General features: G+C 59.3%; 1 long non-coding RNA gene across 1 annotated transcript; it reads left to right on the top strand.

Moving 5' to 3' along the window:
- The first annotated feature begins 76,149 nt into the window (after window positions 1-76,149).
- On the top strand, window positions 76,150-134,462 carry LOC147343327 (uncharacterized). The gene is made up of 2 exons (XR_015156046.1): window positions 76,150-79,036; window positions 80,434-134,462. It is a non-coding gene; the product is annotated as an uncharacterized LOC147343327 (long non-coding RNA).
- The last annotated feature ends 4,355 nt before the right edge of the window (window positions 134,463-138,817 follow it).

Below are 138,817 nucleotides of genomic sequence, written 5' to 3'. Positions count from 1 at the left end.
TGACCTCAGGGGGCTTCTCATGGTGGCTCTGAGAAGTCAGGGAAACTGGAGGTGGGAGGGGCCTCTGGGGACTCCACTGGGTTTGGTGCATTGGAAGAGGGCCTCATCCCCAGTTGAGGCAGGAACCTCAGGGACCTCTGATTTCAGACTTCGATCGCTGGTTCCCTGCACGTTTGGGACAGGAGAGTCAGGCCTCGTCTTGGGTTGAGGCATGGAACTCCCCTTGCCTCACGAGGTGTCCCAGGGGAGAGAGGCCACTTGTCGAGCTGTATTTGGAACCTGGGGGTTTTTCCGGACGATGCATGGGCGAGTCACTGCCCTTTCGTGTTGACTTCATTCACAGGGTGGAGTTCGGAGAGATGTCCGGGCATCGGGTTCTTATCAAGAGGGGACCGGGAAATCGGGGTCCTTTGGAATGTGGAAGCACCCACGAGGCCACGTCTGGAATGTCGTCGTGAGACCGGCCTCATCCTGAGGTGCGACCGGAAGGTCGGGAACCCCTTCCAGACAAAGCAGGGGAGTCGACCCTCCTGTCGAGTTCAGGAGGGTAGAAGGGGCTCAGAGGAAGTGGTGCCCGAAAACCTCGGTGTTCCTCTCCAGGGAGACCGGGATGTGGGGGAACTTTGTGGGGCCCATCAACGGTGCCATTTACCATTTTGCCTTCCAATTCCTAACGTGGGACTTCTCCTGAGACGCTGTGGCAGGAAAGGGTTTCATCTTGCGAAGACGGGGGAACCACGTGGTTTTTCTCGAGTTGCGGCGGGATCCTCGAGTTGCGACGGGGAATTCAGGATGCCTCATGTGTTGGCCCAGGGAAGTCCAATCTTCCATTCGAGTTGCGAAGGAAAGCCTGGGATTGCTCTCGAGTGAGTGCAGGGCCAATAGACCTCATCTAGGCTTGTGTCCAGAAGTCAATGTTCCTCTCCAGGGGCGACAGGGATCTGGAGGTTGCATTCCAGATGCACCCGGGTAGACAGGCATTCATCTCGAGTGGAAGCAAAGAACCCCGCTCTGCTCTCGAGTCCCGACGGGTATCTCTTGGAGCTCACTGGGTGGACTCAAGGGAGTCAAGCCTCCTGAGGCATTTGGAGAGAGGTCGCGAGATTGGTCTCTAGGCCATGCAGGAGACGAAGGCCCTCATCTCGCGATGACGGGGGAGTCTCGGGCTTGTTCTCGAGCAGCAGCCCCAGTGTGTGGTTTCTCACGAGGTACGACGGCGAAGTCAGTGCGCCTCTCGTGGGGCGCCAGCGAAGTCGGGTCTCCATGCGAGTGGCGAGGGGGAGCGCGTCATTGCTCTCGAGTCATGGTAGGGGAATCTGGCCTCGAGACGTGTTGAAGAAGGTCTCTCGAGGTCTTACACGGGTTGAGGCAGTAAAACCTGGCTTCCCTGCACTTGTGCAGGTGACCTCAGGGGGCTTCTCATGGTGGCTCTGAGAAGTCAGGGAAACTGGAGGTGGGAAGGGCCACTCGGGACTCCACTGGTTTAGTGCATTGGAAGAGGGCCTCATCTCCAGTTGAGGCAGGAACCTCAGGGTTCCTCTGATTTCAGACTCCGATCGCAGGGTCCCTGCAGCCTGGGGACAGGAGAGTCAGGCCTCGTCTTTGGTTGAGGCATGGAACTCCGCTTGCCTCTCGAGGTGTCCCCGGGGAGAGAGGCCACTTGTCGAGCTGGATTTGGAACCTGGGGGTTTTTTCCGGACAATGCACGGGCGAGTCACTGCCCCTTCGTGTTGACTTCATTCACAGGGTGGAGTTCGGAGAGGTGTCCGGGCATCGGGTTCTTATCAAGAGGGGACCGGGAAATCGGGGTGCTTCGCAATGTGGAAGCACCCACGAGGCCACGTCTGGAATGTCGTCGTGAGACCGGCCTCATCCTGAGGTGCGACCGGAAGGTCGGGAACCCCTTCCAGACAAAGCAGGGGAGTCGACCCTCCTGTCGAGATCAGGAGGGTAGAAGGGGCTCAGAGGAAGTGGTGCCGGAAAACCTCGGTGTTCCTCTCCAGGGAGACCGGGATGCCGGGGAACTTCGTGGGGGCGCATCAAGGGTGCCAAGTACCATTTCGACCTCCAATTCCTAACGTGGGACTTCTCCTGAGACGCTGTAGCGGGAAAGGGCTTCATCTTGCGATGACGGGGGAACCACGTGGTTTTTCTCGAGTTGCGGCGGGATTCTCGAGTTTCGACGGGGAATTCAGGATGCCTCTTGTGCTGGCCCAGGGAAGTCCAATCTTCCATTCGAGTTGTGGAGGAAAGCTGGGGATTGCTCTCGAGTGACTGCAGGGCCAATAGACCTCATCTAGGCTTGTGTCCAGAAGCCAATGTTCCTCTCCAGGGGCGACCGGGATCTCGGGGTTGCATTCCAGACGCACCCGGGGAGACAGGCATTCTTCTCGAGTGGAAGCAAAGAACCCCGCTCTGCTCTCGAGTGGCGACGGGTATCTCTTGGAGCTCACTGGGTGGACTAAAGGGAGTCAAGCCTCCTGAGGCGTTTGGAGAGAGGTCGCGAGATTGGCCTCTAGGCCATGCAGGCGACGAAGGCCCTCATCTCCGCGATGACGGGGGAGTCTCGGGGTTGTTCTCGAGCGGCGGCCCCAGGGTGCGGTTTCTCACGAGGTACGATGGCGAGGTCAGTGAGCCTCTCGTGGGGCGCCAGGGAAGTCGGGTCTCCATGCGAGTGGCGAGGGGGAGCGCGTCATTGCTCTCGAGTCATGGTAGGGGAATCTGGCCTCGAGACGTGTTGAAGAAGGTCTCTCGAGGTCTTTCTCGGGTTGAGGCAGGAAACCCTGGCTTCCCTCGACTTGTGCAGGTGACCTCAGGGGGCTTCTCATGGTGGCTCTGAGAAGTCAGGGATACTGGAGGTGGTGGGGGCCTCTCGGGACTCCCCTGGGTTTGGTGCATTGGAAGAGGGCCTCATCTCCAGTTGAGGCAGGAACCTCAGGGTTCCTCTGATTTCAGACTCCGATCGCAGGGTCCCTGCAGACTGGGGACAGGAGAGTCAGGCCGCGTCTTGGGTTGAGGCATGGAACTCCGCTTGCCTCTCGAGGTGTCCCCGGGGAGAGAGGCCACTTGTCGAGCTGGATTTGGAACCTGGGGTTTTTTTCCGGACGATGCACGGGCGAGTCACTGCCCCTTCGTGTTGACTTCATTCACAGGGTGGAGTTCGGAGAGGTGTCCGGGCATCGGGTTCTTATCAAGAGGGGACCGGGAAATCGGGGTGCTTCACAATGTGGAAGCACCCACGAGGCCACGTCTGGAATGTCGTCGTGAGACCGGCCTCATCCTGAGGTGCGACCGGAAGGTCGGGAACCCCTTCCAGACAAAGCAGGGGAGTCGACCCTCCTGTCCAGATCAGGAGGGTAGAAGGGGCTCAGAGGAAGTGGTGCCGGAAAACCTCGGTGTTCCTCTCCAGGGAGACCGGGATGCCGGGGAACTTGGTGGGGGCGCATCAAGGGTGCCAAGTACCGTTTCGACCTCCAATTTCTAACGTGGGACTTCTCCTGAGACGCTGTAGCGGTAAAGGGCTTCATCTTGTGATGACGGGGGAACCACGTGGTTTTTCTCGAGTTGCGGCGGGATTCTCGAGTTACGACGGGGAATTCAGGATGCCTCTAGTGCTGGCCCAGGGAAGTCCAATCTTCCATTTGAGTTGCAGAGGAAAGCTGGGGATTGCTCTCGAGTGACTGCAGGGCCTATAGACCTCATCTAGGCTTGTGTCCAGAAGCCAATGCTCCTCTCCAGGGGCGACCGGGATCTCGGGGTTGCATTCCAGACGCACCCGGGGAGACAGGCATTCATCTCGAGTGGAAGCAAAGAACCCCGCTCTGCTCTCGAGTGGCGACGGGTATCTCTTGGAGCTCACTGGGTGGACTCAAGGGAGTCAAGCCTCCTGAGGCGTTTGGAGAGAGGTCGCGAGATTGGCCTCTAGGCCATGCAGGAGACGAAGGCCCTCATCTCCGCGATGACGGGGGAGTCTCGGGGTGGTTCTCGAGCGGCGGCCCCAGGGTGCGGTTTCTCACGAGGTACGACGGCGAGGTCAGTGAGCCTCTCGTGGGGCGGCAGGGAAGTCGGGTCTCCATGCGACTGGCGAGGGGGAGCGCGTCATTGCTCTCGAGTCATGGTAGGGGAATCTGGCCTCGAGACGTGTTGAAGAAGGTCTCTCGAGGTCTTTCTCGGGTTGAGGCAGGAAACCCTGGCTTCCCTCGACTTGTGCAGGTGACCTCCGGGGGCTTCTCATGGTGGCTCTGAGAAGTCAGGGAAACTGGAGGTGGGAGGGGCCTCTCGGGACTCCCCTGGGTTTGGTGCATTGGAAGAGGGCCTCATCTCCAGTTGAGGCAGGAACCTCAGGGTTCCTCTGATTTCAGACTCCGATCGCAGGGTCCCTGCAGACTGGGGACAGGAGAGCCAGGCCGCATCTTGGGTTGAGGATGGAACTCCGCTTGCCTCTCGAGGTGTCCCCGGGGAGAGAGGTCACTTGTCGAGCTGGATTTGGAACCTGGGGGTTTTTTCCGGACGATGCACGGGCGAGTCACTGCCCCTTCGTGTTGACTTCATTCACAGGGTGGAGTTCGGAGAGGTGTCCGGGCATCGGGTTCTTATCAAGAGGGGACCGGGAAATCGGGGTGCTTCGCAATGTGGAAGCACCCACGAGGCCACGTCTGGAATGTCGTCGTGAGACCGGCCTCATCCTGAGGTGCGACCGGAAGGTCGGGAACCCCTTCCAGACAAAGCAGGGGAGTCGACCCTCCTGTCGAGATCAGGAGGGTAGAAGGGGCTCAGAGGAAGTGGTGCCGGAAAACCTCGGTGTTCCTCTCCAGGGAGACCGGGATGCCGGGGAACTTCGTGGGGGCGCATCAAGGGTGCCAAGTACCGTTTCGACCTCCAATTCCTAACGTGGGACTTCTCCTGAGACGCTGTAGCGGGAAAGGGCTTCATATTGCGATGACGGGGGAACCACGTGGTTTTTCTCGAGTTGCGGCGGGATTCTCGAGTTACGACGGGGAATTCAGGATGCCTCTTGTGCTGGCCCAGGGAAGTCCAATCTTCCATTCGAGTTGCGGAGGAAAGCTGGGGATTGCTCTCGAGTGACTGCAGGGCCAATAGACCTCATCTAGGCTTGTGTCCAGAAGCCAATGTTCCTCTCCAGGGGCGACCGGGATCTCGGGGTTGCATTCCAGACGCACCCGGGGAGACAGGCATTCATCTCGAGTGGAAGCAAAGAACCCCGCTCTGCTCTCGAGTGGCGACGGGTATCTCTTGGAGCTCACTGTGTGGACTAAAGGGAGTCAAGCCTCCTGAGGCGTTTGGAGAGAGGTCGCGAGATTGGCCTCTAGGCCATGCAGGAGACGAAGGCCCTCATCTCCGCGATGACGGGGGAGTCTCGGGGTGGTTCTCGAGCGGCGGCCCCAGGGTGCGGTTTCTCACGAGGTACGACGGCGAGGTCAGTGAGCCTCTCGTGGGGCGCCAGGGAAGTCGGGTCTCCATGCGAGTGGCGAGGGGGAGCGCGTCATTGCTCTCGAGTCATGGTAGGGGAATCTGGCCTCGAGACGTGTTGAAGAAGGTCTCTCGAGGTCTTTCTCGGGTTGAGGCAGGAAACCCTGGCTTCCCTCGACTTGTGCAGGTGACCTCAGGGGGCTTCTCATGGTGGCTCTGAGAAGTCAGGGAAACTGGAGGTGGGGGGGGCCTCTCGGGACTCCCCTGGGTTTGGTGCATTGGAAGAGGGCCTCATCTCCAGTTGAGGCAGGAACCTCAGGGTTCCTCTGATTTCAGACTCCGATCGCAGGGTCCCTGCAGACTGGGGACAGGAGAGTCAGACCTCGTCTTGGGTTGAGGCATGGAACTCCGCTTGCCTCTGGAGGTGTCCCCGGAGTGAGAGGCCACTTGTCGAGCTGTATTTGGAACCTGGGGTTTTTTCCGGACGATGCATGGGCCAGTCACTGCCCCTTCGTGTTGACTTCATTCACAGGGTGGAGTCGGAGAGGTGTCCGGGCATCGGGTTCTTATCAAGTGGAGACCGGGAAATCGGGGTCCTTCGCAATGTGGAAGCACCCACGAGGCCACGTCTGCAATGTCGTCGTGAGACCGGCCTCATCCTGAGGTGCGACCGGAAGGTCGGGAACCTCTTCCAGACAAAGCAGGGGAGTCGACCCTCCTGTCGAGTTCAGGAGGGTAGAAGGGTCTCAGAGGAAGTGGTGACGGAAAACCTCCGTGTTCCTCTCCAGGGAGACCGGGATGTGGGGGAACTTTGTGGGGCCCATCAACGGTGCCAAGTACCGTTTCGACCTCCAAATCCTAACGTGGGCCTTCTCCTGAGACGATGTAGCAGAAAAGGGCTTCATCTTGCGATGATGGTGGAACCACGTGGTTTTTTTCGAGTTGCGGCGGGATTCTCGATTTACCAGGGGAATTCAGGATGCCTCTTGTGTTGGCCAAGGGAAGTCCAACCTTCCATTCGAGTTGCTAAGGAAAGCTAGGTATTGCTCTCGAGTGAGTGCAGGGCCAATAGACCTCATCTAGGCTTGTGTGCAGAATTCAATGTTCTTCTCCAGGGGCGACAGGGATCTCGAGGTTGCATTCCAGATGCACCCGGGGAGACAGGCATTCATCTCCAGTGGAAGCAAAGAACCCCGCTCTGCTTTCGAGTAACGACGGGTAACTATTGGAGCTCCCTGGGTGGACTAAAGGGAGTCAAGCCTCCTGAGGCGTTTGGAGAGAGGTCGCGAGATTGGTCTCTAGGCCATGCAGGAGACGAAGGCCCTCATCTCGCGATGACGGGGGAGTCTCGGGGTTGTTCTCGAGCGGCGGCCCGAGTGTGCGGTTTCTCACGAGGTACCACGGCGAAGTCAGTGAGCCTCTCGTGGGGCGCCAGCGAAGTCGGGTCTCCATGCGAGTGGCGAGGGGGAGCGCGGCATTACTCTCGAGTCATGGTAGGGGAATCTGGCCTCGAGACGTGTTGAAGAAGGTCTCTCGAGGTCTTTCTCGGGTTGAGGCAGGAAACCCTGGCTTCCCTGGACTTGTGCAGGTGACTCAGGGGGTTTCTCATGGTGACTGTGAAAAGTCAGGGAAACTGGAGGTGGGAGGTGCCTCTCGGGACTCCACTGGGTTTGGTGCATTGGAAGAGGGCCTCATCTCCAGTTGAGGCAGGAACCTCAGGGTTCCTCTGATCTCAGACTCCGATTGCAGGGTCCCTGCAGACTGGGGATAGGAGAGTCAGGCCTCATCTTAGGTTGAGGCATGGAACTCCGCTTGCCTCTCCAGGTGTCCCCGGGGAGAGCGGCCACTTGTCGAGCTGTATTTGGAACCTGGGGGTTTTTCCGGACGATGCACGGGCGAGTCACTGCCCCTTCGCGTTGACTTCATTCACAGGGTGGAGTTTGGAGAGGTGTCCGGGAATCGGGTTTTATCAAGAGGGGACCGGGAAATCGGGGTCCTTCGCAATGTGGAAGCACCCACGAGGCAACGTCTGGAATGTCGTCGTGAGACCGGCCTCATCCTGAGGTGCGACCGGAAGTTCGGGAACCCCTTCCAAACAAAGCAGGGGAGTCGACCCTCCTGTCGAGTTCAGGAGGGTAGAAGGGGCTCAGAGGAAGTGGTGCCGGAAAACCTCGGTGTTCCTCTCCAGGGAGACCGGGATGTGGGGGAAATTTGTGAGGCCCATCAACGGTGCCAAGTACCGTTTCGACCTCCAAATCCTAAGGTGCACCTTCTCCTGAGACGCTGTAGCAGAAAAGGGCTTCATCTTGCGATGACGGTGGAACCACGTGGTTTTTCTCGAGTTGCGGCGGCATTCTCGAGTTACGACGGGGAATTCAGGATGCCTCTTGTGTTGGCCCAGGGAAGTGAAATCTTCCATTCGAGTTGCGAAGGAAAGCTAGGGATTGCTCTCGAGTGACTGCAGGGCCAATAGACCTCATCTAGGCTTGTGTACAGAAGTCAATGTTCTTCTCCAGGGGCGACAGGGATCTCGAGGTTGCATTCCAGACGCACCCGGGGAGACAGGCATTCATCTCCAGTGGAAGCAAAGAACCCCGCTCTGCTCTCGAGTCACGACGGGTAACTCTTGGAGCTCCCTGGGTGGACTAAAGGGAGTCAAGCCTCCTGAGGCGTTTGGAGAGAGGTCGCGAGATTGGTCTCTCGGCCATGCAGGAGACGAAGGCCCTCATCTCGCGATGACGGGGGAGTCTCGGGGTTCTTCTCGAGCGGCGGCCCCAGTGTCTGGTTTCTCACGAGGTACGACGGCGAGGTCAGTGAGCCTCTCGTGGGGCGCCAGGGAAGTCGGGTCTCCATGCGAGTGGCGAGGGGGAGCGCGGCATTGCTCTCGAGCCATGGTAGGGGAATCTGGCCTCAAGACATGTTGAAGAAGGTCTCTCGAGGTCTTTCTCGGGTTGAGGCAGGAAACCCTGTCTTCCCTGGACTTGTGCAGGTGACCTCAGGGGGCTTCTCATGGTGGCTCTGAGAAGTCAGGGAAACTGGAGGTGGGAGGGGCCTCTGGGGACTCCACTGGGTTTGGTGCATTGGAAGAGGGCCTCATCCCCAGTTGAGGCAGGAACCTCAGGGACCTCTGATTTCAGACTTCGATCGCTGGTTCCCTGCACGTTTGGGACAGGAGAGTCAGGCCTCGTCTTGGGTTGAGGCATGGAACTCCCCTTGCCTCACGAGGTGTCCCAGGGGAGAGAGGCCACTTGTCGAGCTGTATTTGGAACCTGGGGGTTTTTCCGGACGATGCATGGGCGAGTCACTGCCCTTTCGTGTTGACTTCATTCACAGGGTGGAGTTCGGAGAGATGTCCGGGCATCGGGTTCTTATCAAGAGGGGACCGGGAAATCGGGGTCCTTTGGAATGTGGAAGCACCCACGAGGCCACGTCTGGAATGTCGTCGTGAGACCGGCCTCATCCTGAGGTGCGACCGGAAGGTCGGGAACCCCTTCCAGACAAAGCAGGGGAGTCGACCCTCCTGTCGAGTTCAGGAGGGTAGAAGGGGCTCAGAGGAAGTGGTGCCCGAAAACCTCGGTGTTCCTCTCCAGGGAGACCGGGATGTGGGGGAACTTTGTGGGGCCCATCAACGGTGCCATTTACCATTTTGCCTTCCAATTCCTAACGTGGGACTTCTCCTGAGACGCTGTGGCAGGAAAGGGTTTCATCTTGCGAAGACGGGGGAACCACGTGGTTTTTCTCGAGTTGCGGCGGGATCCTCGAGTTGCGACGGGGAATTCAGGATGCCTCATGTGTTGGCCCAGGGAAGTCCAATCTTCCATTCGAGTTGCGAAGGAAAGCCTGGGATTGCTCTCGAGTGAGTGCAGGGCCAATAGACCTCATCTAGGCTTGTGTCCAGAAGTCAATGTTCCTCTCCAGGGGCGACAGGGATCTGGAGGTTGCATTCCAGATGCACCCGGGTAGACAGGCATTCATCTCGAGTGGAAGCAAAGAACCCCGCTCTGCTCTCGAGTCCCGACGGGTATCTCTTGGAGCTCACTGGGTGGACTCAAGGGAGTCAAGCCTCCTGAGGCATTTGGAGAGAGGTCGCGAGATTGGTCTCTAGGCCATGCAGGAGACGAAGGCCCTCATCTCGCGATGACGGGGGAGTCTCGGGCTTGTTCTCGAGCAGCAGCCCCAGTGTGTGGTTTCTCACGAGGTACGACGGCGAAGTCAGTGCGCCTCTCGTGGGGCGCCAGCGAAGTCGGGTCTCCATGCGAGTGGCGAGGGGGAGCGCGTCATTGCTCTCGAGTCATGGTAGGGGAATCTGGCCTCGAGACGTGTTGAAGAAGGTCTCTCGAGGTCTTACACGGGTTGAGGCAGTAAAACCTGGCTTCCCTGCACTTGTGCAGGTGACCTCAGGGGGCTTCTCATGGTGGCTCTGAGAAGTCAGGGAAACTGGAGGTGGGAAGGGCCACTCGGGACTCCACTGGTTTAGTGCATTGGAAGAGGGCCTCATCTCCAGTTGAGGCAGGAACCTCAGGGTTCCTCTGATTTCAGACTCCGATCGCAGGGTCCCTGCAGCCTGGGGACAGGAGAGTCAGGCCTCGTCTTTGGTTGAGGCATGGAACTCCGCTTGCCTCTCGAGGTGTCCCCGGGGAGAGAGGCCACTTGTCGAGCTGGATTTGGAACCTGGGGGTTTTTTCCGGACAATGCACGGGCGAGTCACTGCCCCTTCGTGTTGACTTCATTCACAGGGTGGAGTTCGGAGAGGTGTCCGGGCATCGGGTTCTTATCAAGAGGGGACCGGGAAATCGGGGTGCTTCGCAATGTGGAAGCACCCACGAGGCCACGTCTGGAATGTCGTCGTGAGACCGGCCTCATCCTGAGGTGCGACCGGAAGGTCGGGAACCCCTTCCAGACAAAGCAGGGGAGTCGACCCTCCTGTCGAGATCAGGAGGGTAGAAGGGGCTCAGAGGAAGTGGTGCCGGAAAACCTCGGTGTTCCTCTCCAGGGAGACCGGGATGCCGGGGAACTTCGTGGGGGCGCATCAAGGGTGCCAAGTACCGTTTCGACCTCCAATTCCTAACGTGGGACTTCTCCTGAGACGCTGTAGCGGGAAAGGGCTTCATCTTGCGATGACGGGGGAACCACGTGGTTTTTCTCGAGTTGCGGCGGGATTCTCGAGTTTCGACGGGGAATTCAGGATGCCTCTTGTGCTGGCCCAGGGAAGTCCAATCTTCCATTCGAGTTGTGGAGGAAAGCTGGGGATTGCTCTCGAGTGACTGCAGGGCCAATAGACCTCATCTAGGCTTGTGTCCAGAAGCCAATGTTCCTCTCCAGGGGCGACCGGGATCTCGGGGTTGCATTCCAGACGCACCCGGGGAGACAGGCATTCTTCTCGAGTGGAAGCAAAGAACCCCGCTCTGCTCTCGAGTGGCGACGGGTATCTCTTGGAGCTCACTGGGTGGACTAAAGGGAGTCAAGCCTCCTGAGGCGTTTGGAGAGAGGTCGCGAGATTGGCCTCTAGGCCATGCAGGCGACGAAGGCCCTCATCTCCGCGATGACGGGGGAGTCTCGGGGTTGTTCTCGAGCGGCGGCCCCAGGGTGCGGTTTCTCACGAGGTACGATGGCGAGGTCAGTGAGCCTCTCGTGGGGCGCCAGGGAAGTCGGGTCTCCATGCGAGTGGCGAGGGGGAGCGCGTCATTGCTCTCGAGTCATGGTAGGGGAATCTGGCCTCGAGACGTGTTGAAGAAGGTCTCTCGAGGTCTTTCTCGGGTTGAGGCAGGAAACCCTGGCTTCCCTCGACTTGTGCAGGTGACCTCAGGGGGCTTCTCATGGTGGCTCTGAGAAGTCAGGGATACTGGAGGTGGTGGGGGCCTCTCGGGACTCCCCTGGGTTTGGTGCATTGGAAGAGGGCCTCATCTCCAGTTGAGGCAGGAACCTCAGGGTTCCTCTGATTTCAGACTCCGATCGCAGGGTCCCTGCAGACTGGGGACAGGAGAGTCAGGCCGCGTCTTGGGTTGAGGCATGGAACTCCGCTTGCCTCTCGAGGTGTCCCCGGGGAGAGAGGCCACTTGTCGAGCTGGATTTGGAACCTGGGGGTTTTTTCCGGACGATGCACGGGCGAGTCACTGCCCCTTCGTGTTGACTTCATTCACAGGGTGGAGTTCGGAGAGGTGTCCGGGCATCGGGTTCTTATCAAGAGGGGACCGGGAAATCGGGGTGCTTCACAATGTGGAAGCACCCACGAGGCCACGTCTGGAATGTCGTCGTGAGACCGGCCTCATCCTGAGGTGCGACCGGAAGGTCGGGAACCCCTTCCAGACAAAGCAGGGGAGTCGACCCTCCTGTCCAGATCAGGAGGGTAGAAGGGGCTCAGAGGAAGTGGTGCCGGAAAACCTCGGTGTTCCTCTCCAGGGAGACCGGGATGCCGGGGAACTTGGTGGGGGCGCATCAAGGGTGCCAAGTACCGTTTCGACCTCCAATTTCTAACGTGGGACTTCTCCTGAGACGCTGTAGCGGTAAAGGGCTTCATCTTGTGATGACGGGGGAACCACGTGGTTTTTCTCGAGTTGCGGCGGGATTCTCGAGTTACGACGGGGAATTCAGGATGCCTCTAGTGCTGGCCCAGGGAAGTCCAATCTTCCATTTGAGTTGCAGAGGAAAGCTGGGGATTGCTCTCGAGTGACTGCAGGGCCTATAGACCTCATCTAGGCTTGTGTCCAGAAGCCAATGCTCCTCTCCAGGGGCGACCGGGATCTCGGGGTTGCATTCCAGACGCACCCGGGGAGACAGGCATTCATCTCGAGTGGAAGCAAAGAACCCCGCTCTGCTCTCGAGTGGCGACGGGTATCTCTTGGAGCTCACTGGGTGGACTCAAGGGAGTCAAGCCTCCTGAGGCGTTTGGAGAGAGGTCGCGAGATTGGCCTCTAGGCCATGCAGGAGACGAAGGCCCTCATCTCCGCGATGACGGGGGAGTCTCGGGGTGGTTCTCGAGCGGCGGCCCCAGGGTGCGGTTTCTCACGAGGTACGACGGCGAGGTCAGTGAGCCTCTCGTGGGGCGGCAGGGAAGTCGGGTCTCCATGCGACTGGCGAGGGGGAGCGCGTCATTGCTCTCGAGTCATGGTAGGGGAATCTGGCCTCGAGACGTGTTGAAGAAGGTCTCTCGAGGTCTTTCTCGGGTTGAGGCAGGAAACCCTGGCTTCCCTCGACTTGTGCAGGTGACCTCCGGGGGCTTCTCATGGTGGCTCTGAGAAGTCAGGGAAACTGGAGGTGGGAGGGGCCTCTCGGGACTCCCCTGGGTTTGGTGCATTGGAAGAGGGCCTCATCTCCAGTTGAGGCAGGAACCTCAGGGTTCCTCTGATTTCAGACTCCGATCGCAGGGTCCCTGCAGACTGGGGACAGGAGAGCCAGGCCGCATCTTGGGTTGAGGATGGAACTCCGCTTGCCTCTCGAGGTGTCCCCGGGGAGAGAGGTCACTTGTCGAGCTGGATTTGGAACCTGGGGGTTTTTTCCGGACGATGCACGGGCGAGTCACTGCCCCTTCGTGTTGACTTCATTCACAGGGTGGAGTTCGGAGAGGTGTCCGGGCATCGGGTTCTTATCAAGAGGGGACCGGGAAATCGGGGTGCTTCGCAATGTGGAAGCACCCACGAGGCCACGTCTGGAATGTCGTCGTGAGACCGGCCTCATCCTGAGGTGCGACCGGAAGGTCGGGAACCCCTTCCAGACAAAGCAGGGGAGTCGACCCTCCTGTCGAGATCAGGAGGGTAGAAGGGGCTCAGAGGAAGTGGTGCCGGAAAACCTCGGTGTTCCTCTCCAGGGAGACCGGGATGCCGGGGAACTTCGTGGGGGCGCATCAAGGGTGCCAAGTACCGTTTCGACCTCCAATTCCTAACGTGGGACTTCTCCTGAGACGCTGTAGCGGGAAAGGGCTTCATATTGCGATGACGGGGGAACCACGTGGTTTTTCTCGAGTTGCGGCGGGATTCTCGAGTTACGACGGGGAATTCAGGATGCCTCTTGTGCTGGCCCAGGGAAGTCCAATCTTCCATTCGAGTTGCGGAGGAAAGCTGGGGATTGCTCTCGAGTGACTGCAGGGCCAATAGACCTCATCTAGGCTTGTGTCCAGAAGCCAATGTTCCTCTCCAGGGGCGACCGGGATCTCGGGGTTGCATTCCAGACGCACCCGGGGAGACAGGCATTCATCTCGAGTGGAAGCAAAGAACCCCGCTCTGCTCTCGAGTGGCGACGGGTATCTCTTGGAGCTCACTGTGTGGACTAAAGGGAGTCAAGCCTCCTGAGGCGTTTGGAGAGAGGTCGCGAGATTGGCCTCTAGGCCATGCAGGAGACGAAGGCCCTCATCTCCGCGATGACGGGGGAGTCTCGGGGTGGTTCTCGAGCGGCGGCCCCAGGGTGCGGTTTCTCACGAGGTACGACGGCGAGGTCAGTGAGCCTCTCGTGGGGCGCCAGGGAAGTCGGGTCTCCATGCGAGTGGCGAGGGGGAGCGCGTCATTGCTCTCGAGTCATGGTAGGGGAATCTGGCCTCGAGACGTGTTGAAGAAGGTCTCTCGAGGTCTTTCTCGGGTTGAGGCAGGAAACCCTGGCTTCCCTCGACTTGTGCAGGTGACCTCAGGGGGCTTCTCATGGTGGCTCTGAGAAGTCAGGGAAACTGGAGGTGGGGGGGGCCTCTCGGGACTCCCCTGGGTTTGGTGCATTGGAAGAGGGCCTCATCTCCAGTTGAGGCAGGAACCTCAGGGTTCCTCTGATTTCAGACTCCGATCGCAGGGTCCCTGCAGACTGGGGACAGGAGAGTCAGACCTCGTCTTGGGTTGAGGCATGGAACTCCGCTTGCCTCTGGAGGTGTCCCCGGAGTGAGAGGCCACTTGTCGAGCTGTATTTGGAACCTGGGGTTTTTTCCGGACGATGCATGGGCCAGTCACTGCCCCTTCGTGTTGACTTCATTCACAGGGTGGAGTCGGAGAGGTGTCCGGGCATCGGGTTCTTATCAAGTGGAGACCGGGAAATCGGGGTCCTTCGCAATGTGGAAGCACCCACGAGGCCACGTCTGCAATGTCGTCGTGAGACCGGCCTCATCCTGAGGTGCGACCGGAAGGTCGGGAACCTCTTCCAGACAAAGCAGGGGAGTCGACCCTCCTGTCGAGTTCAGGAGGGTAGAAGGGTCTCAGAGGAAGTGGTGACGGAAAACCTCCGTGTTCCTCTCCAGGGAGACCGGGATGTGGGGGAACTTTGTGGGGCCCATCAACGGTGCCAAGTACCGTTTCGACCTCCAAATCCTAACGTGGGCCTTCTCCTGAGACGATGTAGCAGAAAAGGGCTTCATCTTGCGATGATGGTGGAACCACGTGGTTTTTTTCGAGTTGCGGCGGGATTCTCGATTTACCAGGGGAATTCAGGATGCCTCTTGTGTTGGCCAAGGGAAGTCCAACCTTCCATTCGAGTTGCTAAGGAAAGCTAGGTATTGCTCTCGAGTGAGTGCAGGGCCAATAGACCTCATCTAGGCTTGTGTGCAGAATTCAATGTTCTTCTCCAGGGGCGACAGGGATCTCGAGGTTGCATTCCAGATGCACCCGGGGAGACAGGCATTCATCTCCAGTGGAAGCAAAGAACCCCGCTCTGCTTTCGAGTAACGACGGGTAACTATTGGAGCTCCCTGGGTGGACTAAAGGGAGTCAAGCCTCCTGAGGCGTTTGGAGAGAGGTCGCGAGATTGGTCTCTAGGCCATGCAGGAGACGAAGGCCCTCATCTCGCGATGACGGGGGAGTCTCGGGGTTGTTCTCGAGCGGCGGCCCGAGTGTGCGGTTTCTCACGAGGTACCACGGCGAAGTCAGTGAGCCTCTCGTGGGGCGCCAGCGAAGTCGGGTCTCCATGCGAGTGGCGAGGGGGAGCGCGGCATTACTCTCGAGTCATGGTAGGGGAATCTGGCCTCGAGACGTGTTGAAGAAGGTCTCTCGAGGTCTTTCTCGGGTTGAGGCAGGAAACCCTGGCTTCCCTGGACTTGTGCAGGTGACTCAGGGGGTTTCTCATGGTGACTGTGAAAAGTCAGGGAAACTGGAGGTGGGAGGTGCCTCTCGGGACTCCACTGGGTTTGGTGCATTGGAAGAGGGCCTCATCTCCAGTTGAGGCAGGAACCTCAGGGTTCCTCTGATCTCAGACTCCGATTGCAGGGTCCCTGCAGACTGGGGATAGGAGAGTCAGGCCTCATCTTAGGTTGAGGCATGGAACTCCGCTTGCCTCTCCAGGTGTCCCCGGGGAGAGCGGCCACTTGTCGAGCTGTATTTGGAACCTGGGGGTTTTTCCGGACGATGCACGGGCGAGTCACTGCCCCTTCGCGTTGACTTCATTCACAGGGTGGAGTTTGGAGAGGTGTCCGGGAATCGGGTTTTATCAAGAGGGGACCGGGAAATCGGGGTCCTTCGCAATGTGGAAGCACCCACGAGGCAACGTCTGGAATGTCGTCGTGAGACCGGCCTCATCCTGAGGTGCGACCGGAAGTTCGGGAACCCCTTCCAAACAAAGCAGGGGAGTCGACCCTCCTGTCGAGTTCAGGAGGGTAGAAGGGGCTCAGAGGAAGTGGTGCCGGAAAACCTCGGTGTTCCTCTCCAGGGAGACCGGGATGTGGGGGAAATTTGTGAGGCCCATCAACGGTGCCAAGTACCGTTTCGACCTCCAAATCCTAAGGTGCACCTTCTCCTGAGACGCTGTAGCAGAAAAGGGCTTCATCTTGCGATGACGGTGGAACCACGTGGTTTTTCTCGAGTTGCGGCGGCATTCTCGAGTTACGACGGGGAATTCAGGATGCCTCTTGTGTTGGCCCAGGGAAGTGAAATCTTCCATTCGAGTTGCGAAGGAAAGCTAGGGATTGCTCTCGAGTGACTGCAGGGCCAATAGACCTCATCTAGGCTTGTGTACAGAAGTCAATGTTCTTCTCCAGGGGCGACAGGGATCTCGAGGTTGCATTCCAGACGCACCCGGGGAGACAGGCATTCATCTCCAGTGGAAGCAAAGAACCCCGCTCTGCTCTCGAGTCACGACGGGTAACTCTTGGAGCTCCCTGGGTGGACTAAAGGGAGTCAAGCCTCCTGAGGCGTTTGGAGAGAGGTCGCGAGATTGGTCTCTCGGCCATGCAGGAGACGAAGGCCCTCATCTCGCGATGACGGGGGAGTCTCGGGGTTCTTCTCGAGCGGCGGCCCCAGTGTCTGGTTTCTCACGAGGTACGACGGCGAGGTCAGTGAGCCTCTCGTGGGGCGCCAGGGAAGTCGGGTCTCCATGCGAGTGGCGAGGGGGAGCGCGGCATTGCTCTCGAGCCATGGTAGGGGAATCTGGCCTCAAGACATGTTGAAGAAGGTCTCTCGAGGTCTTTCTCGGGTTGAGGCAGGAAACCCTGTCTTCCCTGGACTTGTGCAGGTGACCTCAGGGGGCTTCTCATGGTGGCTCTGAGAAGTCAGGGAAACTGGAGGTGGGAGGGGCCTCTGGGGACTCCACTGGGTTTGGTGCATTGGAAGAGGGCCTCATCCCCAGTTGAGGCAGGAACCTCAGGGACCTCTGATTTCAGACTTCGATCGCTGGTTCCCTGCACGTTTGGGACAGGAGAGTCAGGCCTCGTCTTGGGTTGAGGCATGGAACTCCCCTTGCCTCACGAGGTGTCCCAGGGGAGAGAGGCCACTTGTCGAGCTGTATTTGGAACCTGGGGGTTTTTCCGGACGATGCATGGGCGAGTCACTGCCCTTTCGTGTTGACTTCATTCACAGGGTGGAGTTCGGAGAGATGTCCGGGCATCGGGTTCTTATCAAGAGGGGACCGGGAAATCGGGGTCCTTTGGAATGTGGAAGCACCCACGAGGCCACGTCTGGAATGTCGTCGTGAGACCGGCCTCATCCTGAGGTGCGACCGGAAGGTCGGGAACCCCTTCCAGACAAAGCAGGGGAGTCGACCCTCCTGTCGAGTTCAGGAGGGTAGAAGGGGCTCAGAGGAAGTGGTGCCCGAAAACCTCGGTGTTCCTCTCCAGGGAGACCGGGATGTGGGGGAACTTTGTGGGGCCCATCAACGGTGCCATTTACCATTTTGCCTTCCAATTCCTAACGTGGGACTTCTCCTGAGACGCTGTGGCAGGAAAGGGTTTCATCTTGCGAAGACGGGGGAACCACGTGGTTTTTCTCGAGTTGCGGCGGGATCCTCGAGTTGCGACGGGGAATTCAGGATGCCTCATGTGTTGGCCCAGGGAAGTCCAATCTTCCATTCGAGTTGCGAAGGAAAGCCTGGGATTGCTCTCGAGTGAGTGCAGGGCCAATAGACCTCATCTAGGCTTGTGTCCAGAAGTCAATGTTCCTCTCCAGGGGCGACAGGGATCTGGAGGTTGCATTCCAGATGCACCCGGGTAGACAGGCATTCATCTCGAGTGGAAGCAAAGAACCCCGCTCTGCTCTCGAGTCCCGACGGGTATCTCTTGGAGCTCACTGGGTGGACTCAAGGGAGTCAAGCCTCCTGAGGCATTTGGAGAGAGGTCGCGAGATTGGTCTCTAGGCCATGCAGGAGACGAAGGCCCTCATCTCGCGATGACGGGGGAGTCTCGGGCTTGTTCTCGAGCAGCAGCCCCAGTGTGTGGTTTCTCACGAGGTACGACGGCGAAGTCAGTGCGCCTCTCGTGGGGCGCCAGCGAAGTCGGGTCTCCATGCGAGTGGCGAGGGGGAGCGCGTCATTGCTCTCGAGTCATGGTAGGGGAATCTGGCCTCGAGACGTGTTGAAGAAGGTCTCTCGAGGTCTTACACGGGTTGAGGCAGTAAAACCTGGCTTCCCTGCACTTGTGCAGGTGACCTCAGGGGGCTTCTCATGGTGGCTCTGAGAAGTCAGGGAAACTGGAGGTGGGAAGGGCCACTCGGGACTCCACTGGTTTAGTGCATTGGAAGAGGGCCTCATCTCCAGTTGAGGCAGGAACCTCAGGGTTCCTCTGATTTCAGACTCCGATCGCAGGGTCCCTGCAGCCTGGGGACAGGAGAGTCAGGCCTCGTCTTTGGTTGAGGCATGGAACTCCGCTTGCCTCTCGAGGTGTCCCCGGGGAGAGAGGCCACTTGTCGAGCTGGATTTGGAACCTGGGGGTTTTTTCCGGACAATGCACGGGCGAGTCACTGCCCCTTCGTGTTGACTTCATTCACAGGGTGGAGTTCGGAGAGGTGTCCGGGCATCGGGTTCTTATCAAGAGGGGACCGGGAAATCGGGGTGCTTCGCAATGTGGAAGCACCCACGAGGCCACGTCTGGAATGTCGTCGTGAGACCGGCCTCATCCTGAGGTGCGACCGGAAGGTCGGGAACCCCTTCCAGACAAAGCAGGGGAGTCGACCCTCCTGTCGAGATCAGGAGGGTAGAAGGGGCTCAGAGGAAGTGGTGCCGGAAAACCTCGGTGTTCCTCTCCAGGGAGACCGGGATGCCGGGGAACTTCGTGGGGGCGCATCAAGGGTGCCAAGTACCGTTTCGACCTCCAATTCCTAACGTGGGACTTCTCCTGAGACGCTGTAGCGGGAAAGGGCTTCATCTTGCGATGACGGGGGAACCACGTGGTTTTTCTCGAGTTGCGGCGGGATTCTCGAGTTTCGACGGGGAATTCAGGATGCCTCTTGTGCTGGCCCAGGGAAGTCCAATCTTCCATTCGAGTTGTGGAGGAAAGCTGGGGATTGCTCTCGAGTGACTGCAGGGCCAATAGACCTCATCTAGGCTTGTGTCCAGAAGCCAATGTTCCTCTCCAGGGGCGACCGGGATCTCGGGGTTGCATTCCAGACGCACCCGGGGAGACAGGCATTCTTCTCGAGTGGAAGCAAAGAACCCCGCTCTGCTCTCGAGTGGCGACGGGTATCTCTTGGAGCTCACTGGGTGGACTAAAGGGAGTCAAGCCTCCTGAGGCGTTTGGAGAGAGGTCGCGAGATTGGCCTCTAGGCCATGCAGGCGACGAAGGCCCTCATCTCCGCGATGACGGGGGAGTCTCGGGGTTGTTCTCGAGCGGCGGCCCCAGGGTGCGGTTTCTCACGAGGTACGATGGCGAGGTCAGTGAGCCTCTCGTGGGGCGCCAGGGAAGTCGGGTCTCCATGCGAGTGGCGAGGGGGAGCGCGTCATTGCTCTCGAGTCATGGTAGGGGAATCTGGCCTCGAGACGTGTTGAAGAAGGTCTCTCGAGGTCTTTCTCGGGTTGAGGCAGGAAACCCTGGCTTCCCTCGACTTGTGCAGGTGACCTCAGGGGGCTTCTCATGGTGGCTCTGAGAAGTCAGGGATACTGGAGGTGGTGGGGGCCTCTCGGGACTCCCCTGGGTTTGGTGCATTGGAAGAGGGCCTCATCTCCAGTTGAGGCAGGAACCTCAGGGTTCCTCTGATTTCAGACTCCGATCGCAGGGTCCCTGCAGACTGGGGACAGGAGAGTCAGGCCGCGTCTTGGGTTGAGGCATGGAACTCCGCTTGCCTCTCGAGGTGTCCCCGGGGAGAGAGGCCACTTGTCGAGCTGGATTTGGAACCTGGGGTTTTTTTCCGGACGATGCACGGGCGAGTCACTGCCCCTTCGTGTTGACTTCATTCACAGGGTGGAGTTCGGAGAGGTGTCCGGGCATCGGGTTCTTATCAAGAGGGGACCGGGAAATCGGGGTGCTTCACAATGTGGAAGCACCCACGAGGCCACGTCTGGAATGTCGTCGTGAGACCGGCCTCATCCTGAGGTGCGACCGGAAGGTCGGGAACCCCTTCCAGACAAAGCAGGGGAGTCGACCCTCCTGTCCAGATCAGGAGGGTAGAAGGGGCTCAGAGGAAGTGGTGCCGGAAAACCTCGGTGTTCCTCTCCAGGGAGACCGGGATGCCGGGGAACTTGGTGGGGGCGCATCAAGGGTGCCAAGTACCGTTTCGACCTCCAATTTCTAACGTGGGACTTCTCCTGAGACGCTGTAGCGGTAAAGGGCTTCATCTTGTGATGACGGGGGAACCACGTGGTTTTTCTCGAGTTGCGGCGGGATTCTCGAGTTACGACGGGGAATTCAGTATGCCTCTAGTGCTGGCCCAGGGAAGTCCAATCTTCCATTCGAGTTGCAGAGGAAAGCTGGGGATTGCTCTCGAGTGACTGCAGGGCCTATAGACCTCATCTAGGCTTGTGTCCAGAAGCCAATGCTCCTCTCCAGGGGCGACCGGGATCTCGGGGTTGCATTCCAGACGCACCCGGGGAGACAGGCATTCATCTCGAGTGGAAGCAAAGAACCCCGCTCTGCTCTCGAGTGGCGACGGGTATCTCTTGGAGCTCACTGGGTGGACTCAAGGGAGTCAAGCCTCCTGAGGCGTTTGGAGAGAGGTCGCGAGATTGGCCTCTAGGCCATGCAGGAGACGAAGGCCCTCATCTCCGCGATGACGGGGGAGTCTCGGGGTGGTTCTCGAGCGGCGGCCCCAGGGTGCGGTTTCTCACGAGGTACGACGGCGAGGTCAGTGAGCCTCTCGTGGGGCGGCAGGGAAGTCGGGTCTCCATGCGACTGGCGAGGGGGAGCGCGTCATTGCTCTCGAGTCATGGTAGGGGAATCTGGCCTCGAGACGTGTTGAAGAAGGTCTCTCGAGGTCTTTCTCGGGTTGAGGCAGGAAACCCTGGCTTCCCTCGACTTGTGCAGGTGACCTCCGGGGGCTTCTCATGGTGGCTCTGAGAAGTCAGGGAAACTGGAGGTGGGAGGGGCCTCTCGGGACTCCCCTGGGTTTGGTGCATTGGAAGAGGGCCTCATCTCCAGTTGAGGCAGGAACCTCAGGGTTCCTCTGATTTCAGACTCCGATCGCAGGGTCCCTGCAGACTGGGGACAGGAGAGCCAGGCCGCATCTTGGGTTGAGGATGGAACTCCGCTTGCCTCTCGAGGTGTCCCCGGGGAGAGAGGTCACTTGTCGAGCTGGATTTGGAACCTGGGGGTTTTTTCCGGACGATGCACGGGCGAGTCACTGCCCCTTCGTGTTGACTTCATTCACAGGGTGGAGTTCGGAGAGGTGTCCGGGCATCGGGTTCTTATCAAGAGGGGACCGGGAAATCGGGGTGCTTCGCAATGTGGAAGCACCCACGAGGCCACGTCTGGAATGTCGTCGTGAGACCGGCCTCATCCTGAGGTGCGACCGGAAGGTCGGGAACCCCTTCCAGACAAAGCAGGGGAGTCGACCCTCCTGTCGAGATCAGGAGGGTAGAAGGGGCTCAGAGGAAGTGGTGCCGGAAAACCTCGGTGTTCCTCTCCAGGGAGACCGGGATGCCGGGGAACTTCGTGGGGGCGCATCAAGGGTGCCAAGTACCGTTTCGACCTCCAATTCCTAACGTGGGACTTCTCCTGAGACGCTGTAGCGGGAAAGGGCTTCATATTGCGATGACGGGGGAACCACGTGGTTTTTCTCGAGTTGCGGCGGGATTCTCGAGTTACGACGGGGAATTCAGGATGCCTCTTGTGCTGGCCCAGGGAAGTCCAATCTTCCATTCGAGTTGCGGAGGAAAGCTGGGGATTGCTCTCGAGTGACTGCAGGGCCTATAGACCTCATCTAGGCTTGTGTCCAGAAGCCAATGCTCCTCTCCAGGGGCGACCGGGATCTCGGGGTTGCATTCCAGACGCACCCGGGGAGACAGGCATTCATCTCGAGTGGAAGCAAAGAACCCCGCTCTGCTCTCGAGTGGCGACGGGTATCTCTTGGAGCTCACTGGGTGGACTCAAGGGAGTCAAGCCTCCTGAGGCGTTTGGAGAGAGGTCGCGAGATTGGCCTCTAGGCCATGCAGGAGACGAAGGCCCTCATCTCCGCGATGACGGGGGAGTCTCGGGGTGGTTCTCGAGCGGCGGCCCCAGGGTGCGGTTTCTCACGAGGTACGACGGCGAGGTCAGTGAGCCTCTCGTGGGGCGGCAGGGAAGTCGGGTCTCCATGCGACTGGCGAGGGGGAGCGCGTCATTGCTCTCGAGTCATGGTAGGGGAATCTGGCCTCGAGACGTGTTGAAGAAGGTCTCTCGAGGTCTTTCTCGGGTTGAGGCAGGAAACCCTGGCTTCCCTCGACTTGTGCAGGTGACCTCCGGGGGCTTCTCATGGTGGCTCTGAGAAGTCAGGGAAACTGGAGGTGGGAGGGGCCTCTCGGGACTCCCCTGGGTTTGGTGCATTGGAAGAGGGCCTCATCTCCAGTTGAGGCAGGAACCTCAGGGTTCCTCTGATTTCAGACTCCGATCGCAGGGTCCCTGCAGACTGGGGACAGGAGAGTCAGGCCGCATCTTGGGTTGAGGATGGAACTCCGCTTGCCTCTCGAGGTGTCCCCGGGGAGAGAGGTCACTTGTCGAGCTGGATTTGGAACCTGGGGGTTTTTTCCGGACGATGCACGGGCGAGTCACTGCCCCTTCGTGTTGACTTCATTCACAGGGTGGAGTTCGGAGAGGTGTCCGGGCATCGGGTTCTTATCAAGAGGGGACCGGGAAATCGGGGTGCTTCGCAATGTGGAAGCACCCACGAGGCCACGTCTGGAATGTCGTCGTGAGACCGGCCTCATCCTGAGGTGCGACCGGAAGGTCGGGAACCCCTTCCAGACAAAGCAGGGGAGTCGACCCTCCTGTCGAGATCAGGAGGGTAGAAGGGGCTCAGAGGAAGTGGTGCCGGAAAACCTCGGTGTTCCTCTCCAGGGAGACCGGGATGCCGGGGAACTTCGTGGGGGCGCATCAAGGGTGCCAAGTACCGTTTCGACCTCCAATTCCTAACGTGGGACTTCTCCTGAGACGCTGTAGCGGGAAAGGGCTTCATCTTGCGATGACGGGGGAACCACGTGGTTTTTCTCGAGTTGCGGCGGGATTCTCGAGTTACGACGGGGAATTCAGGATGCCTCTTGTGCTGGCCCAGGGAAGTCCAATCTTCCATTCGAGTTGCGGAGGAAAGCTGGGGATTGCTCTCGAGTGACTGCAGGGCCAATAGACCTCATCTAGGCTTGTGTCCAGAAGCCAATGCTCCTCTCCAGGGGCGACCGGGATCTCGGGGTTGCATTCCAGACGCACCCGGGGAGACAGGCATTCATCTCGAGTGGAAGCAAAGAACCCCGCTCTGCTCTCGAGTGGCGACGGGTATCTCTTGGAGCTCACTGGGTGGACTAAAGGGAGTCAAGCCTCCTGAGGCGTTTGGAGAGAGGTCGCGAGATTGGCCTCTAGGCCATGCAGGAGACGAAGGCCCTCATCTCCGCGATGACGGGGGAGTCTCGGGGTGGTTCTCGAGCGGCGGCCCCAGGGTGCGGTTTCTCACGAGGTACGACGGCGAGGTCAGTGAGCCTCTCGTGGGGCGCCAGGGAAGTCGGGTCTCCATGCGAGTGGCGAGGGGGAGCGCGTCATTGCTCTCGAGTCATGGTAGGGGAATCTGGCCTCGAGACGTGTTGAAGAAGGTCTCTCGAGGTCTTTCTCGGGTTGAGGCAGGAAACCCTGGCTTCCCTCGACTTGTGCAGGTGACCTCAGGGGGCTTCTCATGGTGGCTCTGAGAAGTCAGGGAAACTGGAGGTGGGGGGGGCCTCTCGGGACTCCCCTGGGTTTGGTGCATTGGAAGAGGGCCTCATCTCCAGTTGAGGCAGGAACCTCAGGGTTCCTCTGATTTCAGACTCCGATCGCAGGGTCCCTGCAGACTGGGGACAGGAGAGTCAGGCCGCGTCTTGGGTTGAGGCATGGAACTCCGCTTGCCTCTCGAGGTGTCCCCGGGGAGAGAGGCCACTTGTCGAGCTGGATTTGGAACCTGGGGGTTTTTTCCGGACGATGCACGGGCGAGTCACTGCCCCTTCGTGTTGACTTCATTCACAGGGTGGAGTTCGGAGAGGTGTCCGGGCATCGGGTTCTTATCAAGAGGGGACCGGGAAATCGGGGTGCTTCGCAATGTGGAAGCACCCACGAGGCCACGTCTGGAATGTCGTCGTGAGACCGGCCTCATCCTGAGGTGCGACCGGAAGGTCGGGAACCCCTTCCAGACAAAGCAGGGGAGTCGACCCTCCTGTCGAGATCAGGAGGGTAGAAGGGGCTCAGAGGAAGTGGTGCCGGAAAACCTCGGTGTTCCTCTCCAGGGAGACCGGGATGCCGGGGAACTTGGTGGGGGCGCATCAAGGGTGCCAAGTACCGTTTCGACCTCCAATTACTAACGTGGGACTTCTCCTGAGACGCTGTAGCGGGAAAGGGCTTCATCTTGTGATGACGGGGGAACCACGTGGTTTTTCTCGAGTTGCGGCGGGATTCTCGAGTTACGACGGGGAATTCAGGATGCCTCTAGTGCTGGCCCAGGGAAGTCCAATCTTCCATTCGAGTTGCGGAGGAAAGCTGGGGATTGCTCTCGAGTGACTGCAGGGCCAATAGACCTCATCTAGGCTTGTGTCCAGAAGCCAATGCTCCTCTCCAGGGGCGACCGGGATCTCGGGGTTGCATTCCAGACGCACCCGGGGAGACAGGCATTCATCTCGAGTGGAAGCAAAGAACCCCGCTCTGCTCTCGAGTGGCGACGGGTATCTCTTGGAGCTCACTGGGTGGACTCAAGGGAGTCAAGCCTCCTGAGGCGTTTGGAGAGAGGTCGCGAGATTGGCCTCTAGGCCATGCAGGAGACGAAGGCCCTCATCTCCGCGATGACGGGGGAGTCTCGGGGTGGTTCTCGAGCGGCGGCCCCAGGGTGCGGTTTCTCACGAGGTACGACGGCGAGGTCAGTGAGCCTCTCGTGGGGCGCCAGGGAAGTCGGGTCTCCATGCGAGTGGCGAGGGGGAGCGCGTCATTGCTCTCGAGTCATGGTAGGGGAATCTGGCCTCGAGACGTGTTGAAGAAGGTCTCTCGAGGTCTTTCTCGGGTTGAGGCAGGAAACCCTGGCTTCCCTCGACTTGTGCAGGTGACCTCCGGGGGCTTCTCATGGTGGCTCTGAGAAGTCAGGGAAACTGGAGGTGGGAGGGGCCTCTCGGGACTCCCCTGGGTTTGGTGCATTGGAAGAGGGCCTCATCTCCAGTTGAGGCAGGAACCTCAGGGTTCCTCTGATTTCAGACTCCGATGGCAGGGTCCCTGCAGACTGGGGACAGGAGAGCCAGGCCGCGTCTTGGGTTGAGGCATGGAACTCCGCTTGCCTCTCGAGGTGTCCCCGGGGAGAGAGGCCACTTGTCGAGCTGGATTTGGAACCTGGGGGTTTTTTCCGGACGATGCATGGGCGAGTCACTGCCCCTTCGTGTTGACTTCATTCACAGGGTGGAGTTCGGAGAGGTGTCCGGGCATCGGGTTCTTATCAAGAGGGGACCGGGAAATCGGGGTGCTTCGCAATGTGGAAGCACCCACGAGGCCACGTCTGGAATGTCGTCGTGAGACCGGCCTCATCCTGAGGTGCGACCGGAAGGTCGGGAACCCCTTCCAGACAAAGCAGGGGAGTCGACCCTCCTGTCGAGATCAGGAGGGTAGAAGGGGCTCAGAGGAAGTGGTGCCGGAAAACCTCGGTGTTCCTCTCCAGGGAGACCGGGATGCCGGGGAACTTGGTGGGGGCGCATCAAGGGTGCCAAGTACCGTTTCGACCTCCAATTCCTAACGTGGGACTTCTCCTGAGACGCTGTAGCGGGAAAGGGCTTCATCTTGCGATGACGGGGGAACCACGTGGTTTTTCTCGAGTTGCGGCGGGATTCTCGAGTTACGACGGGGAATTCAGGATGCCTCTTGTGCTGGCCCAGGGAAGTCCAATCTTCCATTCGAGTTGCGGAGGAAAGCTGGGGATTGCTCTCGAGTGACTGCAGGGCCAATAGACGTCATCTAGGCTTGTGTCCAGAAGCCAATGCTCCTCTCCAGGGGCGACCGGGATCTCGGGGTTGCATTCCAGACGCACCCGAGGAGACAGGCATTCATCTCGAGTGGAAGCAAAGAACCCCGCTCTGCTCTCGAGTGGCGACGGGTATCTCTTGGAGCTCACTGGGTGGACTCAAGGGAGTCAAGCCTCCTGAGGCGTTTGGAGAGAGGTCGCGAGATTGGCCTCTAGGCCATGCAGGAGACGAAGGCCCTCATCTCCGCGATGACGGGGGAGTCTCGGGGTGGTTCTCGAGCGGCGGCCCCAGGGTGCGGTTTCTCACGAGGTACGACGGCGAGGTCAGTGAGCCTCTCGTGGGGCGCCAGGGAAGTCGGGTCTCCATGCGAGTGGCGAGGGGGAGCGCGTCATTGCTCTCGAGTCATGGTAGGGGAATCTGGCCTCGAGACGTGTTGAAGAAGGTCTCTCGAGGTCTTTCTCGGGTTGAGGCAGGAAACCCTGGCTTCCCTCGACTTGTGCAGGTGACCTCAGGGGGCTTCTCATGGTGGCTCTGAGAAGTCAGGGAAACTGGAGGTGGTGGGGGCCTCTCGGGACTCCCCTGGGTTTGGTGCATTGGAAGAGGGCCTCATCTCCAGTTGAGGCAGGAACCTCAGGGTTCCTCTGATTTCAGACTCCGATCGCAGGGTCCCTGCAGACTGGGGACAGGAGAGTCAGGCCGCGTCTTGGGTTGAGGCATGGAACTCCGCTTGCCTCTCGAGGTGTCCCCGGGGAGAGAGGCCACTTGTCGAGCTGGATTTGGAACCTGGGGGTTTTTTCCGGACGATGCACGGGCGAGTCACTGCCCCTTCGTGTTGACTTCATTCACAGGGTGGAGTTCGGAGAGGTGTCCGGGCATCGGGTTCTTATCAAGAGGGGACCGGGAAATCGGGGTGCTTCGCAATGTGGAAGCACCCACGAGGCCACGTCTGGAATGTCGTCGTGAGACCGGCCTCATCCTGAGGTGCGACCGGAAGGTCGGGAACCCCTTCCAGACAAAGCAGGGGAGTCGACCCTCCTGTCGAGATCAGGAGGGTAGAAGGGGCTCAGAGGAAGTGGTGCCGGAAAACCTCGGTGTTCCTCTCCAGGGAGACAGGGATGCCGGGGAACTTGGTGGGGGCGCATCAAGGGTGCCAAGTACCGTTTCGACCTCCAATTTCTAACGTGGGACTTCTCCTGAGACGCTGTAGCGGTAAAGGGCTTCATCTTGCGATGACGGGGGAACCACGTGGTTTTTCTCGAGTTGCGGCGGGATTCTCGAGTTACGACGGGGAATTCAGGATGCCTCTAGTGCTGGCCCAGGGAAGTCCAATCTTCCATTCGAGTTGCGGAGGAAAGCTGGGGATTGCTCTCGAGTGACTGCAGGGCCAATAGACCTCATCTAGGCTTGTGTCCAGAAGCCAATGCTCCTCTCCAGGGGCGACCGGGATCTCGGGGTTGCATTCCAGACGCACCCGGGGAGACAGGCATTCATCTCGAGTGGAAGCAAAGAACCCCGCTCTGCTCTCGAGTGGCGACGGGTATCTCTTGGAGCTCACTGGGTGGACTCAAGGGAGTCAAGCCTCCTGAGGCGTTTGGAGAGAGGTCGCGAGATTGGCCTCTAGGCCATGCAGGAGACGAAGGCCCTCATCTCCGCGATGACGGGGGAGTCTCGGGGTGGTTCTCGAGCGGCGGCCCCAGGGTGCGGTTTCTCACGAGGTACGACGGCGAGGTCAGTGAGCCTCTCGTGGGGCGCCAGGGAAGTCGGGTCTCCATGCGAGTGGCGAGGGGGAGCGCGTCATTGCTCTCGAGTCATGGTAGGGGAATCTGGCCTCGAGACGTGTTGAAGAAGGTCTCTCGAGGTCTTTCTCGGGTTGAGGCAGGAAACCCTGGCTTCCCTCGACTTGTGCAGGTGACCTCAGGGGGCTTCTCATGGTGGCTCTGAGAAGTCAGGGAAACTGGAGGTGGGAGGGGCCTCTCGGGACTCCCCTGGGTTTGGTGCATTGGAAGAGGGCCTCATCTCCAGTTGAGGCAGGAACCTCAGGGTTCCTCTGATTTCAGACTCCGATCCCAGGGTCCCTGCAGCCTGGGGACAGGAGAGTCAGGCCTCGTCTTGGGTTGAGGCATGGAACTCCGCTTGCCTCTCCAGGTGTCCCCGGGGAGAGAGGCCACTTGTCGAGCTGGATTTGGAACCTGGGGGTTTTTTCCGGACGATGCACGGGCGAGTCACTGCCCCTTCGTGTTGACTTCATTCACAGGGTGGAGTTCGGAGAGGTGTCCGGGCATCGGGTTCTTATCAAGAGGGGACCGGGAAATCGGGGTGCTTCGCAATGTGGAAGCACCCACGAGGCCACGTCTGGAATGTCGTCGTGAGACCGGCCTCATCCTGAGGTGCGACCGGAAGGTCGGGAACCCCTTCCAGACAAAGCAGGGGAGTCGACCCTCCTGTCGAGATCAGGAGGGTAGAAGGGGCTCAGAGGAAGTGGTGCCGGAAAACCTCGGTGTTCCTCTCCAGGGAGACCGGGATGCCGGGGAACTTGGTGGGGGCGCATCAAGGGTGCCAAGTACCGTTTCGACCTCCAATTCCTAACGTGGGACTTCTCCTGAGACGCTGTAGCGGGAAAGGGCTTCATCTTGCGATGACGGGGGAACCACGTGGTTTTTCTCGAGTTGCGGCGGGATTCTCGAGTTACGACGGGGAATTCAGGATGCCTCTTGTGCTGGCCCAGGGAAGTCCAATCTTCCATTCGAGTTGCGGAGGAAAGCTGGGGATTGCTCTCGAGTGACTGCAGGGCCAATAGACGTCATCTAGGCTTGTGTCCAGAAGCCAATGCTCCTCTCCAGGGGCGACCGGGATCTCGGGGTTGCATTCCAGACGCACCCGAGGAGACAGGCATTCATCTCGAGTGGAAGCAAAGAACCCCGCTCTGCTCTCGAGTGGCGACGGGTATCTCTTGGAGCTCACTGGGTGGACTCAAGGGAGTCAAGCCTCCTGAGGCGTTTGGAGAGAGGTCGCGAGATTGGCCTCTAGGCCATGCAGGAGACGAAGGCCCTCATCTTCGCGATGACGGGGGAGTCTCGGGGTGGTTCTCGAGCGGCGGCCCCAGGGTGCGGTTTCTCACGAGGTACGACGGCGAGGTCAGTGAGCCTCTCGTGGGGCGCCAGGGAAGTCGGGTCTCCATGCGAGTGGCGAGGGGGAGCGCGTCATTGCTCTCGAGTCATGGTAGGGGAATCTGGCCTCGAGACGTGTTGAAGAAGGTCTCTCGAGGTCTTTCTCGGGTTGAGGCAGGAAACCCTGGCTTCCCTCGACTTGTGCAGGTGACCTCAGGGGGCTTCTCATGGTGGCTCTGAGAAGTCAGGGAAACTGGAGGTGGTGGGGGCCTCTCGGGACTCCCCTGGGTTTGGTGCATTGGAAGAGGGCCTCATCTCCAGTTGAGGCAGGAACCTCAGGGTTCCTCTGATTTCAGACTCCGATCGCAGGGTCCCTGCAGACTGGGGACAGGAGAGTCAGGCCGCGTCTTGGGTTGAGGCATGGAACTCCGCTTGCCTCTCGAGGTGTCCCCGGGGAGAGAGGCCACTTGTCGAGCTGGATTTGGAACCTGGGGGTTTTTTCCGGACGATGCACGGGCGAGTCACTGCCCCTTCGTGTTGACTTCATTCACAGGGTGGAGTTCGGAGAGGTGTCCGGGCATCGGGTTCTTATCAAGAGGGGACCGGGAAATCGGGGTGCTTCGCAATGTGGAAGCACCCACGAGGCCACGTCTGGAATGTCGTCGTGAGACCGGCCTCATCCTGAGGTGCGACCGGAAGGTCGGGAACCCCTTCCAGACAAAGCAGGGGAGTCGACCCTCCTGTCGAGATCAGGAGGGTAGAAGGGGCTCAGAGGAAGTGGTGCCGGAAAACCTCGGTGTTCCTCTCCAGGGAGACCGGGATGCCGGGGAACTTGGTGGGGGCGCATCAAGGGTGCCAAGTACCGTTTCGACCTCCAATTTCTAACGTGGGACTTCTCCTGAGACGCTGTAGCGGTAAAGGGCTTCATCTTGTGATGACGGGGGAACCACGTGGTTTTTCTCGAGTTGCGGCGGGATTCTCGAGTTACGACGGGGAATTCAGGATGCCTCCAGTGCTGGCCCAGGGAAGTCCAATCTTCCATTCGAGTTGCGGAGGAAAGCTGGGGATTGCTCTCGAGTGACTGCAGGGCCAATAGACCTCATCTAGGCTTGTGTCCAGAAGCCAATGCTCCTCTCCAGGGGCGACCGGGATCTCGGGGTTGCATTCCAGACGCACCCGGGGAGACAGGCATTCATCTCGAGTGGAAGCAAAGAACCCCGCTCTGCTCTCGAGTGGCGACGGGTATCTCTTGGAGCTCACTGGGTGGACTCAAGGGAGTCAAGCCTCCTGAGGCGTTTGGAGAGAGGTCGCGAGATTGGCCTCTAGGCCATGCAGGAGACGAAGGCCCTCATCTCCGCGATGACGGGGGAGTCTCGGGGTGGTTCTCGAGCGGCGGCCCCAGGGTGCGGTTTCTCACGAGGTACGACGGCGAGGTCAGTGAGCCTCTCGTGGGGCGCCAGGGAAGTCGGGTCTCCATGCGAGTGGCGAGGGGGAGCGCGTCATTGCTCTCGAGTCATGGTAGGGGAATCTGGCCTCGAGACGTGTTGAAGAAGGTCTCTCGAGGTCTTTCTCGGGTTGAGGCAGGAAACCCTGGTTTCCCTCGACTTGTGCAGGTGACCTCAGGGGGCTTCTCATGGTGGCTCTGAGAAGTCAGGGAAACTGGAGGTGGGAGGGGCCTCTCGGGACTCCCCTGGGTTTGGTGCATTGGAAGAGGGCCTCATCTCCAGTTGAGGCAGGAACCTCAGGGTTCCTCTGATTTCAGACTCCGATCCCAGGGTCCCTGCAGCCTGGGGACAGGAGAGTCAGGCCTCGTCTTGGGTTGATGCATGGAACTCCGCTTGCCTCTCGAGGTGTCCCCGGGGAGAGAGGCCACTTGTCGAGCTGGATTTGGAACCTGGGGGTTTTTTCCGGACGATGCATGGGCGAGTCACTGCCCCTTCGTGTTGACTTCATTCACAGGGTGGAGTTCGGAGAGGTGTCCGGGCATCGGGTTCTTATCAAGAGGGGACCGGGAAATCGGGGTGCTTCGCAATGTGGAAGCACCCACGAGGCCACGTCTGGAATGTCGTCGTGAGACCGGCCTCATCCTGAGGTGCGACCGGAAGGTCGGGAACCCCTTCCAGACAAAGCAGGGGAGTCGACCCTCCTGTCGAGATCAGGAGGGTAGAAGGGGCTCAGAGGAAGTGGTGCCGGAAAACCTCGGTGTTCCTCTCCAGGGAGACCGGGATGCCGGGGAACTTGGTGGGGGCGCATCAAGGGTGCCAAGTACCGTTTCGACCTCCAATTCCTAACGTGGGACTTCTCCTGAGACGCTGTAGCGGGAAAGGGCTTCATCTTGCGATGACGGGGGAACCACGTGGTTTTTCTCGAGTTGCGGCGGGATTCTCGAGTTACGACGGGGAATTCAGGATGCCTCTTGTGCTGGCCCAGGGAAGTCCAATCTTCCATTCGAGTTGCGGAGGAAAGCTGGGGATTGCTCTCGAGTGACTGCAGGGCCAATAGACGTCATCTAGGCTTGTGTCCAGAAGCCAATGCTCCTCTCCAGGGGCGACCGGGATCTCGGGGTTGCATTCCAGACGCACCCGAGGAGACAGGCATTCATCTCGAGTGGAAGCAAAGAACCCCGCTCTGCTCTCGAGTGGCGACGGGTATCTCTTGGAGCTCACTGGGTGGACTCAAGGGAGTCAAGCCTCCTGAGGCGTTTGGAGAGAGGTCGCGAGATTGGCCTCTAGGCCATGCAGGAGACGAAGGCCCTCATCTCCGCGATGACGGGGGAGTCTCGGGGTGGTTCTCGAGCGGCGGCCCCAGGGTGCGGTTTCTCACGAGGTACGACGGCGAGGTCAGTGAGCCTCTCGTGGGGCGCCAGGGAAGTCGGGTCTCCATGCGAGTGGCGAGGGGGAGCGCGTCATTGCTCTCGAGTCATGGTAGGGGAATCTGGCCTCGAGACATGTTGAAGAAGGTCTCTCGAGGTCTTTCTCGGGTTGAGGCAGGAAACCCTGGCTTCCCTCGACTTGTGCAGGTGACCTCAGGGGGCTTCTCATGGTGGCTCTGAGAAGTCAGGGAAACTGGAGGTGGTGGGGGCCTCTCGGGACTCCCCTGGGTTTGGTGCATTGGAAGAGGGCCTCATCTCCAGTTGAGGCAGGAACCTCAGGGTTCCTCTGATTTCAGACTCCGATCGCAGGGTCCCTGCAGACTGGGGACAGGAGAGTCAGGCCGCGTCTTGGGTTGAGGCATGGAACTCCGCTTGCCTCTCGAGGTGTCCCCGGGGAGAGAGGCCACTTGTCGAGCTGGATTTGGAACCTGGGGGTTTTTTCCGGACGATGCACGGGCGAGTCACTGCCCCTTCGTGTTGACTTCATTCACAGGGTGGAGTTCGGAGAGGTGTCCGGGCATCGGGTTCTTATCAAGAGGGGACCGGGAAATCGGGGTGCTTCGCAATGTGGAAGCACCCACGAGGCCACGTCTGGAATGTCGTCGTGAGACCGGCCTCATCCTGAGGTGCGACCGGAAGGTCGGGAACCCCTTCCAGACAAAGCAGGGGAGTCGACCCTCCTGTCGAGATCAGGAGGGTAGAAGGGGCTCAGAGGAAGTGGTGCCGGAAAACCTCGGTGTTCCTCTCCAGGGAGACCGGGATGCCGGGGAACTTGGTGGGGGCGCATCAAGGGTGCCAAGTACCGTTTCGACCTCCAATTTCTAACGTGGGACTTCTCCTGAGACGCTGTAGCGGTAAAGGGCTTCATCTTGTGATGACGGGGGAACCACGTGGTTTTTCTCGAGTTGCGGCGGGATTCTCGAGTTACGACGGGGAATTCAGGATGCCTCCAGTGCTGGCCCAGGGAAGTCCAATCTTCCATTCGAGTTGCGGAGGAAAGCTGGGGATTGCTCTCGAGTGACTGCAGGGCCAATAGACCTCATCTAGGCTTGTGTCCAGAAGCCAATGCTCCTCTCCAGGGGCGACCGGGATCTCGGGGTTGCATTCCAGACGCACCCGGGGAGACAGGCATTCATCTCGAGTGGAAGCAAAGAACCCCGCTCTGCTCTCGAGTGGCGACGGGTATCTCTTGGAGCTCACTGGGTGGACTCAAGGGAGTCAAGCCTCCTGAGGCGTTTGGAGAGAGGTCGCGAGATTGGCCTCTAGGCCATGCAGGAGACGAAGGCCCTCATCTCCGCGATGACGGGGGAGTCTCGGGGTGGTTCTCGAGCGGCGGCCCCAGGGTGCGGTTTCTCACGAGGTACGACGGCGAGGTCAGTGAGCCTCTCGTGGGGCGCCAGGGAAGTCGGGTCTCCATGCGAGTGGCGAGGGGGAGCGCGTCATTGCTCTCGAGTCATGGTAGGGGAATCTGGCCTCGAGACGTGTTGAAGAAGGTCTCTCGAGGTCTTTCTCGGGTTGAGGCAGGAAACCCTGGTTTCCCTCGACTTGTGCAGGTGACCTCAGGGGGCTTCTCATGGTGGCTCTGAGAAGTCAGGGAAACTGGAGGTGGGAGGGGCCTCTCGGGACTCCCCTGGGTTTGGTGCATTGGAAGAGGGCCTCATCTCCAGTTGAGGCAGGAACCTCAGGGTTCCTCTGATTTCAGACTCCGATCCCAGGGTCCCTGCAGCCTGGGGACAGGAGAGTCAGGCCTCGTCTTGGGTTGATGCATGGAACTCCGCTTGCCTCTCGAGGTGTCCCCGGGGAGAGAGGCCACTTGTCGAGCTGGATTTGGAACCTGGGGGTTTTTTCCGGACGATGCATGGGCGAGTCACTGCCCCTTCGTGTTGACTTCATTCACAGGGTGGAGTTCGGAGAGGTGTCCGGGCATCGGGTTCTTATCAAGAGGGGACCGGGAAATCGGGGTGCTTCGCAATGTGGAAGCACCCACGAGGCCACGTCTGGAATGTCGTCGTGAGACCGGCCTCATCCTGAGGTGCGACCGGAAGGTCGGGAACCCCTTCCAGACAAAGCAGGGGAGTCGACCCTCCTGTCGAGATCAGGAGGGTAGAAGGGGCTCAGAGGAAGTGGTGCCGGAAAACCTCGGTGTTCCTCTCCAGGGAGACCGGGATGCCGGGGAACTTCGTGGGGGCGCATCAAGGGTGCCAAGTACCGTTTCGACCTCCAATTCCTAACGTGGGACTTCTCCTGAGACGCTGTAGCGGGAAAGGGCTTCATCTTGCGATGACGGGGGAACCACGTGGTTTTTCTCGAGTTGCGGCGGGATTCTCGAGTTACGACGGGGAATTCAGGATGCCTCTTGTGCTGGCCCAGGGAAGTCCAATCTTCCATTCGAGTTGCGGAGGAAAGCTGGGGATTGCTCTCGAGTGACTGCAGGGCCAATAGACGTCATCTAGGCTTGTGTCCAGAAGCCAATGCTCCTCTCCAGGGGCGACCGGGATCTCGGGGTTGCATTCCAGACGCACCCGAGGAGACAGGCATTCATCTCGAGTGGAAGCAAAGAACCCCGCTCTGCTCTCGAGTGGCGACGGGTATCTCTTGGAGCTCACTGGGTGGACTCAAGGGAGTCAAGCCTCCTGAGGCGTTTGGAGAGAGGTCGCGAGATTGGCCTCTAGGCCATGCAGGAGACGAAGGCCCTCATCTCCGCGATGACGGGGGAGTCTCGGGGTGGTTCTCGAGCGGCGGCCCCAGGGTGCGGTTTCTCACGAGGTACGACGGCGAGGTCAGTGAGCCTCTCGAGGGGCGCCAGGGAAGTCGGGTCTCCATGCGAGGGGCGAGGGGGAGCGCGTCATTGCTCTCGAGTCATGGTAGGGGAACCTGGCCTCGAGACGTGTTGAAGAAGGTCTCTCGAGGTCTTTCTCGGGTTGAGGCAGGAAACCCTGACTTCTCTCGACTTGTGCAGGTGACCTCAGGGGGCTTCTCATGGTGGCTCTGAGAAGTCAGGGAAACTGGAGGTGGGAGGGGCCTCTCGGGACTCCCCTGGGTTTGGTGCATTGGAAGAGGGCCTCATCTCCAGTTGAGGCAGGAACCACAGGGTTCCTCTGATTTCAGACTCCGATCGCAGGGTCCCTGCAGACTGGGGACAGGAGAGTCAGGCCGCGTCTTGGGTTGAGGCATGGAACTCCGCTTGCCTCTCGAGGTGTCCCCGGGGAGAGAGGCCACTTGTCGAGCTGGATTTGGAACCTGGGGGTTTTTTCCGGACGATGCATGGGCGAGTCACTGCCCCTTCGTGTTGACTTCATTCACAGGGTGGAGTTCGGAGAGGTGTCCGGGCATCGGGTTCTTATCAAGAGGGGACCGGGAAATCGGGGTGCTTCGCAATGTGGAAGCACCCACGAGGCCACGTCTGGAATGTCGTCGTGAGACCGGCCTCATCCTGAGGTGCGACCGGAAGGTCGGGAACCCCTTCCAGACAAAGCAGGGGAGTCGACCCTCCTGTCGAGATCAGGAGGGTAGAAGGGGCTCAGAGGAAGTGGTGCCGGAAAACCTCGGTGTTCCTCTCCAGGGAGACCGGGATGCCGGGGAACTTGGTGGGGGCGCATCAAGGGTGCCAAGTACCGTTTCGACCTCCAATTCCTAACGTGGGACTTCTCCTGAGACGCTGTAGCGGGAAAGGGCTTCATCTTGCGATGACGGGGGAACCACGTGGTTTTTCTCGAGTTGCGGCGGGATTCTCGAGTTACGACGGGGAATTCAGGATGCCTCTTGTGCTGGCCCAGGGAAGTCCAATCTTCCATTCGAGTTGCGGAGGAAAGCTGGGGATTGCTCTCGAGTGACTGCAGGGCCAATAGACGTCATCTAGGCTTGTGTCCAGAAGCCAATGCTCCTCTCCAGGGGCGACCGGGATCTCGGGGTTGCATTCCAGACGCACCCGAGGAGACAGGCATTCATCTCGAGTGGAAGCAAAGAACCCCGCTCTGCTCTCGAGTGGCGACGGGTATCTCTTGGAGCTCACTGGGTGGACTCAAGGGAGTCAAGCCTCCTGAGGCGTTTGGAGAGAGGTCGCGAGATTGGCCTCTAGGCCATGCAGGAGACGAAGGCCCTCATCTCCGCGATGACGGGGGAGTCTCGGGGTGGTTCTCGAGCGGCGGCCCCAGGGTGCGGTTTCTCACGAGGTACGACGGCGAGGTCAGTGAGCCTCTCGAGGGGCGCCAGGGAAGTCGGGTCTCCATGCGAGTGGCGAGGGGGAGCGCGTCATTGCTCTCGAGTCATGGTAGGGGAACCTGGCCTCGAGACGTGTTGAAGAAGGTCTCTCGAGGTCTTTCTCGGGTTGAGGCAGGAAACCCTGACTTCCCTCGACTTGTGCAGGTGACCTCAGGGGGCTTCTCATGGTGGCTCTGAGAAGTCAGGGAAACTGGAGGTGGGAGGGGCCTCTCGGGACTCCCCTGGGTTTGGTGCATTGGAAGAGGGCCTCATCTCCAGTTGAGGCAGGAACCACAGGGTTCCTCTGATTTCAGACTCCGATCGCAGGTTCCCTGCAGACTGGGGACAGGAGAGTCAGGCCGCGTCTTGGGTTGAGGCATGGAACTCCGCTTGCCTCTCGAGGTGTCCCCGGGGAGAGAGGCCACTTGTCGAGCTGTATTTGGAACCTGGGGGTTTTTTCCGGACGATGCACGGGCGAGTCACTGCCCCTTCGTGTTGACTTCATTCACAGGGTGGAGTTCGGAGAGGTGTCCGGGCATCGTGTTTTTATCAAGAGGGGACCGGGAAATCGGGGTGCTTCAAATGTGGAAGCACCCACGAGGCCACGTCTGGAATGTCGTCGTGAGACCGGCCTCATCCTGAGGTGCGACCGGAAGGTCGGGAACCCCTTCCAGACAAAGCAGGGGAGTCGACCCTCCTGTCGAGATCAGGAGGGTAGAAGGGGCTCAGAGGAAGTGGTGCCGGAAAACCTCGGTGTTCCTCTCCAGGGAGACCGGGATGCCGGGGAACTTCGTGGGGGCGCATCAAGGGTGCCAAGTACCGTTTCGACCTCCAATTCCTAACGTGGGACTTCTCCTGAGACGCCGTAGCGGGAAAGGGCTTCATCTTGCGAAGACGGGGGAACCACGTGGTTTTTCTCGAGTTTCGGCGGGATTCTCGAGTTACGACGGGGAATTCAGGATGTCTCTTGTGCTGGCCCAGGGAAGTCCAATCTTCCATTCGAGTTGCAGAGGAAAGCTGGGGATTGCTCTCGAGTGACTGCAGGGCCAATAGACCTCATCTAGGCTTGTGTCCAGAAGCCAATGCTCCTCTCCAGGGGCGACCGGGATCTCGGGGGTTCATTCCAGACGCACCCGGGGAGACAGGCATTCATCTCGAGTGGAAGCAAAGAAACCCGCTCTGCTCTCGAGTGGCGACGGGTATCTCTTGGAGCTCACTGGGTGGACTCAAGGGAGTCAAGCCTCCTGAGGCGTTTGGAGAGAGGTCGCGAGATTGGCCTCTAGGCCATGCAGGAGACGAAGGCCCTCATCTCCGCGATGACGGGGGAGTCCTGGGGTGGTTCTCGAGCGGCGGCCCCAGGGTGCGGTTTCTCACGAGGTACGACGGCGAGGTCAGTGAGCCTCTCGTGGGGCGCCAGGGAAGTCGGGTCTCCATGCGAGTGGCGAGGGGGAGCGCGTCATTGCTCTCGAGTCATGGTAGGGGAATCTGGCCTCGAGACGTGTTGAAGAAGGTCTCTCGAGGTCTTTCTCGGGTTGAGGCAGGAAACCCTGGCTTCCCTCGACTTGTGCAGGTGACCTCAGGGGGCTTCTCATGGTGGCTCTGAGAAGTCAGGGAAACTGGAGGTGGGAGGGGCCTCTCGGGACTCCCCTGGGTTTGGTGCATTGGAAGAGGGCCTCATCTCCAGTTGAGGCAGGAACCTCAGGGTTCCTCTGATTTCAGACTCCGATCGCAGGGTCCCTGCAGACTGGGGACAGGAGAGTCAGGCCGCGTCTTGGGTTGAGGCATGGAACTCCGCTTGCCTCTCGAGGTGTCCCCGGGGAGAGAGGCCACTTGTCGAGCTGTATTTGGAACCTGGGGGTTTTTTCCGAACGATGCACGGGCGAGTCACTGCCCCTTCGTGTTGACATCATTCACAGGGTGGAGTTCGGAGAGGTGTCCGGGCATCGGGTTCTTATCAAGAGGGGACCGGGGAATCGGGATGCGTCGCAATGTGGAAGCACCCACGAGGCCACGTCTGGAATGTCGTCTTGAGACCGGCCTCATCCTGAGGTGCGATCGGAAGGTCTGCAACCCCTTCCTGACAAAGTAGGGGAGTCGACCCTCCTGTCGAGATCAGGAGGGTAGAAGGGGCTCAGAGGAAGTGGTGCTGGAAAACCTCGGTGTTCCTCTCCAGGGAGACCGGGATGCCGGGGAACTTCGTGGGGGCCCATCAACGGTGCCAAGTACCGTTTCGACCTCCAATTCCTAACGTGGGACTTCTCCTGAGACGCTGTAGCCGGAAAGGGCTTCATCTTGCGATGACGGGGGAACCACGTGGTTTTTCTCGAGTTGCGGCGGGATTCTCGAGTTACGACGGGGAATTCGGGATGCCTCTTGTGCTGGCCCAGGGAAGTCCAATCTTCCATTCGAGTTGCGGAGGAAAGCTGGGGATTGCTCTCGAGTGACTGCAGGGCCAATAGACGTCATCTAGGCTTGTGTCCAGAAGCCAATGCTCCTCTCCAGGGGCGAGCGGGATCTCGGGGTTGCATTCCAGACGCACCCGGGAGACAGGCATTCATCTCGAGTGGAAGCAAAGAACCCCGCTCTGCTCTCGAGTGGCGACGGGTATCTCTTGGAGCTCACTGTGTGAACTAAAGGGAGTCAAGCCTCCTGAGGCGTTTGGAGAGAGGTCGCGAGATTGGCCTCTAGGCCATGCAGGAGACGAAGGCCCTCATCTCCGCGATGACGGGGGAGTCTCGGGGTGGTTCTCGAGCGGCGGCCCCAGGGTGCGGTTTCTCACGAGGTACGACGGCGAGGTCAGTGAGCCTCTCGAGGGGCGCCAGGGAAGTCGGGTCTCCATGCGAGTGGCGAGGGGGAGCGCGTCATTGCTCTCGAGTCATGGTAGGGGAACCTGGCCTCGAGACGTGTTGAAGAAGGACTCTCGAGGTCTTTCTCGGGTTGAGGCAGGAAACCCTGACTTCCCTCGACTTGTGCAGGTGACCTCAGGGGGCTTCTCATGGTGGCTCTGAGAAGTCAGGGAAACTGGAGGTGGGTGGGGGGGGCTCTCGGGACTCCACGGGGTTTGGTGCATTGGAAGAGGGCCTCATGTCCAGTTGAGGCAGGAATCTCAGGGTTCCTCTGATTTCAGACTCCGATCGCAGGGTCCCTGCAGACTGGGGACAGGAGAGTCAGGCCTCGTCTTGGGTTGAGGCATGGAACTCCGCTTGCCTCTCGAGGTGTCCCCGGGGAGAGAGGCCACTTGTCGAGCTGTATTTGGAACCTGGGGGTTTTTTCCTGACGTTGCACGGGCGAGTCACTGCCCCTTCGTGTTGACTTCATTCACAGGGTGGAGTTCGGAGAGGTGTCCGGGCATCGGGTTCTTATCAAGAGGGGACCGGAAATCGGGGTGCTTCGCATTGTGGAAGTACCCACGAGGCCACGTCTGGAATGTCGTCGTGAGACCGGCCTCATCCTGAGGTGCGACCGGAAGGTCGGGAACCCCTTCCAGACAAAGCAGGGGAGTCGACCCTCCTGTCGAGATCAGGAGGGTAGAAGGGGCTCAGAGGAAGTTGTGCCGGAAAACCTCGGTGTTCCTCTCCAGGGAGACCGGGATGCCGGGGAAATTTGTGGGGGCGCATCAAGGGTGCCAAGTACCGTTTCGACCTCCAATTCCTAACGTGGGACTTCTCCTGAGACGCTGTAGCGGGAAAGGGTTTCATCTTGCGATGACGGGGGAACCACGTGGTTTTTCTCGAGTTGCGGCGGGATTCTCGAGTTCCGACGGGGAATTTCGGATGCCTCTTGTGTTGGCCCAGGGAAGTCCAATCTTCCATTCGAGTTGCGAAGGCAAGCTGGGGATTGCTCTCGAGTGACTGCAGGGCCAATAGACCTCATCTAGGCTTGTGTCCAGAAGCCAATGTTCCTCTCCAGGGGCGACTGGGGTCTCGGGGTTGCATTCCAGACGCACCCGGGGAGACAGGCATTCATCTCGAGTGGAAGCAAAGAAACCCGCTCTGCTCTCGAGTCGCGACGGGTAACTCTTGGATCTCACGGGGTGGACTAAAGGGAGTCAAGCCTCCTGAGGCGTTTGGAGAGAGGTCACGAGATTGGTCTCCAGGCCATGCAGGAGACGAAGGCCCTCATCTCGCGATGACGGGGGAGTCTCGGGCTTGATCTCGAGCAGCGTCCCCAGGGTGCGGTTTCTCACGAGGTACGACGGCGAGGTCAGTGAGCCTCTCGTGGGGCGCCAGGGAAGTCGGGTCTCCATGCGAGTGGTGAGGGGGAGCGCGTCATTTCTCCCGAGCCATGGTAGGGGAACCTGGCCTAGAGATGTGTTGAAAAAGGTCTCTTGAGGTCTTTCTCGGGTTGAGGCAGAAAACCCTGGGTTCCCTCGACTTGTGCAAGTGACCTCAGGGGGCTTTTCATGGTGGCTCTGAGACGTCAAGGAAACTGGTGGTGGGAGTGGTCTCTCGGTACTCCACTGGGTTTGGTGCATTGGAAGAGGGCGTCATCTCCAGTTGAGCCAGGAACCTCAGGGTTCCTCTGATTTCAGACTCCGATCGGAGGTTCCCTGCAGACTTGGTACAGCAGAGTCAGGCCTCATGTTGGGTTGAGGCATGGAACTCCGCTTGCCTCTCGAGGTGTCCCCGGGGAGAGAGGCCACTTGTCGAGCTGTATTTGGAGCCTGGGCTTTCTTCCGGAGGACGCACGGACGAGTCACTGCCCCTTCGTGTTGACTTCATTCACAAAGTGGAGTTCAAAGAGATGTCCGGGCATGGGGTTCTTATCAAGAGGGAACCGGGAAATCGGGGTCCTTCGGAATGTGGAAGCACCCACGAGGCCACGCCTGGAATGTCTTCGTGAGACCGGCCTCATCCTGAGGTGCGACCGGAAGGTCGGGAACCCCTTCCAGACAAAGCAGGGGAGTCGACCCTCCTGTCCAGATCAGGAGGGTAGAAAGGGCTCAGAGTAGGTGGTGCCGGAAAACCTCGGTGTTCCTCTCGAGGTAGACCGGGATGTCGGGGAACTTTGTGGTCGAATCAAGGGTGCCAAGAGCCCTTTCGACCTCCAATTTCTAACGTGGGACGTCTCCTGAGACGCTGTAGCGGGAAAGGGATTCATCTTGCGATGACGGGAAACCACGTGGTTTTTCTCGAGTTACGGCGGGATTCTCGAGTTACGACGGGGAATTCAGGATGCCTCTTGTGTTGGTCCAGGCAAGTCCAACCTTCCATTCAGTTTGCGAAGGAAAGCTGGGGATTGCTCTCGAGTGAGTGCAGGGCCAAGAGTCCTCATCTAGGCTGTGTCCAGAAGCCAATGTTCCTAGCCAGGGGCGACAGGGATCTCAGGGTTGCATTCCAGACGCACCCGGGGAGACAGGCATTCATCTCGAGTGGAAGCAAAGAACCCCGCTCTGCTCTCGAGTCGCGACGGGTATCTCTTGGAGCTCACTGGGTGGACTAAAGGGAGTCAAGCCTCCTGAGGCGTTTGGAGAGAGGTCGCGAGATTGGTCTCTAGGTCATGCAAGAGACGAAGGCCCTCATCTCGCGATGACGGGGGAGTCTCGGGGTTGATCTCGAGCGGCGGCCCCAGGGTGCGGTTTCTCAAGAGGTACTATGACGAGGTCAGTGAGCATCTCGTGGTGCGCCAGGGAAGTCGGGTCTCCATGCGAGTGGCTAGGGGGATCGCGTCATTGCTCCCGAGCCATGGTAGGGGAACCTGGCCTAGAGAGGTGTTGAAGAAGGTCTCTCGAGGTCTTTCTCGGGTTGAGGCGGGAAACCCTGGGTTCCCTCGACGTGTGCAGGTGACCTCAGGGGGCTTCTCATGGTGGCTCTGAGAACTCAGGGAAACTGGAGGTTGGAGGGGCCTCTCGGGACTCCACTGGGTTTGGTGCACTGGAAGAGGGCCTCATCTTCAGTTGAGGCAGGAACCGCAGGATACCTCTGATTTCAGACTCCGATAGCTGGGTTCCTGCAGACTTGGGACAGGAGAGTCAGGCCTCGTCTTGGGTTGAGGCATGGAACTCCGCTTGCCTCTCGAAGTGTCCCCGGGGAGAGAGGCCACTTGTCGAGCTGTATTTGGAGCCTGGGCTTTCTTCCGGACGACGCTCGGAGGAGTCACTGCCCCTTCGTGTTGACTTCATTCACAAAGTGGAGTTCAAAGAGATGTCCGGGCATGGGGTTCTTATCAAGAGGGAACCGGTAAATCGGGGTCCTTCGGAATGTGGAAGCACCCACGAGGCCACGCCTGGAATGTCTTCGTGAGACCGGCCTCATCCTGAGATGCGACCGGAAGGTCGGGAACCCCTTCCAGACAAAGCAGGGGAGTCGACCCTCCTGTCCAGATCAGGAGGGTAGAAAGGGCTCAGAGCAGGTGGTGCCGGAAAACCTCGGTGTTCCTCTCGAGGTAGACCGGGATGTCGGGGAACTTTGTGGTCGAATCAAGGGTGCCAAGAGCCCTTTCGACCTCCAATTTATAACGTGGGACTTCTCCTGAGACGCTGTAGCGGGAAAGGGATTCATCTTGCGATGTCGGGAAACCACATGGTTTTTCTCGAGTTACGGCGGGATTCTCGAGTTACGACGGGGAATTCAGGATGCCACTTGTGTTGGCCCAGGCAAGTCCAACCTTCCATTCGATTTGCGAAGCAAAGCTGGGGATTGCTCTGGAGTGAGTGCAGGGCCAAGAGTCCTCATCTAGGCTTGTGTCCAGAAGCCAATGTTCCTAGCCAGGGGCGACAGGGATCTCAGGGTTGCGTTCCAGACGCACCCGGGGAGACAGGCATTCATCTCGAGCGGAAGCAAAGAACCCCGCTCTGCTCTCGAGTCGCGACGGGTATCTATTGGAGCTCACTGGGTGGACTAAAGGGAGTCAAGCCTCCTGAGGCGTTTGGAGAGAGGTCGCCAGATTGGTCTCTAGGCCATGCAAGAGACGAAGGCCCTCATCTCGCGATGACTGGGGAATCTCGGGGTGGTTCTCGAGCGGCGGCCCCAGGGTGCGGTTTCTCACGAGGTACTATGGCGAGGTCAGTGAGCCTCTCGTGGAGCGCCAGGGAAGTCGGGTCTCCATGCGAGTGGCTAGGGGGATCGCGTAATTGCTCCCGAGCCATGGTAGGGGAACCTGGCCTAGAGAGGTGTTGAAGAAGGTCTCTCGAGGTCTTTCTCGGGTTGAGGCGGGAAACCCTGGGTTCCCTCGACTTGTGCAGGTGACCTCAGGGGGCTTCTCATGGTGGCTCTGAGAAGTCAGGGAAACTGGAGGTGGGAGGGGCCTCTCGGGACTCCACTGCGTTTGGTGCACTGGAAGAGGGCCTCATCTTCAGTTGAGGCAGGAACCGCAGGGTACCTCTGATTTCAGACTCCGATAGCTGGGTCCCTGCAGACTTGGGACAGGAGAGTCAGGCCTCGTCTTGGGTTGAGGCATGGAACTACGCTTGCCTCTCGAGGTGTCCCCGGGGAAAGAGGCCACTTGTCGAACTGTATTTGGAACCTGGGGTTTTTTCGGAACAATGCATGGAAAAACTGCCCCTTCGTGTTGACTTCATTCACAGGGTGGAGTTCGGAGACGTGTCCTGGCATCGGGTTCTTATCAAGAGGGGACCGGTAAATCGGGGACCTTCGGAATGTGGAACCACCCACGATGCCACGTCTGGAATGTCGTCGTGAGACCGGCCTCATCCTAAGGTGCGACCGGAAGGTCGGGAACCCCTTCCAGACAAAGCAGGGGAGTCGACCCTCCTGTCGAGATCAGGAGGGTAGAAGGGGCTGAGAGGAAGTGCTGCCGGAAAACCTCAGTGTTCCTCTCCAGGGAGACCGGGATGCCGGGGAACTTTGTGGGGGTGCATCAAGGGTGCCAAGTACCGTTTCGACCTCCAATTCCTAACGTGGGACTTCTCCTGAGACGCTGTAGCGGGAAAGGGCTTCATCTTGCGATGACGGGGGAACCACGTGGTTTTTCTCGAGTTGCGGCGGGATTCTCGAGTTACGACGGGGAATTCGGGATGCCTCTTGTGTTGGCCCAGGCAAGTCCAATCTTCCATTCGAGTTGCGAAGGCAAGCTGGGGATTGCTCTCGAGTGACTGCAGGGCCAATAGACCTCATCTAGGCTTGTGTCCAGAAGCCAATGTTCCTCTCCAGGGGCGACCGGGATCTCGGGGTTGCATTCCAGACGCACCCGGGGAGACAGGCATTCATCTCGAGTGGAAGCAAAGAACCCCGCTCTTCTCTCGAATCGCGACGGGTATCTCTTGGAGCTCACTGGGTGGACTCAAGGGAGTCAAGCCTCCTGAGGCGTTTGGAGAGAGGTCGCGAGATTGGTCTCTAGGCCATGCAGGAGACGAAGGCCCTCATCTCTCGATGACGGGGGAATCTCGTGGTTGTTCTCGAGCGGCGGCCCCAGTGTGCGGTTTCTCACGAGGTACGACGGCGAGGTCAGTGAGCCTCTCGTGGGGTGCCAGGGAAGTCGTGTCTCCATGCGAGTGGCGAGGGGGAGCCCGTCACTGCTCCCGAGCCATGGTAGGGGAACCTGGCCTAGAGATGTGTTGAAGAAGGTCTCTTGAGGTCTTTCTCCGGTTGAGGCAGAAAACCCTGGGTTCCCTCGACTTGTGCAGGCGACCTCAGGGGGCTTTTCATGGTGGCTCTGAGACGTCAAGGAAACTGGAGGTGGGAGTGGTCTCTCGGTACTCCACTGGGTTTGGTGCATTGGAAGAGGGCGTCATCTCCAGTTGAGGCAGGAACCTCAGGGTTCGTCTGATTTCAGACTCCGATCGCAGGTTCCCTGCAGACTTGGGACAGCAGAGTCAGGCCTCATCTTGGGTTGAGGCATGGAACTTCGCTTGCCTCTCGAGGTGTCCCCGGGGAGAGAGGCCACTTGTCGAGCTGTATTTGGAGCCTGGGGTTTTTTTCCGGACGATGCACGGGCGAGTCACTGCCCCTTCGTGTTGACTTCATTCACAGGGTGGAGTTCGGAGAGGTGTCCGGGCATCGGGTTCTTATCAAGAGGGGACTGGGAAATTGGGGTGCTTCGCAATGTGGAAGCACCCACGAGGCCACGTCTGGAATGTCGTCGTGAGACCGGCCTCATCCTGAGGTGCGACCGGAAGGTCGGGAACCCCTTCCAGGCAAAGCAGGGGAGTCGACCCTCCTGTCCAGATCAGGAGGGTAGAAGGGGCTCAGAGGAAGTAGTGCCGGAAAACCTCGGTGTTCCTCTCCAGGGAGACCGGGATGCCGGGGAACTTTGTGGGGGCGCAACAAGTGTGCCAAGTACCGTTTCGACCTCCAATTCCTAGTGCGGGACTTCTCCTGAGACGCTATAGCGGGAAAGGGCTTCATCTTGCGATGACGGGGGAGCCACGTGGTTTTTCTCGAGTTACGGCAGGATTCTCGAGTTACGACGGGGAATTCAGGGTGCCTCTTGTGTTGGCCCAGGGAAGTCCAATCTTCCATTCGAGTTGTGAAGGCAAGCTGGGGATTGCTCTCGAGTGACTGCAGGGCCAATAGACCTCATCTAGGCTTGTGTCCAGAAGCCAATGTTCCTCTCCAGGGGCGACCGGGATCTCGGGGTTGCATTCCAGACGCACCCGGGGAGACAGGCATTCATCTCGAGTGGAAGCAAAGAACCCCGCTCTGCTCTCGAGTCGCGACGGGTATCTCTTGGAGATCACTGGGTGGACTAAATGGAGTCAAGCCTCCTGAGGCGTTTGGAGACAGGTCGCGTGGTTGGCCTCTAGGAAATGCAGGAGACGAAGGCCCTCATCTCCGCGATGACGGGGGAGTCTCGGGGTGGTTCTCGAGCGGCGGCCCCAGGGTGCGGTTTCTCACGAGGTGCGACGGCGAGGTCAGTGAGCCTCTCGTGGGGCGCCAGGGAAGTCGGGTCTCCATGCGAGTGGCGAGGGGGAGCGCGACATTGCTCTCGAGTCATGTGAGGGGAACCTGGCCTCGAGACGTGTTGAAGAAGGTCTCTCGAGGTCTTTCTCGGGTTGAGGCAGGAAACCCTGGCTTCCCTCGACTTGTGCAGGTGACCTCAGGGGGCTTCTCATGGTGGCTCTGAGAAGTCAGGGAAACTGGAGGTGGGGGGGGGGCCTCTCGGGACTCCACGTGGTTTGGTGCATTGGAAGAGGGCCTCATGTCCAGTTGAGGCAGGAACCTCAGGGTTCCTCTGATTTCAGACTCCGATCGCAGGGTCCCTGCAGACTGGGGACAGGAGAGTCAGGTCTCGTCTTGGGTTGAGGCATGGAACTCCGCTTGCCTCTCGAGGTGTCCCCTGGGAGACAGGCCTCTTGTCAACCTGCATTTGGAACCTGGGGTTTTTTACCGGACGATGCACGGGCGAGTCACTGCCCCTTCGTGTTGACTTCATTCACAGGGTGGAGTTCGGAGAGGTGTCCGGGCATCGGGTTCTTATCAAGAGGGGACCGGGAAATCGGGGTGCTTCGCAATGTGGAAGCACCCACGAGGCCACGTCTGGAATGTCGTCGTGAGACCGGCCTCATCCTGAGGTGCGACCGGAAGGTCGGGAACCCCTTCCAGACAAAGCAGGGGAGTCGACCCTCCTGTCGAGATCAGGAGGGTAGAAGGGGCTCAGAGGAAGTGGTGCCAGAAAACCTCGGTGTTCCTCTCCAGGGTGAACGGGATGCCGGGGAACTTTGTAGGGGCGCATCAAGGGTGCCAAGTACCGTTTCGACCTCCAATTCCTAACGTGGGACTTCTCCTGAGACGCTGTAGCGGGAAAGGGCTTCATCTTGCCATGACGGGGGAACCACGTGGTTTTTCTCGAGTTGCGGCGGGATTCTCGAGTTACGACGGGGAATTCAGGATGCCTCTTGTGTTGGCCCAGGCAAGTCCAATCTTCCATTCGAGTTGCGAAGGCAAGCTGGGGATTGCTCTCGAGTGACTGCAGGGCCAGTAGACCTCATCTAGGCTTGTGTCCAGAAGCCAATGTTCCTCTCCAGGGGCGACCGGGATCTCGGGGTTGCATTCCAGACGCACCCGAGGAGACAGGCATTCATCTCGAGTGGAAGCAAAGAACCCCGCTCTGCTCTCGAGTCGCGACGGGTATCTCTTGGAGCTCACTGGGTGGACTAAAGGGAGTCAAGCCTCCTGAGGCGTTTGGAGAGAGGTCGCGAGGTTGGCCTCTAGGCCATGCAGGAGACGAACGCCCTCATCTCTGCGATGACGGGGGAGTCTCAGGGTGGTTCTCGAGCAGCGGCCCCAGGGTGTGGTTTCTCAAGAGGTGCGACGGCGAGGTCAGTGAGCCTCTCGTGGGGCACCAGGGAAGTCGGGTCTCCATGCGAATGGCGAGGGGGAGCGCGTCATTGCTCTCGAGTCATGGTAGGGGAACCTGGCCTCGAGACGTGTTGAAGAAGGTCTCTCGAGGTCTTTCTCGGGTTGAGGCAGGAAACCCTGGCTTCCCTCGACTTGTGCAGGTGACCTCAGGGGGCTTCTCATGGTGGCTCTGAAAAGTCAGGGAAACTGGAGGTGGGAGGGGCCTCTCGGGACTCCACGGGGTTTGGTGCATTGGAAGAGGGCCTCATCTCCAGTTGAGGCAGGAACCTCAGGGTTCCTCTGATTTCAGACTCCGATCGCAGGGTCCCTGCAGACTGGGGACAGGAGAGTCAGGCCTCGTCTTGGGTTGAGGCATGGAACTCCGCTTGCCTCTCGAGGTGTCCCCGGGGAGAGAGGCCACTTGTCGAGCTGTATTTGGAGCCTGGGCTTTCTTCCGGACGACGCACGGAGGAGTCACTGCCCCTTCGTGGTGACTTCATTCACAAAGTGGAGTTCAAAGAGATGTCCGGGCATGGGGTTCTTATCAAGAGGGAACCGGGAAATCGGGGTCCTTCGGAATGTGGAAGCACCCACGAGGCCACGCCTGGAATGTCTTCGTGAGACCGGCCTCATCCTGAGGTGCGACCGGAAGGTCGGGAACCCCTTCCAGACAAAGCAGGGGATTCGCCCCTCCTGTCCAGATCAGGAGGGTAGAAAGGGCTCAGAGGAGGTGGTGCCGGAAAACCTCGGTGTTCCTCTCGAGGTAGACCGGGATGTCGGGGAACTTTGTGGTCGAATCAAGGGTGCCAAGAGCCCTTTCGACCTCCAATTTCTAACGTGGGACTTCTCCTGAGACGCTGTAGCGGGAAAGGGCTTCATCTTGCGATGACGGGGGAACCACGTGGTTTTTCTCGAGTTGCGGCGGGATTCTCGAGTTACGACGGGGAATTCGGGATGCCTTTTGTGTTGGCCCAGGGAAGTCCAATCTTCCATTCGAGTTGCGGAGGCAAGCTGGGGATTGCTCTCGAGTGACTGCAGGGCCAATAGACGTCATCTAGGCTTGTGTCCAGAAGCCAATGTTCCTCTCCAGGGGCGACCGGGATCTCGGGGTTGCATTCCAGACGCACCCGGGGAGACAGGCACTCATCTCGAGTGGAAGCAAAGAACCTCGCTCTGCTCTCAAGTCGCAACGGGTATCTCTTGGAGCTCCCTGGGTGGACTAAAGGGAGTCAAGCCTCCTGAGGCGTTTGGAGAGAGGTGGCGAGGTTGGCCTCTAGGCCATGCAGGAGACGAAGGCCCTCATTTCCGCGATGACGGGGGAGTCTCGGGGTGGTTCTCGAGCGGCGGCCCCAGGGTGCGGTTTCTCACGAGGTGCGACGGCGAGGTCAGTGAGCCTCTCGTGGGGCGCCAGGGAAGTCGGGTCTCCATGCGAGTAGCGAGGGGGAGCCCGTCACTGCTCTAGAGTCATGGTAGGGGAACCTGGCCTCGAGACGTGTTGAAGAAGGTCTCTCGAGGTATTTCTCGGGTTGAGGCAGGAAACCCTGGCTTCCCTCGACTTGTGCAGGTGACCTCAGGGGGCTTCTCATGGTGGCTCTGAGAAGTCAGGGAAACTGGAGGTGGGTGGGGGGGGGCTCTCGGGACTCCACGGGGTTTGGTGCATTGGAAGAGGGCCTCATGTCCAGTTGAGGCAGGAACCTCAGGGTTCCTCTGATTTCAGACTCCGATCGCAGGGTCCCTGCAGACTGGGGACAGGAGAGTCAGGCCTCGTCTTGGGTTGAGGCATGGAACTCCGCTTGCCTCTCCAGGTGTCCCCGGGGAGAGAGGCCACTTGTCGAGCTGTATTTGGAACCTGGGGGTTTTTTCCGGATGTTGCACGGGCGAGTCACTGCCCCTTCGTGTTGACTTCATTCACAGGGTGGAGTTCGGAGAGGTGTCCGGGCATCGGGTTCTTATCAAGAGGGGACCGGGAAATCGGGGTGCTTCGCAATGTGGAAGCACCCACGAGGCCACGTCTGGAATGTTGTCGTGAGACCGGCCTCATCCTGAGGTGCGACCGGAAGGTCGGGAATCCCTTCCAGACAAAGAAGGGGAGTCGACCCTCCTGTCGAAATCAGGAGGGTAGAAGGGGCTCAGAGGAAGTTGTGCCGGAAAACCTCGGTGTTCCTCTCCAGGGAGACCGGGATGCCGGGGAAATTTGTGGGGGCGCATCAAGGGTGCCAAGTACCGTTTCGACCTCCAATTCCTAACGTGGGACTTCTCCTGAGACGCTGTAGCGGGAAAGGGCTTCATCTTGCGATGACGGGGGAACCACGTGGTTTTTCTCGAGTTGCGGCGGGATTCTCCAGTTACGACGGGGAATTCGGGATGCCTCTTGTGTTGGCCCAGGGAAGTCCAATCTTCCATTCGAGTTGTGAAGGAAAGCTGGGGATTGCTCTCGAGTGACTGCAGGGCCAATAGACCTCATCTAGGCTTGTGTCCAGAAGCCAATGTTCCTCTCCAGGGGCGACCGGAATCACGGAGTTGCATTCCAGACGCACCCGGGGAGACAGGCATTCATCTCGAGTGGAAGCAAAGAGCCCCGTTCTGCTCTCGAGTGGCGACGGGTATCTCTTGGAGTTCACTGGTGGACTCAAGGGAGTCAAGCCTCCTGAGGCGTTTGGAGAGAGGTCGCCAGGTTGGCCTCTAGGCCATGCAGGAGACGAAGGCCCTCATCTCCGCGATGACGGGGGAGTCTCGGGGTGGTTCTCGAGCGGCAGCCCCAGGGTGCGGTTTCTCACGTGGTGCAACGGCGAGGTCAGTGAGCCTCTCGTGGGGTGCCAGGGAAGTCGGGTCTCCATGCGAGTGGCGAGGGGGAGCGCGTCATTGCTCTCGAGTCATGGTAGGGGAATCTGGCCTCGAGACGTGTTGAAGAAGGTCTCTCGAGGTCTTCCGCGGGTTGAGGCAGGAAACCCTGGCTTCCCTCGACTTGTGCAGGTGACCTCAGGGGGCTTCTCATGGTGGCTCTGAGAAGTCAGGGAAACTGCAGGTGGATGGAGGGGCCTCTCGGGACTCCACGGGGTTTGGTGCATTGGAAGAGGGCCTCATGTCCAGTTGAGGCAGGAACCTCAGGGTTCCTCTGATTTCAGACTCCGATGGCAGGGTCCCTGCAGACTGGGGACAGGAGAGTCAGGCCTCGTCTTGGGTTGAGGCATGGAACTCCGCTTGCCTCTCGAGGTGTCCCCAGGGAGAGAGGCCCCTTGTCGTGCTGTATTTCGAACCTTGGGGTCTTTTCCGGACGATGAACGGGCGAGTCACTGCCCCTTCGTGTTGACATCATTCACAGGGTGGAGTTCGGAGAGGTGTCCGGGCATCGGGTTCTTATCAAGTGGGGACCGGGAAATCGGGGTGCTTTGCAATGTGGAAGCACCCACGAGGCCACGTCTGGAATGTCGTCATGAGACCAGCCTCATCCTGAGGTGCGACCGGAAGGTCGGGAACCCCTTCCAGACAAAGCAGGGGAGTCGACCCTCCTGTCGAGATCAGGAGGGTAGAAGGGGCTCAGAGGAAGTGGTGCCGGAAAACCTCGGTGTTCCTCTCCAGGGAGACCGGGATGCCGGGGAACTTTGTGGGGGCGCATCAAGGGTGCCAAGTACCGTTTCGACCTCCAATTCCTAACGTGGGACTTCTCCTGAGACGCTGTAGCGGGAAAGGGCTTCATCTTGCGATGACGGGGGAACCACGTGGTTTTTCTCGAGTTGTGGCGGGATTCTCGAGTTACGACGGGGAATTCTTGATGCCTCTTGTGTTGGCCCAGGGAAGTCCAATCTTCCATTCGAGTTGCGAAGGCAAGCTGGGGATTGCTCTCGAGTGACTGCAGGGCCAATAGACGTCATCTAGGCTTGTGTCCAGAAGCCAATGTTCCTCTCCAGGGGCGACCGGGATCTCGGGGTTGCATTCCAGACGCACCCGGGGAGACAGGCATTCATCTCGAGTGGAAGCAAAGAACCCCGCTCTGCTTTCGAGTCGCGACGGGTATCTCTTGGAGCTCACTGGGTGGACTAAAGGGAGTCAAGCCTCCTGAGGCGTTTGGAGAGAGGTCGCGAGGTTGGCCTCTAGGCCATGCAAGATACGAAGGCCCTCATCTCCGCGATGACGGGGGAGTCTCGGGGTGGTTCTCGAGCGGCGGCCCCAGGGTGCGGTTTCTCACGAGGAGCGACGGCGAGGTCAGTGAGCCTCTCGTGGGGCGCCAGGGAAGTCGTGTCTCCATGCGAGTGGTGAGGGGGAGCGCGTCATTGCTCTCGAGTCATGGTAGGGGAACCTGGCTCGAGACGTGTTGAAGAAGGTCTCTCGAGGTCTTTCTCGGGTTGAGGCAGGAAACCCTGGCTTCCCTCGACTTGTGCAGGTGACCTCAGGGGGCTTCTCATGGTGGCTCTGAGAAGTCAGGGAAACTGGAGGTGGGAGGGGCCTCTCGGGACTCCACGGGGTTTGGTGCATTGGAAGAGGGCCTCATGTCCAGTTGAGGCAGGAACCTCAGGGTTCCTCTGATTTCAGACTCCGATGGCAGGGTCCCTGCAGACTGGGGACAGGAGAGTCAGGCCTCGTCTTGGGTTGAGGCATGGAACTCCGCTTGCCTCTCGAGGTGTCCCCGGGGAGAGAGTCCACTTGTCGAGCTGTATTTGTAACCTGGGGTTTTTTCCGGACCATGCACGGGCGAGTCACTGCCCCTTCGTGTTGACTTCATTCACAGCTGGAGTTCGGAGAGGTGTCCGGGCATCGGGTTCTTATCAAGAGGGGACCGGGAAATCGGGGTGCTTCGCAATGTGGAAGCACCCACGAGGCCACGTCTGGAATGTTGTCGTGAGACCGGCCTCATCCTGAGGTGCGACCGGAAGGTCGGGAATCCCTTCCAGACAAAGAAGGGGAGTCGACCCTCCTGTCGAAATCAGGAGGGTAGAAGGGGCTCAGAGGAAGTTGTGCCGGAAAACCTCGGTGTTCCTCTCCAGGGAGACCGGGATGCCGGGGAAATTTGTGGGGGCGCATCAAGGGTGCCAAGTACCGTTTCGACCTCCAATTCCTAACGTGGGACTTCTCCTGAGACGCTGTAGCGGGAAAGGGCTTCATCTTGCGATGACGGGGGAACCACGTGGTTTTTCTCGAGTTGCGGCGGGATTCTCCAGTTACGACGGGGAATTCGGGATGCCTCTTGTGTTGGCCCAGGGAAGTCCAATCTTCCATTCGAGTTGTGAAGGAAAGCTGGGGATTGCTCTCGAGTGACTGCAGGGCCAATAGACCTCATCTAGGCTTGTGTCCAGAAGCCAATGTTCCTCTCCAGGGGCGACCGGAATCACGGAGTTGCATTCCAGACGCACCCGGGGAGACAGGCATTCATCTCGAGTGGAAGCAAAGAGCCCCGTTCTGCTCTCGAGTGGCGACGGGTATCTCTTGGAGTTCACTGGGTGGACTCAAGGGAGTCAAGCCTCCTGAGGCGTTTGGAGAGAGGTCGCCAGGTTGGCCTCTAGGCCATGCAGGAGACGAAGGCCCTCATCTCCGCGATGACGGGGGAGTCTCGGGGTGGTTCTCGAGCGGCAGCCCCAGGGTGCGGTTTCTCACGTGGTGCAACGGCGAGGTCAGTGAGCCTCTCGTGGGGTGCCAGGGAAGTCGGGTCTCCATGCGAGTGGCGAGGGGGAGCGCGTCATTGCTCTCGAGTCATGGTAGGGGAATCTGGCCTCGAGACGTGTTGAAGAAGGTCTCTCGAGGTCTTCCGCGGGTTGAGGCAGGAAACCCTGGCTTCCCTCGACTTGTGCAGGTGACCTCAGGGGGCTTCTCATGGTGGCTCTGAGAAGTCAGGGAAACTGCAGGTGGATGGAGGGGCCTCTCGGGACTCCACGGGGTTTGGTGCATTGGAAGAGGGCCTCATGTCCAGTTGAGGCAGGAACCTCAGGGTTCCTCTGATTTCAGACTCCGATGGCAGGGTCCCTGCAGACTGGGGACAGGAGAGTCAGGCCTCGTCTTGGGTTGAGGCATGGAACTCCGCTTGCCTCTCGAGGTGTCCCCAGGGAGAGAGGCCCCTTGTCGTGCTGTATTTCGAACCTTGGGGTCTTTTCCGGACGATGAACGGGCGAGTCACTGCCCCTTCGTGTTGACATCATTCACAGGGTGGAGTTCGGAGAGGTGTCCGGGCATCGGGTTCTTATCAAGTGGGGACCGGGAAATCGGGGTGCTTTGCAATGTGGAAGCACCCACGAGGCCACGTCTGGAATGTCGTCATGAGACCAGCCTCATCCTGAGGTGCGACCGGAAGGTCGGGAACCCCTTCCAGACAAAGCAGGGGAGTCGACCCTCCTGTCGAGATCAGGAGGGTAGAAGGGGCTCAGAGGAAGTGGTGCCGGAAAACCTCGGTGTTCCTCTCCAGGGAGACCGGGATGCCGGGGAACTTTGTGGGGGCGCATCAAGGGTGCCAAGTACCGTTTCGACCTCCAATTCCTAACGTGGGACTTCTCCTGAGACGCTGTAGCGGGAAAGGGCTTCATCTTGCGATGACGGGGGAACCACGTGGTTTTTCTCGAGTTGTGGCGGGATTCTCGAGTTACGACGGGGAATTCTTGATGCCTCTTGTGTTGGCCCAGGGAAGTCCAATCTTCCATTCGAGTTGCGAAGGCAAGCTGGGGATTGCTCTCGAGTGACTGCAGGGCCAATAGACGTCATCTAGGCTTGTGTCCAGAAGCCAATGTTCCTCTCCAGGGGCGACCGGGATCTCGGGGTTGCATTCCAGACGCACCCGGGGAGACAGGCATTCATCTCGAGTGGAAGCAAAGAACCCCGCTCTGCTTTCGAGTCGCGACGGGTATCTCTTGGAGCTCACTGGGTGGACTAAAGGGAGTCAAGCCTCCTGAGGCGTTTGGAGAGAGGTCGCGAGGTTGGCCTCTAGGCCATGCAAGATACGAAGGCCCTCATCTCCGCGATGACGGGGGAGTCTCGGGGTGGTTCTCGAGCGGCGGCCCCAGGGTGCGGTTTCTCACGAGGAGCGACGGCGAGGTCAGTGAGCCTCTCGTGGGGCGCCAGGGAAGTCGTGTCTCCATGCGAGTGGTGAGGGGGAGCGCGTCATTGCTCTCGAGTCATGGTAGGGGAACCTGGCTCGAGACGTGTTGAAGAAGGTCTCTCGAGGTCTTTCTCGGGTTGAGGCAGGAAACCCTGGCTTCCCTCGACTTGTGCAGGTGACCTCAGGGGGCTTCTCATGGTGGCTCTGAGAAGTCAGGGAAACTGGAGGTGGGAGGGGCCTCTCGGGACTCCACGGGGTTTGGTGCATTGGAAGAGGGCCTCATGTCCAGTTGAGGCAGGAACCTCAGGGTTCCTCTGATTTCAGACTCCGATGGCAGGGTCCCTGCAGACTGGGGACAGGAGAGTCAGGCCTCGTCTTGGGTTGAGGCATGGAACTCCGCTTGCCTCTCGAGGTGTCCCCGGGGAGAGAGTCCACTTGTCGAGCTGTATTTGTAACCTGGGGTTTTTTCCGGACCATGCACGGGCGAGTCACTGCCCCTTCGTGTTGACTTCATTCACAGCTGGAGTTCGGAGAGGTGTCCGGGCATCGGGTTCTTATCAAGAGGGGACCGGGAAATCGGGGTGCTTCGCAATGTGGAAGCACCCACGAGGCCACGTCTGGAATGTTGTCGTGAGACCGGCCTCATCCTGAGGTGCGACCGGAAGGTCGGGAATCCCTTCCAGACAAAGAAGGGGAGTCGACCCTCCTGTCGAAATCAGGAGGGTAGAAGGGGCTCAGAGGAAGTTGTGCCGGAAAACCTCGGTGTTCCTCTCCAGGGAGACCGGGATGCCGGGGAAATTTGTGGGGGCGCATCAAGGGTGCCAAGTACCGTTTCGACCTCCAATTCCTAACGTGGGACTTCTCCTGAGACGCTGTAGCGGGAAAGGGCTTCATCTTGCGATGACGGGGGAACCACGTGGTTTTTCTCGAGTTGCGGCGGGATTCTCCAGTTACGACGGGGAATTCGGGATGCCTCTTGTGTTGGCCCAGGGAAGTCCAATCTTCCATTCGAGTTGTGAAGGAAAGCTGGGGATTGCTCTCGAGTGACTGCAGGGCCAATAGACCTCATCTAGGCTTGTGTCCAGAAGCCAATGTTCCTCTCCAGGGGCGACCGGAATCACGGAGTTGCATTCCAGACGCACCCGGGGAGACAGGCATTCATCTCGAGTGGAAGCAAAGAGCCCCGTTCTGCTCTCGAGTGGCGACGGGTATCTCTTGGAGTTCACTGGTGGACTCAAGGGAGTCAAGCCTCCTGAGGCGTTTGGAGAGAGGTCGCCAGGTTGGCCTCTAGGCCATGCAGGAGACGAAGGCCCTCATCTCCGCGATGACGGGGGAGTCTCGGGGTGGTTCTCGAGCGGCAGCCCCAGGGTGCGGTTTCTCACGTGGTGCAACGGCGAGGTCAGTGAGCCTCTCGTGGGGTGCCAGGGAAGTCGGGTCTCCATGCGAGTGGCGAGGGGGAGCGCGTCATTGCTCTCGAGTCATGGTAGGGGAATCTGGCCTCGAGACGTGTTGAAGAAGGTCTCTCGAGGTCTTCTGCGGGTTGAGGCAGGAAACCCTGGCTTCCCTCGACTTGTGCAGGTGACCTCAGGGGGCTTCTCATGGTGGCTCTGAGAAGTCAGGGAAACTGCAGGTGGATGGAGGGGCCTCTCGGGACTCCACGGGGTTTGGTGCATTGGAAGAGGGCCTCATGTCCAGTTGAGGCAGGAACCTCAGGGTTCCTCTGATTTCAGACTCCGATGGCAGGGTCCCTGCAGACTGGGGACAGGAGAGTCAGGCCTCGTCTTGGGTTGAGGCATGGAACTCCGCTTGCCTCTCGAGGTGTCCCCAGGGAGAGAGGCCCCTTGTCGTGCTGTATTTCGAACCTTGGGGTCTTTTCCGGACGATGAACGGGCGAGTCACTGCCCCTTCGTGTTGACATCATTCACAGGGTGGAGTTCGGAGAGGTGTCCGGGCATCGGGTTCTTATCAAGTGGGGACCGGGAAATCGGGGTGCTTTGCAATGTGGAAGCACCCACGAGGCCACGTCTGGAATGTCGTCATGAGACCAGCCTCATCCTGAGGTGCGACCGGAAGGTCGGGAACCCCTTCCAGACAAAGCAGGGGAGTCGACCCTCCTGTCGAGATCAGGAGGGTAGAAGGGGCTCAGAGGAAGTGGTGCCGGAAAACCTCGGTGTTCCTCTCCAGGGAGACCGGGATGCCGGGGAACTTTGTGGGGGCGCATCAAGGGTGCCAAGTACCGTTTCGACCTCCAATTCCTAACGTGGGACTTCTCCTGAGACGCTGTAGCGGGAAAGGGCTTCATCTTGCGATGACGGGGGAACCACGTGGTTTTTCTCGAGTTGTGGCGGGATTCTCGAGTTACGACGGGGAATTCTTGATGCCTCTTGTGTTGGCCCAGGGAAGTCCAATCTTCCATTCGAGTTGCGAAGGCAAGCTGGGGATTGCTCTCGAGTGACTGCAGGGCCAATAGACGTCATCTAGGCTTGTGTCCAGAAGCCAATGTTCCTCTCCAGGGGCGACCGGGATCTCGGGGTTGCATTCCAGACGCACCCGGGGAGACAGGCATTCATCTCGAGTGGAAGCAAAGAACCCCGCTCTGCTTTCGAGTCGCGACGGGTATCTCTTGGAGCTCACTGGGTGGACTAAAGGGAGTCAAGCCTCCTGAGGCGTTTGGAGAGAGGTCGCGAGGTTGGCCTCTAGGCCATGCAAGATACGAAGGCCCTCATCTCCGCGATGACGGGGGAGTCTCGGGGTGGTTCTCGAGCGGCGGCCCCAGGGTGCGGTTTCTCACGAGGAGCGACGGCGAGGTCAGTGAGCCTCTCGTGGGGCGCCAGGGAAGTCGTGTCTCCATGCGAGTGGTGAGGGGGAGCGCGTCATTGCTCTCGAGTCATGGTAGGGGAACCTGGCTCGAGACGTGTTGAAGAAGGTCTCTCGAGGTCTTTCTCGGGTTGAGGCAGGAAACCCTGGCTTCCCTCGACTTGTGCAGGTGACCTCAGGGGGCTTCTCATGGTGGCTCTGAGAAGTCAGGGAAACTGGAGGTGGGAGGGGCCTCTCGGGACTCCACGGGGTTTGGTGCATTGGAAGAGGGCCTCATGTCCAGTTGAGGCAGGAACCTCAGGGTTCCTCTGATTTCAGACTCCGATGGCAGGGTCCCTGCAGACTGGGGACAGGAGAGTCAGGCCTCGTCTTGGGTTGAGGCATGGAACTCCGCTTGCCTCTCGAGGTGTCCCCGGGGAGAGAGTCCACTTGTCGAGCTGTATTTGTAACCTGGGGTTTTTTCCGGACCATGCACGGGCGAGTCACTGCCCCTTCGTGTTGACTTCATTCACAGCTGGAGTTCGGAGAGGTGTCCGGGCATCGGGTTCTTATCAAGAGGGGACCGGGAAATCGGGGTGCTTCGCAATGTGGAAGCACCCACGAGGCCACGTCTGGAATGTTGTCGTGAGACCGGCCTCATCCTGAGGTGCGACCGGAAGGTCGGGAATCCCTTCCAGACAAAGAAGGGGAGTCGACCCTCCTGTCGAAATCAGGAGGGTAGAAGGGGCTCAGAGGAAGTTGTGCCGGAAAACCTCGGTGTTCCTCTCCAGGGAGACCGGGATGCCGGGGAAATTTGTGGGGGCGCATCAAGGGTGCCAAGTACCGTTTCGACCTCCAATTCCTAACGTGGGACTTCTCCTGAGACGCTGTAGCGGGAAAGGGCTTCATCTTGCGATGACGGGGGAACCACGTGGTTTTTCTCGAGTTGCGGCGGGATTCTCCAGTTACGACGGGGAATTCGGGATGCCTCTTGTGTTGGCCCAGGGAAGTCCAATCTTCCATTCGAGTTGTGAAGGAAAGCTGGGGATTGCTCTCGAGTGACTGCAGGGCCAATAGACCTCATCTAGGCTTGTGTCCAGAAGCCAATGTTCCTCTCCAGGGGCGACCGGAATCACGGAGTTGCATTCCAGACGCACCCGGGGAGACAGGCATTCATCTCGAGTGGAAGCAAAGAGCCCCGTTCTGCTCTCGAGTGGCGACGGGTATCTCTTGGAGTTCACTGGGTGGACTCAAGGGAGTCAAGCCTCCTGAGGCGTTTGGAGAGAGGTCGCCAGGTTGGCCTCTAGGCCATGCAGGAGACGAAGGCCCTCATCTCCGCGATGACGGGGGAGTCTCGGGGTGGTTCTCGAGCGGCAGCCCCAGGGTGCGGTTTCTCACGTGGTGCAACGGCGAGGTCAGTGAGCCTCTCGTGGGGTGCCAGGGAAGTCGGGTCTCCATGCGAGTGGCGAGGGGGAGCGCGTCATTGCTCTCGAGTCATGGTAGGGGAATCTGGCCTCGAGACGTGTTGAAGAAGGTCTCTCGAGGTCTTCCGCGGGTTGAGGCAGGAAACCCTGGCTTCCCTCGACTTGTGCAGGTGACCTCAGGGGGCTTCTCATGGTGGCTCTGAGAAGTCAGGGAAACTGCAGGTGGATGGAGGGGCCTCTCGGGACTCCACGGGGTTTGGTGCATTGGAAGAGGGCCTCATGTCCAGTTGAGGCAGGAACCTCAGGGTTCCTCTGATTTCAGACTCCGATGGCAGGGTCCCTGCAGACTGGGGACAGGAGAGTCAGGCCTCGTCTTGGGTTGAGGCATGGAACTCCGCTTGCCTCTCGAGGTGTCCCCAGGGAGAGAGGCCCCTTGTCGTGCTGTATTTCGAACCTTGGGGTCTTTTCCGGACGATGAACGGGCGAGTCACTGCCCCTTCGTGTTGACATCATTCACAGGGTGGAGTTCGGAGAGGTGTCCGGGCATCGGGTTCTTATCAAGTGGGGACCGGGAAATCGGGGTGCTTTGCAATGTGGAAGCACCCACGAGGCCACGTCTGGAATGTCGTCATGAGACCAGCCTCATCCTGAGGTGCGACCGGAAGGTCGGGAACCCCTTCCAGACAAAGCAGGGGAGTCGACCCTCCTGTCGAGATCAGGAGGGTAGAAGGGGCTCAGAGGAAGTGGTGCCGGAAAACCTCGGTGTTCCTCTCCAGGGAGACCGGGATGCCGGGGAACTTTGTGGGGGCGCATCAAGGGTGCCAAGTACCGTTTCGACCTCCAATTCCTAACGTGGGACTTCTCCTGAGACGCTGTAGCGGGAAAGGGCTTCATCTTGCGATGACGGGGGAACCACGTGGTTTTTCTCGAGTTGTGGCGGGATTCTCGAGTTACGACGGGGAATTCTTGATGCCTCTTGTGTTGGCCCAGGGAAGTCCAATCTTCCATTCGAGTTGCGAAGGCAAGCTGGGGATTGCTCTCGAGTGACTGCAGGGCCAATAGACGTCATCTAGGCTTGTGTCCAGAAGCCAATGTTCCTCTCCAGGGGCGACCGGGATCTCGGGGTTGCATTCCAGACGCACCCGGGGAGACAGGCATTCATCTCGAGTGGAAGCAAAGAACCCCGCTCTGCTTTCGAGTCGCGACGGGTATCTCTTGGAGCTCACTGGGTGGACTAAAGGGAGTCAAGCCTCCTGAGGCGTTTGGAGAGAGGTCGCGAGGTTGGCCTCTAGGCCATGCAAGATACGAAGGCCCTCATCTCCGCGATGACGGGGGAGTCTCGGGGTGGTTCTCGAGCGGCGGCCCCAGGGTGCGGTTTCTCACGAGGAGCGACGGCGAGGTCAGTGAGCCTCTCGTGGGGCGCCAGGGAAGTCGTGTCTCCATGCGAGTGGTGAGGGGGAGCGCGTCATTGCTCTCGAGTCATGGTAGGGGAACCTGGCTCGAGACGTGTTGAAGAAGGTCTCTCGAGGTCTTTCTCGGGTTGAGGCAGGAAACCCTGGCTTCCCTCGACTTGTGCAGGTGACCTCAGGGGGCTTCTCATGGTGGCTCTGAGAAGTCAGGGAAACTGGAGGTGGGAGGGGCCTCTCGGGACTCCACGGGGTTTGGTGCATTGGAAGAGGGCCTCATGTCCAGTTGAGGCAGGAACCTCAGGGTTCCTCTGATTTCAGACTCCGATGGCAGGGTCCCTGCAGACTGGGGACAGGAGAGTCAGGCCTCGTCTTGGGTTGAGGCATGGAACTCCGCTTGCCTCTCGAGGTGTCCCCGGGGAGAGAGTCCACTTGTCGAGCTGTATTTGTAACCTGGGGTTTTTTCCGGACCATGCACGGGCGAGTCACTGCCCCTTCGTGTTGACTTCATTCACAGCTGGAGTTCGGAGAGGTGTCCGGGCATCGGGTTCTTATCAAGAGGGGACCTGGAAATCGGGGTGCTTCGCAATGTGGAAGCACCCACGAGGCCACGTCTGGAATGTCGTCGTGAGACTGGCCTCATCCTGAGGTGCGACCGGAAGGTCGGGAACCCCTTCCAGACAAAGCAGGGGAGTCGACCCTCCTGTCGAGATCTGGAGGGTAGAAGGGGCTCAGAAGAAGTGGTGCCGGAAAACCTCGGTGTTCCTCTCCAGGGAGACCGGGATGCCGGGGAACTTTCTGGGGGCGCATCAAGGGTGCCAAGTACCGTTTCGACCTCCAATTCCTAATGTGGGACTTCTCCTGAGACGCTGTAGCGGGAAAGGGCTTCATCTTGCGATGACGGGGGAACCACGTGGTTTTTCTCGAGTTGCGGTGGGATTCTCGAGTTACGACGGGGAATTCGGGATGCCTCTTGTGTTGGCCCAGGGAAGTCCAATCTTCCATTCGAGTTGCGAAGGAAAGCTGGGGATTGCTCTCGAGTGACTGCAGGGCCAATAGACCTCATCTAGGCTTGTGTCCAGAAGCCAATGTTCCTCTCCAGGGGCGACCGGGATCTCGGGGTTGCATTCCAGATGCACCCGGGGAGACAGGCATTCATCTCGAGTGGAAGCAAAGAACCCCGCTCTGCTCTCGAGTCGCAACGGGTATCTCTTGGAGCTCTCTGGGTGGACTAAAGGGAGTCAAGCCTCCTGAGGCGTTTGGAGAGAGGTCACGAGGTTGGCCTCTAGGCCATGCAGGAGACGAAGGCCCTCATCTCCGCGATGACGGGGGAGTCTCGGGGTGGTTCTCGAGCGGCGGCCCCAGGGTGCGGTTTCTCACGAGGTGCGACGGCGAGGTCAGTGAGCCTCTCGTGGGGCGCCAGGGAAGTCGGGTCTCCATGCGAGTGGCGAGGGGGAGCGCGTCATTGCTCTCGAGTCATGGTAGGGGAACCTGGCCTCGAGACGTGTTGAAGAAGGTCTCTCGAGGTCTTTCTCGGGTTGAGGCAGGAAACCCTGGCTTCCCTCGACTTGTGCAGGTGACCTCAGGGGGCTTCTCATGGTGGCTCTGAGAAGTCAGGGAAACTGGAGATGGGTGGGGGGCCTCTCGGGCCTCCACGGGGTTTGGTGCATTGGAAGAGTGCCGGAGACCAGCCCCGGCTGATCCAGGGTATTCGAAGGAGAGACAGCATAGGCGAGGATCAGGATACAATAGCTTCAATTAGATATTAATTAAAGATATAAAGAGTAATAGAATAAGAATAGCTCAGTAGGAAAATTCAGTGGAGAAAAGAGGCTGAGTAGCTTGGTTTACGCGGGAGACCAATAAAACTTCAAGACAAGAATTTTGCACCACTTACGTAGGCCGCAGGCTTCCTTCCGTTCTCCCGAAGGAGAGGAGACACTGAGGCCTCCCCGGTCGGATCTTAGAAGCCCAGGCATAATTAGTGAGCATGGTGGGTTCCACGCTCCAGATGGATACTCAGCCAGAGTGAGAGAGAGAGCGACATGGGGAGACCAGTATTTCGAGAAACTGATCCCAATTCTTTATTTTCCAGAGTCTGTTTTTATACACTGAAATGTTACACAAAAGTCACGTGGGGACAGCAGTCCTGACTTTTATTAAAGTCAGGTGCTTCACACAAATGTATACAGAGGTCTTAGGGGTGTTACATCATCTTCTGGCCAGGGGGGCCTGCTGACAATTTACGACCCTCTCCTTGTGACAGCGGTCAGTCAATCAGGACACTTATTTCTCCAGGGCTGATTATTCTCAAAACAGACGCCACCCAAATAAAGTTACATTCCTACAGGGTGAGGGTGTAGTGGGTTTTAGTTAAGGAAAGAATTTACTTAGCCTAAGGTCTAACGTGATTTATATCAAAGGTTAATACTTATTCCTTCTATATATTCATTAATGTGTGTAAGGGCAGGGGATACGGAGACTTAGCAACAAACATTGGCTCAACAAATGAAAAACCCTTCACCAACACAATTTCTAATCAGCCCATTATACTTATACTAATAGTTTTCTAACATTTCTAAGGAATCTGTTTTTAGAAGGTTTAAAGCATCTCGTGTCTCTCATGGTTGGGAGGCTGTGAGCAATCACATGTGGCCGGACGAGCCTGTCAGGCAGGCTAGAGAACCTTCAGAGGAGTTTCTAGGTTAAAACAGTCTTATCACGCCCAGGAATTATTATTAACTGGATCTCTAGGTTAACTCCTTCTCCAAAAGAGGTGGTGGGGGACAGCCCCCTGTAAAGTCAGAGATGTAGGTAAGAGCACAAAGTAGTAAAGTAGGCAGGCTCTGGTTATGGGGGTAGATGCTCAAGGAGTTCCAGGGGGACTCCTGAGGCTCGATCCCGCCTTTGGGTATGTCGAGCCTCCTTCCACATGACCTTGGTCAAGGGCGGAGTACCTCACTCTGGCCCCCAACAGAAGAGGGCCTCATCTCCAGTTGAGGCAGGAACCTCAGGGTTCCTCTGATTTCAGACTCCGATCGCAGGGTCCCTGCAGACTGGGGACAGGAGAGTCAGGCCTCGTCTTGGGTTGAGGCATGGAACTCCGCTTGCCTCTCGAGGTGTCCCCGGGGAGAGAGGCCACTTGTCGAGCTGTATTTGGAACCTGGGGTTTTTTTCCGGACGATGCACGGGCGAGTCACTGCCCCTTCGTGTTGACTTCATTCACAGGGTGGAGTTCGCAGAGGTGTCCGGGCATCGGGTCCTTACCAAGAGGGCCCGGGAAATCGGGGTGCTTCGCAATGTGGAAGCACCCACGAAGCCACGTCTGGAATGTCGTCGTGAGACCGGCCTCATCCTGAGGTGCGACCGGAAGGTCGGGAACCCCTTCCAGACAAAGCAGGGGAGTCGACCCTCCTGTCGAGATCAGGAGGGTAGAAGGGGCTCAGAGGAAGTGGTGCCGGAAAACCTCGGTGTTCCTCTCCAGGGAGACCAGGATGCCGGGGAACTTTGTGGGGGCGCATCAAGGGTGTCAAGTACCGTTTCGACCTCCAATTCCTAACGTGGGACTTCTCCTGAGACGCTGTAGCGGGAAAGGGCTTCATCTTGCGATGACGGGGAAACCACGTGGTTTTTCTCGAGTTGCAGCGGGATTCTCGAGTTACGACGGGGAATTCAGGATGCCTCTTGTGTTGGCCCAGGGAAGTCCAATCTTCCATTCGAGTTGCGAAGGCAAGCTGGGGATTGCTCTCGAGTGATTGCAGGGCCAATAGACCTCATCTAGGCTTGTGTCCAGAAGCCAATGTTCCTCTCCAGGGGCGACCGGGATCTCGGGGTTGCATTCCAGACGCACCCGGGGAGACAGGCATTCATCTCGAGTGGAAGCAAAGAACCCCGCTCTGCTCTCGAGTCGCGACGGGTATCTCTTGGAGCTCACTGGGTGGACTCAAGGGAGTCAAGCCTCCTGAGGCGTTTGGAGAGAGGTCGCGAGATTGGCCTCTAGGCCATGCAGGAGACGAAGGCCCTCATCTCCGCGATGACGGGGGAGTCTCGGGGTGGTTCTCGAGCGGCGGCCCCAGGGTGCGGTTTCTCACGAGGTGCGACGGCGAGGTCAGTGAGCCTCTCGTGGTGCGCCATGGAAGTCGGGTTTCCATGCGAGTGGCGAGGGGGAGCGCGTCATTGCTCTCGAGTCATGGTAGGGGAACCTGGCCTCGAGACGTGTTGAAGAAGGTCTCTCGAGGACTTTCTCGGGTTGAGGCAGGAAACCCTGGCTTCCCTCGACTTGTGCAGGTGACCTCAGGGGGCTTCTCATGGTGGCTCTGAGAAGTCAGGGAAACTGGAGGTGGGGGGGGGGCCTCTCGGGACTCCACGGGGTTTGGTGCATTGGAAGAGGGCCTCATGTCCAGTTGAGGCAGGAACCTCAGGGTTCCTCTGATTTCAGACTCCGATCGCAGGGTCCCTGCAGACTGGGGACAGGAGAGTCAGGTCTCGTCTTGGGTTGAGGCATGGAACTCCGCTTGCCTCTCGAGGTGTCCCCTGGGAGACAGGCCGCTTGTCAACCTGTATTTGGAACCTGGGGTTTTTTACCGGACAATGCACGGGCGAGTCACTGCCCCTTCGTGTTGACTTCATTCACAGGGTGGAGTTCGGAGAGGTGTCTGGGCATCGGGTTCTTATCAAGAGGGGACCGGGAAATCGGGGTGCTTCGCAATGTGGAAGCACCCACGAGGCCACGTCTGGAATGTCGTTGTGAGACCGGCCTCATCCTGAGGTGCGACCGGAAGGTCGGGAACCCCTTCCAGACAAAGCAGGGGAGTCGACCCTCCTGTCGAGATCAGGAGGGTAGAAGGGGCTCAGAGGAAGTGGTGCCAGAAAACCTTGGTGTTCCTCTCCAGGGTGACCGGGATGCCGGGGAACTTTGTAGGGGCGCATCAAGGGTGCCAAGTACCGTTTCGACCTCCAATTCCTAACGTGGGACTTCTCCTGAGACGCTGTAGCGGGAAAGGGCTTCATCTTGCCATGACGGGGGAACCACGTGGTTTTTCTCGAGTTGTGGCGGGATTCTCGAGTTACGACGGGGAATTCGGGATGCCTCTTGTGTTGGCCCAGGGAAGTGCAATCTTCCATTTGAGTTGCGAAGGCAAGCTGGGGATTGCTCTCGAGTGACTGCAGGGCCAGTAGACCTCATCTAGGCTTGTGTCCAGAAGCCAATGTTCCTCTCCAGGGGCGACCGGGATCTCGGGGTTGCATTCCAGACGCACCCGGGGAGACAGGCATTCATCTCGAGTGGAAGCAAAGAACCCCGCTCTGCTCTCGAGTCGCGCCGGGTATCTCTTGGAGCTCACTGGGTGGACTAAAGGGAGTCAAGCCTCCTGAGGCGTTTGGAGAGAGGTCGCGAGGTTGGCCTCTAGGCCATGCAGGAGACGAAGGCCCTCATCTCTGCGATGACGGGGGAGTCTCAGGGTGGTTCTCGAGCAGCGGCCCCAGGGTGCGGTTTCTCACGAGGTGCGACGGCGAGGTCAGTGAGCCTCTCGTGGGGCACCAGGGAAGTCGGGTCTCCATGCGAATGGCGAGGGGGAGCGCGTCATTGCTCTCGAGTCATGGTAGGGGAACCTGGCCTCGAGACGTGTTGAAGAAGGTCTCTCGAGGTCTTTCTCGGGTTGAGGCAGGAAACCCTGGCTTCCCTCGACTTGTGCAGGTGACCTCAGGGGGCTTCTCATGGTGGCTCTGAGAAGTCAGGGAAACTGGAGGTGGGAGGGGCCTCTCGGGACTCCCCGGGGTTTGGTGCATTGGAAGAGGGCCTCATGTCCAGTTGAGGCAGGAACCTCAGGGTTCTTCTGATTTCAGACTCCGATCGCAGGGTCCCTGCAGACTGGGAACAGGAGAGTCAGGCCTCGTCTTGTGTTGAGGCATGGAACTCCGCTTGCCTCTCGAGGTGTCCCCGGGGAGAGAGGCCACTTGTCGAGCTGTATTTGGAACCTGGGGGTTTTTTCCGGACGATGCACGGGCGAGTCACTGCCCCTTCGTGTTGACTTCATTCACAGGGTGGAGTTCGGAGAGGTGTCCGGGCATCGGGTCCTTACCAAGAGGGGCCCGGGAAATCGGGGTGCTTCGCAATGTGGAAGCACCCACGAGGCCACGTCTGGAATGTCGTCGTGAGACCGGCCTCATCCTGAGGTGCGACTGGAAGGTCGGGAACCCCTTCCAGACAAAGCAGGGGAGTCGACCCTCCTGTCGAGATCAGGAGGGTAGGAGGGGCTCAGAGGAAGTGGTGCCGGAAAACCTCGGTGTTCCTCTCCAGGGAGACCGGGATGCCGGGGAAATTTGTGGGGGCGCATCAAGGGTGTCAAGTACCGTTTCGACCTCCAATTCCTAACGTGGGACTTCTCCTGAGACGCTGTAGCGGGAAAGGGCTTCATCTTGCGATGACGGGGAACCACGTGGTTTTTCTCGAGTTGCAGCGGGATTCTCGAGTTACGACGGGGAATTCAGGATGCCTCTTGTGTTGGCCCAGGGAAGTCCAATCTTCCATTCGAGTTGTGAAGGCAAGCTGGGGATGGCTCTCGAGTGACTGCAGGGCCAATAGACCTCATCTAGGCTTGTGTCCAGAAGCCAGTGTTCCTCTCCAGGGGCGACCGGGATCTCGGGGTTGCATTCCAGACGCACCCGGGGAGACAGGCATTCATCTCGAGTGGAAGCAAAGAACCCCGCTCTGCTCTCGAGTCGCGACGGGTATTTCTTGGAGCTCACTGGGTGGACTAAAGGGATTCAAGCCTCCAGAAGCGTTTGGAGAGAGGTGGCGAGGTTGGCCTCTAGGCCATGCAGGAGACGAAGGCCCTCATCTCCGCGATGACGGGGGAGTCTCGGGGTGGTTCTCGAGCGGCGGGCCCAGGGTGCGGTTTCTCACGAGGTGCGACGGCGAGGTCAGTGAGCCTCTCGTGGGGCGCCAGGGAAGTCGGGTCTCCATGAGAGTGGCGAGGGGGAGCGCGTCATTGCTCTCGAGTCATGGTAGGGGAACCTGGCCTCGAGACATGTTGAAGAAGGTTTCTCGAGGTCTTTCTCGGGTTGAGGCAGGAAACCCTGGCTTCCCTCGACTTGTGCAGGTGACCTCAGGGGGCTTCTCATGGTGGCCCTGAGAAGTCAGGGAAAGTGGAGGTGGGGGGGGGCCTCTCGGGACTCCACGGGGTTTGGTGCATTGGAAGAGGGCCTCATGTCCAGTTGAGGCAGGAACCTCAGGGTTCCTCTGATTTCAGACTCCGATCGCAGGGTCCCTGCAGACTGGGGACAGGAGAGTCAGGCCTCGTCTTGGGTTGAGGCATGGAACTCCGCTTGCCTCTCGAGGTGTCCCCGGGGAGAGAGGCCACTTGTCGAGCTGTATTTGGAACCTGGGGTTTTTTTCCGGACGATGCACGGGCGAGTCACTGCCCCTTCGTGTTGACATCATTCACAGGGTGGAGTTCGGAGAGGTGTCCGGCATCGGGTTCTTACCAAGAGGGGCCCGGAAATCGGGGTGCTTCGCAATGTGGAAGCACCCACGAGGCCACGTCTGGAATGTCGTCTTGAGACCGGCCTCATCCTGAGGTGCGACCGGAAGGTCGGGAACCCCTTCCAGACAAAGCAGGGGAGTCGAACCTCCTGTCGAGATCAGGAGGGTAGAAGGGGCTCAGAGGAAGTGGTGCCGGATAACCTCGGTTTTCCTCTCCAGGGAGACCGGGATGCCGGGGAACTTTGTGGGGGCGCATCAAGGGTGCCAAGTACCGTTTCGACCTCCAATTCCTAACGTGGGACTTCTCCTGAGACGCTGTAGCGGGAAAGGGCTTCATCTTGCGATGACGGGGGAACCACGTGGTTTTTCTCGAGTTGCGGTGGGATTCTCGAGTTACGACGGGGAATTCAGGATGCCTCTTGTGTTGGCCTAGGGAAGTCCAATCTTCCATTCGAGTTGCGAAGGCAAGCTGGGGATTGCTCTCGAGTGACTGCAGGGCCAATAGACCTCATCTAGGCTTGTGTCCAGAAGCCAATGTTCCTCTCCAGGGGCGACAGGGATCTCGGGGTTGCATTCCAGAAGCACCCGGGGAGATAGGCATTCATCTCGAGTGGAAGCAAAGAACCCCGCTCTGCTCTCGAGTCTAGACGGGTATCTCTTGGAGCTCACTGGGTGGACTAAAGGGAGTCAAGCCTCCTGAGGCGTTTGGAGAGAGTTCGCGAGGTTGGCCTCTAGGTCATGCAGGAGACGAAGGCCCTCATCTCCGCGATGACGGGGGAGTCTCGGGGTGGTTTTCGAGCGGCGGCCCCAGGGTGTGGTTTCTCACGAGGTACGACGGCGAGGTCAGTGAGCCTCTCGTGGGGCGCCAGGGAAGTCGGGTCTCCATGCGAGTGGCGAGGGGGAGCGCGTCATTGCTCTCGAGTCATGGTAGGGGAACCTGGCCTCGAGACGTGTTGAAGAAGGTCTCTCGAGGTCTTTCTCGGGTTGAGGCAGGAAACCCTGACTTCCCTCGACTTGTGCAGGTGACCTCAGGAGGCTTCTCATGGTGGCTCTGAAAAGTCAGGGAAACTGGAGGTGGGAGGGGCCTCTCGGGACTCCACGGGGTTTGGTGCATTGGAAGAGGGCCTCATGTCCAGTTGAGGCAGGAACCTCAGGGTTCCTCTGATTTCAGACTCCGATCGCAGGGTCCCTGCAGACTGGGGACAGGAGAGTCAGGCCTCGTCTTGGGTTGAGGCATGGAACTCCGCTTGCCTCTCGAGGTGTCCCCGGGGAGAGAGGCCACTTGTCGAGCTGTATTTGGAACCTGGGGGTTTTTTCCGGACGATGCACGGGCGAGTCACTGCCCCTTCGTGTTGACATCATTCACAGGGTGGAGTTCAGAGTGGTGTCCGAGCATCGGGTTCTTACCCAGAGGGGCCCGGGAAATCGGGGTGCTTCGCAATGTGGAAGCACCCACGAGGCCACGTCTGGAATGTCGTCGTGAGACCGGCCTCATCCTGAGGTGCGACCGGAAGGTCGGGAACCCCTTCCAGACAAAGCAGGGGAGTCGACCCTCCTGTCGAGATCAGGAGGGTAGAAGGGGCTCAGAGGAAGTGGTGCCGGAAAACCTCGGTGTTCCTCTCGAGGGAGACCGGGATGCCGGGGAACTTTGTGGGGGCGCATCAAGGGTGCCAAGTACCGTTTCGACCTCCCATTCCTAACGTGGGACTTCTCCTGAGACTCTGTAGCGGGAAAGGGCTTCATCTTGCGATGACGGGGGAACCACGTGGTTTTTCTCGAGTTGCGGCGGGATCCTCGAGTTACGATGGGGAATTCAGGATGCCTCTTGTTTTGGCCCAGGGAAGTCTAATCTTCCATTCGAGTTGCGAAGGCAAGCTGGGGATTGCTCTCGAGTGACTTCAGGGCCAAAAGACCTCATCTAGGCTTGTGTCCAGAAGCCAATGTTCCTCTCCAGGGGCGACCGGGATCTCGGGGTTGCATTCCAGACGCACCCGGGGAGACAGGCATTCATCTCGAGTGGAAGCAAAGAACCCCGCTCTGCTCTCGAGTCGCGACGGGTATCTCTTGGAGCTCACTGGGTGGACTCAAGGGAGTCAAGCCTCCTGAGGCGTTTGGAGAGAGATCACGAGGTTGGCCTCTAGGCCATGCAGGAGACGAAGGCCCTCATCTCCGCGATGACGGGGGAGTCTCGGGGTGGTTCTCGAGCGGCGGCCCCAGGGTGCGGTTTCTCACGAGGTATGACGGCGAGGTCAGTGAGCCTCTCGTGGGGCGCCAGGGAAGTCGGGTCTCCATGCGAGTGGCGAGGGGGAGCGAGTCATTGCTCTCGAGTCATGGTAGGGGAACCTGGCCTCGAGACGTGTTGAAGAAGGTCTCTCGAGGTCTTTCTCGGGTTGAGGCAGGAAACCCTGGCTTCCCTCGACTTGTGCAGGTGACCTCAGGGGGCTTCTCATGGTGGCTCTGAGAAGTCAGGGAAAGTGGAGGTGGGGGGGGGCCTCTCGGGACTCCACGGGGTTTGGTGCATTGGAAGAGGGCCTCATCTCCAGTTGAGGCAGGAACCTCAGGGTTCCTCTGATTTCAGTCTCTGATCGCAGGGTCCCTGCAGACTGGGGACAGGAGAGTCAGGCCTCGTCTTGGGTTGAGGCATGGAACTCCGCTTGCCTCTCGAGGTGTCCCCGGGGAGAGAGGCCACTTGTCGAGCTGTATTTGGAACCTGGGGGTTTTTTCCGGACGATGCACAGGCGAGTCACTGTCCCTTCTTGTTGACTTCATTCACAGGGTGGAGTTCGGAGAGGTGTCCGGGCATCGGGTTCTTACCAAGAGGGGCCCGGGAAATTGGGGTGCTTCGCAATGTGGAAGCACCCACGAGGCCACGTCTGGAATGTCGTCGTGAGACCGGCCTCATCCTGAGGTGCGACCGGAAGTTCGGGAACCCCTTCCAGACAAAGCAGGGGAGTCGACCCTCCTGTCGAGATCAGGAGGGTAGAAGGGGCTCAGAGGAAGTGGTGCCGGAAAACCTCGGTGTTCCTCTCCAGGGAGACCGGGATGCCGGGGAAATTTGTGGGGGCGCATCAAGGGTGCCAAGTACCGTTTCGACCTCCCATTCCTAACGTGGGACTTCTCCTGAGACTCTGTAGCGGGAAAGGGCTTCATCTTGCGATGACGGGGGAACCACGTGGTTTTTCTCGAGTTGCGGCGGGATTCTCGAGTTTCGATGGGGAATTCAGAATGCCTCTTGTGTTGGCCCAGGGAAGTCCAATCTTCCATTCGAGTTGTGAAGGCAAGCTGGGGATTGCTCTCGAGTGACTGCAGGGCCAATAGACCTCATCTAGGCTTGTGTCCAGAAGCCAATGTTCCTCTCCAGGGGCGACCGGGATCTCGGGGTTACATTCCAGACGCACCCGGGGAGACAGGCATTCATCTCGAGTGGAAGCAAAGAACCCCGCTCTGCTCTCGAATCGCGACGGGTATCTCTTGGAGCTCACTGGGTGGACTCAAGGGATTCAAGCCTCCTGAGGCGTTTGGAGAGAGGTCGCGAGATTGGCCTCTAGGCCATGCAGGAGACGAAGGCCCTCATCTCTCGATGACGGGGGAATCTCGGGGTTGTTCTCGAGCGGCGGCCCCAGTGTGCGGTTTCTCACGAGGTACGACGGCGAGGTCAGTGAGCCTCTCGTGGGGCACCAGGGAAGTCGGGTCTCCATGCGAGTGGCGAGGGGTAGCGCGTCACTGCTCCCGAGCCATGGTAGGGGAATCTGGCCTCGAGACGTGTTGAAGAAGGTCTCTCAAGGTCTTTCTCGGGTTGAGGCAGGAAACCCTGGGTTCCCACGACTTGTGCAGGTGACCTCAGGGGGCTTCTCATGGTGGCTCTGAGAAGCCAGGGAAAGTGGAGGTGGGAGGGGCTCTCGGGACCCCACTGGGTTTGGTGCATTGGAAGAGGGCCTCATCTCCGGTTGAGGCAGGAACCGCAGGGTACCTTTGATTTCAGACTCCGATCGCTGGGTCCCTGCAGACTGGGGACAGGAGAGTCAGGCCTCGTTTTGGGTTGAGGCATGGAACTCCGGTTGCCTCTCGAGATGTCCCCGGGGAGAGAGGCCGCTTGTCGAGCTGGATTTGGAACCTGGGGTTTTTCCCGAACGATGCACGGAAAAACTGCCCCTTCGTGTTGACTTCATTCTCAGGGTGGAGTTCGGAGAGGTGTCCGGGCATCGGGTTCTTATCAAGAGGGGACCGGGAAATCGGGGTGCTACGGAATGTGGAACCACCCACGAGGCCACGTCTGGAATGTCTTCGTGAGACCGGCCTCATCCTGAGGTGCGACCGGAAGGTCGGGAACCCCTTCCAGACAAAGCAGGGGAGTCGACCCTCCTGTCCAGATCAGGAGGGGAGAAAGGGCTCAGAGGAGGGGGTGCCGGAAAACCTCAGTGTTCCTCTCGAGGGAGACCGGGATTTCGGGGAACTTTGTGGGTCGCATCAAGGGTGCCAAGTGCCCTTTCGACCTCCAATTCCTAACGTGGGACTTCTCCTGAGGCGCTGTAGCGGGAAAGGTCTTCATCCTGCGATGACGGGGGAGCCACGTGGGTTTTCTCGAGTTACGGCGGGATTCTCGAGTTACGACGGGGAATTCAGGATGCCTCTTGTGTTGGCCCAGGCAAGTCCAATCTTCCATTCGAGTTGCGAAGGAAAGCTGGGCATTGCTCTCGAGTGACTGCAGGGCCAATAGACCTCATCTAGGCTTGTGTCCAGAAGCCAATGTTCCTCTCCAGGGGCGACCGGGATCTCGGGGTTGCATTCCAGACGCACCCGGGGAGACAGGCATTCATCTCGAGTGGAAGCAAAAAACCCCGCTCTGCTCTCGAATCGCGACGGGTATCTCTTGGAGCTCACTGGGTGGACTCAAGGGAGTCAAGCCTCCTGAGGCGTTTGGAGAGAGGTCGCGAGATTGGTCTCTAGGCCATGCAGGAGACGAAGGCCCTCATCTCTCGATGACGGGGGAATCTCGGGGTTGTTCTCGAGCGGCGGCCCCAGTGTGCGGTTTCTCACGAGGTACGCCGGCGAGGTCAGTGAGCCTCTCGTGGGGCGCCAGGGAAGTCGGGTCTCCACGCGAGTGGCGAGGGGGAGAGCGTCACAGGTCCCGAGCCATGGTAGGGGAATCTGGCCTCGAGACGTGTTGAAGAAGGTCTCTCGAGGTCCTTCTCGGGTTGAGGCAGGAAACCCTGGGTTCCCTCGACTTGTGCAGGTGACCTCAGGGGGCTTCTCATGATGGCTCTGAGAAGCCAGGGAAACTGGAGGTGGGAGGGGCCTCTCGAGACCCCACTGGGTTTGGTGCATTGGAAGAGGGCCTCATCTCCAGTTGAGGCAGGAACCGCAGGGTACCTCTGATTTCAGACTCCGATCGCAGGGTCCCTGCAGACTGGGAACAGGAGAGTCAGGCCTCGTCTTGGGTTGAGGCATGCAACTCCGCTTGCCTCTCGAGATGTCCCCGGGGAGAGAGGCCGTTTGTCGAGCTGGATTTGGAACCTGGGGTTTTTCCCGAACGATGCCCGGAAAAACTGCCCCTTCGTGTTGACTTCATTCTCAGGGTGGAGTTCGGAGAGGTGTCCGGGCATCGGGTTCTTATCAAGAGGGGACCGGGAAATCGGGGTGCTACGGAATGTGGAACCACCCACGAGGCCACGTCTGGAATGTCTTCGTGAGACCGGCCTCATCCTGAGGTGCGACCGGAAGGTCGGGAACCCCTTGCAGACAAAGCAGGGGAGTCGACCCTCCTGTCCAGATCAGGAGGGGAGAAAGGGCTCAGAGGAGGGGGTGCCGGAAAACCTCAGTGTTCCTCTCGAGGGAGACCGGGATTTCGGGGAACTTTGTGGGTCGCATCAAGGGTGCCAAGTGCCCTTTCGACCTCCAGTTCCTAACGTGGGACTTCTCCTGAGGCGCTGTAGCGGGAAAGGGCTTCATCTTGCGATGACGGGGGAGCCACGTGGTTTTTCTCGAGTTGCGGCGGGATCCTCGAGTTACGATGGGGAATTCAGGATGCCTCTTGTTTTGGCCCAGGGAAGTCTAATCTTCCATTCGAGTTTCGAAGGCAAGCTGGGGATTGCTCTCGAGTGACTGCAGGGCCAATAGACCTCATCTAGGCTTGTGTCCAGAAGCCAATGTTCCTCTCCAGGGGCGACCGGGATCTCGGGGTTGCATTCCAGACGCACCCGGGGAGACAGGCATTCATCTCGAGTGGAAGCAAAGAACCCCGCTCTGCTCTCGAGTCGCGACGGGTATCTCTTGGAGCTCACTGGGTGGACTCAAGGGAGTCAAGCCTCCTGAGGCGTTTGGAGAGAGGTCGCGAGATTGGTCTCTAGGCCATGCAGGAGACGAAGGCCCTCATCTCCGCGATGACGGGGGAGTCTCGGGGTGGTTCTCGAGCGGCGGCCCCTGGGTGCGGTTTCTCACGAGGTATGACGGCGAGGTCAGTGAGCCTCTCGTGGGGCGCCAGGGAAGTCGGGTCTCCATGCGATTGGCGAGGGGGAGCGCGTCATTGCTCTCGAGTCATGGTAGGGGAACCTGGCCTCGAGACGTGTTGAAGAAAGTCTCTCGAGGTCTTTCTCGGGTTGAGGCAGGAAACCCTGGCTTCCCTCGACTTGTGCAGGTGACCTCAGGGGGCTTCTCATCGTGGCTCTGAGAAGTCAAGGAAAGTGGAGGTGGGGGGGGGCCTCTCGGGACTCCACGGGGTTTGGTGCATTGGAAGAGGGCCTCATCTCCAGTTGAGGCAGGAACCTCAGGGTTCCTCTGATTTCAGACTCTGATCACAGGGTCCCTGCAGACTGGGGACAGGAGAGTCAGGCCTCGTCTTGGGTTGAGGCATGGAACTCCGCTTGCCTCTCGAGGTGTCCCCGGGGAGAGAGGCCACTTGTCGAGCTGTATTTGGAACCTGGGGGTTTTTTCCGGACGATGCACGGGCGAGTCACTGTCCCTTCTTGTTGACTTCATTCACAGGGTGGAGTTCGGAGAGGTGTCCGGGCATCGGGTTCTTACCAAGAGGGGACCGGGAAATCGGGGTGCTTCGCAATGTGGAAGCACCCACGAGGCCACGTCTGGAATGTCGTCGTGAGACCGGCCTTATCCTGAGGTGCGACCGGAAGGTCGGGAACCCCTTCCAGACAAAGCAGAGGAGTCGACCCTCCAGTCGAGATCAGGAGGGTAGAAGGGGCTCAGAGGAAGTGGTGCCGGAAAACCTCGGTGTTCCTCTCCAGGGAGACCGGGATGCCGGGGAACTTGGTGGGGGCGCATCAAGGGTGCCAAGTACCGTTTCGACCTCCAATTCCTAACGTGGGACTTCTCCTGAGACGCTGTAGCGGGAAAGGGCTTCATCTTGCGATGACGGGGGAACCACGTGGTTTTTCTCGAGTTGCGGTGGGATTCTCGAGTTACGACGGGGAATTCAGGATGCCTCTTGTGTTGGCCTAGGGAAGTCCAATCTTCCATTAGAGTTGCGAAGGCAAGCTGGGAATTGCTCTCGAGTGACTGCAGGGCCAATAGACCTCATCTAGGCTTGTGTCCAGAAGCCAATGTTCCTGTCCAGGGGCGACAGGGATCTCGGGGTTGCATTCCAGAAGCACCCGGGGAGACAGGCATTCATCTCGAGTGGAAGCAAAGAACCCCGCTCTGCTCTCGAGTCGCGACGGGTATCTCTTGGAGCTCACTGGGTGGACTAAAGGGAGTCAAGCCTCCTGAGGCGTTTGGAGAGAGGTCGCGAGGTTGACCTCTAGGTCATGCAGGAGACGAAGGGCCTCATCTCCGCGATGACGGGGGAGTCTCGGGATGGTTCTCGAGCGGCGGCCCCAGGGTGTGGTTTCTCAAGAGGTACGACGGCGAGGTCAGTGAGCCTCTCGTGGGGCGCCAGGGAAGTCGGGTCTCCATGCGAGTGGCGAGGGGGAGCGCGTCATTGCTCTCGAGTCATGGTAGGGGAACCTGGCCTCGAGACGTGTTGAAGAAGGTCTCTCGAGGTCTTTCTCGGGTTGAGGCAGGAAACCCTGGCTTCCCTCGACTTGTGCAGGTGACCTCAGGAGGCTTCTCATGGTGGCTCTGAAAAGCCAGGGAAACTGGAGGTGGGAGGGGCCTCTCGGGACTCCACGGGGTTTGGTGCATTGGAAGAGGGCCTCATCTCCAGTTGAGGCAGGAACCTCAGGGTTCCTCTGATTTCAGACTCCGATCGCAGGGTCCCTGCAGACTGGGGACAGGAGAGTCAGGCCTCGTCTTGGGTTGAGGCATGGAACTCCGCTTGCCTCTCGAGGTGTCCCCGGGGAGAGAGGCCACCTGTCGAGCTGTATTTGGAACCTGGGGGTTTTTTCCGGACGATGCACGGGCGAGTCACTGCCCCTTCGTGTTGACATCATTCACAGGGCGGAGTTCAGAGAGGAGTCCGAGCATCGGGTTCTTACCCAGAGGGGCCCGGGAAATCGGGGTGCTTCGCAATGTGGAAGCACCCACGAGGCCACGTCTGGAATGTCGTCGTGAGACCGGCCTCATCCTGAGGTGCGACCGGAAGGTCGGGAACCCCTTCCAGACAAAGCAGGGGAGTCGACCCTCCTGTCGAGATCAGGAGGGTAGAAGGGGCTCAGAGGAAGTGGTGCCGGAAAACCTCGGTGTTCCTCTCCAGGGAGACCGGGATGCCGGGGAAATTTGTGGGGGCGCATCAAGGGTGCCAAGTACCGTTTCGACCTCCCATTCCTAACGTGGGACTTCTCCTGAGACTCTGTAGCGGGAAAGGGCTTCATCTTGCGATGACGGGGGAACCACGTGGTTTTTCTCGAGTTGCGGCGGGATTCTCGAGTTTCGACGGGGAATTCAGAATGCCTCTTGTGTTGGCCCCGGGAAGTCCAATCTTCCATTCGAGTTGTGAAGGCAAGCTGGGGATTGCTCTCGAGTGACTGCAGGGCCAATAGACCTCATCTAGGCTTGTGTCCAGAAGCCAATGTTCCTCTCCAGGGGCGACCGGGATCTCGGGGTTGCATTCCAGACGCACCCGGGGAGACAGGCATTCATCTCGAGTGGAAGCAAAGAACCCCGCTCTGCTCTCGAATCGCGACGGGTATCTCTTGGAGCTCACTGGGTGGACTCAAGGGAGTCAAGCCTCCTGAGGCGTTTGGAGAGAGGCCGCGAGATTGGCCTCTAGGCCATGCAGGAGACGAAGGCCCTCATCTCCGCGATGACGGGGGAGTCTCGGGGTGGTTCTCGAGCGGCGGCCCCAGGGTGCAGATTCTCACGAGGTACGACGGCGAGGTCAGTGAGCCTCTCGTGGGGCGCCAGGGAAGTCGGGTCTCCATGCGAGTGGCGAGGGGGAGCGCGTCATTGCTCTCGAGTCATGGTAGGGGAACCTGGCCTCGAGACGTGTTGAAGAAGGTCTCTCGAGGTCTTTCTCGGGTTGAGGCAGGAAACCCTGGCTTCCCTCGACTTGTGCAGGTGACCTCAGGGGGCTTCTCATGCTGGCTCTGAGAAGTCAGGGAAACTGGAGGTGGGAGGGGCCTCTCGGGACTCCACGGGGTTTGGTGCATTGGAAGAGGGCCTCATCTCCAGTTGAGGCCGGAACCTCAGGGTTCCTCTGATTTCAGACTCCGATCGCAGGGTCCCTGCAGACTGGGGACAGGAGAGTCAGGCCTCGTCTTGGGTTGAGGCATGGAACTCCGCTTGCCTCTCGAGATGTCCCCGGGGAGAGAGGCCGCTTGTCGAGCTGTATTTGGAACCTGGGGTTTTTCCCGAACGATGCACGGAAAAACTGCCCCTTCGTGTTGACTTCATTCACAGGGTGGAGTTCGGAGAGGTGTCCGGGCATCGGGTTCTTATCAAGAGGGGACCGGGAAATCGGGGTCCAAGGAATGTGGAACCACCCACGAGGCCACGTCTGGAATGTCTTCGTGAGACCGGCCTCATCCTGAGGTGCGACCGGAAGGTCGGGAACCCCTTCCAGACAAAGCAGGGGAGTCGACCCTCCTGTCCAGATCAGGAGGGGAGAAAGGGCTCAGAGGAGGGGGTGCCGGAAAACCTCAGTGTTCCTCTCGAGGGAGACCGGGATTTCGGGGAACTTTGTGGGTCGCATCAAGGGTGCCAAGTGCCCTTTCGACCTCCAGTTCCTAACGTGGGACTTCTCCTGAGGCGCTGTAGCGGGAAAGGGCTTCATCTTGCGATGACGGGGGAGCCACGTGGTTTTTCTCGAGTTACGGCGGGATTCTCGAGTTACGACGGGGAATTCAGGATGCCTCTTGTGTTGGCCCAGGCAAGTCCAATCTTCCATGCGAGTTGCGAAGGAAAGCTGGGGATTGCTCTCGAGTGACTGCAGGGCCAATAGACCTCATCTAGGCTTGTGTCCAGAAGACAATGTTCCTCTCCAGGGGCGACAGGGATCTCGGGGTTGCATTCCAGACGCACCCGGGGAGACAGGCATTCATCTCGAGTGGAAGCAAAGAACCCCGCTCTGCTCTCGAATCGCGACGGGTATCTCTTGGAGCTCACTGGGTGGACTCAAGGGAGTCAAGCCTCCTGAGGCGTTTGGAGAGAGGTCGCGAGATTGGTCTCTAGGCCATGCAGGAGACGAAGGCCCTCATCTCTCGATGACGGGGGAATCTCGGGGTTGTTCTCGAGCGGCGGCCCCAGTGTGCGGTTTCTCACGAGGTACGACGGCGAGGTCAGTGAGCCTCTCGTGGGGCGCCAGGGAAGTCGGGTCTCCATGCGAGTGGCGAGGGGGAGCGCGTCACTGCTCCCGAGCCATGGTAGGGGAATCTGGCCTCGAGACGTGTTGAAGAAGGTCTCTCGAGGTCTTCCTCGGGTTGAGGCAGGAAACCCCAGGTTCCCTCGACTTGTGCAGGTGACTTCAGGGGGCTTCTCATGGTGGCTCTGAGAAGCCAGGGAAACTGGAGGTGGGAGGGGCCTCTCGGGACCCCACTGGGTTTGGTGCATTGGAAGAGGGCCTCATGTCCAGTTGAGGCAGGAACCGCAGGCTACCTCTGATTTCAGACTCCGATCGCAGGCTCCCTGCAGACTGGGGACAGGAGAGTCAGGCCTCGTCTTGGGTTGAGGCATGGAACTCCGCTTGCCTCTCGAGATGTCTCCGGGGAGAGAGGCCGCTTGTCGAGCTGGATTTGGAACCTGGGGTTTTTTCCGAACGATGCACGGAAAAACTGCCCCTTCGTGTTGACTTCATTCACAGGGTGGAGTTCGGAGAGGTGTCCGGGCATCGGGTTCTTATCAAGAGGGGACCGGGAAATCGGGGTCCTACGGAATGTGGAACCACCCACGAGGCCACGTCTGGAATGTCTTCGTGAGACCGGCCTCATCCTGAGGTGCTTCCGGAAGGACGGGAACCCCTTGCAGACAAAGCAGGGGAGTCGACCCTCCTGTCCAGATCAGGAGGGGAGAAAGGGCTCAGAGGAGGGGGTGCCGGAAAACCTCAGGGTTCCTCTCGAGGGAGACCAGGATTTCGGGGAACTTTGTGGGTCGCATCAAGGGTGCCAAGTGCCCTTTCGACCTCCAGTTCCTAACGTGGGACTTCTCCTGAGGCGCTGTAGCGGGAAAGGGCTTCATCTTGCGATGACGGGGGAGCCACGTGGTTTTTCTCGAGTTACGGCGGGATTCTCGAGTTACGACGGGGAATTCAGGATGCCTCTTGTGTTGGCCCAGGCAAGTCCAATCTTCCACTCGAGTTGCGAAGGAAAGCTGGGGATTGCTCTCGAGTGACTGCAGGGCCAATAGACCTCATCTAGGCTTGTGTCCAGAAGCCAATGTTCCTCTCCAGGGGCGACCGGGATCTCGGGGTTGCATTCCAGACGCACCCGGGGAGACAGGCATTCATCTCGAGTGGAAGCAAAGAACCCCGCTCTGCTCTCGAATCGCGACGGGTATCTCTTGGAGCTCACTGGGTGGACTCAAGGGAGTCAAGCCTCCTGAGGCGTTTGGAGAGAGGTCGCGAGATTGGTCTCCAGGCCATGCAGGAGACGAAGGCCCTCATCTCTCGATGACGGGGGAATCTCGAGGTTGTTCTCGAGCGGCGGCCCCAGTGTGCGGTTTCTCACGAGGTACGACGGCGAGGTCAGTGAGCCTCTCGTGGGGCGCCAGGGAAGTCGGGTCTCCACGCGAGTGGCGAGGGGGAGCGCGTCACTGGTCCCGAGCCATGGTAGGGGAATCTGGCCTCGAGACGTGTTGAAGAAGGTCTCTCGAGGTCTTTTCGGGTTGAGGCAGGAATCCCTGGGTTCCCTCGACTTGTGCAGGTGACCTCAGGTGGCTTCTCATGGTGGCTCTGAGAAGCCAGGGAAACTGGAGGTGGGAGGGGCCTCTCGGGACCCCACTGGGTTTGGTGCATTGGAAGAGGGCCTCATCTCCGGTTGAGGCAGGAACCGCAGGGTACCTCTGATTTCAGACTCCGATCGCAGGGTCCCTGCAGACTGGGGACAGGAGAGTCAGGCCTCGTCTTGGGTTGAGGCATGGAACTCCGCTTGCCTCTCGAGATGTCCCCGGGAGAGAGGCCGCTTGTCGAGCTGGATTTGGAACCTGGGGTTTTTCCCGAACGATGCACGGAAAAACTGCCCCTTCGTGTTGACTTCATTCACAGGGTGGAGTTCGGAGAGGTGTCCGGGCATCGGGTTCTTATCAAGAGGGGACCGGGAAATCGGGGTCCAAGGAATGTGGAACCACCCACGAGGACACGTCTGGAATGTCTTCGTGAGACCGGCCTCATCCTGAGGTGCGACCGGAAGGTCGGGAACCCCTTCCAGACAAAGCAGGGGAGTCGACCCTCCTGTCCAGATCAGGAGGGGAGAAAGGGCTCAGAGGAGGGGGTGCCGGAAAACCTCAGTGTTCCTCTCGAGGGAGACCGGGATTTCGGGGAACTTTGTGGGTCGCATCAAGGGTGCCAAGTGCCCTTTCGACCTCCAGTTCCTAACGTGGGACTTCTCCTGAGGCGCTGTAGCGGGAAAGGGCTTCATCTTGCGATGACGGGGGAGCCACGTGGTTTTTCTCGAGTTACGGCGGGATTCTCGAGTTACGACGGGGAATTCAGGATGCCTCTTGTGTTGGCCCAGGCAAGTCCAATCTTCCACTCGAGTTGCGAAGGAAAGCTGGGGATTGCTCTCGAGTGACTGCAGGGCCAATAGACCTCATCTAGGCTTGTGTCCAGAAGCCAATGTTCCTCTCCAGGGGCGACCGGGATCTCGAGGTTGCATTCCAGACGCACCCGGGGAGACAGGCATTCATCTCGAGTGGAAGCAAAGAACCCCGCTCTGCTCTCGAATCGCGACGGGTATCTCTTGGAGCTCACTGGGTGGACTCAAGGGAGTCAAGCCTCCTGAGGCGTTTGGAGAGAGGACGCGAGATTGGTCTCCAGGCCATGCAGGAGACGAAGGCCCTCATCTCTCGATGACGGGGGAATCTCGGGGTTGTTCTCGAGCGGCGGCCCCAGTGTGCGGTTTCTCACGAGGTACGACGGCGAGGTCAGTGAGCCTCTCGTGGGGCGCCAGGGAAGTCGGGTCTCCATGCGAGTGGCGAGGGGGAGCGCGTCACTGCTCCCGAGCCATGGTATGGGAATCTGGCCTCGAGACGTGTTGAAGAAGGTCTCTCGAGGTCTTTCTCGGGTTGAGGCAGGAAACCCTGGGTTCCCTCGACTTGTGCAGGTGACCTCAGGGGGCTTCTCATGGTGGCTCTGAGAAGCCAGGGAAACTGGAGGTGGGAGGGGCCTCTCGGGACCCCACTGGGTTTGGTGCATTGGAAGAGGGCCTCATCTCCAGTTGAGGCAGGAACCGCAGGCTACCTCTGATTTCAGACTCCGATCGCAGGGTCCCTGCAGACTGGGGACAGGAGAGTCAGGCCTCGTCTTGGGTTGAGGCATGGAACTCCGCTTGCCTCTCGAGATGTCCCCGGGGAGAGAGGCCGCTTGTCGAGCTGGATTTGGAACCTGGGGTTTTTCCCGAACGATGCACGGAAAAACTGCCCCTTCGTGTTGACTTCATTCACAGGGTGGAGTTCGGAGAGGTGTCCGGGCATCGGGTTCTTATCAAGAGGGGACCGGGAAATCGGGGTGCTACGGAATGTGGAACCACCCACGAGGCCACGTCTGGAATGTCTTCGTGAGACCGGCCTCATCCTGAGGTGCGACCGGAAGGTCGGGAACCCCTTGCAGACAAAGCAGGGGAGTCGACCCTCCTGTCCAGATCAGGAGGGGAGAAAGGGCTCAGAGGAGGGGGTGCCGGAAAACCTCAGGGTTCCTCTCGAGGGAGACCGGGATTTCGGGGAACTTTGTGGGTCGCATCAAGGGTGCCAAGTGCCCTTTCGACCTCCAGTTCCTAACGTGGGACTTCTCCTGAGGCGCTGTAGCGGGAAAGGGCTTCATCTTGCGATGACGGGGGAGCCACGTGGTTTTTCTCGAGTTACGGCGGGATTCTCGAGTTACGACGGGGAATTCAGGATGCCTCTTGTGTTGGCCCAGGCAAGTCCAGTCTTCCACTCGAGTTACGAAGGAAAGCTGGGGATTGCTCTCGAGTGACTGCAGGGCCAATAGACCTCATCTAGGCTTGTGTCCAGAAGCCAATGTTCCTCTCCAGAGGCGACAGGGATCTCGGGGTTGCATTCCAGACGCACCCGGGGAGACAGGCATTCATCTCGAGTGGAAGCAAAGAACCCCGCTCTGCTCTCGAATCGCGACGGGTATCTCTTGGAGCTCACTGGGTGGACTCAAGGGAGTCAAACCTCCTGAGGCGTTTGGAGAGAGGTCGCGAGATTGGTCTCCAGGCCATGCAGGAGACGAAGGCCCTCATCTCTCGATGACGGGGGAAACTCGGGGTTGTTCTCGAGCGGCGGCCCCAGGGTGCGTTTTCTCACGAGGTACGACGGCGAGGTCAGTGAGCCTCTCGTGGGGCGCCAGGGAAGTCGGGTCTCCATGCGAGTGGCGAGGGGGAGCGCGTCACTGCTCCCGAGCCATGGTAGGGGAATCTGGCCTCGAGACGTGTTGAAGAAGGTCTCTCGAGGTCTTTCTCGGGTTGAGGCAGGAAACCCTGGGTTCCCTCGACTTGTGCAGGTGACCTCAGGGGGCTTCTCATGGTGGCTCTGAGAAGCCAGGGAAACTGGAGGTGGGAGGGGCCTCTCGGGACCCCACTGGGTTTGGTGCATTGGAAGAGGGCCTCATCTCCAGTTGAGGCAGGAACCGCAGGCTACCTCTGATTTCAGACTCCGATCGCAGGGTCCCTGCAGACTGGGGACAGGAGAGTCAGGCCTCGTCTTGGGTTGAGGCATGGAACTCCGCTTGCCTCTCGAGATGTCCCCGGGGAGAGAGGCCGCTTGTCGAGCTGGATTTGGAACCTGGGGTTTTTCCCGAACGATGCACGGAAAAACTGCCCCTTCGTGTTGACTTCATTCACAGGGTGGAGTTCGGAGAGGTGTCCGGGCATCGGGTTCTTATCAAGAGGGGACCGGGAAATCGGGGTCCAAGGAATGTGGAACCACCCACGAGGCCACGTCTGGAATGTCTTGGTGAGACCGGCCTCATCCTGAGGTGCGACCGGAAGGTCGGGAACCCCTTGCAGACAAAGCAGGGGAGTCGACCCTCCTGTCCAGATCAGGAGGGGAGAAAGGGCTCAGAGGAGGGGGTGCCGGAAAACCTCAGTGTTCCTCTCGAGGGAGACCGGGATTTCGGGGAACTTTGTGGGTCGCATCAAGGGTGCCAAGTGCCCTTTCGACCTCCAGTTCCTAACGTGGGACTTCTCCTGAGGCGCTGTAGCGGGAAAGGGCTTCATCTTGCGATGACGGGGGAGCCACGTGGTTTTTCTCGAGTTACGGCGGGATTCTCGAGTTACGACGGGGAATTCAGGATGCCTCTTGTGTTGGCCCAGGCAAGTCCAATCTTCCACTCGAGTTGCGAAGAAAAGCTGGGGATTGCTCTCGAGTGACTGCAGGGCCAATAGACCTCATCTAGGCTTGTGTCCAGAAGCCAATGTTCCTCTCCAGGGGCGACCGGGATCACGGGGTTGCATTCCAGACGCACCCGGGGAGACAGGCATTCATCTCGAGTGGAAGCAAAGAACCCCGCTCTGCTCTCGAATCGCGACGGGTATCTCTTGGAGCTCACTGGGTGGACTCAAGGGAGTCAAGCCTCCTGAGGCGTTTGGAGAGAGGTCGCGAGATTGGTCTCTAGGCCATGCAGGAGACGAAGGCCCTCATCTCTCCATGACGCGGGAATCTCGGGGTTGTTCTCGAGCGGCGGCCCCAGTGTGCGGTTTCTCACGAGGTACGACGGCGAGGTCAGTGAGCCTCTCGTGGGGCGCCAGGGAAGTCGGGTCTCCATGCGAGTGGCGAGGGGGAGCGCGTCACTGCTCCCGAGCCATGGTAGGGGAATCTGGCCTCGAGACCTGTTGAAGAAGGTCTCTCGAAGTCTTTCTCGGGTTGAGGCAGGAAACCCTGGGTTCCCTCGACTTGTGCAGGTGACCTCAGGGGGCTTCTCATGGTGGCTCTGAGAAGCCAGGGAAACTGGAGGTGGGAGGGGCCTCTCGGGACCCCACTGGGTTTGGTGCATTGGAAGAGGGCCTCATCTCCAGTTGAGGCAGGAACCGCAGGGTACCTCTGATTTCAGACTCCGATCGCAGGGTCCCTGCAGACTGGGGACAGGAGAGTCAGGCCTCGTCTTGGGTTGAGGCATGCAACTCCGCTTGCCTCTCGAGATGTCCCCGGGGAGAGAGGCCGTTTGTCGAGCTGGATTTGGAACCTGGGGTTTTTCCCGAACGATGCCCGGAAAAACTGCCCCTTCGTGTTGACTTCATTCTCAGGGTGGAGTTCGGAGAGGTGTCCGGGCATCGGGTTCTTATCAAGAGGGGACCGGGAAATCGGGGTCCTACGGAATGTGGAACCACCCACGAGGCCACGTCTGGAATGTCTTCGTGAGACCGGCCTCATCCTGAGGTGCGACCGGAAGGTCGGGAACCCCTTGCAGACAAAGCAGGGGAGTCGACCCTCCTGTCCAGATCAGGAGGGGAGAAAGGGCTCAGAGGAGGGGGTGCCGGAAAACCTCAGTGTTCCTCTCGAGGGAGACCGGGATTTCGGGGAACTTTGTGGGTCGCATCAAGGGTGCCAAGTGCCCTTTCGACCTCCAGTTCCTAACGTGGGACTTCTCCTGAGGCGCTGTAGCGGGAAAGGGCTTCATCTTGCGATGACGGGGGAGCCACGTGGTTTTTCTCGAGTTACGGCGGGATTCTCGAGTTACGACGGGGAATTCAGGATGCCTCTTGTGTTGGCCCAGGCAAGTCCAATCTTCCACTCGAGTTGCGAAGGAAAGCTGGGGATTGCTCTCGAGTGACTGCAGGGCCAATAGACCTCATCTAGGCTTGTGTCCAGAAGCCAATATTCCTCTCCAGGGGCGACCGGGATCTCGGGGTTGCATTCCAGACGCACCCGGGGAGACAGGCATTCATCTCGAGTGGAAGCAAAGAACCCCGCTCTGCTCTCGAATCGCGACGGGTATCTCTTGGAGCTCACTGGGTGGACTCAAGGGAGTCAAGCCTCCTGAGGCGTTTGGAGAGAGGTCGCGAGATTGGTCTCTAGGCCATGCAGGAGACGAAGGCCCTCATCTCTCGATGACGCGGGAATCTCGGGGTTGTTCTCAAGCGGCGGCCCCAGTGTGTGGTTTCTCACGAGGTACGACGGCGAGGTCAGTGAGCCTCTCGTGGGGCGCCAGGGAAGTCGGGTCTCCATGCGAGTGGCGAGGGGGAGCGCGTCACTGCTCCCGAGCCATGGTAGGGGAATCTGGCCTCGAGACGTGTTGAAGAAGGTCTCTCGAGGTCTTTCTCGGGTTGAGGCAGGAAACCCTGGGTTCCCTCGACTTGTGCAGGTGACCTCAGGGGGCTTCTCATGGTGGCTCTGAGAAGCCAGGGAAACTGGAGGTGGGAGGGGCCTCTCGGGACCCCACTGGGTTTGGTGCATTGGAAGAGGGCCTCATCTCCAGTTGAGGCAGGAACCGCAGGGTACCTCTGATTTCAGACTCCGATCGCAGGGTCCCTGCAGACTGGGGACAGGAGAGTCAGGCCTCATCTTGGGTTGAGGCATGGAACTCCGCTTGCCTCTCGAGATGTCCCCGGGGAGAGAGGCCGCTTGTCGAGCTGTATTTGGAACCTGGGGTTTTTCCCGAACGATGCACGGAAAAACTGCCCCTTCGTGTTGAGTTCATTCACAGGGTGGAGTTCGGAGAGGTGTCCGGGCATCGGGTTCTTATCAAGAGGGGACCGGGAAATCGGGGTCCAAGGAATGTGGAACCACCCACGAGGCCACGTCTGGAATGTCTTCGTGAGACCGGCCTCATCCTGAGGTGCGACCGGAAGGTCGGGAACCCCTTGGAGACAAAGCAGGGGAGTCGACCCTCCTGTCCAGATCAGGAGGGGAGAAAGGGCTCAGAGGAGGGGGTGCCGGAAAACCTCAGTGTTCCTCTCGAGGGAGACCGGGATTTCGGGGAACTTTGTGGGTCGCATCAAGGGTGCCAAGTGCCCTTTCGACCTCCAGTTCCTAACGTGGGACTTCTCCTGAGGCGCTGTAGCGGGAAAGGGCTTCATCTTACGATGACGGGGGAGCCACGTGGTTTTTCTCGAGTTACGGCGGGATTCTCGAGTTACGACGGGGAATTCAGGATGCCTCTTGTGTTGGCCCAGGCAAGTCCAATCTTCCACTCGAGTTGCGAAGGAAAGCTGGGGATTGCTCTCGAGTGACTGCAGGGCCAATAGACCTCATCTAGGCTTGTGTCCAGAAGCCAATGTTCCTCTCCAGGGGCGACCGGGATCTCGGGGTTGCATTCCAGACGCACCCGGGGAGACACGCATTCATCTCGAGTGGAAGCAAAGAACCCCGCTCTGCTCTCGAATCGCGACGGGTATCTCTTGGAGCTCACTGGGTGGACTCAAGGGAGTCAAGCCTCCTGAGGCGTTTGGAGAGAGGTCGCGAGATTGGTCTCTAGGCCATGCAGGAGACGAAGGCCCTCATCTCTCGATGACGGGGGAATCTCGGGGTTGTTCTCGAGCGGCGGCCCCAGTGTGCGGTTTCTCACGAGGTACGACGGTGAGGTCAGTGAGCCTCTCGTGGGGCGCCAGGGAAGTCGGGTCTCCATGCGAGTGGCGAGGGGGAGCGCGTCACTGCTCCCGAGCCATGGTAGGGGAATCTGGCCTCGAGACGTGTTGAAGAAGGTCTCTCGAGGTCTTTCTCGGGTTGAGGCAGAAAACCCTGGGTTCCCTCGACTTGTGCAGGTGACCTCAGGGGGCTTCTCATGGTGGCTCTGAGAAGCCAGGGAAACTGGAGGTGGGAGGGGCCTCTCGGGACCCCACTGGGTTTGGTGCATTGGAAGAGGGCCTCATCTCCAGGTGAGGCAGGAACCGCAGGGTACCTCTGATTTCAGACTCCGATCGCAGGGTCCCTGCAGACTGGGGACAGGAGAGTCAGGCCTCATCTTGGGTTGAGGCATGGAACTCCGCTTGCCTCTCGAGATGTCCCCGGGGAGAGAGGCCGCTTGTCGAGCTGTATTTGGAACCTGGGGTTTTTCCCGAACGAAGCACGGAAAAACTGCCCCTTCGTGTTGACTTCATTCACAGGGTGGAGTTCGGAGAGGTGTCCGGGCATCGGGTTCTTATCAAGAGGGGACCGGGAAATCGGGGTCCTACGGAATGTGGAACCACCCACGAGGCCACGTCTGGAATGTCTTCGTGAGACCGGCCTCATCCTGAGGTGCGACCGGAAGGTCGGGAACCCCTTGGAGACAAAGCAGGGGAGTCGACCCTCCTGTCCAGATCAGGAGGGGAGAAAGGGCTCAGAGGAGGGGGTGCCGGAAAACCTCAGTGTTCCTCTCGAGGGAGACCGGGATTTCGGGGAACTTTGTGGGTCGCATCAAGGGTGCCAAGTGCCCTTTCGACCTCCAATTCCTAACGTGGGACTTCTCCTGAGGCGCTGTAGCGGGAAAGGGCTTCATCTTGCGATGACGGGGGAGCCACGTGGTTTTTCTCGAGTTTCGGCGGGATTCTCGAGTTACGACGGGGAATTCAGGATGCCTCTTGTGTTGGCCCAGGCAAGTCCAATCTTCCACTCGAGTTGCGAAGGAAAGCTGGGGATTGCTCTCGAGTGACTTCAGGGCCAATAGACCTCATCTAGGCTTGTGTCCAGAAGCCAATGTTCCTCTCCAGGGGCGCCAGGGATCTCGGGGTTGCATTCCAGACGCACCCGGGGAGACAGGCATTCATCTCGAGTGGAAGCAAAGAACCCCGCTCTGCTCTCGAATCGCGACGGGTATCTCTTGGAGCTCACTGGGTGGACTCAAGGGAGTCAAGCCTCCTGAGGCGTTTGGAGAGAGGTCGCGAGATTGGTCTCTAGGCCATGCAGGAGACGAAGGCCCTCATCTCTCGATGACGGGGGAATCTCGGGGTTGTTCTCGAGCGGCGGCCCCAGTGTGCGGTTTCTCACGAGGTACGACGGCGAGGTCAGTGAGCCTCTCGTGGGGCGCCAGGGAAGTCGGGTCTCCATGCGAGTGGCGAGGGGGAGCGCGTCACTGCTCCCGAGCCATGGTAGGGGAATCTGGCCTCGAGACGTGTTGAAGAAGGTCTCTCGAGGTCTTCCTCGGGTTGAGGCAGGAAACCCCAGGTTCCCTCGACTTGTGCAGGTGACCTCAGGGGGCTTCTCATGGTGGCTCTGAGAAGCCAGGGAAACTGGAGGTGGGAGGGGCCTCTCGGGACCCCACTGGGTTTGGTGCATTGGAAGAGGGCCTCATCTCCAGTTGAGGCAGGAACCGCAGGCTACCTCTGATTTCAGACTCCGATCGCAGGCTCCCTGCAGACTGGGGACAGGAGAGTCAGGCCTCGTCTTGGGTTGAGGCATGGAACTCCGCTTGCCTCTCGAGATGTCCCCGGGGAGAGAGGCCGCTTGTCGAGCTGTATTTGGAACCTGGGGTTTTTCCCGAACGATGCACGGAAAAACTGCCCCTTCGTGTTGACTTCATTCACAGGGTGGAGTTCGGAGAGGTGTCCGGGCATCGGGTTCTTATCAAGAGGGGACCGGGAAATCGGGGTCCTACGGAATGTGGAACCACCCACGAGGCCACGTCTGGAATGTCTTCGTGAGACCGGCCTCATCCTGAGGTGCGACCGGAAGGTCGGGAACCCCTTGCAGACAAAGCAGGGGAGTCGACCCTCCTGTCCAGATCAGGAGGGGAGAAAGGGCTCAGAGGAGGGGGTGCCGGAAAACCTCAGGGTTCCTCTCGAGGGAGACCGGGATTTCGGGGAACTTTGTGGGTCGCATCAAGGGTGCCAAGTGCCCTTTCGACCTCCAATTCCTAACGTGGGACTTCTCCTGAGGCGCTGTAGCGGGAAAGGGCTTCATCTTGCGATGACGGGGGAGCCACGTGGTTTTTCTCGAGTTACGGCGGGATTCTCGAGTTACGACGGGGAATTCAGGATGCCTCTTGTGTTGGCCCAGGCAAGTCCAATCTTCCATTCGAGTTGCGAAGGAAAGCTGGGCATTGCTCTCGAGTGACTGCAGGGCCAATAGACCTCATCTAGGCTTGTGTCCAGAAGCCAATGTTCCTCTCCAGGGGCGACAGGGATCTCGGGGTTGCATTCCAGACGCACCCGGGGAGACAGGCATTCATCTCGAGTGGAAGCAAAGAACCCCGCTCTGCTCTCGAATCGCGACGGGTATCTCTTGGAGCTCACTGGGTGGACTCAAGGGAGTCAAGCCTCCTGAGGCGTTTGGAGAGAGGTCGCGAGATTGGTCTCTAGGCCATGCAGGAGACGAAGGCCCTCATCTCTCGATGACGGGGGAATCTCGGGGTTGTTCTCGAGCGGCGGCCCCAGTGTGCGGTTTCTCACGAGGTACGACGGCGACGTCAGGGAGCCTCTCGTGGGGCGCCAGGGAAGTCGGGTCTCCATGCGAGTGGCGAGGGGGAGCGCGTCACTGCTCCCGAGCCATGGTAGGGGAATCTGGCCTCGAGACGTGTTGAAGAAGGTCTCTCGAGGTCTTCCTCGGGTTGAGGCAGGAAACCCCAGGTTCCCTCGACTTGTGCAGGTGACCTCAGGGGGCTTCTCATGGTGGCTCTGAGAAGCCAGGGAAACTGGAGGTGGGAGGGGCCTCTCGGGACCCCACTGGGTTTGGTGCATTGGAAGAGGGCCTCATCTCCAGTTGAGGCAGGAACCGCAGGCTACCTCTGATTTCAGACTCCGATCGCAGGCTCCCTGCAGACTGGGGACAGGAGAGTCAGGCCTCGTCTTGGGTTGAGGCATGGAACTCCGCTTGCCTCTCGAGATGTCCCCGGGGAGAGAGGCCGCTTGTCGAGCTGTATTTGGAACCTGGGGTTTTTCCCGAACGATGCACGGAAAAACTGCCCCTTCGTGTTGACTTCATTCACAGGGTGGAGTTCGGAGAGGTGTCCGGGCATCGGGACCGGGAAATCAGGGTCCTACGGAATGTGGAACCACCCACGAGGCCACGTCTGGAATGTCTTCGTGAGACCGGCCTCATCCTGAGGTGCGACCGGAAGGTCGGGAACCCCTTGCAGACAAAGCAGGGGAGTCGACCCTCCTGTCCAGATCAGGAGGGGAGAAAGGGCTCAGAGGAGGGGGTGCCGGAAAACCTCAGTGTTCCTCTCGAGGGAGACCGGGATTTCGGGGAACTTTGTGGGTCGCATCAAGGGTGCCAAGTGCCCTTTCGACCTCCAGTTCCTAACGTGGGACTTCTCCTGAGGCGCTGTAGCGGGAAAGGGCTTCATCTTGCGATGACGGGGGAGCCACGTGGTTTTTCTCGAGTTACGGCGGGATTCTCGAGTTACGACGGGGAATTCAGGATGCCTCTTGTGTTGGCCAAGGCAAGTCCAGTCTTCCATTCGAGTTGCGAAGGAAAGCTGGGGATTGCTCTCGAGTGACTGCAGGGCCAATAGACCTCATCTAGGCTTGTGTCCAGAAGCCAATGTTCCTCTCCAGGGGCGACAGGGATCTCGGGGTTGCGTTCCAGACGCACCCGGGGAGACAGGCATTCATCTCGAGTGGAAGCAAAGAACCCCGCTCTGCTCTCGAATCGCGACGGGTATCTCTTGGAGCTCACTGGGTGGACTCAAGGGAGTCAAGCCTCCTGAGGCGTTTGGAGAGAGGTCGCGAGATTGGTCTCCAGGCCATGCAGGAGACGAAGGCCCTCATCTCTCGATGACGGGGGAATCTCGGGGTTGTTCTCGAGCGGCGGCCCCAGTGTGCGGTTTCTCACGAGGTACGACGGCGAGGTCAGTGAGCCTCTCGTGGGGCGCCAGGGAAGTCGGGTCTCCATGCGAGTGGCGAGGGGGAGCGCGTCACTGGTCCCGAGCCATGGTAGGGGAATCTGGCCTCGAGACGTGTTGAAGAAGGTCTCTCGAGGTCTTTCTCGGGTTGAGGCAGGAAACCCTGGGTTCCCTCGACTTGTGCAGGTGACCTCAGGGGGCTTCTCATGGTGGCTCTGAGAAGCCAGGGAAACTGGAGGTGGGAGGGGCCTCTCGGGACCCCACTGGGTTTGGTGCATTGGAAGAGGGCCTCATCTCCAGTTGAGGCAGGAACCGCAGGGTACCTCTCATTTCAGACTCCGATCGCAGGGTCCCTGCAGACTGGGGACAGGAGAGTCAGGCCTCGTCTTGGGTTGAGGCATGGAACTCCGCTTGCCTCTCGAGATGTCCCCGGGGAGAGAGGCCGCTTGTCGAGCTGTATTTGGAACCTGGGGTTTTTCCCGAACGATGCACGGAAAAACTGCCCCTTCGTGTTGACTTCATTCACAGGGTGGAGTTCGGAGAGGTGTCCGGGCATCGGGACCGGGAAATCAGGGTCCTACGGAATGTGGAACCAACCACGAGGCCAAGTCTGGAATGTCTTCGTGAGACCGGCCTCATCCTGAGGTGCGACCGGAAGGTCGGGAACCCCTTGCAGACAAAGCAGGGGAGTCGACCCTCCTGTCCAGATCAGGAGGGGAGAAAGGGCTCAGAGGAGGGGGTGCCGGAAAACCTCAGTGTTCCTCTCGAGGGAGACCAGGATTTCGGGGAACTTTGTGGGTCGCATCAAGGGTGCCAAGTGCCCTTTCGAGCTCCAATTCCTAACGTGGGACTTCTCCTGAGGCGCTGTAGCGAGAAAGGGCTTCGTCTTGCGATGACGGGGGAGCCACATGGTTTTTCTCGAGTTTCGGCGGGATTCTCGAGTTACGACGGGGAATTCAGGATGCCTCTTGTGTTGGCCCAGGCAAGTCCAATCTTCCACTCGAGTTGCGAAGGAAAGCTGGGGATTGCTCTCGAGTGACTGCAGGGCCAATAGACCTCATCTAGGCTTGTGTCCAGAAGCCAATGTTCCTCTCCAGGGGCGACAGGGATCTCGGGGTTGCATTCCAGACGCACCCGGGGAGACAGGCATTCATCTCGAGTGGAAGCAAAGAACCCCGCTCTGCTCTCGAATCGCGACGGGTATCTCTTGGAGCTCACTGGGTGGACTCAAGGGAGTCAAGCCTCCTGAGGCGTTTGGAGAGAGGTCGCGAGATTGGTCTCTAGGCCATGCAGGAGACGAAGGCCCTCATCTCTCGATGACGGGGGAATCTCGGGGTTGTTCTCGAGCGGCGGCCCCAGTGTGCGGTTTCTCACGAGGTACGACGGCGAGGTCAGTGAGCCTCTCGTGGGGCGCCAGGGAAGTCGGGTCTCCATGCGAGTGGCGAGGGGGAGCGCGTCACTGCTCCCGAGCCATGGTAGGGGAATCTGGCCTCGAGACGTGTTGAAGAAGGTCTCTCGAGGTCTTTCTCGGGTTGAGGCAGGAAACCCTGGGTTCCCTCGACTTGTGCAGGTGACCTCAGGGGGCTTCTCATGGTGGCTCTGAGAAGCCAGGGAAACTGGAGGTGGGAGGGGCCTCTCGGGACCCCACTGGGTTTGGTGCATTGGAAGAGGGCCTCATCTCCAGTTGAGGCAGGAACCGCAGGGTACCTCTCATTTCAGACTCCGATCGCAGGGTCCCTGCAGACTGGGGACAGGAGAGTCAGGCCTCGTCTTGGGTTGAGGCATGGAACTCCGCTTGCCTCTCGAGATGTCCCCGGGGAGAGAGGCGGCTTGTCGAGCTGTATTTGGAACCTGGGGTTTTTCCCGAACGATGCACGGAAAAACTGCCCCTTCGTGTTGACTTCATTCACAGGGTGGAGTTCGGAGAGGTGTTCGGGCATCGGGTTCTTATCAAGAGGGGACCGGGAAATCGGGGTCCTACGGAATGCGGAACCACCCACGAGGCCACGTCTGGAATGTCTTCGTGAGACCGGCCTCATCCTGAGGTGCGACCGGAAGGTCGGGAACCCCTTGCAGACAAAGCAGGGGCGTCGACCCTCCTGTCCAGATCAGGAGGGGAGAAAGGGCTCAGAGGAGGGGGTGCCGGAAAACCTCTGTGTTCCTCTCGAGGGAGACCGGGATTTCGGGGAACTTTGTGGGTCGCATCAAGGGTGCCAAGTGCCCTTTCGACCTCCATTTCCTAACGTGGGACTTCTCCTGAGGCGCTGTAGCGGGAAAGGGCTTCATCTTGCGATGACGGGGGAGCCACGTGGTTTTTCTCGAGTTACGGCGGGATTCTCGAGTTACGACGGGGAATTCAGGATGCCTCTTGTGTTGGCCCAGGCAAGTCCAATCTTCCACTCGAGTTGCGAAGGAAAGCTGGGGATTGCTCTCGAGTGACTGCAGGGCCAATAGACCTCATCTAGGCTTGTGTCCAGAAGCCAATGTTCCTCTCCAGGGGCGACAGGGATCTCGGGGTTGCATTCCAGACGCACCCGGGGAGACAGGCATTCATCTCGAGTGGAAGCAAAGAACCCCGCTCTGCTCTCGAATCGCGACGGGTATCTCTTGGAGCTCACTGGGTGGACTCAAGGGAGTCAAGCCTCCTGAGGCGTTTGGAGAGAGGTCGCGAGATTGGTCTCTAGGCCATGCAGGAGACGAAGGCCCTCATCTCTCGATGACGGGGGAATCTCGGGGTTGTTCTCGAGCGGCGGCCCCAGTGTGCGGTTTCTCACGAGGTACGACGGCGAGGTCAGTGAGCCTCTCGTGGGGCGCCAGGGAAGTCGGGTCTCCATGCGAGTGGCGAGGGGGAGCGCGTCACTGGTCCCGAGCCATGGTAGGGGAATCTGGCCTCGAGACGTGTTGAAGAAGGTCTCTCGAGGTCTTTCTCGGGTTGAGGCAGGAAACCCTGGGTTCCCTCGACTTGTGCAGGTGACCTCAGGGGGCTTCTCATGGTGGCTCTGAGAAGCCAGGGAAACTGGAGGTGGGAGGGGCCTCTCGGGACACCACTGGGTTTGGTGCATTGGAAGAGGGCCTCATCTCCAGTTGAGGCAGGAACCGCAGGGTACCTCTCATTTCAGACTCCGATCGCAGGGTCCCTGCAGACTGGGGACAGGAGAGTCAGGCCTCGTCTTGGGTTGAGGCATGCAACTCCGCTTGCCTCTCGAGATGTCCCCGGGGAGAGAGGCCGCTTGTCGAGCTGTATTTGGAACCTGGGGTTTTTCCCGAACGATGCACGGAAAAACTGCCCCTTCGTGTTGACTTCATTCACAGGGTGGAGTTCGGAGAGGTGTCCGGGCATCGGGTTCTTATCAAGAGGGGACCGGGAAATCGGGGTCCTACGGAATGCGGAACCACCCACGAGGCCACGTCTGGAATGTCTTCGTGAGACCGGCCTCATCCTGAGGTGCGACCGGAAGGTCGGGAACCCCTTGCAGACAAAGCAGGGGAGTCGACCCTCCTGTCCAGATCAGGAGGGGAGAAAGGGCTCAGAGGAGGGGGTGCCGGAAAACCTCAGTGTTCCTCTCGAGGGAGACCGGGATTTCGGGGAACTTTGTGGGTCGCATCAAGGGTGCCAAGTGCCCTTTCGACCTCCAATTCCTAACGTGGGACTTCTCCTGAGGCGCTGTAGCGGGAAAGGGCTTCATCTTGCGATGACGGGGGAGCCACGTGGTTTTTCTCGAGTTTCGGCGGGATTCTCGAGTTACGACGGGGAATTCAGGATGCCTCTTGTGTTGGCCCAGGCAAGTCCAATCTTCCACTCGAGTTGCGAAGGAAAGCTGGGGATTGCTCTCGAGTGACTGCAGGGCCAATAGACCTCATCTAGGCTTGTGTCCAGAAGCCAATGTTCCTCTCCAGGGGCGACAGGGATCTCGGGGTTGCATTCCAGACGCACCCGGGGAGACAGGCATTCATCTCGAGTGGAAGCAAAGAACCCCGCTCTGCTCTCGAATCGCGACGGGTATCTCTTGGAGCTCACTGGGTGGACTCAAGGGAGTCAAGCCTCCTGAGGCGTTTGGAGAGAGGTCGCGAGATTGGTCTCTAGGCCATGCAGGAGACGAAGGCCCTCATCTCTCGATGACGGGGGAATCTCGGGGTTGTTCTCGAGCGGCGGCCCCAGTGTGCGGTTTCTCACGAGGTACGATGGCGAGGTCAGTGAGCCTCTCGTGGGGCGCCAGGGAAGTCGGGTCTCCATGCGAGTGGCGAGGGGGAGCGCGTCACTGGTCCCGAGCCATGGTAGGGGAATCTGGCCTCGAGACGTGTTGAAGAAGGTCTCTCGAGGTCTTTCTCGGGTTGAGGCAGGAAACCCTGGGTTCCCTCGACTTGTGCAGGTGACCTCAGGGGGCTTCTCATGGTGGCTCTGAGAAGCCAGGGAAACTGGAGGTGGGAGGGGCCTCTCGGGACCCCACTGGGTTTGGTGCATTGGAAGAGGGCCTCATCTCCAGTTGAGGCAGGAACCGCAGGGTACCTCTCATTTCAGACTCCGATCGCAGGGTCCCTGCAGACTGGGGACAGGAGAGTCAGGCCTCGTCTTGGGTTGAGGCATGGAACTCCGCTTGCCTCTCGAGATGTCCCCGGGGAGAGAGGCCGCTTGTCGAGCTGTATTTGGAACCTGGGGTTTTTCCCGAACGATGCACGGAAAAACTGCCCCTTCGTGTTGACTTCATTCACAGGGTGGAGTTCGGAGAGGTGTCCGGGCATCGGGTTCTTATCAAGAGGGGACCAGGAAATCGGGGTCCTACGGAATGTTGAACCACCCACGAGGCCACGTCTGGAATGACTTCGAGAGACCGGCCTCATCCTGAGGTGCGACCGGAAGGTCGGGAACCCCTTGCAGACAAAGCAGGGGAGTCGACCCTCCTGTCCAGATCAGGAGGGGAGAAAGGGCTCAGAGGAGGGGGTGCCGGAAAACCTCAGTGTTCCTCTCGAGGGAGACCGGGATTTCGGGGAACTTTGTGGGTCGCATCAAGGGTGCCAAGTGCCCTTTCGACCTCCAATTCCTAACGTGGGACTTCTCCTGAGGCGCTGTAGCGGGAAAGGGCTTCATCTTGCGATGACGGGGGAGCCACGTGGTTTTTCTCGAGTTACGGCGGGATTCTCGAGTTACGACGGGGAATTCAGGATGCCTCTTGTGTTGGCCCAGGCAAGTCCAATCTTCCACTCGAGTTGCGAAGGAAAGCTGGGGATTGCTCTCGAGTGACTGCAGGGCCAATAGACCTCATCTAGGCTTGTGTCCAGAAGCCAATGTTCCTCTCCAGGGGCGACAGGGATCTCGGGGTTGCATTCCAGACGCACCCGGGGAGACAGGCATTCATCTCGAGTGGAAGCAAAGAACCCCGCTCTGCTCTCGAATCGCGACGGGTATCTCTTGGAGCTCACTGGGTGGACTCAAGGGAGTCAAGCCTCCTGAGGCGTTTGGAGAGAGGTCGCGAGATTGGTCTCTAGGCCATGCAGGAGACGAAGGCCCTCATCTCTCGATGACGGGGGAATCTCGGGGTTGTTCTCGAGCGGCGGCCCCAGTGTGCGGTTTCTCACGAGGTACGACGGCGAGGTCAGTGAGCCTCTCGTGGGGCGCCAGGGAAGTCGGGTCTCCCTGCGAGTGGCGAGGGGGAGCGCGTCACTGGTCCCGAGCCATGGTAGGGGAATCTGGCCTCGAGACGTGTTGAAGAAGGTCTCTCGAGGTCTTTCTCGGGTTGAGGCAGGAAACCCTGGGTTCCCTCGACTTGTGCAGGTGACCTCAGGGGGCTTCTCATGGTGGCTCTGAGAAGCCAGGGAAACTGGAGGTGGGAGGGGCCTCTCGGGACCCCACTGGGTTTGGTGCATTGGAAGAGGGCCTCATCTCCAGTTGAGGCAGGAACCGCAGGGTACCTCTCATTTCAGACTCCGATCGCAGGGTCCCTGCAGACTGGGGACAGGAGAGTCAGGCCTCGTCTTGGGTTGAGGCATGGAACTCCGCTTGCCTCTCGAGATGTCCCCGGGGAGAGAGGCCGCTTGTCGAGCTGTATTTGGAACCTGGGGTTTTTTTCCGAACGAGGCACGGAAAAACTGCCCCTTCGTGTTGACTTCATTCACAGGGTGGAGTTCGGAGAGGTGTCCGGGCATCGGGTTCTTATCAAGAGGGGACCGGGAAATCGGGGTCCTACGGAATGCGGAACCACCCACGAGGCCACGTCTGGAATGTCTTCGTGAGACCGGCCTCATCCTGAGGTGCGACCGGAAGGTCGGGAACCCCTTCCAGACAAAGCAGGGGAGTCGACCCTCCTGTCCAGATCAGGAGGGGAGAAAGGGCTCAGAGGAGGGGGTGCCGGAAAACCTCAGTGTTCCTCTCGAGGGAGACCGGGATTTCGGGGAACTTTGTGGGTCGCATCAAGGGTGCCAAGTGCCCTTTCGACCTCCAATTCCTAACGTGGGACTTCTCCTGAGGCGCTGTAGCGGGAAAGGGCTTCATCTTGCGATGACGGGGGAGCCACGTGGTTTTTCTCGAGTTACGGCGGGATTCTCGAGTTACGACGGGGAATTCAGGATGCCTCTTGTGTTGGCCCAGGCAAGTCCAATCTTCCACTCGAGTTGCGAAGGAAAGCTGGGGATTGCTCTCGAGTGACTGCAGGGCCAATAGACCTCATCTAGGCTTGTGTCCAGAAGCCAATGTTCCTCTCCAGGGGCGACAGGGATCTCGGGGTTGCATTCCAGACGCACCCGGGGAGACAGGCATTCATCTCGAGTGGAAGCAAAGAACCCCGCTCTGCTCTCGAATCGCGACGGGTATCTCTTGGAGCTCACTGGGTGGACTCAAGGTAGTCAAGCCTCCTGAGGCGTTTGGAGAGAGGTCGCGAGATTGGTCTCTAGGCCATGCAGGAGACGAAGGCCCTCATCTCTCGATGACGGGGGAATCTCGGGGTTGTTCTCGAGCGGCGGCCCCAGTGTGCGGTTTCTCACGAGGTACGACGGCGAGGTCAGTGAGCCTCTCGTGGGGCGCCAGGGAAGTCGGGTCTCCATGCGAGTGGCGAGGGGGAGCGCGTCACTGGTCCCGAGCCATGGTAGGGGAATCTGGCCTCGAGACGTGTTGAAGAAGGTCTCTCGAAGTCTTTCTCGGGTTGAGGCAGGAAACCCTGGGTTCCCTCGACTTGTGCAGGTGACCTCAGGGGGCTTCTCATGGTGGCTCTGAGAAGCCAGGGAAACTGGAGGTGGGAGGGGCCTCTCGGGACCCCACTGGGTTTGGTGCATTGGAAGAGGGCCTCATCTCCAGTTGAGGCAGGAACCGCAGGGTACCTCTCATTTAAGACTCCGATCGCAGGGTCCCTGCAGACTGGGGACAGGAGAGTCAGGCCTCATCTTGGGTTGAGGCATGGAACTCCGCTTGCCTCTCGAGATGTCCCCGGGGAGAGAGGCCGCTTGTCGAGCTGTATTTGGAACCTGGGGTTTTTTTCCGAACGAGGCACGGAAAAACTGCCCCTTCGTGTTGACTTCATTCACAGGGTGGAGTTCGGAGAGGTGTCCGGGCATCGGGTTCTTATCAAGAGGGGACCGGGAAATCGGGGTCCTACGGAATGCGGAACCACCCACGAGGCCACGTCTGGAATGTCTTCGTGAGACCGGCCTCATCCTGAGGTGCGACCGGAAGGTCGGGAACCCCTTGCAGACAAAGCAGGGGAGTCGACCCTCCTGTCCAGATCAGGAGGGGAGAAAGGGCTCAGAGGAGGGGGTGCCGGAAAACCTCAGTGTTCCTCTCGAGGGAGACCGGGATTTCGGGGAACTTTGTGGGTCGCATCAAGGGTGCCAAGTGCCCTTTCGACCTCCAATTCCTAACGTGGGACTTCTCCTGAGGCGCTGTAGCGGGAAAGGGCTTCATCTTGCGATGACGGGGGAGCCACGTGGTTTTTCTCGAGTTACGGCGGGATTCTCGAGTTACGACGGGGAATTCAGGATGCCTCTTGTGTTGGCCCAGGCAAGTCCAATCTTCCATTCGAGTTGCGAAGGAAAGCTGGGGATTGCTCTCGAGTGACTGCAGGGCCAATAGACCTCATCTAGGCTTGTGTCCAGAAGCCAATGTTCCTCTCCAGGGGCGACAGGGATCTCGGGGTTGCATTCCAGACGCACCCGGGGAGACAGGCATTCATCTCGAGTGGAAGCAAAGAACCCCGCTCTGCTCTCGAATCGCGACGGGTATCTCTTGGAGCTCACTGGGTGGACTCAAGTGAGTCAAGCCTCCTGAGGCGTTTGGAGAGAGGTCGCGAGATTGGTCTCTAGGCCATGCAGGAGACGAAGGCCCTCATCTCTCGATGACGGGGGAATCTCGGGGTTGTTCTCGAGCGGCGGCCCCAGTGTGCGGTTTCTCACGAGGTACGACGGCGAGGTCAGTGAGCCTCTCGTGGGGCGCCAGGGAAGTCGGGTCTCCATGCGAGTGGCGAGGGGGAGCGCGTCACTGCTCCCGAGCCATGGTAGGGGAATCTGGCCTCGAGACGTGTTGAAGAAGGTCTCTCGAGGTCTTTCTCGGGTTGAGGCAGGAAACCCTGGGTTCCCTCGACTTGTGCAGGTGACCTCAGGGGGCTTCTCATGGTGGCTCTGAGAAGCCAGGGAAACTGGAGGTGGGAGGGGCCTCTCGGGACCTCACTGGGTTTGGTGCATTGGAAGAGGGCCTCATCTCCAGTTGAGGCAGGAACCGCAGGCTACCTCTGATTTCAGACTCCGATCGCAGGGTCCCTGCAGACTGGGGACAGGAGAGACAGGCCTCGTCTTGGGTTGAGGCATGGAACTCCGCTTGCCTCTCGAGATGTCCCCGGGGAGAGAGGCCGCTTGTCGAGCTGGATTTGGAACCTGGGGTTTTTCCCGAACGATGCACGGAAAAACTGCCCCTTCGTGTTGACTTCATTCACAGGGTGGAGTTCGGAGAGGTGTCCGGGCATCGGGTTCTTATAAAGAGGGGACCGGGAAATCGGGGTCCAAGGAATGTGGAACCACCCACGAGGCCACGTCTGGAATGTCTTGGTGAGACCGGCCTCATCCTGAGGTGCGACCGGAAGGTCGGGAACCCCTTGCAGACAAAGCAGGGGAGTCGACCCTCCTGTCCAGATCAGGAGGGGAGAAAGGGCTCAGAGGAGGGGGTGCCGGAAAACCTCAGTGTTCCTCTCGAGGGAGACCGGGATTTCGGGGAACTTTGTGGGTCGCATCAAGGGTGCCAAGTGCCCTTTCGACCTCCAGTTCCTAACGTGGGACTTCTCCTGAGGCGCTGTAGCGGGAAAGGGCTTCATCTTGCGATGACGGGGGAGCCACGTGGTTTTTCTCGAGTTACGGCGGGATTCTCGAGTTACGACGGGGAATTCAGGATGCCTCTTGTGTTGGCCCAGGCAAGTCCAATCTTCCACTCGAGTTGCGAAGGAAAGCTGGGGATTGCTCTCGAGTGACTGCAGGGCCAATAGACCTCATCTAGGCTTGTGTCCAGAAGCCAATGTTCCTCTCCAGGGGCGACCGGGATCACGGGGTTGCATTCCAGACACACCCGGGGAGACAGGCATTCATCTCGAGTGGAAGCAAAGAACCCCGCTCTGCTCTCGAATCGCGACGGGTATCTCTTGGAGCTCACTGGGTGGACTCAAGGGAGTCAAGCCTCCTGAGGCGTTTGGAGAGAGGTCGCGAGATTGGTCTCTAGGCCATGCAGGAGACGAAGGCCCTCATCTCTCCATGACGCGGGAATCTCGGGGTTGTTCTCGAGCGGCGGCCCCAGTGTGCGGTTTCTCACGAGGTACGACGGCGAGGTCAGTGAGCCTCTCGTGGGGCGCCAGGGAAGTCGGGTCTCCATGCGAGTGGCGAGGGGGAGCGCGTCACTGCTCCCGAGCCATGGTAGGGGAATCTGGCCTCGAGACGTGTTGAAGAAGGTCTCTCGAAGTCTTTCTCGGGTTGAGGCAGGAAACCCTGGGTTCCCTCGACTTGTGCAGGTGACCTCAGGGGGCTTCTCATGGTGGCTCTGAGAAGCCAGGGAAACTGGAGGTGGGAGGGGCCTCTCGGGACCCCACTGGGTTTGGTGCATTGGAAGAGGGCCTCATCTCCAGTTGAGGCAGGAACCGCAGGGTACCTCTGATTTCAGACTCCGATCGCAGGGTCCCTGCAGACTGGGGACAGGAGAGTCAGGCCTCGTCTTGGGTTGAGGCATGCAACTCCGCTTGCCTCTCGAGATGTCCCCGGGGAGAGAGGCCGTTTGTCGAGCTGGATTTGGAACCTGGGGTTTTTCCCGAACGATGCCCGGAAAAACTGCCCCTTCGTGTTGACTTCATTCTCAGGGTGGAGTTCGGAGAGGTGTCCGGGCATCGGGTTCTTATCAAGAGGGGACCGGGAAATCGGGGTCCTACGGAATGTCGAACCACCCACGAGGCCACGTCTGGAATGTCTTCGTGAGACCGGCCTCATCCTGAGGTGCGACCGGAAGGTCGGGAACCCCTTGCAGACAAAGCAGGGGAGTCGACCCTCCTGTCCAGATCAGGAGGGGAGAAAGGGCTCAGAGGAGGGGGTGCCGGAAAACCTCAGTGTTCCTCTCGAGGGAGACCGGGATTTCGGGGAACTTTGTGGGTCGCATCAAGGGTGCCAAGTGCCCTTTCGACCTCCAGTTCCTAACGTGGGACTTCTCCTGAGGCGCTGTAGCGGGAAAGGGCTTCATCTTGCGATGACGGGGGAGCCACGTGGTTTTTCTCGAGTTACGGCGGGATTCTCGAGTTACGACGGGGAATTCAGGATGCCTCTTGTGTTGGCCCAGGCAAGTCCAATCTTCCACTCGAGTTGCGAAGGAAAGCTGGGGATTGCTCTCGAGTGACTGCAGGGCCAATAGACCTCATCTAGGCTTGTGTCCAGAAGCCAATATTCCTCTCCAGGGGCGACCGGGATCTCGGGGTTGCATTCCAGACGCACCCGGGGAGACAGGCATTCATCTCGAGTGGAAGCAAAGAACCCCGCTCTGCTCTCGAATCGCGACGGGTATCTCTTGGAGCTCACTGGGTGGACTCAAGGGAGTCAAGCCTCCTGAGGCGTTTGGAGAGAGGTCGCGAGATTGGTCTCTAGGCCATGCAGGAGACGAAGGCCCTCATCTCTCGATGACGCGGGAATCTCGGGGTTGTTCTCAAGCGGCGGCCCCAGTGTGTGGTTTCTCACGAGGTACGACGGCGAGGTCAGTGAGCCTCTCGTGGGGCGCCAGGGAAGTCGGGTCTCCATGCGAGTGGCGAGGGGGAGCGCGTCACTGCTCCCGAGCCATGGTAGGGGAATCTGGCCTCGAGACGTGTTGAAGAAGGTCTCTCGAGGTCTTTCTCGGGTTGAGGCAGGAAACCCTGGGTTCCCTCGACTTGTGCAGGTGACCTCAGGGGGCTTCTCATGGTGGCTCTGAGAAGCCAGGGAAACTGGAGGTGGGATGGGCCTCTCGGGACCCCACTGGGTTTGGTGAATTGGAAGAGGGCCTCATCTCCAGTTGAGGCAGGAACCGCAGGGAATCTCTCATTTCAGACACCGATCGCAGGGTCCCTGCACACTGGGGACAGGAGAGTCAGGCCTCGTCTTGGGTTGAGGCATGGAACTCCGCTTGCCTCTCGAGATGTCCCCGGGGAGAGAGGCCGCTTGTCGAGCTGGATTTGGAACTTGGGGTTTTTCCCGAACGATGCACGGAAAAACTTCCCCTTCGTGTTGACTTCATTCACAGGGTGGAGTTCGGAGAGGTGTCCGGGCATCGGGTTCTTCTCAAGAGGGGACCGGGAAATCGGGGTCCTACGGAATGTAGAACCACCCACGAGGCCACGTCTGGAATGTCTTCGTGAGACCGGCCTCATCCTGAGGTGCGACCGGAAGGTCGGGAACCCCTTGCAGACAAAGCAGGGGAGTCGACCCTCCTGTCCAGATCAGGAGGGGAGAAAGGGCTCAGAGGAGGGGGTGCCAGAAAACCTCAGTGTTCCTCTCGAGGGAGACCGGGATTTCGGGGAACTTTGTGGGTCGCATCAAGGGTGCCAAGTGCCCTTTCGACCTCCAGTTCCTAACGTGGGACTTCTCCTGAGGCGCTGTAGCGGGAAAGGGCTTCATCTTGCGATGACGGGGGAGCCACGTGGTTTTTCTCGAGTTACGGCGGGATTCTCGAGTTACGACGGGGAATTCAGGATGCCTCTTGTGTTGGCCCAGGCAAGTCCAATCTTCCACTCGAGTTGCGAAGGAAAGCTGGGGATTGCTCTCGAGTGACTGCAGGGCCAATAGACCTCATCTAGGCTTGTGTCCAGAAGCCAATATTCCTCTCCAGGGGCGACCGGGATCTCGGGGTTGCATTCCAGACGCACCCGGGGAGACAGGCATTCATCTCGAGTGGAAGCAAAGAACCCCGCTCTGCTCTCGAATCGCGACGGGTATCTCTTGGAGCTCACTGGGTGGACTCAAGGGAGTCAAGCCTCCTGAGGCGTTTGGAGAGAGGTCGCGAGATTGGTCTCTAGGCCATGCAGGAGACGAAGGCCCTCATCTCTCGATGACGCGGGAATCTCGGGGTTGTTCTCAAGCGGCGGCCCCAGTGTGTGGTTTCTCACGAGGTACGACGGCGAGGTCAGTGAGCCTCTCGTGGGGCGCCAGGGAAGTCGGGTCTCCATGCGAGTGGCGAGGGGGAGCGCGTCACTGCTCCCGAGCCATGGTAGGGGAATCTGGCCTCGAGACGTGTTGAAGAAGGTCTCTCGAGGTCTTTCTCGGGTTGAGGCAGGAAACCCTGGGTTCCCTCGACTTGTGCAGGTGACCTCAGGGGGCTTCTCATGGTGGCTCTGAGAAGCCAGGGAAACTGGAGGTGGGATGGGCCTCTCGGGACCCCACTGGGTTTGGTGCATTGGAAGAGGGCCTCATCTCCAGTTGAGGCAGGAACCGCAGGGTACCTCTCATTTCAGACACCGATCGCAGGGTCCCTGCACACTGGGGACAGGAGAGTCAGGCCTCGTCTTGGGTTGAGGCATGGAACTCCGCTTGCCTCTCGAGATGTCCCCGGGGAGAGAGGCCGCTTGTCGAGCTGGATTTGGAACTTGGGGTTTTTCCCGAACGATGCACGGAAAAACTTCCCCTTCGTGTTGACTTCATTCACAGGGTGGAGTTCGGAGAGGTGTCCGGGCATCGGGTTCTTCTCAAGACGGGACCGGGAAATCGGGGTCCTACGGAATGTAGAACCACCCACGAGGCCACGTCTGGAATGTCTTCGTGAGACCGGCCTCATCCTGAGGTGCGACCGGAAGGTCGGGAACCCCTTGCAGACAAAGCAGGGGAGTCGACCCTCCTGTCCAGATCAGGAGGGGAGAAAGGGCTCAGAGGAGGGGGTGCCAGAAAACCTTAGTGTTCCTCTCGAGGGAGACCGGGATTTCGGGGAACTTTGTGGGTCGCATCAAGGGTGCCAAGTGCCCTTTCGACCTCCAGTTCCTAACGTGGGACTTCTCCTGAGGCGCTGTAGCGGGAAAGGGCTTCATCTTGCGATGACGGGGGAGCCACGTGGTTTTTCTCGAGTTACGGCGGGATTCTCGAGTTACGACGGGGAATTCAGGATGCCTCTTGTGTTGGCCCAGGCAAGTCCAATCTTTCACTCGAGTTGCGAAGGAAAGCTGGGGATTGCTCTCGAGTGACTGCAGGGCCAATAGACCTCATTTGGGCTTGTGTCCAGAAGCCAATGTTCCTCTCCAGGGGCGACAGGGATCTCGGGGTTGCATTCCAGACGCACCCGGGGAGACAGGCATTCATCTCGAGTGGAAGCAAAGAACCCCGCTCTGCTCTCGAACGCGACGGGTATTTCTTGGAGCTCACTGGGTGGACTCAAGGGAGTTAAGCCTCCTGAGGCGTATGGAGAGAGGTCGCGAGATTGGTCTCCAGGCCATGCAGGAGACGAAGGCCCTCATCTCTCGATGACGGGGGAATCTCGGGGTTGTTCTCGAGCGGCGGCCCCAGTGTGCGGTTTCTCACGAGGTACGACGGCGAGGTCAGTGAGCCTCTCGTGGGGCGCCAGGGAAGTCGGGTCTCCATGCGAGTGGCGAGGGGGAGCGCGTCACTGGTCCCGAGCCATGGTAGGGGAATCTGGCCTCGAGACGTGTTGAAGAAGGTCTCTCGAGGTCTTTCTCGGGTTGAGGCAGGAAACCCTGGGTTCCCTCGACTTGTGCAGGTGACCTCAGGGGGCTTCTCATGGTGGCTCTGAGAAGCCAGGGAAACTGGAGGTGGGAGGGGCCTCTCGGGACCCCACTGGGTTTGGTGCATTGGAAGAGGGCCTCATCTCCAGTTGAGGCAGGAACCGCAGGCTACCTCTGATTTCAGACTCCGATCGCAGGGTCCCTGCAGACTGGGGACAGGAGAGTCAGGCCTCGTCTTGGGTTGAGGCATGGAACTCCGCTTGCCTCTCGAGATGTCCCCGGGGAGAGAGGCCGCTTGTCGAGCTGGATTTGGAACCTGGGGTTTTTCCCGAACGATGCACGGAAAAACTGCCCCTTCGTGTTGACTTCATTCACAGGGTGGAGTTCGGAGAGGTGTCCGGGCATCGGGTTCTTATCAAGAGGGGACCGGGAAATCGGGGTCCAAGGAATGTGGAACCACCCACGAGGCCACGTCTGGAATGTCTTGGTGAGACCGGCCTCATCCTGAGGTGCGACCGGAAGGTCGGGAACCCCTTGCAGACAAAGCAGGGGAGTCGACCCTCCTGTCCAGATCAGGAGGGGAGAAAGGGCTCAGAGGAGGGGGTGCCGGAAAACCTCAGTGTTCCTCTCGAGGGAGACCGGGATTTCGGGGAACTTTGTGGGTCGCATCAAGGGTGCCAAGTGCCCTTTCGACCTCCAGTTCCTAACGTGGGACTTCTCCTGAGGCGCTGTAGCGGGAAAGGGCTTCATCTTGCGATGACGGGGGAGCCACGTGGTTTTTCTCGAGTTACGGCGGGATTCTCGAGTTACGACGGGGAATTCAGGATGCCTCTTGTGTTGGCCCAGGCAAGTCCAATCTTCCACTCGAGTTGCGAAGGAAAGCTGGGGATTGCTCTCGAGTGACTGCAGGGCCAATAGACCTCATCTAGGCTTGTGTCCAGAAGCCAATGTTCCTCTCCAGGGGCGACCGGGATCACGGGGTTGCATTCCAGACGCACCCGGGGAGACAGGCATTCATCTCGAGTGGAAGCAAAGAACCCCGCTCTGCTCTCGAATCGCGACGGGTATCTCTTGGAGCTCACTGGGTGGACTCAAGGGAGTCAAGCCTCCTGAGGCGTTTGGAGAGAGGTCGCGAGATTGGTCTCTAGGCCATGCAGGAGACGAAGGCCCTCATCTCTCCATGACGCGGGAATCTCGGGGTTGTTCTCGAGCGGCGGCCCCAGTGTGCGGTTTCTCACGAGGTACGACGGCGAGGTCAGTGAGCCTCTCGTGGGGCGCCAGGGAAGTCGGGTCTCCATGCGAGTGGCGAGGGGGAGCGCGTCACTGCTCCCGAGCCATGGTAGGGGAATCTGGCCTCGAGACGTGTTGAAGAAGGTCTCTCGAAGTCTTTCTCGGGTTGAGGCAGGAAACCCTGGGTTCCCTCGACTTGTGCAGGTGACCTCAGGGGGCTTCTCATGGTGGCTCTGAGAAGCCAGGGAAACTGGAGGTGGGAGGGGCCTCTCGGGACCCCACTGGGTTTGGTGCATTGGAAGAGGGCCTCATCTCCAGTTGAGGCAGGAACCGCAGGGTACCTCTGATTTCAGACTCCGATCGCAGGGTCCCTGCAGACTGGGGACAGGAGAGTCAGGCCTCGTCTTGGGTTGAGGCATGCAACTCCGCTTGCCTCTCGAGATGTCCCCGGGGAGAGAGGCCGTTTGTCGAGCTGGATTTGGAACCTGGGGTTTTTCCCGAACGATGCCCGGAAAAACTGCCCCTTCGTGTTGACTTCATTCTCAGGGTGGAGTTCGGAGAGGTGTCCGGGCATCGGGTTCTTATCAAGAGGGGACCGGGAAATCGGGGTCCTACGGAATGTGGAACCACCCACGAGGCCACGTCTGGAATGTCTTCGTGAGACCGGCCTCATCCTGAGGTGCGACCGGAAGGTCGGGAACCCCTTGCAGACAAAGCAGGGGAGTCGACCCTCCTGTCCAGATCAGGAGGGGAGAAAGGGCTCAGAGGAGGGGGTGCCGGAAAACCTCAGTGTTCCTCTCGAGGGAGACCGGGATTTCGGGGAACTTTGTGGGTCGCATCAAGGGTGCCAAGTGCCCTTTCGACCTCCAGTTCCTAACGTGGGACTTCTCCTGAGGCGCTGTAGCGGGAAAGGGCTTCATCTTGCGATGACGGGGGAGCCACGTGGTTTTTCTCGAGTTACGGCGGGATTCTCGAGTTACGACGGGGAATTCAGGATGCCTCTTGTGTTGGCCCAGGCAAGTCCAATCTTCCACTCGAGTTGCGAAGGAAAGCTGGGGATTGCTCTCGAGTGACTGCAGGGCCAATAGACCTCATCTAGGCTTGTGTCCAGAAGCCAATATTCCTCTCCAGGGGCGACCGGGATCTCGGGGTTGCATTCCAGACGCACCCGGGGAGACAGGCATTCATCTCGAGTGGAAGCAAAGAACCCCGCTCTGCTCTCGAATCGCGACGGGTATCTCTTGGAGCTCACTGGGTGGACTCAAGGGAGTCAAGCCTCCTGAGGCGTTTGGAGAGAGGTCGCGAGATTGGTCTCTAGGCCATGCAGGAGACGAAGGCCCTCATCTCTCGATGACGCGGGAATCTCGGGGTTGTTCTCAAGCGGCGGCCCCAGTGTGTGGTTTCTCACGAGGTACGACGGCGAGGTCAGTGAGCCTCTCGTGGGGCGCCAGGGAAGTCGGGTCTCCATGCGAGTGGCGAGGGGGAGCGCGTCACTGCTCCCGAGCCATGGTAGGGGAATCTGGCCTCGAGACGTGTTGAAGAAGGTCTCTCGAGGTCTTTCTCGGGTTGAGGCAGGAAACCCTGGGTTCCCTCGACTTGTGCAGGTGACCTCAGGGGGCTTCTCATGGTGGCTCTGAGAAGCCAGGGAAACTGGAGGTGGGATGGGCCTCTCGGGACCCCACTGGGTTTGGTGCATTGGAAGAGGGCCTCATCTCCAGTTGAGGCAGGAACCGCAGGGTACCTCTCATTTCAGACACCGATCGCAGGGTCCCTGCAGACTGGGGACAGGAGAGTCAGGCCTCGTCTTGGGTTGAGGCATGGAACTCCGCTTGCCTCTCGAGATGTCCCCGGGGAGAGAGGCCGCTTGTCGAGCTGGATTTGGAACCTGGGGTTTTTCCCGAACGATGCACGGAAAAACTGCCCCTTCGTGTTGACTTCATTCACAGGGTGGAGTTCGGAGAGGTGTCCGGGCATCGGGTTCTTCTCAAGAGGGGACCGGGAAATCGGGGTCCTACGGAATGTAGAACCACCCACGAGGCCACGTCTGGAATGTCTTCGTGAGACCGGCCTCATCCTGAGGTGCGACCGGAAGGTCGGGAACCCCTTGCAGACAAAGCAGGGGAGTCGACCCTCCTGTCCAGATCAGGAGGGGAGAAAGGGCTCAGAGGAGGGGGTGCCAGAAAACCTTAGTGTTCCTCTCGAGGGAGACCGGGATTTCGGGGAACTTTGTGGGTCGCATCAAGGGTGCCAAGTGCCCTTTCGACCTCCAGTTCCTAACGTGGGACTTCTCCTGAGGCGCTGTAGCGGGAAAGGGCTTCATCTTGCGATGACGGGGGAGCCACGTGGTTTTTCTCGAGTTACGGCGGGATTCTCGAGTTACGACGGGGAATTCAGGATGCCTCTTGTGTTGGCCCAGGCAAGTCCAATCTTTCACTCGAGTTGCGAAGGAAAGCTGGGGATTGCTCTCGAGTGACTGCAGGGCCAATAGACCTCATTTGGGCTTGTGTCCAGAAGCCAATGTTCCTCTCCAGGGGCGACAGGGATCTCGGGGTTGCATTCCAGACGCACCCGGGGAGACAGGCATTCATCTCGAGTGGAAGCAAAGAACCCCGCTCTGCTCTCGAACGCGACGGGTATTTCTTGGAGCTCACTGGGTGGACTCAAGGGAGTTAAGCCTCCTGAGGCGTATGGAGAGAGGTCGCGAGATTGGTCTCCAGGCCATGCAGGAGACGAAGGCCCTCATCTCTCGATGACGGGGGAATCTCGGGGTTGTTCTCGAGCGGCGGCCCCAGTGTGCGGTTTCTCACGAGGTACGACGGCGAGGTCAGTGAGCCTCTCGTGGGGCGCCAGGGAAGTCGGGTCTCCATGCGAGTGGCGAGGGGGAGCGCGTCACTGGTCCCGAGCCATGGTAGGGGAATCTGGCCTCGAGACGTGTTGAAGAAGGTCTCTCGAGGTCTTTCTCGGGTTGAGGCAGGAAACCCTGGGTTCCCTCGACTTGTGCAGGTGACCTCAGGGGGCTTCTCATGGTGGCTCTGAGAAGCCAGGGAAACTGGAGGTGGGAGGGGCCTCTCGGGACCCCACTGGGTTTGGTGCATTGGAAGAGGGCCTCATCTCCAGTTGAGGCAGGAACCGCAGGCTACCTCTGATTTCAGACTCCGATCGCAGGGTCCCTGCAGACTGGGGACAGGAGAGTCAGGCCTCGTCTTGGGTTGAGGCATGGAACTCCGCTTGCCTCTCGAGATGTCCCCGGGGAGAGAGGCCGCTTGTCGAGCTGGATTTGGAACCTGGGGTTTTTCCCGAACGATGCACGGAAAAACTGCCCCTTCGTGTTGACTTCATTCACAGGGTGGAGTTCGGAGAGGTGTCCGGGCATCGGGTTCTTATCAAGAGGGGACCGGGAAATCGGGGTCCAAGGAATGTGGAACCACCCACGAGGCCACGTCTGGAATGTCTTGGTGAGACCGGCCTCATCCTGAGGTGCGACCGGAAGGTCGGGAACCCCTTGCAGACAAAGCAGGGGAGTCGACCCTCCTGTCCAGATCAGGAGGGGAGAAAGGGCTCAGAGGAGGGGGTGCCGGAAAACCTCAGTGTTCCTCTCGAGGGAGACCGGGATTTCGGGGAACTTTGTGGGTCGCATCAAGGGTGCCAAGTGCCCTTTCGACCTCCAGTTCCTAACGTGGGACTTCTCCTGAGGCGCTGTAGCGGGAAAGGGCTTCATCTTGCGATGACGGGGGAGCCACGTGGTTTTTCTCGAGTTACGGCGGGATTCTCGAGTTACGACGGGGAATTCAGGATGCCTCTTGTGTTGGCCCAGGCAAGTCCAATCTTCCACTCGAGTTGCGAAGGAAAGCTGGGGATTGCTCTCGAGTGACTGCAGGGCCAATAGACCTCATCTAGGCTTGTGTCCAGAAGCCAATGTTCCTCTCCAGGGGCGACCGGGATCACGGGGTTGCATTCCAGACGCACCCGGGGAGACAGGCATTCATCTCGAGTGGAAGCAAAGAACCCCGCTCTGCTCTCGAATCGCGACGGGTATCTCTTGGAGCTCACTGGGTGGACTCAAGGGAGTCAAGCCTCCTGAGGCGTTTGGAGAGAGGTCGCGAGATTGGTCTCTAGGCCATGCAGGAGACGAAGGCCCTCATCTCTCCATGACGCGGGAATCTCGGGGTTGTTCTCGAGCGGCGGCCCCAGTGTGCGGTTTCTCACGAGGTACGACGGCGAGGTCAGTGAGCCTCTCGTGGGGCGCCAGGGAAGTCGGGTCTCCATGCGAGTGGCGAGGGGGAGCGCGTCACTGCTCCCGAGCCATGGTAGGGGAATCTGGCCTCGAGACGTGTTGAAGAAGGTCTCTCGAAGTCTTTCTCGGGTTGAGGCAGGAAACCCTGGGTTCCCTCGACTTGTGCAGGTGACCTCAGGGGGCTTCTCATGGTGGCTCTGAGAAGCCAGGGAAACTGGAGGTGGGAGGGGCCTCTCGGGACCCCACTGGGTTTGGTGCATTGGAAGAGGGCCTCATCTCCAGTTGAGGCAGGAACCGCAGGGTACCTCTGATTTCAGACTCCGATCGCAGGGTCCCTGCAGACTGGGGACAGGAGAGTCAGGCCTCGTCTTGGGTTGAGGCATGCAACTCCGCTTGCCTCTCGAGATGTCCCCGGGGAGAGAGGCCGTTTGTCGAGCTGGATTTGGAACCTGGGGTTTTTCCCGAACGATGCCCGGAAAAACTGCCCCTTCGTGTTGACTTCATTCTCAGGGTGGAGTTCGGAGAGGTGTCCGGGCATCGGGTTCTTATCAAGAGGGGACCGGGAAATCGGGGTCCTACGGAATGTGGAACCACCCACGAGGCCACGTCTGGAATGTCTTCGTGAGACCGGCCTCATCCTGAGGTGCGACCGGAAGGTCGGGAACCCCTTGCAGACAAAGCAGGGGAGTCGACCCTCCTGTCCAGATCAGGAGGGGAGAAAGGGCTCAGAGGAGGGGGTGCCGGAAAACCTCAGTGTTCCTCTCGAGGGAGACCGGGATTTCGGGGAACTTTGTGGGTCGCATCAAGGGTGCCAAGTGCCCTTTCGACCTCCAGTTCCTAACGTGGGACTTCTCCTGAGGCGCTGTAGCGGGAAAGGGCTTCATCTTGCGATGACGGGGGAGCCACGTGGTTTTTCTCGAGTTACGGCGGGATTCTCGAGTTACGACGGGGAATTCAGGATGCCTCTTGTGTTGGCCCAGGCAAGTCCAATCTTCCACTCGAGTTGCGAAGGAAAGCTGGGGATTGCTCTCGAGTGACTGCAGGGCCAATAGACCTCATCTAGGCTTGTGTCCAGAAGCCAATATTCCTCTCCAGGGGCGACCGGGATCTCGGGGTTGCATTCCAGACGCACCCGGGGAGACAGGCATTCATCTCGAGTGGAAGCAAAGAACCCCGCTCTGCTCTCGAATCGCGACGGGTATCTCTTGGAGCTCACTGGGTGGACTCAAGGGAGTCAAGCCTCCTGAGGCGTTTGGAGAGAGGTCGCGAGATTGGTCTCTAGGCCATGCAGGAGACGAAGGCCCTCATCTCTCGATGACGCGGGAATCTCGGGGTTGTTCTCAAGCGGCGGCCCCAGTGTGTGGTTTCTCACGAGGTACGACGGCGAGGTCAGTGAGCCTCTCGTGGGGCGCCAGGGAAGTCGGGTCTCCATGCGAGTGGCGAGGGGGAGCGCGTCACTGCTCCCGAGCCATGGTAGGGGAATCTGGCCTCGAGACGTGTTGAAGAAGGTCTCTCGAGGTCTTTCTCGGGTTGAGGCAGGAAACCCTGGGTTCCCTCGACTTGTGCAGGTGACCTCAGGGGGCTTCTCATGGTGGCTCTGAGAAGCCAGGGAAACTGGAGGTGGGATGGGCCTCTCGGGACCCCACTGGGTTTGGTGCATTGGAAGAGGGCCTCATCTCCAGTTGAGGCAGGAACCGCAGGGTACCTCTCATTTCAGACACCGATCGCAGGGTCCCTGCAGACTGGGGACAGGAGAGTCAGGCCTCGTCTTGGGTTGAGGCATGGAACTCCGCTTGCCTCTCGAGATGTCCCCGGGGAGAGAGGCCGCTTGTCGAGCTGGATTTGGAACCTGGGGTTTTTCCCGAACGATGCACGGAAAAACTGCCCCTTCGTGTTGACTTCATTCACAGGGTGGAGTTCGGAGAGGTGTCCGGGCATCGGGTTCTTCTCAAGAGGGGACCGGGAAATCGGGGTCCTACGGAATGTAGAACCACCCACGAGGCCACGTCTGGAATGTCTTCGTGAGACCGGCCTCATCCTGAGGTGCGACCGGAAGGTCGGGAACCCCTTGCAGACAAAGCAGGGGAGTCGACCCTCCTGTCCAGATCAGGAGGGGAGAAAGGGCTCAGAGGAGGGGGTGCCAGAAAACCTTAGTGTTCCTCTCGAGGGAGACCGGGATTTCGGGGAACTTTGTGGGTCGCATCAAGGGTGCCAAGTGCCCTTTCGACCTCCAGTTCCTAACGTGGGACTTCTCCTGAGGCGCTGTAGCGGGAAAGGGCTTCATCTTGCGATGACGGGGGAGCCACGTGGTTTTTCTCGAGTTACGGCGGGATTCTCGAGTTACGACGAGGAATTCAGGATGCCTCTTGTGTTGGCCCAGGCAAGTCCAATCTTTCACTCGAGTTGCTAAGGAAAGCTGGGGATTGCTCTCGAGTGACTGCAGGGCCAATAGACCTCATCTGGGCTTGTGTCCAGAAGCCAATGTTCCTCTCCAGGGGCGACAGGGATCTCGGGGTTGCATTCCAGACGCACCCGGGGAGACAGGCATTCATCTCGAGTGGAAGCAAAGAACCCCGCTCTGCTCTCGAACGCGACGGGTATTTCTTGGAGCTCACTGGGTGGACTCAAGGGAGTTAAGCCTCCTGAGGCGTATGGAGAGAGGTCGCGAGATTGGTCTCCAGGCCATGCAGGAGACGAAGGCCCTCATCTCTCGATGACGGGGGAATCTCGGGGTTGCTCTCGAGCGGCGGCCCCAGTGTGCGGTTTCTCACGAGGTACGACGGCGAGGTCAGTGAGCCTCTCGTGGGGCGCCAGGGAAGTCGGGTCTCCATGCGAGTGGCGAGGGGGAGCGCGTCACTGGTCCCGAGCCATGGTAGGGGAATCTGGCCTCGAGACGTGTTGAAGAAGGTCTCTCGAGGTCTTTCTCGGGTTGAGGCAGGAAACCCTGGGTTCCCTCGACTTGTGCAGGTGACCTCAGGGGGCTTCTCATGGTGGCTCTGAGAAGCCAGGGAAACTGGAGGTGGGAGGGGCCTCTCGGGACCCCACTGGGTTTGGTGCATTGGAAGAGGGCCTCATCTCCAGTTGAGGCAGGAACCGCAGGCTACCTCTGATTTCAGACTCCGATCGCAGGGTCCCTGCAGACTGGGGACAGGAGAGTCAGGCCTCGTCTTGGGTTGAGGCATGGAACTCCGCTTGCCTCTCGAGATGTCCCCGGGGAGAGAGGCCGCTTGTCGAGCTGGATTTGGAACCTGGGGTTTTTCCCGAACGATGCACGGAAAAACTGCCCCTTCGTGTTGACTTCATTCACAGGGTGGAGTTCGGAGAGGTGTCCGGGCATCGGGTTCTTCTCAAGAGGGGACCGGGAAATCGGGGTCCTACGGAATGTAGAACCACCCACGAGGCCACGTCTGGAATGTCTTCGTGAGACCGGCCTCATCCTGAGGTGCGACCGGAAGGTCGGGAACCCCTTGCAGACAAAGCAGGGGAGTCGACCCTCCTGTCCAGATCAGGAGGGGAGAAAGGGCTCAGAGGAGGGGGTGCCAGAAAACCTTAGTGTTCCTCTCGAGGGAGACCGGGATTTCGGGGAACTTTGTGGGTCGCATCAAGGGTGCCAAGTGCCCTTTCGACCTCCAGTTCCTAACGTGGGACTTCTCCTGAGGCGCTGTAGCGGGAAAGGGCTTCATCTTGCGATGACGGGGGAGCCACGTGGTTTTTCTCGAGTTACGGCGGGATTCTCGAGTTACGACGAGGAATTCAGGATGCCTCTTGTGTTGGCCCAGGCAAGTCCAATCTTTCACTCGAGTTGCTAAGGAAAGCTGGGGATTGCTCTCGAGTGACTGCAGGGCCAATAGACCTCATCTGGGCTTGTGTCCAGAAGCCAATGTTCCTCTCCAGGGGCGACAGGGATCTCGGGGTTGCATTCCAGACGCACCCGGGGAGACAGGCATTCATCTCGAGTGGAAGCAAAGAACCCCGCTCTGCTCTCGAACGCGACGGGTATTTCTTGGAGCTCACTGGGTGGACTCAAGGGAGTTAAGCCTCCTGAGGCGTATGGAGAGAGGTCGCGAGATTGGTCTCCAGGCCATGCAGGAGACGAAGGCCCTCATCTCTCGATGACGGGGGAATCTCGGGGTTGCTCTCGAGCGGCGGCCCCAGTGTGCGGTTTCTCACGAGGTACGACGGCGAGGTCAGTGAGCCTCTCGTGGGGCGCCAGGGAAGTCGGGTCTCCATGCGAGTGGCGAGGGGGAGCGCGTCACTGGTCCCGAGCCATGGTAGGGGAATCTGGCCTCGAGACGTGTTGAAGAAGGTCTCTCGAGGTCTTTCTCGGGTTGAGGCAGGAAACCCTGGGTTCCCTCGACTTGTGCAGGTGACCTCAGGGGGCTTCTCATGGTGGCTCTGAGAAGCCAGGGAAACTGGAGGTGGGAGGGGCCTCTCGGGACCCCACTGGGTTTGGTGCATTGGAAGAGGGCCTCATCTCCAGTTGAGGCAGGAACCGCAGGCTACCTCTGATTTCAGACTCCGATCGCAGGGTCCCTGCAGACTGGGGACAGGAGAGTCAGGCCTCGTCTTGGGTTGAGGCATGGAACTCCGCTTGCCTCTCGAGATGTCCCCGGGGAGAGAGGCCGCTTGTCGAGCTGGATTTGGAACCTGGGGTTTTTCCCGAACGATGCACGGAAAAACTGCCCCTTCGTGTTGACTTCATTCACAGGGTGGAGTTCGGAGAGGTGTCCGGGCATCGGGTTCTTATCAAGAGGGGACCGGGAAATCGGGGTCCTACGGAATGTGGAACCACCCACGAGGCCACGTCTGGAATGTCTTCGTGAGACCGTCCTCATCCTGAGGTGCGACCGGAAGGTCGGGAACCCCTTGCAGACAAAGCAGGGGAGTCGACCCTCCTGTCCAGATCAGGAGGGGAGAAAGGGCTCAGAGGAGGGGGTGCCGGAAAACCTCAGTGTTCCTCTCGAGGGAGACCAGGATTTCGGGGAACTTTGTGGGTCGCATCAAGGGTGCCAAGTGCCCTTTCGACCTCCAGTTCCTAACGTGGGACTTCTCCTGAGGCGCTGTAGCGGGAAAGGGCTTCATCTTGCGATGACGGGGGAGCCACGTGGTTTTTCTCGAGTTTCGGCGGGATTCTCGAGTTACGACGGGGAATTCAGGATGCCTCTTGTGTTGGCCCAGGCAAGTCCAATCTTCCACTCGAGTTGCGAAGGAAAGCTGGGGATTGCTCTCGAGTGACTGCAGGGCCAATAGACCTCATCTAGGCTTGTGTCCAGAAGCCAATGTTCCTCTCCAGGGGCGACCGGGATCTCGGGGTTGCATTCCAGACGCACCCGGGGAGACAGGCATTCATCTCGAGTGGAAGCAAAGAACCCCGCTCTGCTCTCGAATCGCGACGGGTATCTCTTGGAGCTCACTGGGTGGACTCAAGGGAGTCAAGCCTCCTGAGGCGTTTGGAGAGAGGTCGCGAGATTGGTCTCCAGGCCATGCAGGAGACGAAGGCCCTCATCTCTCGATGACGGGGGAATCTCGGGGTTGTTCTCGAGCGGCGGCCCCAGTGTGCGGTTTCTCACGAGGTACGACGGCGAGGTCAGTGAGCCTCTCGTGGGGCGCCAGGGAAGTCGGGTCTCCATGCGAGTGGCGAGGGGGAGCGCGTCACTGCTCCCGAGCCATGGTAGGGGAATCTGGCCTCGAGACGTGTTGAAGAAGGTCTCTCGAGGTCTTTCTCGGGTTGAGGCAGGAAACCCTGGGTTCCCTCGACTTGTGCAGGTGACCTCAGGGGGCTTCTCATGGTGGCTCTGAGAAGCCAGGGAAACTGGAGGTGGGAGGGGCCTCTCGGGACCCCACTGGGTTTGGTGCATTGGAAGAGGGCCTCATCTCCAGTTGAGGCAGGAACGGCAGGGTACCTCTGATTTCAGACTCCGATCGCAGGGTCCCTGCAGACTGGGGACAGGAGAGTCAGGCCTCGTCTTGGGTTGAGGCATGGAACTCCGCTTGCCTCTCGAGATGTCCCCGGGGAGAGAGGCCGCTTGTCGAGCTGTATTTGGAACCTGGGGTTTTTCCCGAACGATGCACGGAAAAACTGCCCCTTCGTGTTGACTTCATTCACAGGGTGGAGTTCGCAGAGGTGTCCGGGCATCGGGTTCTTATCAAGAGGGGACCGGGAAATCGGGGTCCTACGGAATGTGGAACCACCCACGAGGCCACGTCTGGAATGTCTTCGTGAGACCGGCCTCATCCTGAGGTGCGACCGGAAGGTCGGGAACCCCTTGCAGACAAAGCAGGGGAGTCGACCCTCCTGTCCAGATCAGGAGGGGAGAAAGGGCTCAGAGGAGGGGGTGCCGGAAAACCTCAGTGTTCCTCTCGAGGGAGACCGGGATTTCGGGGAACTTTGTGGGTCGCATCAAGGGTGCCAAGTGCCCTTTCGACCTCCAGTTCCTAACGTGGGACTTCTCCTGAGGCGCTGTAGCGGGAAAGGGCTTCATCTTGCGATGACGGGGGAGCCACGTGGTTTTTCTCGAGTTACGGCGGGATTCTCGAGTTACGACGGGGAATTCAGGATGCCTCTTGTGTTGGCCCAGGCAAGTCCAGTCTTCCACTCGAGTTGCGAAGGAAAGCTGGGGATTGCTCTCGAGTGACTGCAGGGCCAATAGACCTCATCTAGGCTTGTGTCCAGAAGCCAATGTTCCTCTCCAGGGGCGACAGGGATCTCGGGGTTGCATTCCAGACGCACCCGGGGAGACAGGCATTCATCTCGAGTGGAAGCAAAGAACCCCGCTCTGCTCTCGAATCGCGACGGGTATCTCTTGGAGCTCACTGGGTGGACTCAAGGGAGTCAAGCCTCCTGAGGCGTTTGGAGAGAGGTCGCGAGATTGGTCTCTAGGCCATGCAGGAGACGAAGGCCCTCATCTCTCCATGACGCGGGAATCTCGGGGTTGTTCTCGAGCGGCGGCCCCAGTGTGCGGTTTCTCACGAGGTACGACGGCGAGGTCAGTGAGCCTCTCGTGGGGCGCCAGGGAAGTCGGGTCTCCATGCGAGTGGCGAGGGGGAGCGCGTCACTGCTCCCGAGCCATGGTAGGGGAATCTGGCCTCGAGACGTGTTGAAGAAGGTCTCTCGAGGTCTTTCTCGGGTTGAGGCAGGAAACCCTGGGTTCCCTCGACTTGTGCAGGTGACCTCAGGGGGCTTCTCATGGTGGCTCTGAGAAGCCAGGGAAACTGGAGGTGGGAGGGGCCTCTCGGGACCCCACTGGGTTTGGTGCATTGGAAGAGGGCCTCATCTCCAGTTGAGGCAGGAACCGCAGGGTACCTCTCATTTCAGACACCGATCGCAGGGTCCCTGCAGACTGGGGACAGGAGAGTCAGGCCTCGTCTTGGGTTGAGGCATGGAACTCCGCTTGCCTCTCGAGATGTCCCCGGGGAGAGAGGCCGCTTGTCGAGCTGTATTTGGAACCTGGGGTTTTTCCCGAACGATGCACGGAAAAACTGCCCCTTCGTGTTGACTTCATTCACAGGGTGGAGTTCGGAGAGGTGTCCGGGCATCGGGTTCTTATCAAGAGGGGACCGGGAAATCGGGGTCCAAGGAATGTGGAACCACCCACGAGGCCACGTCTGGAATGTCTTCGTGAGACCGGCCTCATCCTGAGGTGCGACCGGAAGGTCGGGAACCCCTTCCAGACAAAGCAGGGGAGTCGACCCTCCTGTCCAGATCAGGAGGGGAGAAAGGGCTCAGAGGAGGGGGTGCCGGAAAACCTCAGTGTTCCTCTCGAGGGAGACCGGGATTTCGGGGAACTTTGTGGGTCGCATCAAGGGTGCCAAGTGCCCTTTCGACCTCCAGTTCCTAACGTGGGACTTCTCCTGAGGCGCTGTAGCGGGAAAGGGCTTCATCTTGCGATGACGGGGGAGCCACGTGGTTTTTCTCGAGTTACGGCGGGATTCTCGAGTTACGACGGGGAATTCAGGATGCCTCTTGTGTTGGCCCAGGCAAGTCCAATCTTCCACTCGAGTTGCGAAGGAAAGCTGGGGATTGCTCTCGAGTGACTGCAGGGCCAATAGACCTCATCTAGGCTTGTGTCCAGAAGCCAATGTTCCTCTCCAGGGGCGACCGGGATCTCGGGGTTGCATTCCAGACGCACCCGGGGAGACAGGCATTCATCTCGAGTGGAAGCAAAGAACCCCGCTCTGCTCTCGAATCGCGACGGGTATCTCTTGGAGCTCACTGGGTGGACTCAAGGGAGTCAAGCCTCCTGAGGCGTTTGGAGAGAGGTCGCGAGATTGGTCTCTAGGCCATGCAGGAGACGAAGGCCCTCATCTCTCGATGACGGGGGAATCTCGGGGTTGTTCTCGAGCGGCGGCCCCAGTGTGCGGTTTCTCACGAGGTACGACGGCGAGGTCAGTGAGCCTCTCGTGGGGCGCCAGGGAAGTCGGGTCTCCATGCGAGTGGCGAGGGGGAGCGCGTCACTGCTCCCGAGCCATGGTAGGGGAATCTGGCCTCGAGACGTGTTGAAGAAGGTCTCTCGAGGTCTTTCTCGGGTTGAGGCAGGAAACCCTGGGTTCCCTCGACTTGTGCAGGTGACCTCAGGGGGCTTCTCATGGTGGCTCTGAGAAGCCAGGGAAACTGGAGGTGGGAGGGGCCTCTCGGGACCCCACTGGGTTTGGTGCATTGGAAGAGGGCCTCATCTCCAGGTGAGGCAGGAACCGCAGGGTACCTCTGATTTCAGACTCCGATCGCAGGGTCCCTGCAGACTGGGGCCAGGAGAGTCAGGCCTCATCTTGGGTTGAGGCATGGAACTCCGCTTGCCTCTCGAGATGTCCCCGGGGAGAGAGGCCGCTTGTCGAGCTGTATTTGGAACCTGGGGTTTTTCCCGAAAGAAGCACGGAAAAACTGCCCCTTCGTGTTGACTTCATTCACAGGGTGGAGTTCGGAGAGGTGTCCGGGCATCGGGTTCTTATCAAGAGGGGACCGGGAAATCGGGGTCCTACGGAATGTGGAACCACCCACGAGGCCACGTCTGGAATGTCTTCGTGAGACCGGCCTCATCCTGAGGTGCGACCGGAAGGTCGGGAACCCCTTGGAGACAAAGCAGGGGAGTCAACCCTCCTGTCCAGATCAGGAGGGGAGAAAGGGCTCAGAGGAGGGGGTGCCGGAAAACCTCAGTGTTCCTCTCGAGGGAGACCGGGATTTCGGGGAACTTTGTGGGTCGCATCAAGGGTGCCAAGTGCCCTTTCGACCTCCAATTCCTAACGTGGGACTTCTCCTGAGGCGCTGTAGCGGGAAAGGGCTTCATCTTGCGATGACGGGGGAGCCACGTGGTTTTTCTCGAGTTTCGGCGGGATTCTCGAGTTACGACGGGGAATTCAGGATGCCTCTTGTGTTGGCCCAGGCAAGTCCAATCTTGCACTCGAGTTGCGAAGGAAAGCTGGGGATTGCTCTCGAGTGACTTCAGGGCCAATAGACCTCATCTAGGCTTGTGTCCAGAAGCCAATGTTCCTCTCCAGGGGCGCCAAGGATCTCGGGGTTGCATTCCAGACGCACCCGGGGAGACAGGCATTCATCTCGAGTGGAAGCAAAGAACCCCGCTCTGCTCTCGAATCGCGACGGGTATCTCTTGGAGCTCACTGGGTGGACTCAAGGGAGTCAAGCCTCCTGAGGCGTTTGGAGAGAGGTCGCGAGATTGGTCTCTAGGCCATGCAGGAGACGAAGGCCCTCATCTCTCGATGACGGGGGAATCTCGGGGTTGTTCTCGAGCGGCGGCCCCAGTGTGCGGTTTCTCACGAGGTACGACGGCGAGGTCAGTGAGCCTCTCGTGGGGCGCCAGGGAAGTCGGGTCTCCATGCGAGTGGCGAGGGGGAGCGCGTCACTGCTCCCGAGCCATGGTAGGGGAATCTGGCCTCGAGACGTGTTGAAGAAGGTCTCTCGAGGTCTTCCTCGGGTTGAGGCAGGAAACCCCAGGTTCCCTCGACTTGTGCAGGTGACCTCAGGGGGCTTCTCATGGTGGCTCTGAGAAGCCAGGGAAACTGGAGGTGGGAGGGGCCTCTCGGGACCCCACTGGGTTTGGTGCATTGGAAGAGGGCCTCATCTCCAGTTGAGGCAGGAACCGCAGGCTACCTCTGATTTCAGACTCCGATCGCAGGCTCCCTGCAGACTGGGGACAGGAGAGTCAGGCCTCGTCTTGGGTTGAGGCATGGAACTCCGCTTGCCTCTCGAGATGTCCCCGGGGAGAGAGGCCGCTTGTCGAGCTGTATTTGGAACCTGGGGTTTTTCCCGAACGATGCACGGAAAAACTGCCCCTTCGTGTTGACTTCATTCACAGGGTGGAGTTCGGAGAGGTGTCCGGGCATCGGGTTCTTATCAAGAGGGGACCGGGAAATCGGGGTCCTACGGAATGTGGAACCACCCACGAGGCCACGTCTGGAATGTCTTCGTGAGACCGGCCTCATCCTGAGGTGCGACCGGAAGGTCGGGAACCCCTTGCAGACAAAGCAGGGGAGTCGACCCTCCTGTCCAGATCAGGAGGGGAGAAAGGGCTCAGAGGAGGGGGTGCCGGAAAACCTCAGGGTTCCTCTCGAGGGAGACCGGGATTTCGGGGAACTTTGTGGGTCGCATCAAGGGTGCCAAGTGCCCTTTCGACCTCCAATTCCTAACGTGGGACTTCTCCTGAGGCGCTGTAGCGGGATAGGGCTTCATCTTGCGATGACGGGGGAGCCACGTGGTTTTTCTCGAGTTACGGCGGGATTCTCGAGTTACGACGGGGAATTCAGGATGCCTCTTGTGTTGGCCCAGGCAAGTCCAATCTTCCATTCGAGTTGAGAAGGAAAGCTGGGGATTGCTCTCGAGTGACTGCAGGGCCAATAGACCTCATCTAGGCTTGTGTCCAGAAGCCAGTGTTCCTCTCCAGGGGCGACAGGGATCTCGGGGTTGCATTCCAGACGCACCCGGGGAGACAGGCATTCATCTCGAGTGGAAGCAAAGAACCCCGCTCTGCTCTCGAATCGCGACGGGTATCTCTTGGAGCTCACTGGGTGGACTCAAGGGAGTCAAGCCTCCTGAGGCGTTTGGAGAGAGGTCGCGAGATTGGTCTCTAGGCCATGCAGGAGACGAAGGCCCTCATCTCTCGATGACGGGGGAATCTCGGGGTTGTTCTCGAGCGGCGGCCCCAGTGTGCGGTTTCTCACGAGGTACGACGGCGAGGTCAGTGAGCCTCTCGTGGGGTGCCAGGGAAGTCGGGTCTCCATGCGAGTGGCGAGGGGGAGCGCATCACTGCTCCCGAGCCATGGTAGGGGAATCTGGCCTCGAGACGTGTTGAAGAAGGTCTCTCGAGGTCTTCCTCGGGTTGAGGCAGGAAACCCCGGGTTCCCTCGACTTGTGCAGGTGACCTCAGGGGGCTTCTCATGGTGGCTCTGAGAAGCCAGGGAAACTGGAGGTGGGAGGGGCCTCTCGGGACCTCACTGGGTTTGGTGCATTGGAAGAGGGCCTCATCTCCAGTTGAGGCAGGAACCGCAGGCTACCTCTGATTTCAGACTCCGATCGCAGGCTCCCTGCAGACTGGGGACAGGAGAGTCAGGCCTCGTCTTGGGTTGAGGCATGGAACTCCGCTTGCCTCTCGAGATGTCCCCGGGGAGAGAGGCGGCTTGTCGAGCTGTATTTGGAACCTGGGGTTTTTCCCGAACGATGCACGGAAAAACTGCCCCTTCGTGTTGACTTCATTCACAGGGTGGAGTTCGGAGAGGTGTCCGGGCATCGGGTTCTTATCAAGAGGGGACCGGGAAATCGGGGTCCTACGGAATGTGGAACCACCCACGAGGCCACGTCTGGAATGTCTTCGTGAGACCGGCCTCATCCTGAGGTGCGACCGGAAGGTCGGGAACCCCTTGCAGACAAAGCAGGGGAGTCGACCCTCCTGTCCAGATCAGGAGGGGAGAAAGGGCTCAGAGGAGGGGGTGCCGGAAAACCTCAGTGTTCCTCTCGAGGGAGACCGGGATTTCGGGGAACTTTGTGGGTCGCATCAGGGGTGCCAAGTGCCCTTTCGACCTCCAATTCCTAACGTGGGACTTCTCCTGAGGCGCTGTAGCGGGAAAGGGCTTCATCTTGCGATGACGGGGGAGCCACGTGGTTTTTCTCGAGTTACGGCGGGATTCTCGAGTTACGACGGGGAATTCAGGATGCCTCTTGTGTTGGCCCAGGCAAGTCCAATCTTCCATTCGAGTTGCGAAGGAAAGCTGGGCATTGCTCTCGAGTGACTGCAGGGCCAATAGACCTCATCTAGGCTTGTGTCCAGAAGCCAATGTTCCTCTCCAGGGGCGACAGGGATCTCGGGGTTGCATTCCAGACGCACCCGGGGAGACAGGCATTCATCTCGAGTGGAAGCAAAGAACCCCGCTCTGCTCTCGAATCGCGACGGGTATCTCTTGGAGCTCACTGGGTGGACTCAAGGGAGTCAAGCCTCCTGAGGCGTTTGGAGAGAGGTCGCGAGATTGGTCTCTAGGCCATGCAGGAGACGAAGGCCCTCATCTCTCGATGACGGGGGAATCTCGGGGTTGTTCTCGAGCGGCGGCCCCAGTGTGCGGTTTCTCACGAGGTACGACGGCGAGGTCAGTGAGCCTCTCGTGGGGCGCCAGGGAAGTCGGGTCTCCATGCGAGTGGCGAGGGGGAGCGCGTCACTGCTCCCGAGCCATGGTAGGGGAATCTGGCCTCGAGACGTGTTGAAGAAGGTCTCTCGAGGTCTTCCTCGGGTTGAGGCAGGAAACCCCAGGTTCCCTCGACTTGTGCAGGTGACCTCAGGGGGCTTCTCATGGTGGCTCTGAGAAGCCAGGGAAACTGGAGGTGGGAGGGGCCTCTCGGGACCCCACTGGGTTTGGTGCATTGGAAGAGGGCCTCATCTCCAGTTGAGGCAGGAACCGCAGGCTACCTCTGATTTCAGACTCCGATTGCAGGCTCCCTGCAGACTGGGGACAGGAGAGTCAGGCCTCGTCTTGGGTTGAGGCATGGAACTCCGCTTGCCTCTCGAGATGTCCCCGGGGAGAGAGGCCGCTTGTCGAGCTGTATTTGGAACCTGGGGTTTTTCCCGAACGATGCACGGAAAAACTGCCCCTTCGTGTTGACTTCATTCACAGGGTGGAGTTCGGAGAGGTGTCCGGGCATCGGGACCGGGAAATCAGGGTCCTAAGGAATGTGGAACCACCCACGAGGCCACGTCTGGAATGTCTTGGTGAGACCGGCCTCATCCTGAGGTGCGACCGGAAGGTCGGGAACCCCTTCCAGACAAAGCAGGGGAGTCGACCCTCCTGTCCAGATCAGGAGGGGAGAAAGGGCTCAGAGGAGGGGGTGCCGGAAAACCTCAGTGTTCCTCTCGAGGGAGACCGGGATTTCGGGGAACTTTGTGGGTCGCATCAAGGGTGCCAAGTGCCCTTTCGACCTCCAGTTCCTAACGTGGGACTTCTCCTGAGGCGCTGTAGCGGGAAAGGGCTTCATCTTGCGATGACGGGGGAGCCACGTGGTTTTTCTCGAGTTACGGCGGGATTCTCGAGTTACGACGGGGAATTCAGGATGCCTCTTGTGTTGGCCAAGGCAAGTCCAGTCTTCCATTCGAGTTGCGAAGGAAAGCTGGGGATTGCTCTCGAGTGACTGCAGGGCCAATAGACCTCATCTAGGCTTGTGTCCAGAAGCCAATGTTCCTCTCCAGGGGCGACAGGGATCTCGGGGTTGCGTTCCAGACGCACCCGGGGAGACAGGCATTCATCTCGAGTGGAAGCAAAGAACCCCGCTCTGCTCTCGAATCGCGACGGGTATCTCTTGGAGCTCACTGGGTGGACTCAAGGGAGTCAAGCCTCCTGAGGCGTTTGGAGAGAGGTCGCGAGATTGGTCTCCAGGCCATGCAGGAGACGAAGGCCCTCATCTCTCGATGACGGGGGAATCTCGGGGTTGTTCTCGAGCGGCGGCCCCAGTGTGCGGTTTCTCACGAGGTACGACGGCGAGGTCAGTGAGCCTCTCGTGGGGCGCCAGGGAAGTCGGGTCTCCATGCGAGTGGCGAGGGGGAGCGCGTCACTGTTCCCGAGCCATGGTAGGGGAATCTGGCCTCGAGACGTGTTGAAGAAGGTCTCTCGAGGTCTTTCTCGGGTTGAGGCAGGAAACCCTGGGTTCCCTCGACTTGTGCAGGTGACCTCAGGGGGCTTCTCATGGTGGCTCTGAGAAGCCAGGGAAACTGGAGGTGGGAGGGGCCTCTCGGGACCCCACTGGGTTTGGTGCATTGGAAGAGGGCCTCATCTCCAGTTGAGGCAGGAACCGCAGGGTACCTCTCATTTCAGACTCCGATCGCAGGGTCCCTGCAGACTGGGGACAGGAGAGTCAGGCCTCGTCTTGGGTTGAGGCATGGAACTCCGCTTGCCTCTCGAGATGTCCCCGGGGAGAGAGGCCGCTTGTCGAGCTGTATTTGGAACCTGGGGTTTTTCCCGAACGATGCACGGAAAAACTGCCCCTTCGTGTTGACTTCATTCACAGGGTGGAGTTCGGAGAGGTGTCCGGGCATCGGGACCGGGAAATCAGGGTCCTACGGAATGTGGAACCAACCACGAGGCCAAGTCTGGAATGTCTTCGTGAGACCGGCCTCATCCTGAGGTGCGACCGGAAGGTCGGGAACCCCTTGCAGACAAAGCAGGGGAGTCGACCCTCCTGTCCAGATCAGGAGGGGAGAAAGGGCTCAGAGGAGGGGGTGCCGGAAAACCTCAGTGTTCCTCTCGAGGGAGACCAGGATTTCGGGGAACTTTGTGGGTCGCATCAAGGGTGCCAAGTGCCCTTTCGACCTCCAATTCCTAACGTGGGACTTCTCCTGAGGCGCTGTAGCGGGAAAGGGCTTCATCTTGCGATGACGGGGGAGCCACATGGTTTTTCTCGAGTTTCGGCGGGATTCTCGAGTTACGTCGGGGAATTCAGGATGCCTCTTGTGTTGGCCCAGGCAAGTCCAATCTTCCACTCGAGTTGCGAAGGAAAGCTGGGCATTGCTCTCGAGTGACTGCAGGGCCAATAGACCTCATCTAGGCTTGTGTCCAGAAGCCAATGTTCCTCTCCAGGGGCGACAGGGATCTCGGGGTTGCATTCCAGACGCACCCGGGGAGACAGGCATTCATCTCGAGTGGAAGCAAAGAACCCCGCTCTGCTCTCGAATCGCGACGGGTATCTCTTGGAGCTCACTGGGTGGACTCAAGGGAGTCAAGCCTCCTGAGGCGTTTGGAGAGAGGTCGCGAGATTGGTCTCTAGGCCATGCAGGAGACGAAGGCCCTCATCTCTCGATGACGGGGGAATCTCGGGGTTGTTCTCGAGCGGCGGCCCCAGTGTGCGGTTTCTCACGAGGTACGACGGCGAGGTCAGTGAGCCTCTCGTGGGGCGCCAGGGAAGTCGGGTCTCCATGCGAGTGGCGAGGGGGAGCGCGTCACTGGTCCCGAGCCATGGTAGGGGAATCTGGCCTCGAGACGTGTTGAAGAAGGTCTCTCGAGGTCTTTCTCGGGTTGAGGCAGGAAACCCTGGGTTCCCTCGACTTGTGCAGGTGACCTCAGGGGGCTTCTCATGGTGGCTCTGAGAAGCCAGGGAAACTGGAGGTGGGAGGGGCCTCTCGGGACCCCACTGGGTTTGGTGCATTGGAAGAGGGCCTCATCTCCAGTTGAGGCAGGAACCGCAGGGTACCTCTCATTTCAGACTCCGATCGCAGGGTCCCTGCAGACTGGGGACAGGAGAGTCAGGCCTCGTCTTGGGTTGAGGCATGGAACTCCGCTTGCCTCTCGAGATGTCCCCGGGGAGAGAGGCGGCTTGTCGAGCTGTATTTGGAACCTGGGGTTTTTCCCGAACGATGCACGGAAAAACTGCCCCTTCGTGTTGACTTCATTCACAGGGTGGAGTTCGGAGAGGTGTTCGGGCATCGGGTTCTTATCAAGAGGGGACCGGGAAATCGGGGTCCTACGGAATGCGGAACCACCCACGAGGCCACGTCTGGAATGTCTTCGTGAGACCGGCCTCATCCTGAGGTGCGATCGGAAGGTCGGGAACCCCTTGCAGACAAAGCAGGGGCGTCGACCCTCCTGTCCAGATCAGGAGGGGAGAAAGGGCTCAGAGGAGGGGGTGCCGGAAAACCTCTGTGTTCCTCTCGAGGGAGACCGGGATTTCGGGGAACTTTGTGGGTCGCATCAAGGGTGCCAAGTGCCCTTTCGACCTCCAATTCCTAACGTGGGACTTCTCCTGAGGCGCTGTAGCGGGAAAGGGCTTCATCTTGCGATGACGGGGGAGCCACGTGGTTTTTCTCGAGTTACGGCGGGATTCTCGAGTTACGACGGGGAATTCAGGATGCCTCTTGTGTTGGCCCAGGCAAGTCCAATCTTCCTCTCGAGTTGCGAAGGAAAGCTGGGGATTGCTCTCGAGTGACTGCAGGGCCAATAGACCTCATCTAGGCTTGTGTCCAGAAGCCAATGTTCCTCTCCAGGGGCGACAGGGATCTCGGGGTTGCATTCCAGACGCACCCGGGGAGACAGGCATTCATCTCGAGTGGAAGCAAAGAACCCCGCTCTGCTCTCGAATCGCGACGGGTATCTCTTGGAGCTCACTGGGTGGACTCAAGGGAGTCAAGCCTCCTGAGGCGTTTGGAGAGAGGTCGCGAGATTGGTCTCTAGGCCATGCAGGAGACGAAGGCCCTCATCTCTCGATGACGGGGGAATCTCGGGGTTGTTCTCGAGCGGCGGCCCCAGTGTGCGGTTTCTCACGAGGTACGAAGGCGAGGTCAGTGAGCCTCTCGTGGGGCGCCAGGGAAGTCGGGTCTCCATGCGAGTGGCGAGGGGGAGCGCGTCACTGGTCCCGAGCCATGGTAGGGGAATCTGGCCTCGAGACGTGTTGAAGAAGGTCTCTCGAGGTCTTTCTCGGGTTGAGGCAGGAAACCCTGGGTTCCCTCGACTTGTGCAGGTGACCTCAGGGGGCTTCTCATGGTGGCTCTGAGAAGCCATGGAAACTGGAGGTGGGAGGGGCCTCTCGGGACCTCACTGGGTTTGGTGCATTGGAAGAGGGCCTCATCTCCAGTTGAGGCAGGAACCGCAGGGTACCTCTCATTTCAGACTGCGATCGCAGGGTCCCTGCAGACTGGCGACAGGAGAGTCAGGCCTCGTCTTGGGTTAAGGCATGGAACTCCGCTTGCCTCTCGAGATGTCCCCGGGGAGAGAGGCCGCTTGTCGAGCTGTATTTGGAACCTGGGGTTTTTCCCGAACGATGCACGGAAAAACTGCCCCTTCGTGTTGACTTCATTCACAGGGTGGAGTTCGGAGAGGTGTCCGGGCATCGGGTTCTTATCAAGAGGGGACCAGGAAATCGGGGTCCTACGGAATGTTGAACCACCCACGAGGCCACGTCTGGAATGACTTCGAGAGACCGGCCTCATCCTGAGGTGCGACCGGAAGGTCGGGAACCCCTTGCAGACAAAGCAGGGGAGTCGACCCTCCTGTCCAGATCAGGAGGGGAGAAAGGGCTCAGAGGAGGGGGTGCCGGAAAACCTCAGTGTTCCTCTCGAGGGAGACCGGGATTTCGGGGAACTTTGTGGGTCGCATCAAGGGTGCCAAGTGCCCTTTCGACCTCCAATTCCTAACGTGGGACTTCTCCTGAGGCGCTGTAGCGGGAAAGGGCTTCATCTTGCGATGACGGGGGAGCCACGTGGTTTTTCTCGAGTTACGGCGGGATTCTCGAGTTACGACTGGGAATTCAGGATGCCTCTTGTGTTGGCCCAGGCAAGTCCAATCTTCCACTCGAGTTGCGAAGGAAAGCTGGGGATTGCTCTCGAGTGACTGCAGGGCCAATAGACCTCATCTAGGCTTGTGTCCAGAAGCCAATGTTCCTCTCCAGGGGCGACAGGGATCTCGGGGTTGCATTCCAGACGCACCCGGGGAGACAGGCATTCATCTCGAGTGGAAGCAAAGAACCCCGCTCTGCTCTCGAATCGCGACGGGTATCTCTTGGAGCTCACTGGGTGGACTCAAGGGAGTCAAGCCTCCTGAGGCGTTTGGAGAGAGGTCGCGAGATTGGTCTCTAGGCCATGCAGGAGACGAAGGCCCTCATCTCTCGATGACGGGGGAATCTCGGGGTTGTTCTCGAGCGGCGGCCCCAGTGTGCGGTTTCTCACGAGGTACGACGGCGAGGTCAGTGAGCCTCTCGTGGGGCGCCAGGGAAGTCGGGTCTCCATGCGAGTGGCGAGGGGGAGCGCGTCACTGCTCCCGAGCCATGGTAGGGGAATCTGGCCTCGAGACGTGTTGAAGAAGGTCTCTCGAGGTCTTTCTCGGGTTGAGGCAGGAAACCCTGGGTTCCCTCGACTTGTGCAGGTGACCTCAGGGGGCTTCTCATGGTGGCTCTGAGAAGCCAGGGAAACTGGAGGTGGGAGGGGCCTCTCGGGACCCCACTGGGTTTGGTGCATTGGAAGAGGGCCTCATCTCCAGTTGAGGCAGGAACCGCAGGGTACCTCTCATTTCAGACTCCGATCGCAGGGTCCCTGCAGACTGGGGACAGGAGAGTCAGGCCTCGTCTTGGGTTGAGGCATGGAACTCCGCTTGCCTCTCGAGATGTCCCCGGGGAGAGAGGTCGCTTGTCGAGCTGTATTTGGAACCTGGGGTTTTTTTCCGAACGAGGCACGGAAAAACTGCCCCTTCGTGTTGACTTCATTCACAGGGTGGAGTTCGGAGAGGTGTCCGGGCATCGGGTTCTTATCAAGAGGGGACCGGGAAATCGGGGTCCTACGGAATGCGGAACCACCCAGGAGGCCACGTCTGGAATGTCTTCGTGAGACCGGCCTCATCCTGAGGTGCGACCGGAAGGTCGGGAACCCCTTGCAGACAAAGCAGGGGAGTCGACCCTCCTGTCCAGATCAGGAGGGGAGAAAGGGCTCAGAGGAGGGGGTGCCGGAAAACCTCAGTGTTCCTCTCGAGGGAGACCGGGATTTCGGGGAACTTTGTGGGTCGCATCAAGGGTGCCAAGTGCCCTTTCGACCTCCAATTCCTAACGTGGGACTTCTCCTGAGGCGCTGTAGCGGGAAAGGTCTTCATCTTGCGATGACGGGGGAGCCACGTGGTTTTTCTCGAGTTACGGCGGGATTCTCGAGTTACGACGGGGAATTCAGGATGCCTCTTGTGTTGGCCCAGGCAAGTCCAATCTTCCATTCGAGTTGCGAAGGAAAGCTGGGGATTGCTCTCGAGTGACTGCAGGGCCAATAGACCTCATCTAGGCTTGTGTCCAGAAGCCAATGTTCCTCTCCAGGGGCGACAGGGATCTCGGGGTTGCATTCCAGACGCACCCGGGGAGACAGGCATTCATCTCGAGTGGAAGCAAAGAACCCCGCTCTGCTCTCGAATCGCGACGGGTATCTCTTGGAGCTCACTGGGGGACTCAAGGGAGTCAAGCCTCCTGAGGCGTTTGGAGAGAGGTCGCGAGATTGGTCTCTAGGCCATGCAGGAGACGAAGGCCCTCATCTCTCGATGACGGGGGAATCTCGGGGTTGTTCTCGAGCGGCGGCCCCAGTGTGCGGTTTCTCACGAGGTACGAAGGCGAGGTCAGTGAGCCTCTCGTGGGGCGCCAGGGAAGTCGGGTCTCCATGCGAGTGGCGAGGGGGAGCGCGTCACTGCTCCCGAGCCATGGTAGGGGAATCTGGCCTCGAGACGTGTTGAAGAAGGTCTCTCGAGGTCTTTCTCGGGTTGAGGCAGGAAACCCTGGGTTCCCTCGACTTGTGCAGGTGACCTCAGGGGGCTTCTCATGGTGGCTCTGAGAAGCCAGGGAAACTGGAGGTGGGAGGGGCCTCTCGGGACCCCACTGGGTTTGGTGCATTGGAAGAGGGCCTCATCTCCAGTTGAGGCAGGAACCGCAGGGTACCTCTCATTTCAGACTCCGATCGCAGGGTCCCTGCAGACTGGGGACAGGAGAGTCAGGCCTCGTCTTGGGTTGAGGCATGGAACTCCGCTTGCCTCTCGAGATGTCCCCGGGGAGAGAGGCCGCTTGTCGAGCTGTATTTGGAACCTGGGGTTTTTCCCGAACGATGCACGGAAAAACTGCCCCTTCGTGTTGACTTCATTCACAGGGTGGAGTTCGGAGAGGTGTCCGGGCATCGGGACCGGGAAATCAGGGTCCTACGGAATGTGGAACCAACCACGAGGCCAAGTCTGGAATGTCTTCGTGAGACCGGCCTCATCCTGAGGTGCGACCGGAAGGTCGGGAACCCCTTGCAGACAAAGCAGGGGAGTCGACCCTCCTGTCCAGATCAGGAGGGGAGAAAGGGCTCAGAGGAGGGGGTGCCGGAAAACCTCAGTGTTCCTCTCGAGGGAGACCAGGATTTCGGGGAACTTTGTGGGTCGCATCAAGGGTGCCAAGTGCCCTTTCGACCTCCAATTCCTAACGTGGGACTTCTCCTGAGGCGCTGTAGCGGGAAAGGGCTTCATCTTGCGATGACGGGGGAGCCACATGGTTTTTCTCGAGTTTCGGCGGGATTCTCGAGTTACGACGGGGAATTCAGGATGCCTCTTGTGTTGGCCCAGGCAAGTCCAATCTTCCACTCGAGTTGCGAAGGAAAGCTGGGGATTGCTCTCGAGTGACTGCAGGGCCAATAGACCTCATCTAGGCTTGTGTCCAGAAGCCAATGTTCCTCTCCAGGGGCGACAGGGATCTCGGGGTTGCATTCCAGACGCACCCGGGGAGACAGGCATTCATCTCGAGTGGAAGCAAAGAACCCCGCTCTGCTCTCGAATCGCGACGGGTATCTCTTGGAGCTCACTGGGTGGACTCAAGGGAGTCAAGCCTCCTGAGGCGTTTGGAGAGAGGTCGCGAGATTGGTCTCTAGGCCATGCAGGAGACGAAGGCCCTCATCTCTCGATGACGGGGGAATCTCGGGGTTGTTCTCGAGCGGCGGCCCCAGTGTGCGGTTTCTCACGAGGTACGACGGCGAGGTCAGTGAGCCTCTCGTGGGGCGCCAGGGAAGTCGGGTCTCCATGCGAGTGGCGAGGGGGAGCGCGTCACTGCTCCCGAGCCATGGTAGGGGAATCTGGCCTCGAGACGTGTTGAAGAAGGTCTCTCGAGGTCTTTCTCGGGTTGAGGCAGGAAACCCTGGGTTCCCTCGACTTGTGCAGGTGACCTCAGGGGGCTTCTCATGGTGGCTCTGAGAAGCCAGGGAAACTGGAGGTGGGAGGGGCCTCTCGGGACCCCACTGGGTTTGGTGCATTGGAAGAGGGCCTCATCTCCAGTTGAGGCAGGAACCGCAGGGTACCTCTCATTTCAGACTCCGATCGCAGGGTCCCTGCAGACTGGGGACAGGAGAGTCAGGCCTCGTCTTGGGTTGAGGCATGGAACTCCGCTTGCCTCTCGAGATGTCCCCGGGGAGAGAGGCGGCTTGTCGAGCTGTATTTGGAACCTGGGGTTTTTCCCGAACGATGCACGGAAAAACTGCCCCTTCGTGTTGACTTCATTCACAGGGTGGAGTTCGGAGAGGTGTTCGGGCATCGGGTTCTTATCAAGAGGGGACCGGGAAATCGGGGTCCTACGGAATGCGGAACCACCCACGAGGCCACGTCTGGAATGTCTTCGTGAGACCGGCCTCATCCTGAGGTGCGACCGGAAGGTCGGGAACCCCTTGCAGACAAAGCAGGGGCGTCGACCCTCCTGTCCAGATCAGGAGGGGAGAAAGGGCTCAGAGGAGGGGGTGCCGGAAAACCTCTGTGTTCCTCTCGAGGGAGACCGGGATTTCGGGGAACTTTGTGGGTCGCATCAAGGGTGCCAAGTGCCCTTTCGACCTCCAATTCCTAACGTGGGACTTCTCCTGAGGCGCTGTAGCGGGAAAGGGCTTCATCTTGCGATGACGGGGGAGCCACGTGGTTTTTCTCGAGTTACGGCGGGATTCTCGAGTTACGACGGGGAATTCAGGATGCCTCTTGTGTTGGCCCAGGCAAGTCCAATCTTCCACTCGAGTTGCGAAGGAAAGCTGGGGATTGCTCTCGAGTGACTGCAGGGCCAATAGACCTCATCTAGGCTTGTGTCCAGAAGCCAATGTTCCTCTCCAGGGGCGACAGGGATCTCGGGGTTGCATTCCAGACGCACCCGGGGAGACAGGCATTCATCTCGAGTGGAAGCAAAGAACCCCGCTCTGCTCTCGAATCGCGACGGGTATCTCTTGGAGCTCACTGGGTGGACTCAAGGGAGTCAAGCCTCCTGAGGCGTTTGGAGAGAGGTCGCGAGATTGGTCTCTAGGCCATGCAGGAGACGAAGGCCCTCATCTCTCGATGACGGGGGAATCTCGGGGTTGTTCTCGAGCGGCGGCCCCAGTGTGCGGTTTCTCACGAGGTACGACGGCGAGGTCAGTGAGCCTCTCGTGGGGCGCCAGGGAAGTCGGGTCTCCATGCGAGTGGCGAGGGGGAGCGCGTCACTGCTCCCGAGCCATGGTAGGGGAATCTGGCCTCGAGACGTGTTGAAGAAGGTCTCTCGAGGTCTTTCTCGGGTTGAGGCAGGAAACCCTGGGTTCCCTCGACTTGTGCAGGTGACCTCAGGGGGCTTCTCATGGTGGCTCTGAGAAGCCAGGGAAACTGGAGGTGGGAGGGGCCTCTCGGGACACCACTGGGTTTGGTGCATTGGAAGAGGGCCTCATCTCCAGTTGAGGCAGGAACCGCAGGGTACCTCTCATTTCAGACTCCGATCGCAGGGTCCCTGCAGACTGGGGACAGGAGAGTCAGGCCTCGTCTTGGGTTGAGGCATGGAACTCCGCTTGCCTCTCGAGATGTCCCCGGGGAGAGAGGCGGCTTGTCGAGCTGTATTTGGAACCTGGGGTTTTTCCCGAACGATGCACGGAAAAACTGCCCCTTCGTGTTGACTTCATTCACAGGGTGGAGTTCGGAGAGGTGTCCGGGCATCGGGTTCTTCTCAAGAGGGGACCGGGAAATCGGGGTCCTACGGAATGCGGAACCACCCACGAGGCCACGTCTGGAATGTCTTCGTGAGACCGGCCTCATCCTGAGGTGCGACCGGAAGGTCGGGAACCCCTTGCAGACAAAGCAGGGGAGTCGACCCTCCTGTCCAGATCAGGAGGGGAGAAAGGGCTCAGAGGAGGGGGTGCCGGAAAACCTCAGTGTTCCTCTCGAGGGAGACCGGGATTTCGGGGAACTTTGTGGGTCGCATCAAGGGTGCCAAGTGCCCTTTCGACCTCCAATTCCTAACGTGGGACTTCTCCTGAGGCGCTGTAGCGGGAAAGGGCTTCATCTTGCGATGACGGGGGAGCCACGTGGTTTTTCTCGAGTTTCGGCGGGATTCTCGAGTTACGACGGGGAATTCAGGATGCCTCTTGTGTTGGCCCAGGCAAGTCCAATCTTCCACTCGAGTTGCGAAGGAAAGCTGGGGATTGCTCTCGAGTGACTGCAGGGCCAATAGACCTCATCTAGGCTTGTGTCCAGAAGCCAATGTTCCTCTCCAGGGGCGACAGGGATCTCGGGGTTGCATTCCAGACGCACCCGGGGAGACAGGCATTCATCTCGAGTGGAAGCAAAGAACCCCGCTCTGCTCTCGAATCGCGACGGGTATCTCTTGGAGCTCACTGGGTGGACTCAAGGGAGTCAAGCCTCCTGAGGCGTTTGGAGAGAGGTCGCGAGATTGGTCTCTAGGCCATGCAGGAGACGAAGGCCCTCATCTCTCGATGACGGGGGAATCTCGGGGTTGTTCTCGAGCGGCGGCCCCAGTGTGCGGTTTCTCACGAGGTACGACGGCGAGGTCAGTGAGCCTCTCGTGGGGCGCCAGGGAAGTCGGGTCTCCATGCGAGTGGCGAGGGGGAGCGCGTCACTGCTCCCGAGCCATGGTAGGGGAATCTGGCCTCGAGACGTGTTGAAGAAGGTCTCTCGAGGTCTTTCTCGGGTTGAGGCAGGAAACCCTGGGTTCCCTCGACTTGTGCAGGTGACCTCAGGGGGCTTCTCATGGTGGCTCTGAGAAGCCAGGGAAACTGGAGGTGGGAGGGGCCTCTCGGGACCCCACTGGGTTTGGTGCATTGGAAGAGGGCCTCATCTCCAGTTGAGGCAGGAACCGCAGGGTACCTCTCATTTCAGACTCCGATCGCAGGGTCCCTGCAGACTGGGGACAGGAGAGTCAGGCCTCGTCTTGGGTTGAGGCATGGAACTCCGCTTGCCTCTCGAGATGTCCCCGGGGAGAGAGGCCGCTTGTCGAGCTGTATTTGGAACCTGGGGTTTTTTTCCGAACGAGGCACGGAAAAACTGCCCCTTCGTGTTGACTTCATTCACAGGGTGGAGTTCGGAGAGGTGTCCGGGCATCGGGTTCTTTTCAAGAGGGGACCGGGAAATCGGGGTCCTACGGAATGCGGAACCACCCACGAGGCCACGTCTGGAATGTCTTCGTGAGACCGGCCTCATCCTGAGGTGCGACCGGAAGGTCGGGAACCCCTTGCAGACAAAGCAGGGGAGTCGACCCTCCTGTCCAGATCAGGAGGGGAGAAAGGGCTCAGAGGAGGGGGTGCCGGAAAACCTCAGTGTTCCTCTCGAGGGAGACCGGGATTTCGGGGAACTTTGTGGGTCGCATCAAGGGTGCCAAGTGCCCTTTCGACCTCCAATTCCTAACGTGGGACTTCTCCTGAGGCGCTGTAGCGGGAAAGGGCTTCATCTTGCGATGACGGGGGAGCCACGTGGTTTTTCTCGAGTTACGGCGGGATTCTCGAGTTACGACGGGGAATTCAGGATGCCTCTTGTGTTGGCCCAGGCAAGTCCAATCTTCCATTCGAGTTGCGAAGGAAAGCTGGGGATTGCTCTCGAGTGACTGCAGGGCCAATAGACCTCATCTAGGCTTGTGTCCAGAAGCCAATGTTCCTCTCCAGGGGCGACAGGGATCTCGGGGTTGCATTCCAGACGCACCCGGGGAGACAGGCATTCATCTCGAGTGGAAGCAAAGAACCCCGCTCTGCTCTCGAATCGCGACGGGTATCTCTTGGAGCTCACTGGGTGGACTCAAGGGAGTCAAGCCTCCTGAGGCGTTTGGAGAGAGGTCGCGAGATTGGTCTCTAGGCCATGCAGGAGACGAAGGCCCTCATCTCTCGATGACGGGGGAATCTCGGGGTTGTTCTCGAGCGGCGGCCCCAGTGTGCGGTTTCTCACGAGGTACGACGGCGAGGTCAGTGAGCCTCTCGTGGGGCGCCAGGGAAGTCGGGTCTCCATGCGAGTGGCGAGGGGGAGCGCGTCACTGGTCCCGAGCCATGGTAGGGGAATCTGGCCTCGAGACGTGTTGAAGAAGGTCTCTCGAGGTCTTTCTCGGGTTGAGGCAGGAAACCCTGGGTTCCCTCGACTTGTGCAGGTGACCTCAGGGGGCTTCTCATGGTGGCTCTGAGAAGCCAGGGAAACTGGAGGTGGGAGGGGCCTCTCGGGACCCCACTGGGTTTGGTGCATTGGAAGAGGGCCTCATCTCCAGTTGAGGCAGGAACCGCAGGGTACCTCTCATTTCAGACTCCGATCGCAGGGTCCCTGCAGACTGGGGACAGGAGAGTCAGGCCTCGTCTTGGGTTGAGGCATGGAACTCCGCTTGCCTCTCGAGATGTCCCCGGGGAGAGAGGCCGCTTGTCGAGCTGTATTTGGAACCTGGGGTTTTTTTCCGAACGAGGCACGGAAAAACTGCCCCTTCGTGTTGACTTCATTCACAGGGTGGAGTTCGGAGAGGTGTCCGGGCATCGGGTTCTTATCAAGAGGGGACCGGGAAATCGGGGTCCTACGGAATGCGGAACCACCCACGAGGCCACGTCTGGAATGTCTTCGTGAGACCGGCCTCATCCTGAGGTGCGACCGGAAGGTCGGGATCCCCTTGCAGACAAAGCAGGGGAGTCGACCCTCCTGTCCAGATCAGGAGGGGAGAAAGGGCTCAGAGGAGGGGGTGCCGGAAAACCTCAGTGTTCCTCTCGAGGGAGAACGGGATTTCGGGGAACTTTGTGGGTCGCATCAAGGGTGCCAAGTGCCCTTTCGACCTCCAATTCCTAACGTGGGACTTCTCCTGAGGCGCTGTAGCGGGAAAGGGCTTCATCTTGCGATGACGGGGGAGCCACGTGGTTTTTCTCGAGTTACGGCGGGATTCTCGAGTTACGACGGGGAATTCAGGATGCCTCTTGTGTTGGCCCAGGCAAGTCCAATCTTCCATTCGAGTTGCGAAGGAAAGCTGGGGATTGCTCTCGAGTGACTGCAGGGCCAATAGACCTCATCTAGGCTTGTGTCCAGAAGCCAATGTTCCTCTCCAGGGGCGACAGGGATCTCGGGGTTGCATTCCAGACGCACCCGGGGAGACAGGCATTCATCTCGAGTGGAAGCAAAGAACCCCGCTCTGCTCTCGAATCGCGACGGGTATCTCTTGGAGCTCACTGGGTGGACTCAAGGGAGTCAAGCCTCCTGAGGCGTTTGGAGAGAGGTCGCGAGATTGGTCTCTAGGCCATGCAGGAGACGAAGGCCCTCATCTCTCGATGACGGGGGAATCTCGGGGTTGTTCTCGAGCGGCGGCCCCAGTGTGCGGTTTTTCACGAGGTACGAAGGCGAGGTCAGTGAGCCTCTCGTGGGGCGCCAGGGAAGTCGGGTCTCCATGCGAGTGGCGAGGGGGAGCGCGTCACTGCTCCCGAGCCATGGTAGGGGAATCTGGCCTCGAGACGTGTTGAAGAAGGTCTCTCGAGGTTTTTCTCGGGTTGAGGCAGGAAACCCTGGGTTCCCTCGACTTGTGCAGGTGACCTCAGGGGGCTTCTCATGGTGGCTCTGAGAAGCCAGGGAAACTGGAGGTGGGAGGGGCCTCTCGGGACCCCACTGGGTTTGGTGCATTGGAAGAGGGCCTCATCTCCAGTTGAGGCAGGAACCGCAGGCTACCTCTCATTTCAGACTCCGATCGCAGGGTACCTGCAGACTGGGGACAGGAGAGTCAGGCCTCGTCTTGGGTTGAGGCATGGAACTCCGCTTGCCTCTCGAGATGTCCCCGGGGAGAGAGGCCGCTTGTCGAGCTGGATTTGGAACCTGGGGTTTTTCCCGAACGATGCACGGAAAAACTGCCCCTTCGTGTTGACTTCATTCACAGGGTGGAGTTCGGAGAGGTGTCCGGGCATCGGGTTCTTATAAAGAGGGGACCGGGAAATCGGGGTCCTACGGAATGTGGAACCACCCACGAGGCCACGTCTTGAATGTCTTCGTGAGACCGGCCTCATCCTGAGGTGCGACCGGAAGGTCGGGAACCCCTTCCAGACAAAGCAGGGGAGTCGACCCTCCTGTCCAGATCAGGAGGGGAGAAAGGGCTCAGAGGAGGGGGTGCCGGAAAACCTCAGTGTTCCTCTCGAGGGAGACCGGGATTTCGGGGAACTTTGTGGGTCGCATCAAGGGTGCCAAGTGCCCTTTCGACCTCCAATTCCTAACGTGGGACTTCTCCTGAGGCGCTGTAGCGGGAAAGGGCTTCATCTTGCGATGACGGGGGAGCCACGTGGTTTTTCTCGAGTTACGGCGGGATTCTCGAGTTACGACGGGGAATTCAGGATGCCTCTTGTGTTGGCCCAGGCAAGTCCAATCTTCCACTCGAGTTGCGAAGGAAAGCTGGGGATTGCTCTCGAGTGACTGCAGGGCCAATAGACCTCATCTAGGCTTGTGTCCAGAAGCCAATGTTCCTCTCCAGGGGCGACAGGGATCTCGGGGTTGCATTCCAGACGCACCCGGGGAGACAGGCATTCATCTCGAGTGGAAGCAAAGAACCCCGCTCTGCTCTCGAATCGCGACGGGTATCTCTTGGAGCTCACTGGGTGGACTCAAGGGAGTCAAGCCTCCTGAGGCGTTTGGAGAGAGGTCGCGAGATTGGTCTCTAGGCCATGCAGGAGACGAAGGCCCTCATCTCTCGATGACGGGGGAATCTCGGGGTTGTTCTCGAGCGGCGGCCCCAGTGTGCGGTTTCTCACGAGGTACGACGGCGAGGTCAGTGAGCCTCTCGTGGGGCGCCAGGGAAGTCGGGTCTGCATGCGAGTGGCGAGGGGGAGCGCGTCACTGCTCCCGAGCCATGGTAGGGGAATCTGGCCTCGAGACGTGTTGAAGAAGGTCTCTCGAGGTCTTTCTCGGGTTGAGGCAGGAAACCCTGGGTTCCCTCGACTTGTGCAGGTGACCTCAGGGGGCTTCTCATGGTGGCTCTGAGAAGCCAGGGAAACTGGAGGTGGGAGGGGCCTCTCGGGACCCCACTGGGTTTGGTGCATTGGAAGAGGGCCTCATCTCCAGTTGAGGCAGGAACCGCAGGGTACCTCTCATT

The sequence above is a fragment of the Bos grunniens genome, chromosome 27 (assembly GCF_055505025.1).
Source record: "Bos grunniens cultivar Pamir isolate PY7600 chromosome 27, Bosgru_T2T1.0, whole genome shotgun sequence".
In the NCBI taxonomy this organism is placed as follows: Eukaryota; Metazoa; Chordata; class Mammalia; order Artiodactyla; family Bovidae; genus Bos; species Bos grunniens.
The sequence above is the reverse complement of the archived record's forward strand: the minus strand, read 5'-3'. Positions and strand labels throughout refer to the sequence as shown.